The sequence below is a fragment of the Mobula hypostoma genome, chromosome 6, assembly GCF_963921235.1.
Source record: "Mobula hypostoma chromosome 6, sMobHyp1.1, whole genome shotgun sequence".
Taxonomy (NCBI): domain Eukaryota; kingdom Metazoa; phylum Chordata; class Chondrichthyes; order Myliobatiformes; family Myliobatidae; genus Mobula; species Mobula hypostoma.
In genome coordinates this window covers 146,592,220-146,714,115 of record NC_086102.1, presented here as the reverse complement: position 1 = coordinate 146,714,115, position 121,896 = coordinate 146,592,220, and the positions used below count along the sequence as shown (strand labels likewise).

General features: G+C 40.5%; 1 protein-coding gene across 1 annotated transcript; it reads right to left on the bottom strand.

Moving 5' to 3' along the window:
- Positions 1 to 592: 592 nt before the first annotated feature.
- Positions 593 to 117,059, bottom strand: LOC134348479 (protein boule-like). Its single transcript, XM_063051929.1, has 11 exons — positions 117,005 to 117,059; positions 109,729 to 109,881; positions 109,538 to 109,629; positions 100,044 to 100,098; positions 82,955 to 83,030; positions 82,037 to 82,164; positions 79,463 to 79,543; positions 41,334 to 41,381; positions 38,383 to 38,511; positions 22,559 to 22,657; positions 593 to 6,169 (listed from the first exon to the last, which is right to left on the bottom strand). Exons 1-11 carry the CDS (start codon positions 117,020 to 117,022, stop codon positions 6,011 to 6,013), a joined length of 1,038 nt encoding a protein of 345 aa, XP_062907999.1. The 5' UTR covers positions 117,023 to 117,059; the 3' UTR covers positions 593 to 6,010.
- Positions 117,060 to 121,896: the final 4,837 nt, after the last annotated feature.

Genomic DNA, 121,896 nt, shown 5'->3' with positions numbered 1-121,896 from the left:
TCCTGTGTCGCTGCAGATTCCCATGCTCTGTTCTCATTCAGCAGAACTCTTACTCCTGCAATACCTTCCTAATCACCAGAGTCTGATCCTGATGCCTCCTGTACTTATTAAACCTTCAACAATTTATATATTAATTTAGATCACTTCACCTTTGCCCAACATGGAGAATTTTTCAGTCTTTTAATTTTAATTTCCATCCTGATATGTTTTCATAATTTATTGCAAGCTATTCTTTGTAATTAATCAGCATATTTATCTAAATATAAATTCATTAAGTCATACAAACTATTAGAACTAAGGACAATTAATCTGTGGAACACTGCCACGGGCAGCTGTGGAGGCTGTCTTTATGTATATTTAAGGCAGAGGTTTATAGATTCTTGATTGGTCAGGACATGAAAGGATATGGGGAGAAGGCAGATGATTGGGGCCGAGAGGAAATTGGATCAGCCATGATGAAATGGAGGAGCAGATTTGATGGGCCAAATGGCCCAATTCTGCTCCTATATTTTATGGTCTTATTTGTTTATAGTTAAATACAGAAACACATAATCATAATAGTGAACTGTTTATTTACAACAGGGCTTACAAAACCAACACAAATTTAAGACATTGCAGTTTCTTTGAGTTGCTGGTCATGGCTGACTTATAAGCTTTAGATTTTGTTATATTTTAACAAATATTACTGGTCAAATATGGTACATTTTCCCTATTTTGATTGTTATTGCCTTGCTTTAATACTTAATACAAAGCTACATTTTGGATATACCTTGGTACCAAACCAAACTCAAATCTGCATCACATTAAAAAAAAACATTTGTTTGTCCTCATTCAGAATCTAGTTATCAAAAATATGGCTATGTTCGTAAATTAGACCATGCTTTTCTGCTTCACAAAAAATCAGACTACGTTGTTGCATGTATCTGACAAATAATTCACAAAAGTCATTGCATATAATTTCTTATTTTTATGAGTATAGTAAAAGTTGCACACAGCTCAATAACCATTTATGTATGTGATAACCATTTTCCTTGCTTGAAATTAAATATTACAACTAAAAACTGCATGTAAAATTTTGACAACTTATTTCTACAAAATCCATGTAAGATGCTTAGACAATGTAGTCGGCTAACAAACTGAGAAATGTTGGATGTGATGCACTGAACTGAGTTTAGTTTGTACACTATTAGTTACTTACAGTTGCAATATTTGTAGCAAATTATCATAAACAACAATGGCACATCTCCAGAAATTACACTGTTGTATTTTAATAATAACAGGAAAATCTTTTATTGTGTGTCTTATTACTTGCTAGTTTGATTGGACAAACTTTGATAATGGCATCTTGAGCAATAATGTACTACTAATAACTAATCAGCAGTAAATTTACTATACACTACCTGATAAAATGTGGTTACAAATTTCTTAATACAATCCTGTAACATCAAGTTGTTTCAGAGGGTGTGTTGGATATTACTGTAGAATTTAACTAATACCATTGCCTACTGGAAGTATGTTACTTTAAAACTTCACTAAAGATCAATTTTTTAAGATTAAGCCAACAACATTTGTAAATTTGCGCTTGTCATTTGAATCAGAACATTTGTAGAACTGCATATTACCATTCTATAGACTTTTCTAACATACTGGACCTAGTTAATCGAACAGTTAGCACCACATCAGAGACTTTTTATTATTGACAGATTTAGAACGGAGATAACAGAGGAAACTGGCTTAAAAACTAATGCATTTTAGTGTTAGGAGAAGATTACCCAAGGGACTATAATAGGGTTTGGGAGTAAAAAATCATTTATTTAGACAAACTTTCTCATTCTCAAAGTGTTTCACTGCTAGCTAATTACTTCTATAAGTAGTTACTGTTTGAGGTGCAAAGAACATTGTATTGATTGTTTTTCTTCTAGAAATTGGTTGTGGTCAAATAAAAAGCACAGCAGCTTGAGAACTTATGAGATCTTTACAATTTTAACCTGTAAAGTGCAACAAATCAAATTCAATGGAAAAGGAGCCTAACAAAGGTTAAACCTTTTAAAATATTATTCATTCAACTACAGCAGTTGCTAATTTCTTTTTGTTTGAACATTCTTTCAACTTAAACACCAAGTATTTTAAATGCTGATGTTTTAGTCTAGACTGAGTACAGGTAGTGAGGTTCTACAGACTGTACAAATATAAATGTAGGCTGTTCCATGCATGACATTTGATGTTCAGTGAACACCTGCTGATCTTGGATCACATGGCCTTTGTAAAAAAGACACATCGTGTAGCTTTGGGGTTAGAAAACAAAACGTACTTGCAGAATTACAGTGAAGCTGTTGAGTAACAAAGTAATATTTCAAGAACTCTGCAAAGCATAGATTATTGTAAGGATGACACCAAAACTTACTTTATTTGCTAATAAAAGGATATAGATCATAAATTATTTACAGCAAAGCATATCATGTAATAATTTCTCAAGATAGTGTTTTTGCAACAATATACACAGATGATATTCTGACTGCTGCCAGTATCAGACAACAGTGAAACACTGGTATCTTAACTGTAAATATAAATGCAATAAAAATTCAGCCCAGATTAACAAACAAGTAGAGACACAAAATGGATCTTTGTCAATTTAACTGGCTAGATGATCAATTTTCATGCTACTAACAGTGTAAAAATGAAATGTGTTCTGCTCTCAGACAACATCAGATTACTGCTGGAGCAACAGAGGTGAAAATTACCCCCAACAAAAAAATAACATCACAATCAAGATAGGAGTTATAAATAGGTTCAAATTAGCATTAAATTTAGCTAGATAAGTTCACTCCAACATTCCTCCTCCTATTAAATAATGTGTATGTTGCACTTTAGCAAGATTTCAATGCATGACTTTTTCATGAGGTAGCAAGGTCATTTGATTTGGCACATAAATTCTACCTGTACACTTGTGGGTCCTGAAGCACTACAACAAAGCAGTAATATCATTTATCACAAAATAAAAGTGAAGGAAAATAAACAATGTGGACAGTATAATGTACATGGTTAATTTGCAACAAATACATGAAAAAGATTGGTTATGATGTTACATTTCACAAAGCCAGTGATAGCAGTCAAAATAAATAGTTTTCCAACTTCTATGTTCAATGAAATGTTGGGAAATAAAGTAACTTTTAAAAGTCTGAAGAAATCCTGGTTTTGGCAAACTAATGGATAGAGTGTCTGAACTTGCATGCACTGATTCTTTTGTATAACAATATCCCTTACCAGGTTCTTGTTAAGAGGGAACATTTGATAGGCAGTGGACATCAGCTAATATTGTTAGCTAGTAAGTCTCAACAATTTACTAATAAAGTAACTATAGTTAAATTGGTTGATTTCTATACTGTAACTTGATTATTTTTACTATAATTATCTTTCATTTTTGTCAGATGTAATAACAAACCAATGTATTATTTTAATATTTTACTCATGGTAACACTGACATACAGAAAATAAATTTTAATGGATAAGAGATCACATACATACTAGCTCAAGTTCACAGAAGAATAAAGCTCCTATATTCTAAAAGCTTTTAGTATTGCCTCTGCCAGCCTAATTAACACTTCCAAATATGATAGAAGACAAATTTAGTTATTACGGATACTTGAAATAATTTAGCAGTGCTACTCAAAGAACACAACTCATTACAGTTCCTAAAGACTGTGGTTTTACAACTGAACCTAGATTAACATGGTCCTAATGAAAAATCAAGTGGTTGACCACAATAAAGGTGTTTTCTTAAGTTTCATTAAAAGATATTAAGTTTCACCATATTTATCTGATCCTGTAATATGCCTCTCTCATCTTGCTGAAATTTCATAGCATTTACATCGACAATTAAGACTGATATTAACTTTGTTAATGGATTTTAATTGACATTTTCAGTCAATCTTCACAACAGCAAAGATTATAAACTGCACCTTCTAGTTTGTAAGATATCACCTCATATTGTTGGATATTAATAGCAAAAGGAATCTATAAATATATTAAATAACGAACATTAAGCATATATCCAAGATATAGTAGTTCTATTTGGCATCTATTAGTTTTTAAATGCATTTTCCTTGAGCTACCAGATGACAGATGCATCTCTTATTCAAGCAATTGTTCTTCACATTTTTCAATGAAATTATTTGCAGAGGCAGTTTGAATATTAAAGAACAGATAAATGTGCCTATATGAAATCCAAGAATTTGTCAATGTGATATTAATTCCTTAATGGAAATTAATTATAGGAACCATGCATTGTCTTTTCACTACTCTTAAATCAGTAGCTGACTTCTATATCCCTGCAAAGATCACATGACAAACTGATTAAAATTCCTTGCAAGAGCTTGTTTTCAATATTGTTCTTCGTTGCTGCTTAGTAGCCAGTGGGCTGAAATGCACTAAAAAGGGCTCTCCAATTGATACAAGATGGACTCCAATGAATATAGCTTATTAGTGTGAACTGACATGCTAAAATTTGCGATCATACGTTTAGGGAGGTGGGTTGGGGGACAGCTTTAATCAAAAATATGTGCAAATTAAACAATCATTACAGGAATGTGATACATCTCAGATTTAGTGGGTTGTTATAACTGTTGTAAGATAACAATACAAAACCTAACTATTCAAAATCATGAATTTAACCTAAAAAATACCTAGTACGCCCAGGACATTGCCCTAAAGCAGCCCATAGCAAGTGTTTGTATCAATGAGAGGTCAGAGTGGGGATTGGTGGAAAGTTGAAAACTTCCAGTAACATCAGTTGTTTATTTATTCCTGTTCTAGTTTCCTTTCCAATGAATCTTTACCAGAAAAGAAATTTGGATGGTGTGTAAATCTGATGACCTACTCAACGCTGCCATATCCTTTCTTGCAGGAATAGTTATAAATCAACTCCATGGTCTCAGGGTATACTAATCATCACATTGAAAAGATCGGATACCACCAATTTTTAACAAAGTAAATGACAACAAATGAGCAAATCTGTAAAATTATTTTGAATAGAACATGCATCCAAAGATGCTACTGCTTATTCTGAAATATTAAGGCACTGAAATGTTACAATGCCAGTTGATTATTTAGGATGCACCAATTTGTCTTATATATAGAAACTCTAAGAATTACTTAACTATACTTAAGCTACAACAATCTAAGCTACAATAAACAGTAATATTTCAACATTATACTACATTATTTGGTTACCTATGTAAAAACTTGACATCTTGGGACATCTATCAAGGCAACACAACAAAAAAAATACTGTGTGCAAAAGTGGTCCAAAATTCAGGGCTTTTATTCAAGCCTTACACTATAAGTAACTCTTAAGTAACTGTAAGAAAGGGTAAAAAGAATCTAATCTAAAATAACATACTTTAATTTAAACTTTCACATAAATAATATAAACCAAATTACTATAAATAAAGGATACATAACACAAATGATGTTTTAAAAAAAGATTGATGTAAGTGGAAAAGACATAAAACAAAGGAGATAGTGTAAAAACATGTAAACGTTAAAATTCTTAAAAATTAGAGGTGCCTCATTCAAGCTTCAAAACTGTGGCTTATTTCCTTCTATTTATTAAATAAAATTCTCCTTTTCATCTCCTGCTGTTTCTCAAAATCCGCATAACCACTACTGTGCACCAAACAGCCACATATTATGCCTGGTCTGGATTATTTGCAACTTCTAAGAATTCACATTGTTGCCATGATTCTTAAAAATATACTGGTTACTTACACTGCAACATCTCTTCAGTTTGAAGTATAAAATGTAGACATACTTAGACATATTAACTGTGGCATGTTTGATAACATTAACTTTCTACTGATTTACAATATAGTGTATTTTAAACTTACACTATTTAACCATTTACATTTTTATATCTTTAAGAATCACTTCTTATCTGCACTTTTGAGAATTAAGACAATAATCTTGCCTTCTTTCATACATATGAATTTTAACAATAGCATTACAAATTCTTCTACTTCACAGATTCAGTTGATGAAGGTGGAGTAAGTATAGAATCTTCTGCTCTATATTCCTTCCTCATATGGTAATGAGGACTGCGTGTATAACGAGGTTTAATCCCAAGTGGTGGAGGTTGGGAAAAATTTCTTCTGACAGGATGCAACCGAGGTTCCTGGAAGAAAAATATTTTAAATATGATTCACGATCATGCTTATATCTTTGGTGACATTAATTTACATGGCACCAATGTTGATCTAAACAAACACCAAAATACAACTAAATGTTGTCAAAAACTGGACTCAGAAATTAGTGATTACTAAGACTATCAAAGATACCTTCAAATAATTTGAAAATTAGCTTTCCAAAATTCTGATATTTACTTCTAAAATCAAATCATTGCAAAATATAGAAATGGAATTCTGATAAAAGGTCAGTGATATAAAATATTGAAGGTTTCTATCTTATTAGATGCCTACTGATCTGAGTTGTTTCAGTTTTGAAGCCAAAACTGTAGATGCTGGAACAAAAAATACTAAACTGCTGGAGGAACTCAGCAGGGTAAGCAGCAATTGTGGAGGCAAAGGTATAGATGACCTTTTGGTTTATGGTCATGCTGAGTTTCTCCAAGGACTTCGTTTCATTTCAAATAGATAAACTTACTTCTGCAGGACTTGATAGCTTCGCCATTTTTCTCATCCTCTGTACATGCCTGCAAGTGCATCTGACAATCGAATCTGCTTTATCAATTGCATTTATCGACATTGGATTGGATGAGGTTGGCTTTGTCACATGTATATCAAAACACACCAAGAAATGCATTGCTTTGTATCAACAACCAACACAGTCTGAGATTTGCTGGAGGCAGACACAAGTGTCGCCACATTTCTGGCACCAACATACTATCGGCTCAGAAGCAGTGGTCAGCACAACAGTACCAGCAATCCAGGTTCAATTCCTACCACTGCCTGTAAGGAATTTGTATGTTCTCCCCATGATTACGTGGGTTTCTTCTGGGTGCTCCAGTTTCCTCCTACAGTCCAAAGGCATACAGGCTGGTAGGTTAATTGGTCATTGTGAATTGCCCCTGTGATTAGGCTAGGACTGGTCTGGTGCTGGATCTGTTGTTGTTCGTCATCTGTATCAACTATCTGGATGATAATGTGGTTAACTGGATCAGCAAATTTGTGGATGACACCAAGATTGGGGGTGCAGTGGACAGTGAGGAAGGCTATTAATGCTTGTGGAGGGATCTAGATCAGCTGGATAAATGGGTTGAAAAATGACAGATGGAACTTAATGCAGACAAGTGTGAGGTGTTACACTTCAGTAGGACACACCAGGATAGGTCTTACACAGTGAACAGCAGGGCACTAAGGTGTGTGGTAGAACAAAGGGATCTGGGAATACAGGTCCATAATTAGGTGAAAATGGTGTCACAGATAATAGGGTTGTTAAGAAAACTTACAGCACATTGGCCTTCATAAATCAAAAGTATTGAGTATAGGAGATGAGATGTTATGATGAAGTTGTTTTAAGACATAAATGGAGTATTGTGTGCAGTTTTGGTTGCCTACCTAAAGGAATGGTGTAAATAAGGTTGAAAGAGTACAGAGAAAATTTACAAGGATCTTGATGGGTCTGGAGGAGCTGAGTTAGAAGGAAAGACTTGAATAGGTTAGGATTTTATTCCTTGGAACATAGAAGATTGAGAGAATGATATGGAAGGATACAAAATCATGAGGGGCATGGATAGGGTAAATGTAAGTAAGCTTTTTCCACTGAGGTTGGGTGGAACTACAGCCAGAGGTCATGGGTTAAGGATGAAAGGTGAAAAGTTTAAAGGGAACATGAGGGGAAGTTCTTCACTCAAGATGATTGTGAGAGTGTGGAACAAGCTGTCAGCACAAGTGGTGTATGGAAACTCAATTTCAAAGTTTAAGCGAAGTTTGTGTAGGTACTTGGATAGTAGGTGTATGGAGGGCTATGGTCCTGGTACAGGCCAATGGAAATAGACAATTTAAATGGTTCAGCATGAACTAGATGAGACAAAAGACCTGTTTCGGTACTGTACGTCTCTATATCTCAATGCGTAAATTGGGGGATCGCTGGGTGGTGCAGCTCAAAGGATGGAAATGCCTATTCTGTGCTGTATCTCAATAAACAAACAAACCTGTACATGTTTAGATTGTGGGAGGAAACTGGAGCACCAAGAGGAAATCCACAATCACAGTGAGAACTTCCTTACAGACAGCAGTCGGGATTGAACCCCAATCTTATAGCTGGTGTTGGAAAAAGTATGTGAACCTTTGCTTTCATAACTGGCGTAACTCCCTTGTAAAGTGATAACTTCAACCAAACGTTTCTGGTAACTGTTGATCAGTCCTGCACATCGGCTAGGAGGAATTTTAGGCTATTCCTCCTTACAAAACTGCTTCAACTCTGGGAAGTTGGTGGCATCCTTGCTCAGGTCTGTCCACAACATTTCTACAGGATTAAGGCCAGGAATTCCAAAACATATATTTTCTTATTTTAAACCATTCTATTTTTGATTTACTCTTGTCTTTCGAATCATTGTCTTGTTTCATTATCAAACTTCTATTAAGTTTTGTTGATCCTTCAACGATTGCAAGCTGTCCAGGCCCTGAGGCAGCAAAGCAGCCCCAAAACATGATGCTTGCTCCTTTCACCATGCTTCACAGTTGGGATGAGGTTTTGGTGTCGGTATGCAGTGCCCTTTCCCCTCCAAACATAGCTATATAAATTTCTGCCAAAAAGCTCAATTTTGTCTCCCCTGTCTGCAGAACATTGTCCTAGAAGCACTGTAAAACATCCAGGTGGTGTTTTGCAAACTTGAGACATGCAATAAAGTTTTTTTGGAGAGCAGTGGTTTCCTCTGTGATGCCCTTTCCTGAACACCATTCTTGTTCAGTGTTTTTCTTATAGTGGACACATGAACAGAGACTTTAGCAAGTTCTAGGGATTTCTGCAGGTTTGTTACCCTCCTTCAGCAGTGCACATTGTGCTGCTGGTGTGATCTTTGCAGGATGCCCACTCCTAGAGAGAGTAGCAGCAATACTGAGTTTCCTCCATTTGTAGACATTTTCTCTTAGTGTTCATCAGTCCATAGTCAGGTCTTTAGAAATACTTTTGTAGCCCTTTTCTGCTTCATGCATCTCTACAATTCTTCTAAGGTCCCCTGAAAGTTGCTTTGATCTAGGCATGGTGTACATAAATGGATCTTGCTTGAGAAGAGCAGGCTTTGATTTTGTATGTCTATTTATAGGGCAGGGCTCCTCTACAATCTATACCTCCAACCTCTTCTCATTGATTGGAACACCTGACTCCAAATAGCTTTTGTAGAAGGCATTACCTCAGAGGTTCACATACTTTTTCCAACGAATACATGTAATATTGGATCATTTTTCTCAATAAATAAATGAACAAGTATAATGTTTTTTTGTGTTATTTATTTAATTGAGTTTTCTATTTAGTTTTAGAACTTGTGTGAATATCTGATCACATTTTAGGTCATATTTATACAGAAATAGAGAAAATTCTACAGGTTTTACGCATCACTGTGTGCTACCATGATGCCCTCATTTACATTGGAAATATATATCAGAATAACTTATTTTATGCATCCATTTAAAGAAGCATTGTTCCTTTCATAGTTGCCTCAGCTATGATTCCATGTTGCAGGGAAGAAGATCCCTGAAGTGGAAAAAAAGGATACTGCAACATGAAAATCATGTAACCGTCTTTGTCAACTGCTGCTGGAAGATCATCAGTTAAAGGAGCACTTAGGTTTTGCCTAAAATTTATTGGTCTTCCAACACAAGATACTGCCTACTAACACATTTCAAATTGCAAGGGTATGTGTGCTGGGATCGAGGGTGAGTGAGAGAGTGAAATAGATAGATAGATTGGGGGGGGGGGTTGATAGGGAGGAGGACCATAATCTAAGATCATGCTGCCACTGGTTACTGACGCCCATGTAACAGTCTCTCCAAAACTTCATGGGCCATGAAAACTAAAGAAGTTTCAAAATCCTGGGTGTCAACATCTATCCTTGACCCGCCATATTGGTATGTTTCAATAAGAGTTTGTGGAGTCATCACCAAAGACTCTAGCAAATTTCTACAGATAAACCATAGAGAGCTTCCTGTTTGCATCACCATCTAGTATGGAGGGCTCACTGCCCAGGGTAAAAAAGCTGCAAACCCCACCACCTGCATCATAAACACTAGCCTCTCCAGCACTGCAACAACTTTAAAAGGTGATGCCTCAAAAAGGGAGCATCCATCATTAAGAATCCCCATCACCCTGGCCATGTGATCTTCTTATTACTATCAAAGCCGAGCTACACACACTCGACATTTTAGGAACAACTTCTTCCCCTCTGCAACAAGATTTTCTGAATGAACAATGAACCAATCTATGAACACTACCTATTTTTATTCTTTTTGCACTACTTAATTAAAAAAAAAATTCTTATTGTAATTTATCGCTTATTTCATGTATTGCACTGTACTGCTATCACAAAACAAACTTCACATACGTCAGTGACATTAAACCCTGATAGTAACATCATCAAGTGGGGCAAAGCAGGATCATGCAATGCATAATTACCGTACCAACAATTATACCATTTTTTATCATGTATACTTTGTCAATGACAGCTTCTATTATTGACAATAATTACTTTCTAGCATCCATCCCACAAAGTACATCTTTCAGTATAATAGCAAACAAGTCATTCAATAATCATTTGCTTGTTGCATGATTCTATCTTTACAAAAACACAGAAGCCTGACAGGAATACTAACGATCCATGCAGTTTCACAGTATCAATTTACAACTCTATAGAAGGTACTGGTGAAGTGAGAGATGGACACTAGTAACTGAAGGCAGAATTCGTTTCTTATGAATATAGAGCATTACAGTACAGTATAGGCCCTTTAGACCACAATGTTGTGCCAACCCTTTAACCTACTCTACGATCAATCTAACCCTTTCCTCCTATATAACCCTCCACCTTTGTATCATCCATGTGCCTATCTAAGTTTCTTAAACGTCCCTAATGTATCTGCCTTTAGCATCATCCACCAGGCATTCCACACTGCATAAAAAAATAACTTAACTCTTGACATCCTCCTCCAATCACCTTAAAAATTGTGTCGATTGTATTAGCCTTTGCTGCCCTGGGAAAAAGTCTCTGGCTATTTACTTCTGTGTAGCTTGTCACCTTGTCATCTCTATCAAGTCACCAACATCCACCTTTGTCACAAAGAGAAAAGCTCTAGCTCACTCAACCTATCTTCATAAGGTATGCTCTCTAGTCCAGGTTACCTCCTGGAAATCTCCTCTGTATGCTCTCTACAGTTTCCACATCCTTCGTATAATGAGGCGACCGACCAGAACTAAACACAATGCTTTTCACTGACTACAGTTCTGCAATCAACACTATTATCTCCGTAAATCTGATCAATATGCTCCAAGACCTAGTCCTCGATATGTCCTTGTGCAGCTGGATCCTCGACTTCCTCATCTGTAAACCCCAATGATCTTGGATTGGTAACAACATCTCCTACACAATCTTCATCAGCACAGGTGCACCACAAGGCTGTGTGCCCAGTCCCCTGCTCTACTCGCTTTATACTTATTACTGTGCATCTAAGTACAGCTCCAATGACATATTCAACTCAATGTTAGCGAAACCAAAGAGCTGATTATTGACCACAGGAGGAAACTGGAGGTCTTGAGCCAGTTCTCATTGGGAGTTGGGAGGTGAAGAGGGTCAGAAACTTTAAATTCCTTGCCATTATCATTTCAGAAGATCTGTCCTGTGACCAGCATGCAAGTGCCATTACAAAGAAGGCGCAGCACCGCCTCTTCTTTCTTACAAGTTTGTACAGATTCGGCATGTATCCTGAATGGATGCATTATGGCCTGCTACGGAAATAGCAATGCGCATGAATGGAAAAGCCTACAAAGAGTAGTGGATACTACCCAGTCTATCACAGGAAAAGCCCTCCCCAACATTGAGCACATTTACATTGTCACAGGAAAGTAACAACCATAATCAAGGACCACTACCATTCAGGCCATGCTCTCTTCTTGCTGCTGCCATTAAGAAGGAGGTACAGGAGTCTTTGGTCCCACACCACCAGGTTTGCGAATATTTATGACCCTTCAACTATCAGATTCTTAACCAGCGTAGACAACTTCACTCACCTCAACACTGAACTGATTCCACAACCTATGGACTCATTTTCAAGGACTCTACAACTCATGTTCTCAATATATTTATTACTTATTTATTGTTATTATTAGTTTTTTTTGTATTTGCACAATTTGTCTCCTTTGTTTGTGAAGAGATTTTCATTGATTACATTGTTTCTTTGTATGTACTGTGAATGTCGGCAAGAAAATGAATCTCAGGATAACATACGGTGACATATTTGTTTGATATTAACTTTTCTTTGAACTTCAAACAACATTCAGAGTATGCTCTAACCAAAGCTTTATAGAGCTGCAACGTCACCTCTTGACTCTTGAACTCCACCCCCCTCCCCAACTAATGGAAGGCCAACACACCGCAGGCTTTTTTAATAAACCAATCAACTTGTGTGGCAACTTTGAGGGATTTATGCACACGGACCCCAAGATTCCCCCCGTTCCTCCACAATGCCAAGAATCCTACCATAAACCCTACATCCTGCCTTAAAGGCATTTCACATTTTTCTGGGTTGAACTCCATCTGCACTTCTTAGCCCAGTTCCACATTCTCCAAATCCTGTCAATGCCCCATTACAACCTACAACATCCCTCCACACTATCCACAACATCACCAACTTTCGTGCCATCTACAAATTTACTAACTCATCCTCCCATGTCTTCATCCATGCCATGTCGAAAAATCACAGACAGCAGGGGTCCATGGAACACCACTGGTTACTGACCTCCAGGCAGAATATTCTACATCTACTAACACCCTCTGCCTTCTGTGGGGAAGCCAATTCTGAATTCACACAGCCAAGTTTCCTTGGATCCCTTATCTCCTAACTTTCTGAATCAGCCTACCATGGGGAACCTTATCAAAGCCTTACTAAAATCCATATACATCATATCCACCCTCATCAATGTGCTTTGTCACATGCTCAAAGAATTTAATAAGGCTCTATCCAGACTCTGCTTCTCCAAATACAGAAGATAACGGTTAATTGGGCCTTCAGTTAATTGTGGCAGCCGTTGACTGGGAACAATTCTTAAAAAGAAAATAAAACTAATGAGAAAATAGCCAGGATTCCCTTTGTTTATTTGGGACACTATGCCGCTTAATTAGCACAAAAGACTGTTGCCTAACAATTTCTAACTAGTGTCAGTCATGCACAACTTGTGTGGCTGTTAAGACACATCAGGCCTTGTGGAGACGTGGAGGCAGATGCTGCTAAGACTCAGACAAAGAATCAAAAGTTCAAGCATGGCGTGACTGCTGTCCTGAGCTGCATATATTTCAATGCAATAAGTATTGTAGGAAAGGTGGATAATACTGATGAATATGAGGTAGCTGGTAATATGTAGTGAGGAGAGGCAGTTAATAGCAGGGGTCCCCAACCTTTTTCGCACTGTGGACCCGTTTAATAATGACAATATTCTTGCCGACCTGGGGGGGGGGGGGGTAGGGTTGCCAACGGACAAGAATAGTAGTCAAATATGTTGTCTTTACCCAGAGAAAGACTACAATGAACATGAAGCCTTGCGCGGGCACCAGTGCATGTGTGCCCTGCGCATGCGTGTACGTGCCGTTTTTTTTTCTGCAAATCGTTTTTGGCGATTCTGTTCGGGGCGGGGGTGGGGGTGTAATGCACTCAATTTCATTTCTACAAGGGTTTATCTAACGAATTTAATATTAAACACACAGCGCATATTTTCCTCGCATGAATATAGTGATAAGTCAACTATCAGGGAAGGACAGGGGAGCTTGAAGTAAGTGTTGAACGAACTTCCAGTAGAAGTGGCAGAAACAGGTTCGATATTATCATTTAAAGAAAAACTGGATAGGTATACGAAGAGGAAAGGAATGGAGGGTTATGGGCTGAGTGCAGGTCGGCATGACTAGGTGAGAGTAGCGTTCAGCACCGACTAGAAGGGCCGAGATGGCCTGCTTCCGTACTGTAATTGTAATATGGTTATACAAGTTGCTTATAAGTCAATAGCATCATAACATTTTAAGTAACATTTGGATATTAAACAAACAGCACATATTTCCCCTGTATGAACATATAAAATCATTGCAACACACCAATATCGCTAAATCAGTGGGAGCCCTGGGCTTGTTTTCCTGCAACACGGTCCTATCAAGGGGTGACGGAAGACAGCGATACTCGAAGGGGGTTCCTTATGTCCAGTTTGTTCCGCAATTTAGTTTTCGTTGCATTCATTGCAGAGATATGTTGGAAATTGAAGCAACGTTTTCAGTGCTTTCGTGGCTATCGCAAGATATTTAGCGTTGACTTTGATCCAGAATGCCGGCAGAGATGTTATGTCAAACATCCTTTTCAGCCTGCCGTCATTTGCAAGCTCCAGGAGTTGATCTCCTTCCCGCACTGACATGGATGACGCGCTGGTAATGACCTCGCATGCGTACTGGCTCAACAGGGTGTGACAGGGAATGAGGAAAGGTGCAGCTGACTCATATCCCCAAATCATATCCTTTCCCCGTGGCCCAGTAGCACAAGCTTTGCGGCCCGGTGGTTGGAGACCACTGGTTAATAGGGCAAAATTGCAGTCAACAGGCTGAGTTGCAATGTAAAGGACTAAATTGAAAAGGGTGAATACAGAACTGAAGGTGTTATATTTCAATGCATGCAGTATACAGAATAAAGTGGATGAACCTGTAGACGGTTACAGATTGGCACGTATGATGTTGTGGGCATCACTGAATCATGGCTGAAAGTTGATTATAGTTGGGAACTTAACATCCAAGGATACACACTGTAATGAAAGGACAGGCAGGTAGGCAGAGAGAATGGCATGGCTCTGCTGGTTAAAAAAAATGGTATCAAATCATTAGAAAGAGTAGGATCAGAAGGTGTTGAATCGATGTGGGTAGAGCTAAGGGACTGTAAGGGTAAAAAGACCCTGATGGGAGTTATATACAAACCCCCCAAAACAGTAGTAAGGAAGTGGTTTACAAGTTACAATGGGAGATAGAAAATGTATGCCAAAAGGGCATGGGGGATTTCAATATGCAGATAGATTGGGAACATCAGGTTGGTACTGAATTTAATAGATGAAATTTATAGAATGCCTACAAGATGGCTTTTTAGAACAGCTTGTGGTTGAACCCACTAAGGGATCAGCTATTCTGGATTGGGTGTTGTGCAAAGAACTGGAAATGATCAGAGAGCTTAAGGTAAAAGAACTCTCAAGGGCAAGTGATTATAATATAATTGAAGTTACCCTGCAATTTGAGGAGGAGAAGCGAAAGTTGGACCAGTTTTATAATGGAGTAAAGGGAATTACAGAGGCACAAGAGGGGCGCTGGCCAAAACTGATTGGAAAACAACACTGGCAGGAATGAAGGCAGAGCAACAATGCCTGGAATTTCTGGAAGCAATTCGGAAGATACAGGATACATACATCCCAAGGAAGAAGAAGTATTTTAAGGGCAAAATGACATAACCATGGCTAACAAGAGAAATGAAAACTAACATAAAAGTCAAAGAGAGGGTATATAATAGAACAAAAATTAGTGGGAAGTCAGAGGATTGGGAAGCTTCTAAAAACCAACAGAGGGCAACTACAGAAGTCATTAAGGAGCTAAAGATGGAATACAAAAGTAAGCTAGCCAATAATATTAAAGAGGATACCAAAAGTTTCTTCAGATACATAAAGTGTAAAGGAGAGGTGAGAGTGGATATTAGACCATTGGAAAACAATGCTGGAGAGGTAGTAATAAAAGACAACAAAATGGTACACAAACTGAATAAGTATTTTGCATCAGTCTTCACTATGGAGGACACTTAGCAGTATGGTGGAAGCTCAAAAGTTTAAGGGGCAGAGATGTGTGAAGTTACCATAACTAGAGAGGTTTTTGGGAAACTGAAAGATCTGCTGTAGATAGGTAAGTCACCTGGACCAGATGGTGTACATCCCAGGGTTCTGAAAGTGACGGCTGAAGAGACTGTGGAGGCATTAGTAATGACCTTTCAAGAATCACTACATTCTGGAAAAGTTCTGGTTGACTGGAAAACTACAAATATCACTCCAAGAAGGGAGCGAGGCAGAAGAAAGGAATTATAGGCCAGTTAGTCTCACTTCAGTGGTTGGGAAGATGCTGGAGTTGACTACTAAGGATGTGGTTTTGGAGTACTTGGAGGCACATGATAAAATAGCCTGTAGTCAGTATGGTCTTTTTCAAGGGAAAATCTTGCCTGACAATCTGTTGGAACTCTGAAGAAATAACAAGCAGCATAGACAAAGGAGAATTGGCCAATGTTGTGGACTTGGATTTTCAGAAGGCCTTTGACAAGGTGCCACACATGAGCCTGCTTAACAAGTTACAAACCCATGGTATTACAGGAAAGAATCTAGGATGAATAAAGCAGTGACTGGTTGATAGGAAGCAAAGAGTGGGAATAAAAGCAGCATTTTCTGGTTGGCTGCTGATGACTAGTGGTCTTCCACAGGGCTCAGAGCTGGGACTGTTTCTTTTTACGTTACACCTCACTGATTTGGATGATGGAATTGATAGGTTTGTTGCTAAGTTTGCAAACGATATGAAGACAGGTGGAGTGGCAGGTAGTTTTGAATAAGTAGAGAGGCTACAGAAGGACTTGGGCAGAGTAGGAGATTGGGAAAGCAGTGGCAGATGGAATACAGAGTCAGAAAGTGTATGGCCATACACTTTGGTAGGAGAAATGAACAGTTTGACTGTTTTCTAAATGGACAGAAAATTCAACAGTTGAGTCAGTGATGTGGTGTTAGCATTCATTTCAAGAGGATTAGAATATAAAAGCAGGGATGTAATGTTGAGGCTTTATAGAGCAGTGGGGAGGCCTCACTTGGAGTAATGTGAGAGTTTGGGTCCCTTATCTAAGAAGAGATTTGCTGCCATTGGAGCAGGTTCAAAGTAGGTTCAAAAAATGACTTTAGGATTGAAAGGCTTGTCATATGAAGAGCATTTGATGGGTCTGGACCTGTACTTATTGGAATTCACAAGAATGAGGGGTGACCTCAATAAAACCTATTGAGTGTTGAAAGGCCTCGATAGGGTGAATGTGGAAAGGATGTATCCTATGGTGGGAAGAGTCCAAGACCAGAGGACAGCCTCAGAACAGAGGGGAATTTCTTTCGCCAGAGAATGGTGTATCTGTGGAATTCATTGCCACAGGCAGCTGTGGAGGCCAAGTCTTTAGGTGTATATAAGGTAGAAGATAAGATTCTTGATTGGTCAGGGCATGAAGCAACATGGGGAGAAGGCAGGAGATTGGGGCTGAGAGGGAAAATGGATCACCCACGATGGGCCAAATGGCCTAATTCTTCAAACTATCCCATCTGGCACCAACAATCATTCCACAGTCCACGTCATTTAAATCACGTTGCCTCCTCATTCTGAAGTATGGTCTGAACAACAAGTGAACCTCTTGACTATGACTGCATGCATTTATGCACAAAATTGCTGCCACATTATTGGCTGATTAAATATTTGTATTAATGAGTAGGTGTACAGGTGTACCTAATAAAATAGCCATTGAGTGTATATTCACTTCTTTTTATTTATATTTGGAAAAACATCAATACTGTGGCATGCTTGGGACTGTGATGGTGTCAGTTTAGCAAATTTCTAGACTACTGAATGCTATGCTTTTTAATAATCCCAACACATTATTAATTAACCTTTTAGTATAACAGAGTTTCCAGTTAATGGGATAAGTTGTAAAATACCTTAGTGGAACTGGTGTCAATTGAAAGAATGTGGGAACTAGACCCCATGCAATCAGGTAGCATGCTGAGGGCCTCATAGAAGAGCAATGTAGGAACTGGCGCCGTGGGGAGTGGGAAGAGAGTGTGGCAAACAAGATTCCAAACCATCAAAATTTCTGAATGGTTGTTTAGCACTTTGTGTAGCTTTACTCTCTGGAGATTCCTCTGCTGTATACTTAAATAAGAAACTATCATATTCAAAAACACAGCTCCACACATGGACCTGCATTAATTTCATCTTGATAAAAGCAGTCATTTCTGCTTTCCTGCAACAGTACAGTTGCTGGTCTGTATGTGCAATATGTTAATGTGGGATGGAAATATGAATTTTGACACGCATTTCAGTTATTATTCTGTAGATGTCTCCTCATAAACATAATACAGTGACTTCATTTAGTTGAACACCAGATCAAATATATAAAAAGCAGCTTGAAAATTTGAAACTTGTATTTCAAAAAACAGTGGATCTGCCATCAACACAAATTCAGAAACCCCATAGTATTAAAAGGCTAATAAACATAAATCTCAACACAAAGAAAATTATTTAGATGTCACATTATGTAAAGATAATCTGAAAACATGTAAGATTCAGACACTATCTTCTCAGGCTCCAAGTACATCCAACAAGAGGTAGATGGTGATATTAGGAAATGTTCCAAGGGGCTTGACTCTCCTTGAGCATACTGAGAGCTGTATGTAAGTGCAGCAGACAATTAGGAAGGCAAATGGCACACTGACCTTTATTACTTGAGGCATTCAGTACAAGAGTAAAGGAATCTTACTGCAATTATATAGGGCCTTGGTGAGATCACACGAGTACTGTGTACAGTTTTGATCTAACTTTAAAAAACTTTGCTTTACAGAAAATATAACAGAAAAGACTGGTTCCTAGGATGGCAGACAGTCATATAGGAAAGGTTTTGGTTAGGCCTCCCTTTTCTACAGTTTAGAAGAATGAAAGGTATCTTACTGAAAGAAATCACCTGTGCACATTTCTAACCAGCTTATCTAACCCCTTTCATTCCTCCAGAGATCTATAGATGTACTCTTCAAGTTTTGTGTCTCCTAACACTTGTGCATTCTCTTGTGAGGATTATCTAAATACATTAGCCCACAATTCTATGGACTGTGCCATTTGTCACCATTCTAAATGCAATCTATAGATTTCTTACATACCATCAAAACGATTCTTTTTTAATGACTGTGAAAAGTATCAAGCTATGCCGATGAACAATGTCCTTTGTTTCACTTTTATCAATCACATTATTGCCCATCATGCATATCCCTGAGCATCTTATTGACTATCTTTTGCAAGTCATATATCTGTGTCAGCTTTATTCACTTGCTATACTACTATTAATTTATTCAAACTAAACAACAGGTCTGTGAAGTATTCCTAGTTGCTGGTGAATGCAGCAGGCCAGGCAGCATCTCTAGGAAGAGGTACAGTCGACGTTTCAGGCCGAGACCCTTCGTCAGGACTAACTGAGATCATTTTGCTGAACACCTACGCTCTGTCCGCCAGAGAAAGCAGGATATCCCAGTGGCCACACATTTCAATTCCACATCCCATTCCCATTCTGATATGTCTATCCACGGCCTTCTCTACTGCAAAGATGAAGCCACACTCAGGTTGGAGGAACACCACCTTATATTCCATCTGAGTAGCCTCCAACCTGATGGCATGAACATTGACTTCTCTAACTTCTGCTAATGCCCCACCTCCCCCTCGTACCCCATCCGTTATTTATTTATATACACACATTCTTTCTCTCTCTCCTTTTTCTTTCTCTGATTATACCCCTTTGCCCATCCTCTGGGTCCTCCCCCCCCTTTCCTTCTCCCTGGGCCTCCTGTCCCATGATCCTCTCATATCCCTTTTGCCAATCAACTGTCCAGCTCTTGGCTCCATCCCTCTCCTTCCTGTCTTCTCCTATCATTTTGGATCTCCCCCTCCCCCTCCCACTTTCAAATCTCTTACTTGCTCTTCCTTCAGTTAGTCCTAACGAAGGGTCTCGGCCCGAAACGTCAACTGTATCTCTTCCTAGAGATGCTGCCTGGCCTGCTGTGTTCACCAGCAACTTTGATGTGTGTTGCAAGTTTTTTTAGTTTGTTAAATATCAACATCCTTTGTACCAATTAGGACTAAAAGGCAACACTACTTTTAAAACCACTTATAAAACTCATTCAGAGCCTAGCCTGGCAGTGAAAATGAGCAGGATTAATCCTAGAGCCTCTAAAGCAATATTTATAGGTGCAGTAAACTTCAAGTTATTGATTCATAAGACCTAACACCACTCTGTGGAAAGGATTAGTCAGATAATTAAAGTATTGAATCTTTTTCTGCTACCCTCAGAAAGCTCTATCTGCTTATCATAGGTGTTATTATTGCATGTTTCATTTGGATGGAAGAACAGGACCAACAACAGCAGTCTCAACAACCAGCATGTACAGCAGCTGGGCCTAATAGAAGACAATGGGCGAGTGGGACTACTCAAATGGTGAGCTGGCCAAAAGTAATTTCCTTGGATCTATAATATCAGAGGGCTGTTTCTCTAAGTAGGCTGCTGCAGATTGCAGCTTCCCAAAACAAGACCTTCTGCACCAGAGGGACATGCTCTATTGGTGGTTGTAAAAGTCACCATAAATTCATTAGTTTGCTAACTTTTATAGTATCTAATCTCACTCTCCTCATTATTACTGAAATTAATTGCAAGAAAGTTTAAGAACCTTTAACAATGGTTAGCTTCCCTCGTGCCTGGGATGTTACTGACGGTACACATTGCTACTAGGACACCAGAAGATATGGCAGCAGCATCTGTGAATATGAAAGACCACTTACAGATGAATAATCACAGAAAATAGATTAATCAAGATTCCGTAAGGTACTTAAACGGTTACAGCAATGCTTTCCTTCTTTCAGCACTCAATCTCTTTGCAACTCTTTACCACGCTGCATAACAATTTGGAGTTTTCTACAATGTAATTTACAGATAGTTATTTTATACAATGACATTTTATTGTTTTACTTACAATCAAGGCAAGAGAGTTTGTAGGAAAAATAGACTTTTTTGCTTAAGCGGTCATTACAATGCTTGAATTTTTTTCATACCACTAATATTCACCTGGGAAATACTAACTTTTCATCAACAAAAAGAGTACAAAATTATCTGAAGTTTTTTCCTCTCTGAGAATTTTAATGTTCTAAAAATATACAGTGCATTACACATTGAGTCATATTTTAAGGCTACTGAAACCAATCACTGGGTGGAGGACATTGTGAGTGTGTCAGATCATTGAGATCAGACCCTCACTAATGCATCATTAAAGGCATATCCCTACCATTCAATGCACAGTTCAGGACAGGTCTGCTTTGTTACTTAAGATGCTGGCTAGTTGTATATTCAGGAAGCTATCTAACAAGAGGTATATTTTGGTGTCTGGGAGTTTGCATTCAGAAGCTTCTAAACCAATATTAAATAAACAAAGCAGTTCTGCTAATTAGGCTGTGCTAATATTGTAAATGTAAGTTTGCAAAAGTTATCTATCTTCAAAAACACAGGATTCTCAGAAGCTGGAAATCCAGAATAACATACACTAAATACTGGAAGAACTCAGCAAGTCAAGCAGTAGTAATGGACAGGAATAAACAGTCAACATTTTGGGATGAGACATATCATCAAGGCCCTTCAAAATGAAGGTCTCAGCGAAATGCTGACTGTTTATACATCTTCATAGATGCTGCCTGACCTGCTGAGTTCCTCCAGTACTTTATGTGTGTTACTCTGTCCAAATTAAAAAAACTGTAGTTAATTGTTTGTTGTTATTTTTGTGTTTAAGAAGTATAAAACAATGTGTCAAGAGACATTCTAGATTCTTACCAGACGATCTGCTGCATTGAATAAAGACATATATATCTCCCAGGTTACAGCTTCCACGTGGCTCAGTTTAGTCAGCCATTACATATTACAAATCTTTTGAACAATAATTAATTTATACTACTCTCCTATATATCCACATAACACATCAAATTTTTAAATTAAACCGAGCTACCCTTTTAATGGTTTGATAAAAGCGAAACTTACATACCCCAAAAAGGTAAAAAATACCCAATATCATTCTTTCATATAGCAAATTAAGTTTTTAAAAACTTTTCTTTTTGCATTTTTCGTATTTTTATTTTTCTCTTAATACTATTCTCCATTTATTTTACTTAGCTCTCCCACCCATTGCTTTCAATGTAAATTTAATAAAGGAGGCATACTATTCTCGATGTTAATTAAATCCCCAATTGCCCTGAAATAACTGCCTTGCAATTATAGCAAATCACAAATTTATACATGAAGCAGAGGATGATAAAAATATTATCTTAATACCACATGTTTTTGCCTCATTCTAGCAATATTTATACCACTTGCACATGGATGGAATCATTAATCTAGGATTGTTGTGTAGGAAGATAACACCAGAGGAAGCACACCCTAGTTTTACTATCTGATTACTTTCCTCCACATTGATCTGGGGTTGCTCAGGAGACATTAGAAATAGTTCAAAGTTAATGTTTTCCTACCTTCACCTGTTCCTGCTGTATGACAGGGGCTGCCACTGCCATGGGATTTTGGGTATAAACCTGGTGGTATGGTGTTTGAACACTGTGATCAGCATAGGGCTAAAGGCGAATAAAAAAAACCCAGTTACTAACTTAGAATCAATGACTTAAAAATACCATTTTACCAGTAACCTAATATGTAGTGAAGTTTGTATATTAAGTATCTACTTCACTTTGTAAATGAAGCTAAACTAAGGAAAAATTGCAAGTGTAATTATAAGCCCTATCATCTTACAAATAAAAGACGAAAGTATGAACAAAGCATCAAACAAGTTAGGAAAAATATAGTGAGCAGGAGTCAAGCAAGGAGGAATGAATTTATTTTGTGCTTTCAAGCAAGTATATTGCATGAATTATAAGTGTAACAGAAAGTACTACTGCCCTGAACAAGACTTGTCACTAGTCAATGATTATTTCTACAATTATCAGGCATTTGGAGCTCTTATGTTTTAGACCAGTGTTTCGTGAGAGATCGTGATTAAAAAAATAAAATGTTTTTTTGAACTTCGCACAGCGTGTGATGCTAACACTCGCAGTGGTGGGCAGTGACTGAGCTGCCCTGTGAGCAATCTCGTGAGAGGTCTCTCAGCCCACTATGGCAGTGCGCAATAGGACCATATTTATTTGGTTGAATTCATTCTCAGTTTCTGACACAAGATAGGGGAGGCTGTTGGTAATTGGTGAACTCGGTATTGCACGGAGGGGAGGTTGGTTAGCTGATGAGGAGCGTGAAGTGCATTTTTCAAGCATTGAATGTACTCGCCCAACTTGGGGCTGTTATGTCAGCCTCTCCCTCCCAAGAGTTACTTCCTCTAACTTCCCCATACATGCCACTGACTAGCTTACTGGAGCAAACAAACTCTACTGGTGTAGTAGAAAATTAGAGTGAAATTTTCATTTTAAAAACTGGAGTAGATGGAAGAGGAGGATTCTAGGCCTATGGACAATTCTGATAAGGCCATTTAGTCATAGTCATACTTTATTGATCCCAGGGGAATTTGGTTTTTTGTTACAGTTGCACCATAAATAATTAAATAGTAATAAAACCATAAATAATTAAATAGTGATATGTAAATTATGTCAGGAAATAAGTCCAGGACCAGCCTATTGGCTCAGGGTGTCTGACCCTCCAAGGGAGGAGTTGTAAAGTTTGATGGCCACAGGCAGGAATGACTTCCTATGATGCTCTGTGTTGCATCGCGGTGGAATGAGTCTCCAGCTGAATGTACTCCTGTGCCCAACCAGTACATTATGTAGTGGATGGGAGACATTGTCCCAGATGGCATGCAACTTGGACAGCATCCTCTTTTCAGACACCACCGTCAGAGAGTCCAGTTCCACCCCCACAACAGTTCACTGCACTACTCAACAACACGCAAAAAAATTCTGTCTTTACAATGAAAGCTTATCAATGGGTTTTAGATGGACTGGTGATCCAAGTTGGTAAGGTTTGTAAATGATTGTGAAATTCAAGAAAACTTTTTCTGTTGCAAAGAGCTGCCCGAAACAAGCAAAGGCCAAAATATATTTAATGTTTTGTCTTCATAGCTGGAAACAAAAGATCTGGCTTGGAAGAACTGTGTGGCATCTATACTGATGGTGCCCCATCAATGGTTGGCTCTACGAGAGGTTTTGTTTCTCTTGTTAGAAAAAAAGAAAATCCTGACTTTGTCATAATACACTACTTTCTTCACAGGGAGGTGCTCATGTGAAAAACTCTTGGAAATGAAATGAATAAAGTTCTGGATGATGCTATACAAATGGTTAACTTTATTCAACAGACCAGTTTACTCAAGAATGTTTAAAAAAAACTGTGAAAACCTGGACAAAGAGCACACCAATCTCCTGCTACATACAGAAATCTGGTGCCTCATCAGACGAAGTGTTCTCCAACAGTATGTTTAAGCTGAAAGGTGATTTGCAGGAGTACTTTCAAGAAAATAGGACGCCAGATTTTGCTGGGTGTTTTGATGATGAAGAATGGCTGCAAAAACTAGCCTACTTACCAGACATTTTTCATCATATAAACCATTTGAACAAGTCTCTGTAAGGCACTGGAGAAAATGTTTTGACTTCTAGTCACAAGTTTCTTGGATTTAAAAGGAAACTGAATATTTGGAAAAAATCACGTTACAAAAGGAAATCTTCAAATGTTTCTACTACTGCTTGGGCTTGAGATTGAGGAAGGATATCAGAAAGTCTCGAGTCTTATTGAAAATCAACTAGACAATAATTTTTGGATTATTCTATCTCCAAATTACTGATCACGCTAATGTATCGTAAGCTGTAGATTTAGTAATTTTTATGCAGGGGTTCCCTGAGACCTGCAAATTTCCAAGGGTTTCTCCAGGGCAAAAGGATTGAGAAAGGCTGTTGTAGACCACAAGATATAGCAGCAGAATTAGGCCATTTGGCCCTGTTAGAGTGAGTTTTTGGGTAGATGATTCATTTACACTTAAATGACTCTGGCCACCAGTCTTCTATTTGACAAAGTACTGTGGAGAGAGTTCACAACAATGCATTTCCTAAAAGCTGTGAATATCGGCATACAGGTGTCCCCCGCTTTTCCAACGTACGCTTTACGAAACCTCATTGTTACGAAAGACCTACATTAGTTACCTGTTTTCACTAACAGAAGGAGTTTTCACTGTTATGAAGAAAGCAGCGCATTGCAGCCAGCATTGCTTAAACACGTGCCTGAGCATCCGTTAGCAAGATGAGTTCTAAGGTATTGGAAAAGCCTAGAAGAGCTTACACTTAGCGTAAAACTAGACATATAAGCGTTTCGATCGTGGTGAACGAAGTAAGGACAAAGTGAGTTTGGCTTGTGGAAGGTGACGAAGATGATGTTGAAAAGGATTTGGCATCCCATGACCAAGAACTGATAGATGAAGAGCTGATGCAATTGGAAGAGGAAAGGACAACAATCGAAACCGAATGCAGTAGAAAGTGAAGTCGTCCAGGAACTGAATGTGAAGCAACTGCGTGAGATTTTCGCTGCAATGTTAAAGTACGACTTTAATTTTGAAAGGGTACGTCAGTTTAGGGCATATTTGCGGATGGTTTGAGTGCTTACAAAGAACTGTATGATCGAAAAATGCCAGAGGCTACAGTCAAGCAAATTGTCATTTTTCAAGCATTCCACATCAGCCACAGCAGACGATGAATCTTGACCTTTGACATCGAGGCAGGCAGACAAAGACGAAGATGACCTGCCTGCCTGATGGAAACAGACGATAATGAGATGACACCCCAGTGTACCATCACCCCAACCCCCAGGCCGCTGATACCGATTCGCGGGAATGCAGCAGTAGCCTGGAGGCACCCAGCACATCAAGAAAAAAAAGCCGAAATAAACAAGCTAATTAATTAGGTACCGCTCGGCATGTAAATGTTGGCCCAGATCAGAGGCGATTGCGTCGTCTCTGATCTGGGCTGACATTTACGTGCCGGGCAATACCTAATTAATTAGCTTGTTTATTTCGGCTTTTTTCTTAAAATTAAGGATGTGCTGGGTGCGTCCTGGCCACTGATGGGCCCCTGCATGCTTCGCAGATCAGTATCGGTTCACTGCCCGGAAAGTGGGGGCCACTGCACCACCCCAACCTCCGACAACTCAGCCTAACACACCATCATCAGTGTGCTCGGCGCTGTCTTCCTAATTCCGATAAGTGATACTACACTGTACATACATTATTTCTACTTTATATAGGCTGTGTATTTTTATGCATTATTTGGTATGATTTGGCAGCTTAAAGGTTACTGGAGTGTTTTTGCCGAGAGCGCTTGTGTGAGATTCTCACTATGGAGAACAGTTCAGGCAATGATTGTAGAGAAGTACTTCTACTTTATATAGGCTGTGTGTTTATATCATTCCTGCTTTTACTATATGTTACTGCTATTTTAGGTTTTATGTGTTATTTGGCATGATTTGGTAGGTTGTTTTTGGGTCTGCGAACGCTCACAAATATTTCCCATATAAATAAATGGTAATTGCTTCTTCGCTTTACGACATTCCAGTTTACGAACCGTTTCATAGGAACGCTCTACCTTCGGACGGCGGGGGAAACCTGTACTAGCCAGACGCTGTGGATGGAAGTGTGAAGTTTACAGGTAGTTTCAAAGACAGTATTAACTGTACTTTATAATATTAATTGTCCTCTATGTTAGCATGTAAAATACCAAATAAATGTATTGTGGATTTAACTTGCATTCCTAAAGGCTGTGGATACCAACCCAGACATGTTGGCATCGGAAGGAAAGGATGAAGTCAGAAGGTGTGATGTTTTGTATGTAGCTTTAAAAGGAAGCATTGTCTATGCCTTATCTATAACTTTTTCAGTAGCGATTGCCTTTGTGTTTATCATATAAATATCAAGCCCACATTGGGCTAGCAGACCTTTCTACCGAAAGCGTCTCCATCTGCTGTACCTTGTTGTGTCGAATAAAGAAGCTGCTTTGTATCTACCAGTGACTCTGTCGCTCCGGTGATTTCATCCACGCTACAACAGGCCCATCGAGTCTGCTCCGCTATTTCGTTATTTTGGATAGGTTGGGTGAGTGGGCAAATTCACGGCAGATGCAATTTAATGTGGATAAATGTGAAGTTATCCACTTTGGTGGCAAAAATGGGAAAACAGATTATTATCTGAATGGTGGCCGATTAGGAAAAGGGGAGGTGCAACGAGACATGGGTGTCATTATACACCAGTCATTGAAAGTGGGCATGCAGGTACAGCAGGCGGTGAAAAAGGCGAATGGTATGCTGGCATTTATAGCGAGAGGATTCAAGTACAGGAGCAGGGAGGTACTACTGCAGTTGTACAAGGCCTTGGTGAGACCACACCTGGAGTATTGTGTGCAGTTTTGGTCCCCTAATCTGAGGAAAGGCATCCTTGCCATAGAGGGAGTACAAAGAAGGTTCACCAGATTGATTCCTGGGATGGCAGGACTTTCATATGAAGAAAGACTGGATGAACTGGGCTTGTACTCGTTGGAATTTAGAAGGTTGAGGGGGGATCTGATTGAAATGTATAAAATCCTAAAGGGATTGGACAGGCTAGATGCAGGAAGATTGTTCCCGATGTTGGGCAAGTCCAGAACGAGGGATCACAGTTTGAGGATAGAGGGGAAGCCTTTTAGGACCGAGATTAGGAAAAACTTCTTCACACAGAGAGTGGTGAATCTGTGGAATTCTCAGCCACAGGAAACAGTTGAGGCCAGTTCATTGGCTATATTTAAGAGGGAGTTAGATATGGCCCTTGTGGCTACGGGGGTCAGGGGGTATGGAGGGAAGGCTGGGGCGGGGTTCTGAGTTGGATGATCAGCCGTGATCATAATAAATGGCGGTGCAGGCTCGAAGGGCCGAATGGCCTACTCCTGCACCTATTTTCTATGTTTCTACGAAAGTGCATGACCATACACTTCCTGTAACCATCATCCAAATTAGTAAAATATAATGTAAGAAGAATCGAGTCTCAACACTTACCCCTGTAGAACACCACTAGTCCCCAGCAGCCAACCAAAAAAAGGATCCTTTTACTCCTTCCGTTTGCCTCCTGCCAGTCAGCCACTGCTTTATCCATGCTAGAATCTTCTGCAAAATACCATGGGCTTATAGCTTGTTAAGCAGGCTTATGTGTGGCGCCTTGACAAAGGCCCTCTGAAAATCCAAGTACACATCATCAACTGATTCTGCTTTGTCTATCCTACTTGTTATTTCTTCAAAGAATTCTTCTTCTTCGGTTGTCCATCAAAATCCAATGATGACGTCCACTCCTTTAACGGTGAGATCTTTGATGACTATACAGTCCTATCCTGGACCGACAAGCTCTATTATAGTGGTGGCAACCACGGCTACATTTCTCCTGGCTCTCTTCTGCTGTCTTCTGGTTGTTCTTTCCATCTCCAGAATACAAACCCCGTCCCTACACAGCTGTCGCCAAGTGGCATGGTCAGCAGCAACATCCTCCAGGTCCCCGGGTCTAATCTCGTACTTCCTTAAAGCATTCTTCATCTGATCCTTTTAGCGCTTCTTCAGCCCTCCAGCTGAGTATTGACCATGATGTAGCTGGCCGTATGACACTCTGCGGGGTAGCCGACATGGGGGCATCCTTATCCTTATGGGAGCCCCAGCCACTGCAGCTGGCGCTGGGTGATCATGGCCTCAATCCTTCTGCAGTTGGTCTTCACAAGTATTTCAGTATGAGGCACCCGCTCACGCCAGGTAATGCCCAGGATGCGCTGGAGGCAGCTTATGTGGAAGCGCTCCAAAGACTTGATGTGACGGCTGTAGGTCACCCAAGCTTCACAGCTATAAAGGAGAGTGGTGACACAGACTGCTTGGTATACGGCAACCTTTGTGGAGGGACGAAGGCTCCTGTTCTGAAAGACTCTACGCTGCAGTCTCCCAAAGGCAGCTGATGCCTGTTTAATGTGGCTCTGGATGTCGTTGTCAATGCCGCTATCCTCAGAGAGAATGCTCCCCAGAAATTTGAAAGATGGCACTACTGTCAGCTTTTCATCACCAACAGTGAAGGCAGGTAGAGTGGGTGGGACACTGGTACTCCATTGGCAAACCACTTCTGTCTTGGTGGTATTGACAGTAGGCCCCATCCTGCTGTATGCTCTCACCGCCACAGCACGGACAGTTTGAAGATCCTCCGGAGTATGGGCCACAAGAGCACAGTCGTCTGCATACTGCAGCTCCAGAACCCGCTCTCTACAGTTACAAGAAGACTCATCAAGCAGAATTTTCCCTTGAAGAAACCATGCTGACTATGGTCTATTTTATAATGTGCCTTCAAGTACTCTGAAACCATATCCTTAACAATCTACTGCAACATCGTCCTGACCACTGAGTTCAGACTAAACTGCCTGTAATTCCCTTCTTCTTCTCTCCCTTCTTGAAGAGTGGAGTGCCATTTGCAATTTTTCCAGTTTTCCAGAACCATTCCAGAAACTGATTTTTGAAAGATTGTTAAGAGTGATCTTTGGGTTTAGGCCATTTACCTTTAGCAAATGGCTTTGGTTACCAGTGTTCCGTTCCTTGAAAATGTATTGTGCATTTAATTTGGAACAATATATTCCTAAAAGCTGTGAATCCCAGTCCACAGACACGACTGGCGTCTGTGGGATGGATGCGAATCAGAAGGTGTGAAGTTTGTATGTAGCTTCAAAAGAAAGCATTGTCTATACTTTGTAAATATAGAATTGTTTTTTGTTTTTAACAAATAAATGTTGAGCCCCACGTTGGAACAGCAGACCTTTCCACCAAAAGCAGCTCCATATGATAAGTCTGCTATACCTTGTTTTGTCGAATGAAGAAGCTACTTTGTATCTACCAGTAATTCTCTCCGGTGATTTCATTCACACATTTGGTGTCAGGAATGGGAGACCTTCATGACCTATCGTGGCCAGTGATCTTAGCAGTCTAAGTGAGTGAGTATTTTCTAAAATAGCACTCACATTTGGATCTGTTCGGGTTGGTGGTACATAGGAACACGAAGTATCACAAACGTGGAGAGATGAACTGGTATATATAAAAGTAGTGTGTGCACGTGCCATGTGTGTTTATGTAAGTGAGGAAACTTTGCATGTTAACTTGATGAGACGGAGCCACCAGTTGCAAAGGGTGGTTACCGATGGTTCGAGATGCCAGGTGGGGGCGTGTATACTCATTCGGGGAGCTGCATTTTAGTGTACATTTTGCAAGTGTGATGCAAAGGAATACAGCATGTATCATGAATTCAGGTGCTCAAAAGTGGCAGACTGCAGAGTAAATACTCTACAGTTTTAACTATGTGCTGCTTAACTGGTACCCGTCTTTTATATTTTGCGTAGTGTGGGCATTAGTGTGGATGTATTTCAGGGAGAGGTTTTACCCCATATATATCTGTCGGGATGGCACCTATTGAGATCAAGCAACGTCAGGTTGAGAACCCTGATGATTCAAGCCAGCCCTTGACAACGATTACAAACATTCATAAGCCCTTCACCCCCGGGGAGAAACAGAGCATTTTGTCAGAGATGCCCTCACTTAAAGTAGCATGTGAGAATTCAGAATTCTGGTGTAAGCTTGAGGAAATGGTTGAAATTCACCAGATGCACCCTAAAGATGTACACGTGTTGGTAAAAGCGAAGTGCCCAAGGAACATGTGGGACAGGATGGCCCAGGGCATGTGGGATGGTACCTGGGCAACTATCGGGAACACCAGGAATCAAGGAAGATATTGCTTTTTTAAAGGGAAAGTGAGGCTGCGAATGGGGGGAGGTGAGAGTAACTGGGGAATGATAACGGCAGTGATTCAAAAAAACAGATGAGACAGCCATGGATTATGAAGAACGTAAATATCGAGCGTATGAGGAGAATTCTGGGTTGGATAATCCAGGGAGAGGTGACCAAGTCTTCCTGAAAATGCTGAAGGAAGGCCTGAGCTCAGCCCACCAGGAAGTTTTAGATTTAAGCATAATGGTGGGGTCGACCTACTCTGCGACAGTTTTGTGGACGAGTGAGATAGACTGAAGGAAATGCAAGAATGTAAAGTGGCTACAGTGGGTGCAGCTGCTGTGATGTCCCACAGTTTGTTTTGTTTGCCAGTGACCAGGACACGAAGCAAGGAACTGCTGGAATAGACGTGGGAGGTAAAGGGGTTGAGATGCAACAGGTGTGGGCATTTGGGACATGGTTGGAGGCAGTGTCCAGAACAGAGGAAAGAAAAACAGGTGAACATCACAGCAGACACACAACCTCTCACCCATCGGTGCCCAGTCTGACCGTTGGTCAGATCAAAGATCTAGTAAGGACGGCTCCTAGGTCAGAAAAAAATGTGGCGGTAGGCCCCACTGCCAATTCTGGTGACCCATGGATGCCCACAACAGCAACGTTAGGGGGACAGCAATGCAATATGTTAGTGGACACAGGGGCATTGGTATCAGTAACAGACCTACCCTTGCCAACAACCGGACAGGCCATTTATATTAGGGGTGTAGAAGGGAACACAGTGAAAGCAGAAAGAAGCGAGTTGCAAATACTAGAAATCGGGGAAGTGCAGCTTCCAGTGCATTTCTGGGTACGTTCAAATATCGAGGGCACTATCCTTGGAATAGACATCCTAAGGGAAGCAGGAGCTGTTATAGATTCGAGAAAGGGAGAAATAACATGGACAAGTCAGGGGCCTCGTGCGCAAAAAGTTCCCGGTTGTGTTGGGCACGTGGCCAAGTGGTTAAGGTGTTCGTTCGTCTAGTCATCTGAAGGTCACTAGTTCGAGCCTCAGCTGTGGCAGTGTGTTTGTGTCCTTGAGCAAGGCACTTAATCACACATTGCTCTAGTCTGTGCGAGGAGTGGCGCCACACACAGACTTCCAATCTATGCCTTGTAAGGCATGAAAATACCTGACACAGACCTCTCATGGTCTGAGTTGATGTCGCCACCCCCCCCAACCCACGGGCGGTGAACACAATACAACCAACAGAATACACAACCTGGCTAGCATAGTCGCAGTTGCCTGGATCACCAGAGACTGGAACCAGGACGGTGTCTATGTGTTACTTTGTCAGCAGTTCCCAGCAGTGTGGGCTACACACAAGCAAGACTGTGGCCAATTAAAGATAAACCCAGTTAAAATAGGGGAGGGTCTGTATAAACCCCATAAGCAGTACCCTATAAAAACTGATGAACTGACAGCTGTCCAGGGTATAGTGAAGGAACAAAAATAGTAGGGGATAAGCAGAGAGACTGTGGCCACTACTAACTCGCCTATATGGCCAGTAAAGCCCAGTGGACCATATCCATTAACAACAGGCTATGCTGCCCTTAAGACCATGCCAAAATTGCATCCCATAGTGGCAGGCCCTGCAACAATCCTGAATGGCCTGTCTCCAGAACATAAAGTTTTTCCAGTCCCTCCGAGGGCAGACATTACTGCGAATAAGGCAGCAGAGGAACAAGAAGCAATTGAAATTGCTATTGCAAGTGCACAGGAAGAAACGACAGAAGCCAGTTTAGTAAAATTATATGAAGAGGAGAGGTGGCGGAGAAAGGGAGCAAAGGAGGGACCAGATGGGAGCTGGGTACATGGGGAGGTAAGAGTCACAGTGGCCTCACCATGTATTAGGCAGACATTACTGAAGTTATACCATGGGGTAATTACGCTTACAGGGATAGAATGACACAGTACGTGAAAGACCTTTGTAATCAACTTAAAAGTGTTGGAAGGACCGAGCGAAACAACAGTAGCACATCGCTGATCAAGAGGGAAGAGAGGTACCTTCCACAGTCTGGCGAAGTCAAGGTGAGGGTGCTGCCGGAAAGGCCAGGGCTTGCCCCATATGGATATGACCACAGATGGTACTCTTAACCAACAATGCTTGCGTGTGTGCAGACTCAGCAAGGCAGCCAGTGGAAACACTGGACTCAGGTTAACGCATACAACTCACGCTCTTGTTGCTCCCACAGACACAGCGGGGATCAAGTGTACCCAGTAACCATGTAATTACAGAGAACCTAAGAGAGAAACACCAGCCGGCCATGCCAGACCTGACCACAGCTGATGAAAACATACCCGAAGGAAACGCAAAGGCAGAAGACCCCGAGAGCATGACAGAAAACCGTGAACAGCATGCTAAAATGTGATGATGATGGTACTCTGTAATGAAGGTTGGTTGCTGAAGATAGATGATTAGTTTAATAGCATAGAATAGAAAAGATATTGGAAAATAGATGGAGAGGGATTTTTTAAAAAGTTAAAGCAGAGACAGCAAGTTCCACAACATCAATAGCATTTCAGACTGCACACAGCATCTGAAGGCAGTCACCTCCAGTCTCAATGAGGAACTCAGCCTTTGTAGCAGTAGGGCCAGTGATCGACTGGACAATTCGGAAGGGGGTGCCACCGGGGAGAGGTTCATGTAGATATTGACATAATGACCACCCTAAACCCTTCCTGTTCATCGATGAGAGGGCCTGTGGATGCTCCTGGGAAGAGAGTTTCAATGACCAGAGAATGAAGGGGTGAAGACAAGGAATGTGATTAAGCTGCAATCAGCCTGCAGGGAAAGAGCTGACAGGTACGAAAGAAGAGGCATTTCTAAAGACCTGTTCAAATTCCTGGAACAACCTCTCTACTTAACATTTGGTAGGTAGTGATTAGGGAATGCTAGGGTAGATATCGAGACACACAAAATTGTGTGTGTGGTGGGGGGCAGAATTTTGAGGCAGGGCATTTTTGCTGCCCTATTTGAGTAGATCCTCCTAGGTTGGCCTTTTCTGGTACAAATTTATTTTTGTCCAGAAGGGCCAAGAGGAGGGACTGTTAAGGTGATTTTTGGGTTTAGATCATTTACATTTAGCAAATGGCTTTGGCTACCAGTCTTATGTTTCTTGAAAATGTATTGTGGATTTATTTGGAACAATGCATTCCTAAAAGCTGTGAATCCCAGTCCACAGACGCTGCTGGCGTCTGTGGGATGGATGCGATCAGAAAGTGTGAAGTTTGTATTTAGCTTTAAAAGAAAGCATTGTCTATACTTTGTAAATATTGAATTGTCCTTTGTTTTTAGCAAATAAATATCGACCCCCACATTGGGCCAGCAGACCTTTCCACCAAAAATGTCTCTGTATGATGCCTGCTGTACCTTGTTTTGTTGAATAAAGAAGCTGCTTTGTATCTACCAGTAACTCTCTCTGGTGATTTCATTCACATAACAAGATCATTATTAATGCCTCCACAATCTCTCCAGCCACCTCTTTCAGAACTCTGGGGTGTACACCATCTGGTCCAGATGACTTATCTACCCTCAGACTTTTCAGTTTCCCAAGAACCTTTCTCCTTAATAATGGTAACTTCACACACTTCATGACCCCTGACATCTGGAACTTTCACCATACTGCTCATGCCTTCCATAGATACAAAATACTCGTCCAGTCCGTCCACCATCTCTTTGTCCCCCACTACTATCTCTCCAACAACGTTTTCCAGCAATCTGATACTCACTCTCGCCTCTGCTTTACATATCTGAAGAAACTTTTGGTATCCTCTTTAATATTATTGGTTAGCTTACTTTCATATTCCATTTTTACCTTCTTAATGACTATTGTTAGTTTCCCAATCCTCTAACTTCCCACTAATTTTTGTTCTATTATATGCCCTCTGGCTTTTATGTTGGCTTTGACTTCTTGTTAGCCGCAGTTGTGTCATTTTGCCTTTATAATACTTTGTCCTCTTTGAGACGTATATATCCCATACCTTTCAAATTGCTTCCAGAAATTCTAGCCATTGCCGCTCTGCCACCATCCCTAGCAATGTTCCAATCAATTCTGTCGAACTCCTCTCTCATTCCCATGTAATTACCTTTACTCCACCGTATTACTGATAAACTTGTTCTCAAATTCAAGGGTGAATTCGACCATTTTATGATCACATGCCCCTAAGGGTTCTTAAGCTCTCTAATTAATTCTGGATCATTGCACAACACCCAATCCAGAATAGCTGATCTCCTACTGGGCACAACCACGAGCTGCTCTAAAAAGCCATCTCATAGACATTCTAGAAATATCCTCTCTTGGAATCCAGCACCAACCTGATTTTCCCAATCTACTTGCATATTGTACATTGCCCCTTTGACATGCATTTTCTATTTCCCATTGTAATTTGTACACCATATCCTTGATACTGTTTTGGGGTCTGTAAACTCCCATCAGAATGTTTTTACTCTAGCAGTTCCTTAGCTCTATCCACAATGATTCAACACCTTCTGACACTATGTCACTTCTTTCAAATGATTTGATCTCTTTTTTAACCAATAGAGCAACGTCACTCCCTCTACTTACTTGCTTGTCCTTTTGATACAATGTGTATCCTTGGATATTAAGCTCACGGCTATAATTTTCTTTCAACCATGATTCAGTGATGCCTACATCATACATGCCAATCTACAACTGTGCTACATCTACCTTATTCAATAGCCTGCACTCATTCAAATATAACACCTTCAGTCCTGTATTCATTCTTTTTGATTTTGTCCACCTGTTATGTTGCAACTCATCCTGTTGACTGCAATTTTGCCCTACCATCAGCCCCTCCTTGCTAGGAGTTTCACTACACACTGCCTCTGTAAACCAACTACCTCATCTTCAGTACTATCACTTCAGTTCCCATCCCCGTGCCAAATTAGCTTAAACCACCTGAACTACCTGCCCACAAGGATATTGGATGCCCCCCCACCCCCCCTTTCGCATTTGAGTGTAACCCGTCCCTCTTGTACAGGTCATACCTTCCCCAGAGAACATCCCAATGATCAATAAATCAGAACCCCTGCCCCCCTGCACCAGTTCCTCAGCCGCAATTCACCTGCCAAATCATACTATTCTTACCTTACTGGCACAGGCAACAATCCAGATTACTACCCTGGAGGTCCTGTTTCTTAGCTTTCTAACTAACTCCCCAAAATCTCGCATCAGGAACCCACCTTGTCTACCTATGACATTGGTGTCAATATGTACCAAAACTTCTGGCTACTCACTCTCGCCCTTGAGAATGCTGTAGACACGATCTGAGACATCCCTGATTCTGACACAGGGAGGCAACATACCATCTGGCTGTCTCCATTGTGCTCACAGAACCTCGTCTCTGTTCCTCTGACTAAGGAATCTCATAATACTGCAGTCTTCTTCACTGCTCTGCTCTTCTGAGCCGTAACAGCAGACTCAGTGCCAGAGACTGTCACTGTGGCTCCCCCCAGCAGGTGGTCCCCCTCAAGAGTATCTGAAATTATATGCTTATTATTGAGGAGAACCGCCACTTGTGTACACTACACTAGCTGTGCAATGCCCCTCTTTCTCCTGAGTCACCCACTTACCTGCCTGTAGCTCCTGTCTATCACCTCCCCATTCTCCCATAAGAGTCAAACGTTGTCAGGCTGCAGTTTGGTGCACCTGGTGCAGATGTGTTTATCTGGGAGACTGGAGGTCTTTCAGACTTCCCACATCCTAGAGTACAAAGCACTGCCCTGGAGCCATTCTCACTAATCTACTGTGCCCTAACACATAAGGAATGAACAAACAAGGACAGAGAGAGTAACTTACAAGACAGTGTACCTCATCCAAGCCTGATCTCGCCTAATGAGCCAAAGCCACTCTGAACACTGATACCCAAACTGAATGGCCATTCTGCTTGTACTTGAATTATTCTTATTGGTCCTTTCTAATGAATCCCTCTTGCTGAACAGTTGCTCCCCAAATCAGAAAAGCTGTTGTGAAACTCTGCCTTCAAAATCTTAATCATCACCTTGATTAAAAAGCTCTTTTCATGCACCCCTGGTGTGGATTGTCCAACTCAGAGAAAACTGGCTCAAAGCTCAGCTTTTTAAATCTTGAATGTGGACCTGACTGAAAAGTAGCTCTTTTACGCACTGCTGCTTGCTGACTGATTGCTCCTCAAATCAGAAAAGCTGCCAGGAAACTCTGGCTTCAAAATCTCAGTCATTGCCCTGATTAAAAAGTAGCTCTTTTCACACACCCCTGGCATGGATTGTCCAACTCCTATCTTGTCGAACAGGCACCAGGAACAGTTCAGTGCATCTTAAAGTGAAGACAGAAAGTGTGAGAGAAAGCGAACAGAAAAGAAGATATCTTTAATGTTCCTCTCAATGGCCACGTCAGTTCCAAGTACATAACTCTGGATATTGCAACGTCTCCAGCTGTTGAAGTTAATTCACTAGTCACAAAGTTGCGAGGGTAAAGAAAACCTTGAATCACTTGACTGATGCAGGTCCTTAGCCATTACAAAAAGTGAAGTTTGACAGAGCAGGACTTTAGTCCAAGAACTGAAAGGAAGAGATCAGGGGTTAGAGTTTAATCTGGGGCCAGATTACTGAAACCAAGACAGATTAGTGATTGATAGGTGTAGTGTAAAATGAAGTGTGTTTCCCAAATCTTTACTTTTACTGATTTCTTTTCTGACCCACCATGCAGATGGCTTACAAGTAAGACACTTGCACAAAAAGAAACAGCTGTCACCAGTGGAAGATGATACTTTGCTTTTTGTTTCCTGGGCCATCTCCATGGATTGAAGAGATAAACCCTACAAATAAACTATGCTTCTGAACATTAGGATGGGAATGACTGCAAGTCAAGTTTGAAGTTGTGTTTCAGTTTATTGATACCAAAACCTTATGGTCATGCTATAATTATCCTGGATTACGTTAAGCATTTTCCCCACAAAACAGTACAGTGAAAAACTCTTGAGATTCAGTGGTGTGCTTGGGTAGAAGGGGTACTGTTAGCCCAAGGGTCTAAAAACTCAGTGAATGTTTAAAGTCAGGTATGGAGCTAAGAGCAACATGGAATGCTAGAAACGCTCTTCCAGTGTCATAATTCCACTACTACTACATTTTGATTTTCTAATGATATCAACACAGTTACACTCATTAGGAGAGCACCAATGAAACCAAGTGCAATGAATGCAATGTGAACAGTGATTGCAATGACGTGGGAACATTCTCCCCCATTTTTCTATTCTTGGGTACGACTGATTTTTACAAATTACAGCTTTTGATAAAGTCCTGCAATAAAAGATGAATATATGAGAAACCAATGTTAGTCATGAAAGAGAGACATCAGGAAGCAAACAAAGAGAATACACATTTAATTTACATTCGTAAGCAATACAAATGGAAAGACAGATAGCAACAGAAATAAAAAAAAAATCATTTTGTTCTAAATTTATTAACTGGCATGACAGAGAAATACATGTTTTCGATTTGCTTAACTAATTTAGCATTTTTACCTCTGGTATTGAGGCATCCATCACTGGAAGTGGAGGTGGAGCACATCCTCCATCCTGAGACATTTCCATTGGTTGATATATTACCTCGGATGGTTGTAAATATAACACTGAGGTAGTGGAAGCTGGTGACTAATGCAATACAAAAAAGCATTATAAATAGCACAGCGTTTGCCATAATTGCCATCAGATTTTCTCCAGATTAAAATACCAGTTCATTTGAATACATTTAGAAAACACTGATGTATATACAAGGCAATGTAGAAAAAAATATCCAGGTTCATCAGTAAACAAAACTCACCAACCCCTTGTGTCAATGTTTTAACAAAACTCAGTACATCTCCTTCCTGATGTTCCTGTATGATACCTAAATGACACATAGGCATTTCTGAACAGAAATTTAGGCCACTAATCTTGAGGGCCGTTTCACTTTCATTAGTCACTCAAGCCAAGAAAGTGAATGTCAATTCCTTTTCATCTCAAGTAACAAAAAAACTAGTCAATCTTTTTAATATTATTACAAAATGTAACAGACAAGCATGACTATGGGGAATCCTTTTTAGACAAGATTGAAATTAAAAATGCAGAGTTCCGGAGTGGTCTGCTTAATCACTTAATATTCCGACTGGTTGTATATTCAGGAAACCTTCGAAGAAAAAAAATGTTTTGGTGTCTGGGAACCCGCACTCCCAAGATTTTAAACCCATATTCTGCTTGCTGCCTCGCGATGTTTACTAGCTTTGCACTGAACTGAGGCTGTGGCCTGCTCCAGCTGCAGTGATGCCTGGCTTCGTATCTGTGGTCCTGTGACGTTTACTCAGCTCTGCAATGAACTGAGGCTGTGGCTTGCTCCAGCTGCAGTGATGCCTGGCTTTGTGTATTTCATAAAACTTCAGTTCTGAATGTTACTTGCTTACTTTTATTGTTTGTATTATTTTTTGACGGTCTTTTTTTTAATGTGTTCTTTTGGGGTTCCTTTGTTTTGTGGCTGCCTGTAAGGAGATGAATCTGAAGGTTGTATAATGAATACATACTTTGATAATAAATGCACTTTGAAAATTCAAAGCAGTTCTGCTGGTTGGATTACACTACTATTGTAATTGCAATTCTGCAAAGTTATCTGTCTATATTCAAAAATATCAGATTCTGTAGAAGCTGGAAATCCAGAATAGCTTAGACTAGTGATCACCAACCGGTTGATCGCGATCAACCGGTCGATCTTTGAGACTTTCCCAGTAGATCCCGAAAAGGAAAGAAAAATAAATATATAAATACTGCTGTAATGTGAGCATTATAAAAATAAGTAATACTAATTAGGATAATGGTAATATAGCAATACTCACACGACTGAAAGCTGTTTATAAAGAGAGATTGTGTCTGGGTTGTGGGGTTTTAGTTCTGTTCTATCTGCCCAGAGCACACGTGTGTATAGCTCCCCGCCATGCACCGTGGTAAAGACTGTAAGTAAAATCCCACTTACAACATGCTGGAGGAACTCAGAAGGTCGGGCAGCATCCGTGGAAACGATCAGTCAACGTTTCCGGCTGGAACAAAGGGTTCCGGCCCGAAACGTTGACTGATCATTTCCACGGATGCTGCCCGACCTGCTGAATTCCTCCAGCGTGTTGCGAGTGTTTCTTTGACCCCAGCATCTGCAGAGTATTTTGTGTAAGTAAAACCCCGCAACCTGGAAGCAACCTCTCTTTAGAAACAGCTTTGCATAGCTGGAGTATTGCTATATTACTATTATCCAAATTTGTATTAACTTATCTTTATAATGCTCACAACACTTCTCCCCCTTTAAATTCCAACATTCCCCAAATGTAAATAACTGGGAAACAAAAAAACAGTGGTGCCATTATCTTGCGTACCTCTGAAACTTATACTAGTGTCTCAGTAACAGCTTACCAATACAAAACACCTGAAAAATGTGGCAGATTCAACATTCAGTCTAACAAAGGAAACTGTCCATTCAAATATTCAGTCTGTCAGGAGGTTTGCGAGGGCGCTGTGCTGCAACAGATGAAAATTATGAAATCTAAGTACAGGAGCTGTCTTACTGACAGACACCTCACAGACTGTCTCAGACTGGCTGGTCTGTAGCTATGAGCCAAATTTCAGGGAACTAGCAGAAAGTATTCAGCCCCACTCATCACACTGAGTGCAACAGTCAATTTTTATTCATTTATTTTTCGTGTTGAAATAAAATTAAATAATGATACATAGAATTAAAGGTGTTGTAATGCGAACATTATAAAACTAAGTAATACTAATTAAGATAATGGTAATATAGCAATACTCTCACTACTGAAAGCCATTTGCAAAGAGAGGTTGTTTCCGGGTTGTGGGGTTTTACTTCCGGTCTTTTCTGCCCGGTGCGCATGCGTGTGACTAAACGATTTAGTAGGTCGATCTTGCCTTTCACTAAGGCCGAGGTAGGGGATCTTGGGCTTAAAAAGGTTGACCACTAGCATAGACTAAATACTAGAGGAACTCAACAGGTCATGCAGCATCTACGGAAAGGAATAAACAGTTGATATTTCAGGCTGAGACACTTCATTAAGACCCTAAAATGTCGACTTTATACTCATGTATTACCCCTTATTCAAAATATTGAAAATTGTGAAAGTTTTTCAAAAATATGATGGACTTCAATAAATTTTGCTAGTTATTTTTGACAAGATTCATTAACTTCAATAAAGAAGTTAAATTTCAGTTCTTAAAGCACAGCAAAAACTGCATTTTAAAGGAAAATACAGATGTTGGAAACAGTTAATATTTCAGCTCAATTAACTTTTGTCAGTTTCAGTTCTCTTTCTGGTTCTACAACAGCTGCCTGGCCAATGAAGAAGACTTATTACCAAGCAATTTACTAAACAGTAGAATATAATCAAAATTTCGAACATCACCATTAGTCGGTTAGCTATCAGTCAAAAAAACAGTATTTATTTTACCTGGGGTAATCCCCATTGCCATTGCCCTGTTAGACAATGAGCTGGTGCCTGCAAAACAAAACAGCAAATAATCAAATATTAGATCAACAATAATGCCCTGAAAAGTTTGATGCCTTTTGTTGATAACATCATGGGTTAACCAAATGCTGTTAATAAAAGCCATACATATAGACTTTCAGTGGGAAGATTCACCAGACATTTTTAGTTTTCCCCTGAATAAAATGACATTCTCTCATTGGGGGGGGGGGGGGGTGGGTGGAGATGGAAGAAGGTTTGCAAAATCTAACAACTACAACCATTTAATTAAACCGGTCAAATCCGTTGAGAGGATGCAGGCAGTGAGCGAATTATCCCTTTTGTGCTTCTTGATCTCGTCTCTTGAGATTCAGTGTCATGCAACACTGCCACTTTGATCTAGCCCATGCCTTCATTAACCAGGTCCAACACTCACCTTTATTGGATTTTACTCCTCCTTACATGTCATTGGGTTTGGAGGGGTGTGGCCAGGGTTAATGGGGCTCTGTGCCCCCTTGGACCTTAGGATTAGGTTTGAAGGTAGGGCTGGTGAATGTATATGTGGGGTTGGGAAAGATAAGGTTGTGGAGTTTTGTGTGGTGAGGATGTGGGGCTCTGGCAAATAGGGTAGTGTAGTGGCTGTGGGTTTGTGGGGGTGCGCCTCGGGTTATGATCTTTGCAACCAAATATTAAGCACTATTTCACTGAATGAATGGATATTTCAATGATTGGAGGTGGGAGACTGTGTACCACGTTACTGTGGAATGGATAGATGACCAACCGAAGAACTGGGTTTTTGCACTGTCTGCACAAAACCACAGAAATATTCCAAATATTGTCCAGAAATAACTGACAGAAGGTTGCGGGAATATATACAGTGCCTATAAAAAGTATTCACCCACTTGGAAGTTTTCATGTTTTATTATTTTACAACATTCAATCAATGGATTTAATTTGGCTTTTTTGAGACCATCAATAGAAAAAGACTCTGGTGTCAAAGTGAAAGCAGATCGCTACAAAGTGATCTAGATTAATTACAAATATTAAACACAGAATAATTGATTGCCTAAGTATTCATTCACCCCTTCAAGTCAGTATTTAGTAGATGCACCCTGGCAACAATTACAAACTTGAGTCTCTGTGGAGAGGTCTCTATCCGCTTTGTACATTTGGATATTATTATTTTTCCCTATTCTTCTTTACAAAACTGCTCAAGCTCTGTTAAATTGCATGGGGATTGTGAGTTAACAGCCCTTCTCAGGTCCATCCACAAATTCTCAATTGGATTGAGGTCTTGACTCTGACTTGGCTACTCCAGGACATTAACTTTGTTGTTCTTAAGTAATTTCTGTGAAGCAATGGTTTTATGCTTGTGGTCATTGCCATTCTGGAAAACAAATCTCCCAAATCATGGTTCTTTTGCAGACTGCATCAGGTTTTCCTCCAGGATTTCCCTGCATTCATTTAATCCTCTACATTTACAAGCCTTCCAGGGCCTGCTGCAGTGAAACATCCCCACAGCATGATACAGCCACCACCATAATTCACGGTAGGGATGGTGTGTTTTTGATGATATGCGGTGTTCGGGGGCCAATTGAGTGATCCAGTGCTCTGCTACCTCTGGGGCAGTTCAATGGGGTTTGGAGTGGAGTGTGGCCTGGAGATGGGACGCGAGCCCATGGTCGACCTCATTGCTTCTCGCTGGTTGGGGCATTGAGGGGGTGTTCATTGCTGTCTGCCATTTGACTGGTCTTTCTCTCCCTCTCGTTGGTTGTTGTCTTGGGGATGGTGGAGGAGGCATCTATGTTGCTGGGGTTGGTTGACAGGACTGTGGACTCATTTTGGGGGACTTCGATGCTCACGTTGCATGTGTTCCTGGATTCTGGTTTCTCTTTTATTTGCTGGTTTTGGGCAATTTGGTCAGGGCAACCAATGTGGACAGTGGCGCTTTGGCAAGGGGTGGCCCTGCGGCCTGCACTGGCTAGCAACTCGGTGCTAAACTGAACTGAAATGAATACTACTGGTTTTAGGTTTGACATTCTATGTGTTGTTTGTTTTTTGCTGTATGCGCATTTTGTTCTTCTTATCGCATGTTGGGTATTTGATGTTTTCTTGAACGGCTTCCATGGAGTTTGTTCTTGGCTGCCTGCAGGATGAATGAGTTGTATTCTGCATACATAATTTCTGTAATGGGTTTGTAAAAATGCTGATGACACAAAGGTTGGGGGTGTTGTGGATAGTGTGGAGGGCTCTCAGAGGTCACAGTAGGACGCAAAACTGGGCTGAGAAGTGGCAGATGGAGTTCAACCCAGTTAAGTGTGAGGTGGTTTATTTTGGTAGGTCAAATATGATGGCAGAATATACTACTAATGGTAAGATTCTTGGCAGTGTGGAGGATCAGAGGGATCTTGGGGTCAAGTCCAAAGAACACTCTAAGTTGCTGCGCAGGTTGACTCTGTGGTTAAGAAGGCATACGGTGCATCGGTCTCCATCAACCGTGGCATTGAGTTTAAGAGCCGAGGGGTAATGTTAGAGCTATATGGACCCTGGTCAGACCACACTTGGGAGTACTGAGCTCAGTTCTGGTTACCTCACTACAGGAAGGATGTGGAAACTATAGAAGGGGTTGTTACGTACTGTAATGTTTTAGGAATAAACCAGCAGCAAGAGATTCCACAGAGTCCGGTTTTAATGTTAAAACCACTATCTTTATTAGTATCTACTTATAATATCTTAACATAACCAAGATAAACAAATGTTAACAGTGTTATGTGTATATATGTGTGTAAAATAGCTCCCAAACTAAGTTAGGCTGCGAAAACAAAGCTGAGAGTCTTGAGATGGTAAAGTAGGAAAGTACAGTTCATCCGTGGAATGTATGATGTGAGAGAAATATTTGTAATCCAGGGCAAATGTAGAGAGAAGGAAATTACGTCAAATTCCACAGGTTCCACGATGGTAATTAATAAATATCAGTTGTCGAAGATCCTCGGTCGAGCCGTTCCAAATCTACATATGAATTACCACTGGAGTGATCTGTCACAGGGAAGTCATCTTCAAGGGGTTACCACATAACATACCCAGGCAAGGGTTAACTTCCCAGTGGTCCCACAGGACATTCCTTAATCCACTCCTATGGATTATACGAAGTGACACCCACAAATTCGACATCCACTGGATCGATAATCAACCCACCCTTGTGGGTATAGCAGAGTTCCAAATCCCTAGTTTCAACAAGCTGGAGCTGCTACCCTTTTCCAGGGTCGCTCCTCTCTCTCTTGACTGACTTCTCACTTCTGACCGTGACTGTCTGTGTCCTTGTTTTAAAGTTAAACAAGCTGCAAGTCAGTCAGTGAACAACATCATAGTCCCAACTTACTTAGGCACTCTTGGAGTATCAGTCCACAGTAAACGAAACCTGTGGGTTCGTAACACTTTCCCCCAACAAAAGAAAAATTTTGATCTGAAAGAGCAAAATTTTAACTGCAAACTACACAATGAGTAACAATACATGTATGATGATCATAAAACATATCGCAGAAGCATTTACAAATACTAGATTCTACTTCACTATTAAAAATACATTGCAAGCTTAACATCTGGAAAGACAATCAGCTAATACATTATCTTTGCCTTTAATGAGAGCTATCATAAGATCATATTCCTGACTCCAATTTAACAAACTTCTGTTTTTGTCCTTTATCTTACTCAAAAACACCAATGGATTACAATCTGTGTAAACCACAAGTGCTTTCTGAGCTGGGCAAATATAAACATCAAAATGCTGCAAAGCTAAAATAAGTGACAACAATTCTTTCTCTATGGTAGAATAATTTCTTTGATGCTCATTCAATTTCCTTGAAAAGTAAACTAGAGGATGTTCAACCTCATCACAATCATCCTTCTTTATTAACTCTGCTCTTGCAGCTTCATCACTGGCATCCACAGCTATAGAGAATGGCTTCGTAAACTCAAGTTGATGACATAAAATGGCTTTTAACTGATCAAATGCCTCCTGACAAGGTTCTGTCCAAACAAACTTCTCACCCCGTCAACAAAGTTCTTACAAAACTTACGATAATATCTAACCATTCCCAGAAACCTTCTAAGAGTCTTTTTACCAGTTGGAATGGGAACTTCAGAAATTGCCTGAACTTTTGCTTGAACAGGAGCTAACTCACCTTGACCTACCACATAACCAAAGATAGGTCACAGTGGCATGGCTAAATTCACTGTAAGGTTGGCCTTCGAAAGCCTTTCAAACAACTCTTCCACTGAAGAGATATGTGCTTCCCATGTGTCATTCCCTGTGACTAAATCATCAATATAAGCATCTGTATGTTTTAACTCTTGAATTACAGAATTAATCATTCTCTGAAATGTTCCTGGAGCATTTTTCATTCCAAACAGCAGAACATTGTATTCATACAACCCAGATGTCACAAACGCAGAAATTTCTCTACCTCTGTCAATTGGACACATCAATGCCCTTTTAACAGATCAATCTTCATAAGGAACTTAGCTTTTCCAACCTTATCTATGCAATCATCCACTCTAGAGATAGGATAAGCATCTGTTTTTGTTACTGCATTTACCTTCCTATAATCAGTGAAAAACCTAATACTACCATCAGGTTTAGACATTATAACACAAGGTGAACTCCAATTTGAAGTTGGAGTCCTAATAATACCATTTTCAGCATATATTTCAATGAAGATAAATCCAAGGAAGGCGACGGGCCCAGATGGTGTCCCAGGACGGGTTCTCCGGGCCTGTGCAAGCGAGCTAGCTGGAATGTTTGCTGACATCTTCAACTGCTCCTTGCTTCAGTCTAAGATCCCCTCGTGTTTTAAGAAGGCAACCATAATCCCAGTGCTGAAGAAGAGCAAGGTGGCATGCCTGAATGACTATCGACCTGTGGCTCTGACATCAATTGCTATGAAGTGCTTCGAGCAATTGGTTATGGCACACATCAACCACAACCAACCAGTCAAACTCCACGCTTTGCAATTCCTCTACCGGAGCAACAGGTCAACAGCAGATGCCATCTCTCTGGCCCTACATTCCTCCTTAGAACACCTGGAGAATAAAGATGCATATGTAAGGCTCCTTTTCATTGACTACAGCTCTGCCTTTAATACCATCATTCCAAATAATCTGATTCCTAAACTCCGGAACCCGGGCCTTAGCACTCAGATCTGCAGATGGATCTTCAACTTCCTCACAGACAGGACCCAAGCTGTAAAAATAGGGAACAAGCTCTCCTCTACAATCACTCTGAGCACTGGTGCTCCACAAGGCTGTGTACTCAGCCCCCTGCTGTACTCACTGTACACCCATGATTGTGTAAACAAGTTTCCATCAAACTCAATATATAAGTTTGCTGATGACACAACAATTGTCGACCGTATCTTGGGTAACAGTGAGTTTGAGTACAGAGAGGAAATTAAGAACCTGGTGGCATGGTGCGAAGACAATAACCTATCCCTCAACGTCAGCTAGATGAAGAAATTGGTTGTTGACTTCAGAAGGAGCAGCGGACCGCATGACCCCATTTACATCGGTGGTGTGCAAGTGGAACAAGTCAAAAGCTTTAAGTTCCTCGGGGTCAATATAATAAATGACCTGACTTGGTCCAACCAAACAGAGTCCACCGCCAAGAAGGCCCACCAGCCCCCTAGCTTCCTGAGAAAGCTAAAGAAATTTGGCCTGTCCCCTAAAACACTCACTTATTTTTATAGATGCACCATAGAAAGCATTCTTTTAGGGTGCATCACAACCTGGTATGGAAGTTGTCCTGTCCAAGACTAGAAGAAGCTGTAGAAGATCGTGAACACAGCCCAGTACATCACACAAACCAATCTTCCGTCCTTGGACTCACTTTACAACGCACGCTCTCGGAGTAGTACTGCCAGGATAATCAAGGACACGACTCACCTAGCCAACACACTTTTGGTCCCTCTTCCCTCCAGGAGAAGGCTCAGGAGCTTGAAGACTCGTATGGCCAGATTTGGGAATAGCTTCTTTCCAACTGTGATAAGACTGCTGCACGGATCCTGACCCGGATCTGGGCCGTACCCTCCAAATATCCGGACCTGCCTCTCGGGTTTTTTTTGCACTACCTTACTTTCTCTTTTCTATTTATGATTTATAATTTAGATTTTTAATATTTACCTTATATAATTTGTACTCCAGGGAGCGCGAAGCGCAGAATCAAATATCGCTGTGATGATTGTACGTTCTAGTATCAAATGCTTGGCGACAGTAAAGTATAAAGTATTTCTTGCTCAGCCAATTTACATTTTTCCACATTCATGTAATAGGGGTGTTGTTTAATTGGCTTGGCATTCTCCACATCTACATCATGTGATGTGAGTTTTTAAACTTCAAAATTAATTCTTTCATTTGTTGTCTTTGCTGTGGTTGTAAATGAGCCAACTTGTTATCAATGTTTTCTAAAATAGCCCAATTTGTTATTCTTACTGAGACAATGTTTGGTTTAAAATGAATCTCAGCAGAATCAACAATTCCCTTCCCAGGGTCTTCAGTCTCACCACGACTGTCAACAGCCACCACAGCTGCTGGATGTGTCTCACCAAAGGTCATTTTCTCATAAGGTTTTATCGTATTGATATGACAAAGCTGTGTTTTCTGTTTAAGATCAGGGGTTTTGATTATGAAATTCACATCACCAACCTGAGATTCAATCCCATAAGGACCTAAAAATCTCGCCTGAAGAGGGTTTGAACTTGTAGCAATATTAAATCCTTATCTCCCGGCTTAAAAATTCTCTTTCTCGCCTGTCAATCATACCAAACCTTCATTTCACTCTGGGCTGTTTTCAAGTTTTGTTTTGCTAATTCGCAAACTTTTTACAGCCTGTCCTTGAATGTCAGCATATAGTCTAACAAATTTATATCTAAGTCTTTATTAATCCACTGTTCCTTTAACAAGATCAAAGGTCCCCTCACTCTACGTATGGTGTATTGGCCATCATCAATCGTGGCATTGAATTTAGGAGCCAAGAGGTAATGTTGCAGCTATATAGGACCCTGGTCAGACCACACTTGGAGTACTGAGCTCAGTTCTGGTCACCTCACTGCAGGAAGGATGTGGAAGCCATAGAAGGGTGCAGAGGAGATTTACAAGGATGTTGCCTGGATCGGGGAGCATGCCTTATGAGAATAGCTTGACTGAACTTGGACTTTTCTCCTTAGAGCGGCAGAGGATGAGAGGTGATCTGATTGAGGTGTATAAGATGATGAGAGGCATTGATCGTGTGGATAGTCATAGGCTTTTCCCCCAGGGCTGAAATGGCTAACACGAGAGCACACAGTTTTAAGGTGCTTTGAAGTAGGCATAGCGGAGATGTCAGGAGTAAGCTGCCGCAACGGAGGTGGAGGCAGATACAATAGGGTCTTTTAAGAGACTCCTGGATAGGTACATGGAGCCCAGAAAAATACAGGGTCATGGATAACCCTAGGTAGTTTCTAAAGTAGGTACATTTTCTGCACAGCATTATGGGCTGAAGAGCCTGTATTGTGCTGTAGGTTTTCTATGTTTCTATAATTTGATAATAAATGTACTTTGAATCTTTTAGTAAGGTAGCAGCTGAGTCAATTGCTGCTACATACCCAGTCTCTGAAATGCTCCAATAGCAGAATATTTATCAAATTACTTCAGTGAATCTTCCAATGAATGGTAACCCACAAAGATGTTGATGATTGAGCCATTGAATGAAAAAGGCCTTGGACTATCCTGTTCAAGCTTGTCATTTATATCGAATCTTATTAGTCACTTACTAATCAAACTTGAACACTGATATCATCTTGCACATAAAGTTACCTGCTTTAACGAGGAGCTAAACTTGGAATGGAATATTAACAAAAATTTCTTCTTTGAAACTATAGGTCACTAACATTGCTGAAAGTGGTTTGGCCAAGAACACTTGTCTGAGGAATTCCTGCAGTATGTTCTGAGCTGGAACAATACTTCCATCAACAGACCAATCTTCCATTATCTGAGATAAAATATCATTGAGTCACCCTACCGGATAGATTCATAGCAGGCCAGGCAGCATCTCTAGGAAGAGGTACAGTCAATGTTTCAGGCTGAGACCCTTCCGTCAGGACTAACTGAAAGAAGAGCTAGTAAGAGATTTGAAAGTGGGAGGGGGAGGGGGAGATCCGAAATGACAGGAGAAGACAGGAGGGGGAGGGATGGAGCCAAGAGCTGGACAGCTGATTGGCAAAAGGGATAAGAGAGGATCATGGGACAGGAGGCCTAGGGAGAAAGAAAAGGGGGAGGGGGTAAGCCCAAAGGATGGGCAAGGGGTATAATGAGAGGGACAAAGGGAGAAAAAGGAGAGAGAGAAAAAGAATGTGTATATAAATAAATAAATACCGGATGGGGTACGAGGAGGAGGTGGGGCATTAGCGGAAGTTTGAGAAGTTGATGTTCATGCCATCAGGATGGAGGCTACTCAGATGGAATATATGGTGTTGTTCATCCAACCTGAATGTGGCTTCATCTTGACAGTAGAGGTGGCCATGGATAGACAGATTGTTACCATCCGCCCTACCTACACCTCTCATCATTTCAAATACAATGGATTCTGGTGAATTGGGCCAATTAGTTAATCAGTACAGCCACATATTTGGGACTATTCTTAAGAACCAAAAACTAACAAAGAAAATAGCTGAGATTCCTTTCATTCATTTGGGGCACTATGCCACTTAATAGGGACAGAAAACTGCTGCTGAACAGTTTACAACTAACGTCGTTGCATGCACTTGAATGGCCAATAAGATACTACACCATGCTTAGAGTGAACAGTTTTTTAAAAATAACATCAGCTGCATGCATTTGTGTTCGATAAGCAGTGATTTTTTTCACGAAGTTGGCGAGAAACAAGCAATAAGCCAATTCAAACTGCAGTTTCAAGCATTCAGGCTTGGAGATGCCAAAAACCATTGGGAGTCAAAATGAAACGATTTCATTTCAAAATGAAATGACCCTTCTATTAGATTTGAAAAAACTTGGAAGCCATTCATTCAGCATTTTCATTTGATGTAATTTGACTATTTCCAAACTTGTTTTATTTCTCTGTACTGTTGATTGAGAGGAATGGAGTCGTCGACACTAAGGTTTTCTTTTTTCCCATTTTCAAGTTGTTAGTATTGCCGAAGTCTTTTAGTTTAGTTGACTAATTCTGTTTAGTTTTTTTTTGGGATGGGATTTGTTTTTTTTTCTATTTTTTTTCATGACTTTTCTTCAGTTTTTTTTTGCTTTGTATTATTCATTGTTATTCTACACGATTGGGAGCTTCGTCAATTTATACTATATGGTTTTACAATTACTCATTTTAAGTGTAACAATGTATCTCCTACTTGTATTTTTGCTTTATGTTTTCATTTTATGAAATTAATAAAAAGATTGAAAAAGAGAGAAATGATTTCACTACTTCAAGTTAGAAACTACAGAGAACTTGAAGGTGTTAACAATCATCTTGAACGAATTGAATTGAATTGACTCTATTTCTTACTTCCTTCACATACCAGTAAAAATCTTTATGTTACGTCTCGGTCTAAATGTGGAATCATAGTAATTTATAATAAATAACAGTCAATCTAATATAGAGTACATTCAAATCAGTGTGAGCTCATCAGTCTGATCACTTGGTGGAAGAAGCTGTCTCCGAGCCTGTTGGTCCTGGCTTTTATGCTGCGATACTGTTTCATAGAACATAGAATAGTACAGCACAGTACAGGCCCTTCGGCCCACAATGTTGTGCCGACCCTCAAACCCTGCCTCCCATATAAGCCCCCACCTTAGATTCCTCCATATACCTGTCTAGTAGTCTCTTAAACTTCACTAGTGTAACTGCCTCCACCACTGACTCAGGCAGTGCATTCCACACACCAACCACTCTCTGAGTGAAAAACCTTCCTCTAATATCCCCCTTGAACTTCCCACCCCTTACCTTAAAGCCATGTCTTCTTGTATTGAGCAGTGGTGCCCTGGGGAAGAGGCGCTGGCTATCCACTCTATCTATTCCTCTTATTATCTCTTCACCTCTATCATGTCTCCTCTCATCCTCCTCCTCTCCAAAGAGTAAAGCCCTAGCTCCCTTAATGGTAGTAGCTGGAAAAGATTGTGGTTGGGACCACCTGGGTCCCCAATGATTCTATTTTACACACCTGTCCTTGTAAATGTCCTGAATCATGGGAGATTCACAACTCCAGATGCGCCAGGCTCTCCGCACCACTCTCAGCAGAGTCTTGCGATTAAGGGAGGTACAGTTCCCATACCAGGCAGTGATGCAGCCAGTCAGGATGCTCTCAATTGTGCCCCTATAGAAAGTTCTTAGGATTTGGGGACCCACACCAAATTTCTTCACCTGTCTGAGATGAAAGAGGTGCTGTTGTGCCCTTTTCACCGCAGAGCCCGTATGTACAGATATGTGTCTATGTGTTCAAAAAGTGTAATTTTCAAGACTTCTTCAAAACCTGATAGCAGCAATGTACTTTCCTTTAAGATCCAGGCTGCACTAGCAAATGCTTACAGTGAAAAGTAGTATTAGTGACAAGCGACTTAAAATGTACCTAGCATAAATTTAATGTGCTCTTCCTTGAACACCATACATATGTACATGAATCACAGACACAGGTTTTACTTTCCAAGTGCATTATACATAGGTACACAAATGGTTGCCTGGATTGTCCGGCTCATCATTCATAATTTATTTTACCAGCACGAATGGCTATATAATATTCAGGTGAATGAAACTGAACAGTTATATTGCATAGCAAAGGATGGAGACATTTGAAGTACGTGGACAGTATGTAACATGTGGGATTGCATGCTAGACATGCATTACAATCATCAGAGGTGGTACAGGAGCCTGAAGACACAGATTCAATGTTTTAGTAACGGCTACTTCCCCTCTGCCAATAGATTCCTGAACAGACAATGAACCAATGAACACTACCTATTTTGCTCTCCTTTTACACTTAGTTTTTTTAATGCACTATATTGTGATATCCCGCAAAATTTTGTTGCATGGCACTTAAAAGGTATTAAGTCACTACACATGGCAGACATGTAGGTGGAAACTATAGGAGAATGACAATCAATTCCCATCAATACTCAAATGCACATGCATGTCTTTATCTGCAAAATACATACCAGGAGTAAGTCTTAGTAAATGAGGTGGAAACCAAAAGGTTACCATTAGAGTTTCTACACAATAAGCAATGCTAACAGAGATACCACGATCTCCCAAGATATATCAACGTGGTTCATGCATCGCTTTCCAGAATGAGAAGCCTCACTAAAATATGTTAAGCATGTGGTTTCAGCCCTTTAAGTGAGGTATCACTTAACAGTAAATGTAATGTTTTAATGTAGCAAGTCACTTACAAATATTTGGAGCAGGGATTCATTCGTGTTATGATATTCAGTGCAGTAATACACGAAGGGATTTAACCCATTCTCCGGTGCCTCCCACTGTATTATGTTAAGGATTCTGCTATAGAGATCATATATTTTGCATTGAGAAAAATTGTTTAAGGCAAAATCCTTATGAACACATGAAGCCAATCAATGGCTGTTTGAAATCAGCAAAGGTAACAAATACTGGTGCCAACAGTTCCACTCTGAAACCACTGAAACCATTAGAATCTATGATATTGATTCTTTGAAAACAGTGTCCTTTTTCACACAAGTGGAGACAACAAATTGGGAGACGTGACAGACCTCTGTGTTGCTACTTGGAAAGATCACAAAATGAAATTGAGAAACAACATAAGGTTACCTACTCAGGGCAAATAATCTAGAAACCAGAATGCAGTCAAAGGTCAGTTTACAGAACAGTTCATTTCAGAAATGTAAAACCTGAGCATGCAAAAACACACCTAAGCAAAGGTCCATATAAAATGTGACGTCTCTAGATGATTGTCCAGATTATAGAGAAGTACAGCACAAAAACAGGCTCTTCAGCTCATCTAGTTCCATGCCAAAACAATTTAAATTGCTGTAACGCTCAGGGCTACCAGCTCATGTTGATCTTTGGGAAACCCCGTCCGCCCGCCAAACCCTGCCTCACGTTTGCGTAGTTGCTGTGTAATGCACCCTGGTACAAACTCCCATATCAAATATCAGACAGCACACAATGTATGATTTACAGTTTACATTTTATAGATCTTACTGGAACTATGTAATTAATAGAGATACAATATAAAAGTAAAAGGCGCCAAACTTATCACGAGTTCAACCACTTTGTGTACAACCGTTGGAGCTCAATTAACAGGGTCTTCTTTCCACTAGTCGATCTCCTCCGACCTCCTCAACCCGCCGCCTGGGACCACCCACGGTGGTCAACCAGAGCGCATCCAGCACATCCTTCCTCTTTGGATCTCTTCCCGAAAAGCCCTGCCAAACCACACGGTCCCCACCATATGAGACAGAATATTACCCACAAAAAGAATAACATGGACACTCATTGGTTCGTTTTCTCCCTTATCAATAATATAACCCAAACAAGCAGGGAAAGAGAGAACTCCTTACATTGCAGTTATTATTACAGAAAAGCCATTTTATAGAACATACAAAGAAGCCATTTTAAACACCTCATCAGCCAGTGTAACCAAAACCCTGTTACACTCTTCCCCCACCAAATAAAGTCATGTCCTCATGACATTAAAGGAGTTCACCAATCCTCCTTGCAAAGCACAAAATCCAACCCAGGTGCATAAAGTAGTGACATAACTTCCCTGTTCTCCCTGCACTACATAGGTCAACCTCTCCGGGGGGGGTTTCTACTTCTCTGAGACCTCCGTACATCCTCTGGCGACCCTTCCAACTCAGACACCACTGGAGACACCCCATGTCTACCTGTCGAACTCTCGCCTGCTTCCTCACTGGGACCCCTCGGCAACTCGGAGCCCTCTGTCTCGGGTTCTGGTTCCACCCTCTCCCCCACCCAAGGCTGGCTGTATCCCAAGCTGCCCCCCAACACTCTCCCGCCTCTCACCTAACTCTGTGGGGAATGGGTCAGGAGACTCTTCTTCCGGTACCAGGGATTTAACGAATGGAAGCAGGTACCACACATCCAAATCATCATCTTCCAATTCAGTATCCTTCTTCGGGGCCGGGCACGGTTCAGCCTTCCCCGAAGTGGATTCCCTGTCACCCTGTGGCTCCATAGAATCCTCGTACTAGGCACAGACTCCACATCAGGCGCTGCGTCCACCTGCACCTCTTGTCCCAGGGGCAACAGATGGTTGCGATGAAGAACCTCGACAAGCCCATTCGCGTCCTCTGGTCTCACCCCGTAAACAGGTAGGTTCGGCATCTAGCTCTCTACCACATAGGGGGTGGCCGCTCAGTGATCTGCCAACTTGTGCTTACCAGATAGTCCTAAATTCCGTATGATGACCTGGTCTCCTGGCATAAGTTGGGCGAACTTCACTTTCTGATCATACCTCCTCTTATTCCCTTGTTTCTGCTTGGTGGCCGCCGCCTCAGCCAACTCGTACGCCCTTTTCAACTCCCTCCTCATATCTGACACATACCTCAGATAGGGCTTCAAAGGTAATTCACCTGCTTCAGTCCCGAAACAAAGGTCAAGGGGCAACCTCGCTTCCTGCTTGAACATCAGATAATAGCATCATTGCGGGTACAATTGAAACAGTGAACCAAATGCCCGATGTGCTGACTCCACTTACTCTTCTGACAGATCTCCAGAGTCCCGAGCACGTCTAACAGGGTCTGGTTAAACCTCTCAGGCTGAGGATCACCCTGAGGGTGGTAGGGCATGGTCCTGGATTTCTCGACCCCAAGCATATCCAGTAATTCGTGGATAAGCCTGCTCTCGAAGTCCCTGATCACTATGTATCCGTTTAGGGAGGCCATAATGAACAATATAGCTCTTCCATAACACCTTCGCCACTGTAGTCGCTTTCTGATCCTTAGTGGGAAACACCTGAGCATAACTAGTGTAGTGATCCGTGATGACTAAGACACTTGCGGTGTTGCTGGTGTCCGGCTCAATAGACAGGAAATCCATACACACTAGGTCCATGGGTCCTGCACTCTGCAAGCGGGCAAAGGAGCCGCCTGCGCAGGCAGTGTCTTCCTCCAGATGCAGCGACTGCATGTCTTACAGTATTCTTCAACCTCCCCCCTCATCCGGGGCCAGTAAAACCGGTCCTTGAGTAATCCATAGTCTTTTCCACCCCCAAATGCCCAGAATAATCATGTAGTGACTTGAGCACAGTCTTCTGATACTTCTCAGGCAGGACCAACTGGCAACACCGGGGGCAATGTAACCTGGTATAAGATTTGGTTCTTCAGCTTCAACCCAGGCCACTCCTTCAATGGTAAGGGCAATGAGATGTGTTTCGTCTTCTCCGCCTGAGCCATATCCCCCTTTCTAGCCGCTTACCAGAAAGTGCCAATGCCCGGGTCATCTCACTTTCTTGGGGCTCAACTCCAGCAATTGCTTATTCTTCAGAGCAGTCAAATTACAGCAAACAGTGGGTAGCGCGTCATCATCAACCCCCAATTGATCCACAGCCCGATCCGGCTCCATCGGCCTTAGCGTCACTCGCAAATTGACACATGGCGTTCACTCCCGGGGCAGGGACGCACTCCCACTCCTCATCCGTGTCCGATCCCTCATGCGCCCGACGAGATAAAGGATCCGCATTGATGTTCCGGCTCCCTGGCCAGTACTTCAGGCTGAACTCATAGGCAGACAAGGCCGCCAACCACCGATGCCCTGTAGCGTCCAGTTTCGCTGAGGTCAGAATATAAGTGGGAGGATTGTTGTCCGTCCTCACCTCAAACTTGGCCCCGTATAGAGTCACTCAACTTGTCCACCATCACCCATTTCAGCACCAGAAACTCCAACTTGTGAGTGGAATAGTTTTTCTCAGAAGGTGACAAACTTCGGCTGACAAATGCGACCGGCCTCAATCCGTTGCCCTGTTCCTGCTATAGGACAGCCCCCAGCCCCTCTTGGCTGGCATCAGTGTGGAGCACATAAGGCTTCTGGGGGTCGGCAAAAGCCAACACCGGGGCCCGTGTCAGCGCCATTTTCAGCGACTGGAATGCCTCCTCGTATTGCCATCCCACCTCGGTCCAAAGGGCTCCAACGGGTTCAGATATCCTCCTGCCTCCTGCCCTTGGTCTCCCTTCCTTTCTTCCCCATGGGGGGATAGCCGCACAAAAGCTGGTTCAAGGGGTGACTCATTTTAGCGTATCCTTTCATGAATCGCCAATAATACCCACAGAACCCCAAAAACGAGCGCAAGGCGCTCACCTTCTGGGGTCTCGGCCAGGTGGTCACTGCGTCTATCTTAGCTGGATCAGTAGCCACTCCATCTCGTGAGTTTATGTGTCCGACATAGCCGACAGATGTCTTGCAGAACTGGCATTTGTCCAGGGAAAGTTTCAGCCCTTCCTCCTTCAGCCAGCTTAACACCTTCAGCAGCCACTCCTCATATTCTTTCGAAGTAGATCCAAACACGATCAAGTCATCCAGATACACCAACACCTCGAGCAAGTTCATATCCCCCACTGTTCTCTCCATGACCCTCTGGAAGGTGGCTAGGGCCCCCGATATGCCCTGGGGCATTCGTTCAAACTGAAAGAATCCCAGGGGACAGATGAAGGCCCTCTTCTCTTTATCAGCCCCACTCATCGGAATCTGCTAATACCCACTCCGCAAATCCAATACACTAAACCACTGGGCACCACTCAAACAGGCCAATGCATCTTCAACCCTCGGGACCGTATACTGGTCAGGGACAGTGCACTGGTTCAGGGTCCTGTAGTCCACGCACATGCGTACTTTCCCATTTTTCTTCCTAGCCACTACTATGGGGGAAGCATAGGGGCTCCAGGACTCTGCGACAATCTCCGCATCCTTCAACTAGCGCAAGTTCTGCCGCACATCTTCTATGTCAGCCGCCATGACCTTTCTCTAAATGGGGTGTCATTAGTCACCCCGATAGTGTGAAGCGTGCTCTTGGAACAACCCACATCAAACTTGCCCTGAGAAAAGGTGTCCCCTAGCTTCAACATCTTCTCCACCAGCCTTCCCTTACACTCCGGTGGCACAGGGGAATCCTCAAAATTAAAGGCCTCCTCGGTCAGCTGCCCCCTTTCCTCGAATAGTTTTCTTCCAGTGGGCCTCACAGGGGCGCTAGACATCACTGTCACTGGGAACAAGTGCGTGAGGGGCATCCCGCGCTTAAAGGTGATCTCCGTCTCCGTCATGTTCCTTACAATCACCCCCATCCAGTGTGCCTGTAAAACGAAGGGCCTCTGCAATTCAGGTCTCACCAGCACCCCAGCCGGGAACCAGGACTCCCCCTTCAAGGTCTTCTTGGGCATCTACTAACAGGGCCTCACCCGCCGGTACTCCGGGGAATCTGGGGGTCCCCAACACTAGTGCCACCTCTCCTGGCCATATCACTTCAGGCTTCACCTGAGTACACCACAGCGCCTTGTTTGAATTCAGGATCCAGCTCCCTGTGGCCACCTGCTTCCTCGAACGCCGCTCGAAACACTGGGTGTACCAAGAGGGTCTCCAGGAAGTTCTCCCCCGCCTTCTCCTTACAGGCTCCCAAGAGCTGTCGCACAAGAGAGGTGTTAATCCCCACTAGAAGGGCAGTGCCACCTGTTTCCACCAGATCCGGACAAACCAACACCAATGTCTCAAGACACTCCCACATCACCCTCTGAGAATTCCAATCTCACGGACAGGTACCCATCGTAATCACCATGACTTATACCCCAAATCACCAGGGTACTAAACAGGGTTACAGGCAAATGCCTTAGATATTTGTTGTAGAATGACTGGTACAATAAAATGACCTGCGACTCGGTGTCGAGGATGGCCCTTGCAAAGAATCCCTCTACCTGTAGGGACACACTGGAGCGGGGTCCCACTAATCCTTCCGGAATAAGGGCTTGGGCTTGCTGGGGTCCCATGGTAGATTTCGGGGAACGGGTTCCTTCAGAGACTCTAGTCCATTCCCTCACTGAGTCTCTCCTAAGTTTTCCAACATCTCTCCCTTCTTAGTCACCTGGGGGCTTGCCCTCCGCAGGGTATCTTGTCTTTCACAATCCCTCCGGAAGTGTCCCTCTTCCTCACAGCTGTAGCACACCTCCTGCCGCTCACACTCCCACTAGAAATGCCCCTCTTCTCCTGGGACAACCGCCACTCCCAGCCCTCTGAGCGGCCTGCCCCCTGAAGGGGGTGCTCTCCTTGTCAACCCACTCATGCGAGGGGGTCCATACCTACCTTGGGTTGCTCAGTTCTCAACCCTGGCACCACCTCCCGTAATGCTGAGGATCGTCCCCGGTAGCCAGAGTCCTCTCTCCGGCCCAACGCGCTCTCATCCTCCTGTACCTCTCTAATCAGCTGAACGAGCGATGGAAGAGGGGCCCCTTTTATAGGACTGCCAGACTCCAAGCAACCTTGACCTCCCCCCAGGGAACCCCTAGATATCTGATTCATCTTCAACTTCACCACCTCGTCCGCATTCACTACCCCTCGGCGCAGCAACCCATTAAGCATTATCTCCAGCCGAAAAATGTATTCTGAGAGCTTTTCCCCTCTTCCTTGCTGCATGTTTTGAAACTCCCCTAAGAGCTCCCAGGAACATCCCGTCAATCCAAACGCACACTCTAAAGCTTCCAGATACTCCGCCAGGGAAGCCGAGGGCTGTTCAGCTTTCAGTCCTCAGACGACACCAGCCGCCACTCCCTGCAAACTTTCCACCAATCGCTGTCTCTTTTCCTCATCCGAACCTGGGCACTCCCCAAACAACTGGGATGTGTTTTCAATCCATGTCTCATAATTGTCCTCCCCTTCCGGGGTGGGCGTGGCTCCTGAGAAAATTCTCAGCTTCGGGTGGGGCCCCTTGGCCCTTCTTGCCAGGGAGGTAATGGCAGCTGCCAACTCGGAGGTCTCACCTCTAGCTGGGGGATGGGGCCTGACCAATCCTCCCCACTCAGAACCCTCCTCCTTCATTACCCTGAGAACTCGTTCCCTCGCAAGTTCCTTCAACCCTCCACCAGTGGCTACTGGCACCTCCCCTGGTGCCTCATCAAACTCTTCCTCCGGTGTCCCCTCACATTCGTCCTCCGGGAGGGTGTAAAGGCCTCAGCCCCGCCTCAACAGGGACACTGACCATTGCTGGCAGTTCCAACATCATGACGTCAGCACTCGTACGAACCAACACCAAGCTGGATTCTACTACTTTACCGCACCTTCTAGTTATGAGTTCTACCTTGCCGATAGCTTTAATCAGACTTAACCCTCGCACTAGCAATTTCTTCCAAAGTGCAAAAATCCACCCCACTTAACACGCACGCATGATTAACTGGTACTTACTCGGACTCACACCAGCTTGCAATCTTATCCAGGTCCATCTCCACACTAACTTAACGTGGCATTTACACAGCCTCCACAGAATCCAAACCCAGACAATAGCCCCCACAAATGTAATGCTCAGGGCTATCGGCTTGTGTTGATCTAGGGGAAACCCCGTCCGCCCACCAAACCGTGTCTCATGTTTGCGTAGTTGCTGTGTAACGCACCCTGATACAAACTCCCATATCAAATATCAGACAGCACACAATATACGATTTACAGTTTACACTTCATAGATCTTACTGGAACTATGTAAACAATAGAGATACAATATAAAAGAAAAGTAAAAGGTGCCAAAATCAGAGTTCAACCACTTCGTGCACAACCATTGGAGCTCAATTAACGGGGTCTTCTTTCCACCAGTCGATCTCCTCTGACCTCCTCGACCCACTGCCTGGGACCACCCACGGTGGTCGACCAGAGCGCGTCTAGCACATCCTTCCCCACCAAACCACACGGTCCCCAGCCATTAGACAGAATATCACCCACAAAAAGAATAACATAGACACTCATTGGTTCGTTCTCTCTCTTATCAATAATATAACCCAAACAAGCAGGGAGAGAGAGAACTCCTTACATCACAGTTATTATTACAGAAAAGCCATTTTATAGAACATACAAAGAAGCCATTTTAGACACCTCATCAGTCAGTGTAACCAAGAGCCAGTTACACTGCCTACTTGCATTGACCTACACTGGGACCATAGACCTCTATACCCCTACTATCCATGCATCTATCCAAACTTCTTGTAAAACACTGAAATCAAGTTCACATGCACCATTTATGCTGGCAGCTTTTCTTGTCATGGGTTTCTAAGTGAAGAAGCTTCCCCTCATATTCCCCTTAAACTTCTCACCTTTCACCCTTAACTCATGACCTCTAGTTGTGCTATCTAACTTCAATGGAAAAAGCATGCTTGCATTTGTCCTATCTATATCCCTCATAATTTATACAACTCTTTCAAATCTCCTCTCAATCTTATACATTCTGAAGAACACAGTCCTAACCTATTCAACCTTTCCTTATAATTCAGGCTCTCTAGACCCAGCAAAATCCTTCTAAATTTCCTCTGTACTATATCATCTTTCCTGCAGGTAGGTGTGCAGTTTTAGTCACAATATTCCAAATTAGGCCTCACCAACATCTTATATAGCTTGAACATAACATCCCATCTCCTGTACTCAGTACTTTGATTAATGAAGGCCAATGTATCAAACACTTTCTTCACAACCCTATCTACCTGTGACATCACTTTCAACTAATTATGGACCTGTACTCCTAGATCCCTTTGTTCTAAAACTCTCATCAGTGCTCTACCATTCACTGTGTAAGACCTATCCTGGTTAGTTCTACTTAAGAGCAACACCTCACACTTGTCTGCATTAAATTCCATCTGCCACTTTTCAGCCCGTTTATCCAGCAGATGCAGATACGTCTGTAAGCCTTGACAGCCTTCCTCACTATCCACTACATCCTCAATCTTGGTGCCATCCGCAAATTTGCAGTTCCATTTAATCACATTACCATCCAGGTCATTGCTATAGATGACAAAGAACCCAGCACCGATCCCTGTGGCACACCACTAGTCACTGGCCTCCAGTCAGAGAGGCAACCATCTTCACCCACAAAGCCAATGTCTAATCCAATTTACTAACTCCTCTTGAATGCCAAGCGACTGAACCTTCTTGACTAGCCTTCCATGCGGTACCTTGTCAAATGCCTTACTGTAGTCCATGTAGACATCATTACCTTGCCTTCGTCCACTTTCCTGGTAACTTCCTCGAAAAACTCTATAGGATTGGTTAGACATGACCTACCATTCATGAAATCATATTGACTACCCTTAGAAAGTCATGTTTATCCAAATACCAACATATACATCCAGTCCCTTAGAATACCTTTCAATAACTTTCTCACAACTGATGTCAGACTCACCTGTCTCATTTCCTGGTTTATGTTTACAGCCTTTTTTAAACAGCAGAACAATGTTGGCTATCCTCCAATCTTCCTGTACTTCTCCTGTCTCTAATAATTATCTCTGCTAGGGCCCCAACAATTTCTGCACTTGCCTCCTGTAGGGTCCAAGGAAACACTCTGTCAGGCCCTGGGGGTTTATCCATGCTGATTTGCCTCAGCATACCAAACACCTCTTTCTCTGTAATCTGTACAGGGTCCACGAAGTTGATGCCACTTTGCCTCATTTCTGTAAGTTCTGCGTCCTTCTCCTGAGTAAATACGGATGCAAAGATTTAATTCCCTTTTATTTAATATCCTGTCTGCCCCCAGTATGTTTTGGCTCCACACTTTGATTACCATTCTGGTCTTTCAGAGGACCAATTTTATCCCTAGAAATATTTTTGCTCTTAACGTATATGTACAATCCCCTAGGATTCTCCTTCACCTTGTCTGCGACAGCAACTTCAAGATAGATAGACAGATATACTGTATTAATCCCGAGGAAAATTTGGTTTCATTACAGCCGCACCAACCAAGAACAGAGCGTAAGTATAGCAATACAAAAAACCCCAACAATCAAACAACAAAATGCAAACTATGCCAGATGGAAAATAAGTCCAGGACCAGTCTATTGGCTCAGGGTGTCTGACCCTCCACGGGAGGAGCTGCACGTTCGATGGCCACAGGCAGGACCGACCTCCCGTGCCGCCAAGTGTTGTATCACGGTGGAATGTGGCCGAAGTCCAACAGTAAAAAGTTCAATATCCAGTCTGCAAACACGTTCCTCGATCGTAACATACCCTGGATTGCACCATCCGTTGTTAGCCAGAACAGTAAGCACCGAACTCCTTTACGCTTACCACTCTCAGTGCACTTCCGGTCAGTCGGAACGGTATTACCCACCGAGCTCCTCTTCTCCAAAAGTCTCTGTTGTCTCCAACTGGTCCTCTTTCCTCGGTCTTTTAGCTTCCTGATTTAAGTGTTCTCTTACATTTTTTACGCTCAATAAGCACCAGTTGTTCCTGATTGCTTAAACCCACCATGCACCTTAAAAAAAAATCTTAACCAGCGTTTCAATATCTCTTAAAAGCCAAGGTTCCTACACTTGTTATCTTCACCTTTTATTCTGACAGGCACATACAAGCTTTGAACTCTCCAAATTTCACTTCTGAAGGCCTCCCACTCCACACTTGTCAGATAATTTCTGATACCATCAAAATTGGCCTTTCTCCAATTTAGAATCTCAGTTGGTGGACCAATCTTATCTTTTTGCATATTTACTTTGAAACTAATGGCACTGTGGTCACTGGATGCAAAGTGACCATAAACTTCTGTCACCAGCTGTCTCTCATTCCCCAACGGCAGATACGGTATTGCACACTCTTTCACTGAGACTTCTATGTGCGAGTGAAGAAAACTAGCCTGAATACATTTGACAAACTCTATCCCATCTAGCCCTAACAGCAGCGAGAGTCAAACTGTCCTGGGCCATCAGAGAGGTAAAGCGTGCACACGCCCAGTAAATCCACAGCCACTTCCAGGACAGCGGCAACATGCGGAAGGGCATTCAGGACATTACCAATTACAAGACACCACCATCTGCCTGTGCTGGTGATGCCTCCCTCCCAGATGCGTTGAAGAACTTCTACGCTCGTTTTGAGGCAGAAAATGACGTGGCGGCAAAGAAGACCACCCCTCCTCCAAATGACCAGGTGCTGTGTCTTACCGTGGCCGATGTGAGGTGTACCCTGTGCAGGGTCAACCCACAGTAGGCTGCTGGACCAGAAAATATTCCTGGCAGAGTGCTAGTGCATGTGCAGACCAGCTAGCAGAGATTCTCACTGACATCTTCAACATCTCCCTGAGCAGCACCGTCGTTCCTACATGCTTCAAGGCTGCCACCATCAATCGCCGTGCCGAAGAAGTCTTCAGTGTCCTGCCTCAACGACTACCGTCCCGTTGCATTCACATCCATCATCATGAAGTGTTTTGAGAGGCTCATCATGAGGCACATCAGGACTCTGTTGCCCCCCTCACTGGAGCCCTTGCAGTTCACGTACCGTCCTGACCGTTCAACTCTAACTCTCCACCTGGACAAAAAAGACACGTACGTTCCAATGCTGTTCACAGACTTCAGGTCAGCATTCAACACGATCATTCCTCAGAAACTAATTGGAAAGCTGATCCTACTGGGCCTGAACACCTCCCTCAGCAACTAGATCCTAAACTTCTTGACTGGGAGACATCAGTCTGTCCAGATTGGAAGCAGCATCTCCAACACCATCACACTGAGCACAGGGGTCCCCCAGGGCTGTGTGCTCAGTTCACTGCTGTTCACACTCTGCTGATCCACGTCTGTGCTGCAACACACAGCTCAAACCACATCATTAAGTTCGCCGATGACATGACCGTGGTGGGTCTCATCAGCAAGAATGATGAGTCAGCATACAGAGAGGAAGTGCAGCAGCTGAAGGACTGGTGCAGAGCCAACAACCTGTCTCTGAATGTCAACAAAAGAGATGGTTGTTGACTTCAGGAGGACACCGAGCCACCACTCTCTGCTGAACATCGACAACTCCTCTGTAGAGATCGTTAAGAGCACCAAATTTCTTGGTGTTCACCTGGTGGAGAATCTCACCTGGTCCCTCAACACCAGCTCCATAGCAAAGAAAGCCCAGTAGCCTCTCTACTTTCTGTGAAAGTTGAGAAAAGTCCATCTCCCCCATTCTCACTACATTCTACAGAGGTTGTATTGAGATCATCCTGAGCAGCTGCATCACTGCCTGGTTCGGAAATTGCACCATCTCGGATTGCAAGACCCTGCAGCAGATAGTGAGGTCAGCTCAAATGATCATCGGGGTCTCTCTTCCCGCCATTAGACATTTACACCACATGCTGCATCCGTAAAGCAAACAGCATTATGAAGGACCCCACGCACCCCTCATACAAACTCTAATCCCTCCTGCCATCTGGCAAAAGGCACAGAAGCATTCCGGCTCTTACAACTAGACTATGTAACAAGTTCTTTCCTCAAGCCATCAGACTCCTCAAGCCATCAGACTCCTCAATACCCAGAGCCTGGACTGGCACCAAACTACTGCCCTCTACTGTGCCTATTGTCTTGTTTATTAATTATTGTAATGCTTGCACTGTTTTGTGCACTTTATGCAGTCCTGGGTAGGTCTGTAGTCTAGTGTAATTGTGTTGTTTTACATAGTTCAGTGTAGTTTTTGTATTGTTTCAAGTAGCACCATGGTCCTGAAAAACGCCGTCTCGTTTTTACTGTGTACTGTACAGCAGTTATGGTCGAAATGATAATAAAAAGTAACTTGACTTGACTTTTACAGTATGTGGAATATTAAAAATCATCTTCTATAACAACCTAGGTTTCTTGCACTAGTCTGTGATATCATTACAAATTTGTTCCTCTAAATACTTAGGACTGTTGGGTGGTCTGTAATACAGTGGCATGCAAAAGTTTGGCTACCCCTGGTCAAAATTTCTGTTACTCTGAATAGCTAAGCGAGTAAAAGATGACCTGGTTTCCAAAAAGCATAAAGTTAAAGATGATACATTCCTTTAATATTTTAAGCAGGATTACTTCTTTATTTCCATCTTTTACTTTCAAAATAATAAAAAAAGGAAAAGGGCCTGAAGCAAAAGTTTGCGCACTCTGCATGGTTAGTACTTAGTAACACCCCCTTTGGCAAGTATCACAGCTTGTAAACGCTTTCTGTAGCCAGCTAAGAGTCTTTCAATTGTTTGGGGATTTTTGCCCATTCTTCCTTGCAAAAGACTTCTAGTTCTGTGAGATTCTTGGGCCGTTTTGCATGCACTGCGCTTTTGAGGTCTATCCACAGATTTTCAATGACGTTTAGGTCAGGAGACTGTGGGGGCCATGGCAAAATCTTCAGCTTGCGCCTCTTGAGGTAGTCCATTGTGGATTTTGAGGTGTGTTTAGGATTATTCTGTTGTAGAAGCCATCCTCTTTTCATCTTCAGCTTTTTTAGACGGTGTGATGTTTGCTTCCAGAATTTGCTGGTATTTAATTGAATTCATTCTTCTATCAGTGAAATGTTCCCCATGCCACTGGCTGCAACGCAAGCCTAAAGTGTGATCGATCCACCCCCGTGCTTAACAGTTGGAGAAGTGTTCTTTTCATGAAATTCTGTACCCTTTCTTCTCCAAACATACCTTTGCTCATTGCGGCCAACATGTTCTATTTTAACTTCATCAGTCCACAGGACTTGTTTTCAAAATGCATCAGGCTTGTTTAGATGTTCCTTTGCAAACTTCTGACACTGAATTTTGAGGTGAGGACGCAGGAAAGGTTTTCTTCTGATGACTCTTCCATGAAAGTCATATTTGTGCAGGTGTCGCTGCAAAGTAGAACAGTGCACCTTCCACTCCAGAGTCTGCTAAATCTTCCCAAAGGTCTTTTGTTGTCAAACGGGGGTTTTGATTTGCCTTTCTAGCAATCCTACGAGCAGTTCTCTCAGAAAGTTTTCTCGGTCTTTCAGACCTCAACCGTTCCTGTTAACTGCCATTTCTTAATTACATTACGAACTGAGGAAACGGCTACCTGAAAACGCTTTGCTATCTTCTTATAGCCTTCTCCTGCTTTGTAGGCATAATTTATTTTAATTTTCAGAGTGCTAGGCAGCTGCTTAGAGGAGCCCATGGCTGCTGATTGTTGAGACAAGGCTTGAGGAGTCAGTGTATTTATAAAGCTTTAAAATTTGCAACACCTGGCCTTTCCTAACGATTACCTGTGAACAAGCCATAGCCCTATCAAGATAATTAAAGGTCTGAGACCTTGGTAAAAGTTATTTGAGAGCTCAAATCTCTTGGGGTGCCCAAACTTTTGCATGGAGCTCCTTTCCTTTTTTTTCCACTCTAAAATTGTACAAAACAAAAAATAATGCACTAATCTTGCCTAAAATGTTGAAAAGAATGTTTGATCTTTAACTTTATGACCTTTGGAGATCAGTTTATTTTCTACTCACTTAACTATTCACGGTAACAGATATTTTGACCAGGGGTGCCCAAACTTTTGCATACCACCGTATAGCCTCATTAGCGTGGTCATATCTTTCTTATTTCTCAGTGCCCCCGCTAACACCTCAGGAGTCGAGTTCTCCAGTCTCTCCTGATAGGGCACCGTTCTGCCATTTTCCTTACCTAGCAATGTTACTCCTCCTCCTTTAATCCCTCCTGCTGTCACGACTAAAACAATGGAATCCCACAATATTGAGCTGCTAGTCCTGCAACCAAGTCTCACTTACATCACAATTCCAGATGTTGATCCATGCCCTGAACTCATCCACCTTTTCTACGATACTTAGTGCATTTAAATATATGCAGCTCATGATCACTAGTCACACCATGCTGAACCTTTTGATTCCTAACTTTGAGGTCTTAACTATATCTGTCCCCACAATCTCTCTACTAACTTATACTTCTGCCAAAGGGTCATCATCAGAAATGTCAACTATACTGTTTCCATAGATACTGCCTGGCCTGGCCTGTGGAGTTCCTCCAGCATCTGCAGATTCTCTCTTTGTTCTCCACTAACTGTTCTGGCACTCTGGTTCCATCCCTCTGCAATTCCAATTTAAATCTCACCATGCAGCATTAACAAATCTTCTTGCCAGGATATCAGTCTCCCTCCAGTTCAGGTGCAAACCGCCCATTTTGTCCAAGTCCCGCCTTCCCAGGAAGAAAGCCCAATGATCCAAAAATCTTATGCCCTCCCTCCTGCACCAACTCGCTAGCCATGTTTTAAGCTGTATAATCCTCCTAGTTCTGGCCTTACTATTGCATACCATGGGAAGCAATCGTGAGATCACAACGCTGGAGGTCCTGCCCTTTAACTTAACACTTAACTCCCCATGCAGAACCTCATAACTCCTCCTACCCACATCATTTTTACCTACATGGACCACAACCTCTGGTTGTTCACCTTCCCACTTAAGAATGCTGAGAACTTGATTGGAGATGTCCCAGACCCAGAATACAAAATATCATTTGGGAATCTCATTATTGCACATTGATCCTCCTGTCCCATCCCTTAATGAACCTAACACTCTAGTGCACCTCTTCTACCCCTTCTTCCCTTCTGAGTCAGAGGCAGACTCAGTGCCAGAGACCCAACTGCTATGGCTTTCCTGTCAGGTCATCCTACCCCCCCCCCCCACCTTCCCCAACAGTACCCAAAGTGATATACCTGTTGAAAGGGATGGCCACAGGGGTACTGTACACTGGCACCTTAACCTTTTCCCCTCCTGTCACCCAGTTTCCTGTGTCCTGCACCTTGCATCCTGTCACCCATTCAGCCACCCAAATGATCCGGAGTCGATTTAGTTCCAGCTCCATCTCTTTTACGCAGATTGTTATAAGCTGCAGGTGGCTGCACTTCTTACAGTTGTAGTCGTCCTAAATCCTGCAAAAGGGGCATTCAACTATCCTGCCTGGCATCTCTACTGTCCTAAATGAGCAGACGTGAAGAGGGAAGGAAAACAGAAAACTACCTTGAGCTTTTCTTTTTTGCCTTCTCTGAATGAAGCCTTGAAGAGCTAAAGCCTCACCACTCTAATTCTGTCCACTCTGACTATGGCCACTGTGCTTGCCCCTTCCTTTCTTTAATTTGCTCTTGCTAATCAATCCCAAATACCAATTCGTTGCTGGTCAGAGTTTCACGTAAACTGTCGTGATCCGCTGCTGCCTTTTTCTATTCGGTCAGTGGGCCTGAATGAAATCCCCTCCTCTCAAACTTCTGATATCAGGATTTGTCACTGGTCAGAGCTCCAAAGAGGTGTGCACTTTGCAGATGTGCATCATGAATCTCAACTTGCCCACCAATGAGTAGCTCAATTGTTAAATGCTGGACAAAAGCACTCTGCAAGTTGTAACACACTGGAGTTGGAAGGTATCTGAGCAGCCTGTAGTGAGTTCTAAACTCAGATCCACTTACAGCAGTGGTCAGCATCCCAGGCACTTTTATACAATGACCATAAGTTGTAGCTTTCTGCTCCAATTAATGTTGGTAATGGTTTAAAAAATATGCTATCATTTGGTGTGTGCATGACATCAAGAAATGACAGATGTGACAGAAGAAAACAAAGTAGTATCCAATCCACTTCTGTGTTACACATGATTTAAACCAGAAACGATCTTCAGTACAATCTTTTCTAGTTAAGTCAAAATTTAACTGCATTGTGCTCAAAAAATAGGTGCCGCATGATTTAATTTTCAGTCATTGTATTATTTAGTTGGACTGGTGTGCGCAGTTTTCCACTACCCTATCCAGGTCACTCAGACCTTGACAATACTGGTTGGGTTGAGTTGTTCTCTGACCTTGACAATTCATTTGCAAATGTTTTGTCACCATATAATGATGTGTCCTTGTATGATGATGAAACGTTTGCAAATGAATTGTGAAGATTGGAGAACAACTGAACCCAACCATCACATTTTCCAAAATATATCCTTTGGCAGCACTCTTCCTTCCTTATTCCAAAACTGCAACATTTATTCATGAAGCAGCAGCTGAACCTGAAATGTATGGTCAGGCCCTGTGGGCGGGCACACTAAGATCCAAGATTATTTTATGTAATTTCCAGTACACAAAGAACAAAATAATTGTAACTCCAGATCCAGTGCAGCACAACACAAAAAAAACATTAACAAAAAAACCCACAATACAAATATATACATTATATACTGTACACTGATTGTATGCCCACAAAATGATGCTAAGCACAGAACTGTCCATACACAAGGATCATGTCAGGAGATGATAAAGTAGTGATGATGGTAGGTATGTAGAGTTGGGTTAGTGGGTGGAGATGTTGATCAGCCATACTGCTTGGGGAAAGTTATGCTTTTGAGTCTGGTGGTCCAGGAGTGGATGCTACAAAACCTCTTCCCTGACAGGAGTGAAGAAACAGTCCATGAGCAGGGTGGGATCCTTCATGATGTTACTAGCCCCGTTCTGTATATATGCTCTAGATCAGGGGTCCCCAACCGTTTTTGAACCGTGGACAGGTCTAATATTGACAATATTCTTGAGGACCAGCCGACCCGGGGGAGCGGGGAGGGGTGGTGTTAAAGTAGGGTTAAACTCACCTCAACATGTCCCTTACAGTTAGGGTTGCCAACTTTCTCACTCCCAAATAAGGGACAAAAGCAGCAGTCAAATACAGGACATTTCTGTTTACCCCGAGAAAGACTACCATGACCATGAAGCCTTGCACGGGCACCTGTGTGCACATGCGTGTACGTGCCAATTTTTTTCCTACAAATCGGTTTTGGTTTAATCTTCCCGATTCTAAGTGAAACTACACTGTACCTACATTATATAGGCTGTGTATTTATCCTATCATTCCTGCTTTTACTATATGTTATAGTGTTATTTTAGGTTTTGTGTTATTTGGTATGATTTGGTAGATTATTTTTTGGGTCTGGGAACGCTCAAAAATTTTCCCCATATACATTAACAGTAATTACTTCTTCGCTTTACGCCATTTTCGCTCACGAACCGTTTCATAGGAATGCTCTATCTTAGTGGGGCAAATACGGGACAGTTGGCAACCCTATGTTTAAGTTCAACAGGGCATGACAGGGAACGAGGAAAGGTACAGCTGACTCATATCTTTTACGTTTCCTCCCGGCCCAGTAGCACATGCTTTGCAGTGGTTGGGGATCACTGTTTTTGCGGACCGGCCGACCTCGGGGGTGGGGGGGGGAGGTGAGTGGTGTTACTCACGACTGGAATATAGGTGATAAGTCACTTATAAGTGGCTAATACACTCAATTTCACTTCTAAAAGGCTTTATCTAATGAATTTAATATTAAACACACACTGTATATTTTCTTCGCATGAATATAGTGATGTCAATTATAAGTTGCAGAGATATGATGTTGGAAACGGAAACAAAGTTTTCAGTGCTTTCGTGGCTATCTCAGGATATTCAGCCTTGACTTCGATCCAGAATGTTGGCAGAGATGTTATGTCAAACATACATTTCAGCCCACTGTCATTTGCAAGCTTGAGGAGTTGATCTTCTTCCTGCGCTGACATGGATGATTCACTAGGGACATTCACAAACGGGTCATGGACCCATTCCTTTGCACGTCTTGGGTCATTTGTGGTTGGGAAGTAATGCTCCAATTCTGTCAACAGCGAAGATAGGTGATTGTGCACCAGCTGGGAGAAAGACGGTACAGCCTCAGTCTCTCCCAAAATCCCAGCTAATGTTGGGAACATGTCAAATATGCCCCTGTCCACTCGCTGTCCCCACAATTTCAGTTTGACTTTGAAAACAGAAACTTTTATCTGCCAACTTGAAGACAGTTGTCATTCTCCCCTGAAGTGACAAATTGAGTTCATTGTGCAGGTTGAAGATATCACACAGATAAGCAAGTTTTGCTATCCACCCCTCGTCACTGAAGTGTGCTGCCAGTGGTGACTTTTTCCCTGAAAGAAATCTTTGTAGCTGCTCTCTTAACTCAAAAACCCTGGCCAGAGCTCACCCCCTTGATAGCCACCTGACTTCAATGTGTAAGAGAAGGCGTTTGTGCTCTGCATCCATTTCCTCGCAAAGCTGCTCAGATGTGAGTTAAGGGCTTTTGCTTTGATGCGATTGATAACTTCAACAACGTTACTCAATACGCTGTTAAGATCAGGTGACATTTTTCAGCTAGCCAGCATTTTCCTGTGTATGGTACAGTGTGTAGACTGGCATTCAGGAGCAACCTCTTTGACTCGGGTAGTGAAACAAGACAGCCGTCCAGTCATAGCTGCAGCCCCGTCTGTGCATATTCCAATACAGAATGACCAGTCCAGTTTGCCTGACATGTAGTCATTCGAGGACTTGAACAGTTCTGCCCCAGTTGTGTTAGTTGGCAGCAGCAGTGCACACTACATATCCTCGTGCACATCGTCTTGAAATATATATCACACATAAACCACCAGCAATATTGCCTTGTTGTTGACATTGGTAGGCTCGTCGACCTGGATAGCATACCATGGTGACTCGTTAAGCTGTTACAACAGCTGTGCTTTGATGTCCTCCACTATGTCATCGATTCTTCTTGAAACTGTGGTAGCTGAAAGAGAAATCTGTGCTATCTTGTTAGCTGCAGCTTCTCCCAGCAGTTCACGGCACATGTCCTTGGCAGCAGGCAGAATCAATTCTTCACCAACAGTGAAAGGCTTCTTAGCCTTAGCAATACGGCTAGCCATTAAGTAAGACGCTCTCAGAGCAGCAGCATTTGTAGAGGTGGTGGCTCTCAGCACTTGCTTCTGTCCCGCTTACTCACGTTTTTACCGCTCAAAAAAACTCAATGGTTTTGTCTTTAAGTGCAGGGTGCTTGGACTCAAGGTGCCGAAGCAGTTTTGAGAGCTTCATTGCCTCGTTAGACAGCTTGTCTCCATTTATCACACACAGGGGGCTTGGAGCGTGCGAGTCACTAGTCGCAATAAAGCCAATATTTTATGTACGACTCGCATTTTCTGTTGAAGGAAACTTTTTTTTGCAGTTTCGGCCTCAGCTGTCTCTGCATTATCATAATCGTTAGGCCTTTTATGTCTCCTACCACCTCTTCCAAAGAAACTCTCAAGCGACGTTTGTTTTTTACTCAAGTAGTTGTAGGTTAATGATGACCTCGACCTCGCGTGCATTCAACAGTGGGTGTGACAGGGAATGAGGAAAGATGCAGCTGACTCATATTGTTTCCTCGCGGCCCGATGGTTGAGGACCACTGCTCTAGATGGCAGGAACGCTAGTCTGGTGTTGCATTGTGCAATTTGGACTACCCGTTGTAGAGTTGTCCTGTCTGCTGCAGTGCAGTTTTCATACTATGAAGTGATGTAGCAAGTTAACATGCTCTCTATTGTGCATCTGCGGAAGGATATGAGTATAAATGTGTACAGTTCAGCTCCCGTCAGCCTCCTCAGAGTAGAGCTGTTGATGAGCTTTCCTGAATATGTAGGATGTGTTCTGGCAGCATGAGTGTTTGTGAATTCCCAGTTGTTTGAAACTGTTCAGTTTCCACATGAAGATAATAACCATCTCCTTTGTCTTGCTGACATCAAGGAAGAGGTTATTTGCCTGGCACCAGGTATTTTGAGCTCTTCCACTTCTTCTCTGTAGGTAGTCCCATCATAGATCATGAACCTCAACAGTGACATGTCATTGGCAAACTTGACAATGTGATTACTTGCGTGTTTGGCTGTGTACTTGTGTGAGCAGAGTGTAATAAATGGGCTCAACACACAACCTTGGAGAGCATCCATGTGGAGAATGATGTGGCGGAAGGACCAATTATGCATTCTGACTAGGAAGAACAAGATGGTTAGGAAGTCCAACACCCAGTTGCACAGTGGTGTATTTAGACCAAGGAGTAGGAACTTGTTTGCCAAGAACTGTGGGACAATAGTGTTGAATGCCGAACTGAAATCCAGAAACAACATTCTGATACAAGTCTTCTTGTTTTCTAGGTGTGTTAGGGCCAGGTGCACGACAGATTTTATGTCATGTTATGTATAGCAGTTCTGTCGGTAGGATATTGGTGAGTGACCAGTGTGGCAGGAGTTTTTGATATGTGCTATTCAAAGCACTTCACAATGACTGGTGTCAATGCCAACCAACAGTAATAGTTTAGTTCTGAAATATATTCTTTGGTAGAGGGATGATGGTGAGTGATTTGAAGCATGTGGAGACAGCAGCCTGGATGAGAGAAGTGTTGAAGATACCTGTGAAGATGCCAGTGAGCTGGTGTGCACTTTGAGCATTTGGCCTGGGATGTTGTCTGGCCAGGCCACCTCAAAGGGAGGTGGGGGGGAAAGAGGGATTTAACCTCTGCAGGGTCCTTCTCACATCTGCTGCTGTTACAAATAGTAGCTGCTTACGTGGAAGTGAAAAGCTTTTGTAGCCAGTGTTATGTTACATGCTGCCTTGAAAGTGTGCATAAAAGTTGTTTATACAGCATCAGGGAGAGGTGTCACTGATACAGTCGAGGTTATTTTCCCTTGTGTAGTCAACAATGCATTGATGCCCAGCCAAATACGCCAAGGATCATTATTGGACAGGTGTTCCTGAATTGTTTGCGCATAGGCAGTCTTTGCTCTCTTGACACCTAAGATGTGATTGCTGCTGGCTCCTCTGAGAGCTGTTCAATTTCCAAACTTGGAGGCATCATCCTGGCCTTTTAGTAGGGAGCACACCTCTACGTTGAGCTAGGGCTTCTGACTGGGCCGTGCGAAGACCGTTCTTGAGGTACCAACTTTGTCTAGACACTTACAGATGTAGCCAGTGACAGATGAGGCATGTTCCTCAAGGCCTCTCTCTTCACCCTTTGTGGTGCCCTCATTGAAAATCTGCCAGTTAGTTCTGGAGCACAGAAGATTATATTATTAGGACATACAGTAATAGTACTCTTGAATGGTTTCTCCATTTTCAGCAGCAGTTGGTATGCTGGAATTAACATCGTGGTGACGTGATCAGAAAGCCCAAGATTAAGGCGTGGGATGACTTTGTAAGTACCATGTCTGTTTTTATAAGTGCCTGTAGCTGTTAGATCTTGCAATTAGATCAATAGCATATGGCGAAACTGACATAATGTAGTTTTATGTGGGAAAATCAGTTTGCAATGGTCTTGTGAAATATGATCACAATCTTGATAGGACTACACCCTATCCTCGTTATATGCGTCTTCAGACAGTGCGGGCTCACAGTTATGCGTTGAAACTATTTCTACCAACTTCTCCTTATATGCGTCCAAAACTCAGTTATGTGAGGCTGTTGGGATGAGAAGCACCGCTTTCCCGCCAATACAAGTCACGTGCACAGGCCTCACAGTCTCACTCCCGCCAGTCTCCCATTGGCTTTGGCAACGTGTAGATGCGCTCTTAAACTTTTGCTGTTATTACCTACGGTGCACTGATTTTGTGCTTGAAATATTTAACTATGCCTCCTAAGCGTCCGATGTCAAGTCCTGGGCCATCAGCCAAGTGGCAGAGAACCACTGTAACACTTGAAAAAAAGTTGGAAATTATAAACAGGGATGCTACTCTGGCCTGGGTGAGTCCACGATCAGAAACATAAAGAAAAATACTGAGAAAATAAGAAGTGCAGTGATTGGTTCATCACAAGTGTCTTCAAAGATTGTTACCAAAGTGCATAACCCGATTATGACAAAAATGTAGAAAATGTTGAGTTTATACATTGATCATGAAACAAAAAAAACACTCAGTTCCGATTATCTTCGTGTGAGAAGTTTTGGAAATTTATGGTTGCCTTTGTTCAGAGGCTAGTGAGGAAGTATCAAGTGATATTGTTAGCTTTAATGCAAGTAGAGGATGGTTTCCATTAAACACCTGTGCGTGGTGAGCAGGCTGGTGCTGACTATGAAGCTGCTGAATGCAACCCTTTGCAGTTGCAGGCTATGATAGCTGAGTTAGGCATCGCAACAAAGCAGGTGTTTAATGCAAACGAGACCGGGCTTTTTTGGAAGCGTATGCCAAAACGCACTTACGTAAGGATGAAAAGACTGCGTCAGGTTTCAAGACAGCAAAGGATAGGTTGACTCTGCTTATGTGTTGCAATGCCGATGGAGACTGTAAGATGAAACCTCTCTTAGTTTGCCATTCAGTAAACCCTCCGTGCTCTTGGGGCTTGAGTAAGAATATGCTTCCTGTCCACTGGGCCGCTAACAAGAAAGCATGGGTCACTGGTCAAATCTTTGAAGATTGGTTTGCTAATCATTTTGCTGTTGAGGCTGAACACTACTGTTGGGAACAGAATCTTGCCTTTAAAGTTCTTTTATTGCTTGACAATGCGCCAGCCCATCCTAAACATTTGGACAGCATTCATCCTAACATAACAGTGCTTTTCCTGCCACCTATCACAACATCGCTGATTCAACTGGCAGAATTTTTTAAGGCTGCGGAGCACTTGCCACAAATGGCGATGGACATGGACCGAAGTTTAGAATAAAGTCAGCATTTCAGTCATTTCCTGCAGTCAATCCTTCTTCCCTACAAGCAAATTTATGCTGAAAAACAAAATGCTGCCAAGCAAACAACCCTCACCACTTTCTTCAAACCGGTGTCATCTCCTGCTGCCGGCAGTTCTGAGACTTCTGAGAGTCTTCCTTCACCCCTTGCTGTCCTTGATGATCCTAACGACACACAACCATCCAGCTCATCCACGTAAAGCCCCTCGACACCACTGCACAACCACTCATCTCCCGGAGACAACACACCTGCCACTGTTGGTGAGTACTGTACACCCTAGTATGTTAACTTTCCATGACATATTACCTTAAATTGATGAAATATGAATGTTTCCTTGTGGTACTGCTTTTGTGTCGTATTGGCATGAAAATGTGAATAAATTACAGATAAAACGTATTTAGGAAGCCCTCCAGAACGCATCCCTATTTTCTCCATTTAAATAATTATTCACATTATGCGTTTTCCATACTATGCACCGACTGCGAGGAACGTATCCCCCGCATATAACGAGGATAGGGTGTACTTAAAAATGTGTTCAGGTGAAAGTCACTGTTCCATTGAAGAGTAGGAAAGAAACATGAATGCTCTATCTACACAGCTATTATGACCAGTATCAAACTGCTTGCTTTTCATCTGGCTTTCTGAAATGAGTGCAGGCAATTTCGAATTCATCTTGAACAGGAAGGTTTTATCAGTTTACAGGGACATGTGGCAGAATTCAGAAGACAAAAGACCACTCCTATTTTCATAGTGCAACAACATATCTTTAATATGCAAACAACAGGAATTCTGCAGATGCTGGAAATTCAAGCAACACACATCAAAGTTGCTGGTGAACGCAGCAGGCCAGGCAGCATCTGTAGGAAGAGGTGCAGTCGACGTTTCGGGCTGAGACCCTTCGTCAGGACTAAATGAAGGAAGAGCTTCCTTCAGTTAGTCCTGACGAAGGATCTCGGCCCGAAACGTCGACCGCACCTCTTCCTACAGATGCTGCCTGGCCTGCTGCATTCACCAGCAACTTTGATGTGTGTTTCTTTAATATGCATCTTGTTTAGACCCAAGGAGAAATTTAAGGGAAAGCTCTTAAGCTGATGTGGTAAATCACCAAAACTGTGTTCAGTTTGGGACTAATTTATGGACAATTTCACTTTCATGCTTGTTTCTAAAATTCTTAAATTTGAAATTTAACGTTGAACACATCTTTTTTTTTGCCTGCCTTCAATTATGACCTCAAAACTTGCACATTACCAATTTTACAGCTCAGGAATTAGATAGTTTATCCTTGTTTAAAAAAAAGCACTTCATTGGCATTCCAATCCTAAAGCATCATATCCAAATCAAAGGACGCTTATAAATTGTAAACAAAGCTACTTTGACTTCTCTGAGCATTCTAGGACAGACCTCAGTAGATGTGCTTATACAACTTTTCTTGTATTGTACTTCCTTATCTAAAAACATTCTTGCTATTTCTCCGGAAGGGTAAACCTGAGATCATAGAACGATCAACTCATTGGCAGCATTTTTTAAAGAAAGAATAAAATAGAAAACCATTATTCTGAACACAAAATAGATAAGGCACTGCTAACATAAATAGCTACTCTAAGGCTAGATTCAGATTATCCAACTGAGAAAAATAATAATACAGCATCTCCTAACTGGAGACTGTAAGCCAGAAATGCAAAGAATGTTACATTATCCAAACTATACATTTCTTTCTTGAAATTCAACATTATTTTCATCAACAGTTTTGGCTATTACTGGATACAATCTAAATAGTGTGGGATCTGTAAATTAAATTAGGAGTTTTGCCCTCTGACAATCTGGTTGTTGCCAAAACTGCTGAATAGTCTAAGACACATCTGCAGATATTGTTTAAATGCAGCCAAAGATAAAATTTTTATTCTGCATTGGAGAGAGAATATTCTGTACAACCTACTGGAAATACGTCAACATAAAATATTGCACAATTTCTTGAACACTCTTCATGCCACTTAACAACTTTGCTTCAATATGGAATTGCAAAATCTTCAATTTTGAAAATACAACAAATTTTGAAATTGCAAGGCTGGAAAACCTGCCAAATAAGCCTGCACCAAGTTAAGGGTACATTAAATATTAGCATGGTTCACAGCTCTAGTGACCTGGTTTTAACTTTGACTTCTGGTGCTATCTATATGGATGCATGGGTTTTCTTGAGGTCGTCAAACCAGACCCCAAGCACATGTTCAATTTTACTCTTAGTGAATAAAAATTAATACAGCAAATTACCCCAATTGTAGGCAATGGATAGTTGATGGACCTTCAAGAGAGAATAGGTTTCAGGGAGAATAATTGGATGAGATGAATAGCCTAATTCAATATCGTAAGAAAATATGTCAAATCTGGTATGGGTGCAATTCTCATTTACATGAATGGGAGAAATGCTGCTACAATTTATTTTAGTTTGAATTATGTAAGTTTTAACAGTTTTAAGGAATGTTTGTAAATATTCATAATAAAGCTCATTCTCTCCATTGAGATGAAATGCAGTTATTTGCCTTAATTATTGTGACAACATAGCACACACAAATGATCTCTATCCACCGAGCACTTACAAGATCCAATTACCTGAATGCTTCTAAGTCATATAGCATCCTGACTTAGAAAAATACATTGTTCGTCTTTCATTTTCATTGGGTCTATATCTTAAAATTCCTTACCCATCAGCTGGATTACATCTGTTCAAAATGTTGACAACAGGGATGAGCAACAAATGCAATCAATGGTGTTCATATTCAGAAAGGTGAATAAACCTAAAAGGGTGCTGTCATCTGCATATGGTCCTTTCAAATACCAGAGATAGGGATTGGAATGGTTTCTCCCAGTTGTTAAACACTGGTTTGTTGTATGAGTTAGTTATTAATTGAATTGCTGCAATCAAATTTGGCAGCACTGGCATCAAATCAGTGTTACACACTGTCAATATTATTGACATATATCCAACATGTGGAAGTGCTACCATTCCCAAAATAATGGATAGCACAAAATGCACTGATACTAGATAGAACACCAGGGGTCCTTAAACAACAGGTGTTACAGAAATGAAACACATAATCATAATATTTTAGGAGATTGTGATATGTATTGCTCTTAATCAATTAAAATGAGTGAAAAATCTGTGAACAGAAATTTGACATCATACCACTGCATTTGATAAATATTTCTTCCAAAGCTCCTAAAATAGCATAAATTTGTGAAATCTAATCTCAAAAAAAGTAAAAGTCAAAGTAAACTTATCAAAGTACATTTATGTCACTATATACTACCTTGAGATTCATTTTCTTGAAGGATTTACAATACAATAAAATTAATGAAAACTATACATAAACAAAAACTGACAAATCGACCAATGTGCAATACAAGGCAAATAGTGCAAATAAAAATAAGTAAATAAATAATACTGAGATAATGGGTTGTAGAGTCCTTGAAAGTGCACTTGTACATTGTGGAACCAGTTCAGAATTGAGGTGAGTGAAATTATCCATAATGGTTCAGAAGCCTGATTTTAAGGGTAACATTCCTGAACCTGGTGGTGTATGATCAAAGGCTCCCGTACCCCTTGTCCGATGGCAGTAGATCGTGTAAAACATTAAAACATTCATTTATTGCCTCACTATATAGATAATGTACCGTTTGTTAGAAATTCCTACCTGATAATGGTATGTTGGCTGTTGGTAAATTGGCTGAGCTTGATGAGTCACCATTACTGGTGAGCTAGAAATAGAGCGAGGCTGATGGAGTAGAACAGTAAGCAGTTTCATAAAAGATGACACAAACAACATTACACAATTGGAAGATTTCATATTATAAGAATCCCTCCAAAAGGTAGTTTCTCCTCCCCATATCAAAGCAAATTATAGAATTATGGAATATTATGGGATCGTAACAGATTATTTAACCAATTCAAATATATGTATTCATTCCCCAAATTTTACATAACATTTTTCTTTATGAAGTTCTTTCCAAAAATTCTCATCACCATGAACCTCCTCCCACTTTATTTCCCATTGGTCTAAGATTTCCATTTTGTATTTTTCAAGGTTTTCTCATTATTTATTACCAAATTATTGACATTAATATCGATCAAACATTGTATGATGCAAATTAACACCTCTGCCATTTCAGTCATCAGCAATATTACTATTATCTAATCCTACAGCCTTTCTGATTTATGTTTAATTACATTAATTCCTTGTTCTTTAGGAGTGACAGGATCTAAACAAACCATACAAGCAAACCCATCCCATATTGAGCTGACATTGCAGCTAAAAGGCATGTTTCCCTGGCTCTTTTGTTGCCTCCAAAACACACATGAAGAGGCACAATGGGCAGATACAAGTTTGTGTTTAACAAGAATATGGTGTAACTCATCCCTGCAGGTTTGTTCATGGGTCATCAAACAGTGTCATTATCAGGAGCTACAGAAAAATTGAAGCAGACCTCAAAGCAAAATTCATTTCGTCATTTTACTAACATTTGACATTAAGACTACTGCTTCAGCTTCTTTCCACAAATTCTTCAAAATAATGTATCTGAGTGTCCTCATTATCTGTTTGAGGAGATCTGACCCTATTCTATATTCAATATAGATTTCTACATCCATGTTTATAATGAAAACCATCTAAATTAATATCACTCTGCGCATTTGGACAATCTGACCTTTTAAGTGGCTTTTTTTTTCAGATAATGCTCAAACTAGTTTGAAAACCTGAAAAACATGACATTTTCATGCAGTAAAACAGCGTTTGTATGAGTTCTCAGTGAGTGATATTTCCATTGTCCATATAAAGCAAAACTCTGAAACCTGTGTGGTTGTATGTTACTTCAAGAATTCAAACAGGCATTTCCCACCACTGGTTATGCTTTATTGCTGATGCAATTTCAACATGAGACATGCATAAAGTCTTGCAGACAACTTGTTGGGAAGAAGTGTTGAGCTTTCCATGGGAATCAGTAAGTTTGTGGAAGATCTCAATTGGATACAATCTGTCTCCAAAGAGGAAGAGACCAAGAAAGGAGAGAAAATGTTGGGGGTGAACCAAGTGAATTTGAGGGCAGAAAGGAAGTCAATAACAAAGTTTATGAATTGATGAGCTTTGCATGGGTATAGGAAGTGCCCCAATGCAGTCATCAAAGTAGCAGAAAGGGGGTTGGAGAGCATTGCCAGGGTCACAGATTGTTCCAAATAGCCAGTGAAAAAGCAGGCACAACTGGGGCCCAGGCGAACCGCCAGAGCTACACTGGAGCAAGTGAGAAATCAGAAAGAGAAGTTGTTGAGGGCAAGTACCAGTTCTGCCAGATGGAGGAGGGTGGTAGTGGAGGGGACTGGATGAGCTTGTTATCCACAAAGAAACGAGAGCCCAGAGGCCTTCCTAAAGAGGGATATAAGTGTACAGGGACTGTACATTCATGTTGAAAATGAATCGGTTGGAGCCAGGGAACTGAAAGTTGTTGGAAGTGGCGTAGAGCATGTGAGCTACCATAGATGTAGGTGGAAAGGAATTCTATGGGGGGGGGGTATGTTCAACAAGATGGATTCAGATGTGAGAGCATGAGTTCAGCAGGGCAGAAGCAAGCAGAAACAATGGAGCTACCAGCAGCCTGGCTCATGAATCTTGTGCAAAAGGTAGAAACAGCTGGTATGGGGTTGGGGAAAAATAAGGTTGGAGGCTGTGGAGGGGAGACCTCTGCAGTGATGGGGTTGGTGATGGTGAGGGAGATGGTGGCCTGGTCATTCTTAATGGGGTCCTGCTTCAGGGGTAAGAAAAAGTGTCCAAGTGTACCTGCCTGACCACTGCAATGTAGAAGTCAGTCCGGCAGACTACAATGGCACTGCCCTTCAAATCACCCGGGTGTAAGCCTTCAGCTTCTGGTGACTTGTCTCCCTTTGGTCCCCAATACTTTGCACATTGATAGAACACAATGATTATTGTAAATATTATTTAGAACTAGCTCATCAGATATCTTTGGAATACTTATGGTACCCTCCACCACGAAGACTGGTGCAAAATACTGTTACAAACCTATCTGCCATTTTCCTGTTTCCTGTTACTGATTTCTTCGTCCTATCTACACCCTTTTTATGTATCTAACTGAAATCCTCCTGTTCGTTTTGACATTACTTGCTAGTTTTCTCTCCTAACTAATGTTCCCCTTCATTAATTTTTTCATTTCCTCTAATGCTGGTTCCTGGAAAATTAAAAAAAAAGTATGCATTTACTCACAGGCCAAGGCTGTGGAACAGAAGCAATTTCTGGACTGTGGAAATAAGCCACTCCATTGTGGTATGTATATGGGTATCCTGTTGAAGTGGTTAAGTACATTGTCCCAGCTGCTGGCATTAAGCTTGTTCCTACTCAACAGGCACAATGTGATTCAATTAAAAATACTGAGCACTTACTGAAAAAATGCGTAAAGGTTAATACATAATCTTCTACAGAAAATTTCATACCAGCTCATATACAAGCTGAAAGTTAACAAGCATTTACCTAAACTCTCAAAGTCATCCTCCTGAGACGATAGCAGTATCAATATAATTCAGCATCATGTGGGTAAAAGATTGTAAGGGAAATTATTTTGAGCACCCTAATACACTGATGTTATAGCATTAAAGACACTTAATGAGATTCATCTTACCCTGGCATGAAACTCATCACAAATACAATTTGACTAGAAAGAATAAAGCAACAATGTGCAAAGCAAAACTTTCAGAAATACAAAATATAAAGCATGAACAGAATCCCAACAGAAACTCTCAAAGCATTTGCTACTAAATTATGTAAAAAACAAGTAATTTACAAAATAAAAGGAATACACAAATTGAAATCACTTGTGATATTCTGCTATCAGACTTGGCAAAGCTGATTTAAAAAAATCCCAACTCACTATGAATCTCCCCAAATCATTAATAATTACGTATCTATTCAACCAGTGAATAGATTTACGGTCTCAACATGAAATTAAACTGTAAATAAAAATGGTTCACAATGAAGCTGTGGATTTTCATCCGAGGTAGTGCACTGTCCCCATAAGATTTATTAAAACTGCCTTGAATCTATTTGCTTTTACATCTTTTCATTAGTGCAGTCATTAAACAGTCCACTGTATTCTTCCCAGAATTATCAACTATATTAAATACATACGTGGTATCCCCACTTGCTGCTTTCTTATTGCAGGACCAATATTCAGTTTTTTATCCTTGTAATTCAACTTTTCTGCCTGAAAACATAAAGTTACAAAACTTATTATCAAATTAAAAAACAGAAGTCATATACAGAACTAAAAAGTATAATTTAATATGAATTTGGAAAGTAAAGGATTTTTTCACCCAGCTATAAATTTTCAGCATAACATATAAGATTAAGTGTATCCTTCAAAAATTTCTAACATATTATATTCAATCTAAATTGCACCAACATTACAATTGTAAGAATACTTAGGGGAAAACATTAAATTTGGAAAAAAAAATCTGAAGTGGTTGCAGCAATCAGATTTTAGCTTTAAATATTTCTTGAACCTTACAAAGGGTCTCTGTAAAACTGAAGACAAACAGGAACTCGCATAACATTAATTTATTTTCCATAGAGTTTGGGTTGAGATGATCATACCAAAATCCTTGGAAGGAGGATAGAGAAAACAGTACCCAGTGAGCTCAGATTGTTTGGGCTTCAGACAGAATAGTTAGAATCATAGGGTGTTACAGCATGGATACACACACTTTGGCCCAGTGAGTCCATCCCAACCCAGCTACTCTCAATTTCCTGCATTCGGCACTTATCCCTCATAAGTCCCACCCCTCTATGTACTATCAATCCAAGTGCTTCTTAAATTATACTACTGAACCTGCCTCAACCACTTCTTGCAGTTCATTCTATACACTTACCATCTTCATCTACCGTTTAATTACTTCAAAGTAACTCAAAAAAGTTCACCAAGCACGAATTCCCAGGCACAAAGTCATACTGACTTCTAATCAAATTCTTATCTATCCAATGTTGGTAGATCCTGTCCCTTAGAATTCCCTCCAGTAACTTCTGCACTATTGATGTCAGGCTGATTAGCCTGTCATTCCTGGCCTTGTTAGATATAAATATCGGAACATCATTTGATAACTTCATCAGTGTCTAAAGATAAAGCATACATCTCTGTAAGGGACTCTGCAATTTCTTCTCCACTTCTCTCCCCGCCCCCCCCCGGCAAATTTCGAGGATGCACTCAAAGTGCAGTAAGGCTGCAAATACTCCTTCCTGGTTATACAAATATCCTTCAAAGCATCTCCAATTGTTTCCCTTTTGAGCAATCCTCATTTCTCCCCCTCAATAAGCAAACGAGAAACATTCACTAAAAATCTCATCTTTCTTTTGCAGATCAAGACATAGGTGGCTCTGCTCATCCTGAAAGGGATATACTCTCACTCTAGTCACACTGCTAGATTCATCTCATACCCTCCGTACCCTCTTCTTTGTCTTCTTGATTTCCTTGACAGTATCAATCTATTTCTAGTCACTAAGTTCTAAGAATAATACATAAAACACTATTCAACCCCCTGCCAAGGTTGAATGTTTGATTTCAGTTGAAATTAAGCAATGTTGAGTACTTCCCTGAAATAAGCACAGTTGCAAACAGATTTCATTCACAAGTATAGTTTATTTGGGAAGGCATTAGAAATACCAACCTACAATGTTATCATTATTCTGAATTGTTTTTGAGTGCTGACAGGAAAAATCCCACTCTTAAATATACTCTAGTACTAATTGCAACTAGAATGTAACATAATCAAGAAGAATAATGCCTGATAAATTAAAAAATCCATCAGCCCAGTCTGTCATAAATGAGAAAATCTGCAAATGCTGGATATCCAAGCAGCGCGCACAATATGTTGGAGAAACTCAGTAGGCCAGGCACCATCTATGGAAAAGAGTAAACAGTCGATGCGGCAGGCTCAGGCCCTTCATCAGGACTGGAGAAAAAAAGATGAAGAGTCAGAGTCTCCTTTGATACCATACAGATCTTCCACATCACCAGTCTGAGTGGCATCCATATCAAAAACAGACAGTACTCTTCTAGCACTTAACTGCTTCTTTCAATAATGCCGAATAGAACTCTTCACGCCTTATTGTTTAACTCTATAACTCATATAGCTCAGGAAGTTTGGCAGTAAAGAAAATTTTATCAACCTGGTGCATTTAAAAAAAAGATCTATTCAGATCTCTTGTGGTTCATCTGATCTTCTGAATTTTACTGCATTATGATCCAATCTTTGACAGAGAACAAACTGATTCAAAAACCACCAAATATTCCAATTTAATTTTGCTCAGAAAAAGGACAGAGGAAGTATTGGAACCTCACTGTGCAATCAGATGCATCCACATTAGCAAGTAACAATACTGCCATGGGTAATTTAACAGTCTCTATTTGTATTCAAACTCAGAAAGGAAGTAGCATAAATTCCAGTGACAGAAAACACCATCATTTAAGTACTGAATTCTAATTACTTATGCACACATTCTCTTGAATTACTGGCAAAATTTTCATACACTGTCATCAAACACAATGTAAGTGAAGTGTGCTGTTTGGAATAATACCTACGGTATAAAGGGTAGAAAAAAATAAGAAAACAATTCACACCTAATTTTTTCCCTGTCGATTTATTAAATAGTAACCACGTTTAACTCTGTACATATATTTTCCTTCTGGCTGAACACTCGCTTGCAAATAAATGGGCATCGATAGCCAGGAATGGAATTAAGACTAGCACAAACAAATGGGTAATGCAGACACAACTGTACACTAATCCAGAGGTCTCTGTAAGATTGTTGTCACTGAACATCAATATTTTGTTGTTGCGTGAATGAAATCACTGGAGAGAAGAGTTACTGGTAGATACAAAGCAGCTTCTTTATTCGACAAAACAAGGTACAGCAGGCATCATATGGAGATGCTTTTGGTGGAACAGTCTGCTGTCCCAACATAGGGCTCGATATTTATTCGTTAAACACAAAGGACAATTCCATATTTACAAAGTAGCTTTCTTTTGAAGCTACATGCAAACTTCACACCTTCTGGTTCACATCTGTCCCACAGATGCCAGCATCGTCTGTGGACTGGGATTCACAGCTTTTAGGAAATGCATCGTTCCAAATTAAATCCAAGCCATTTGCTAAATGTAGATGACCTAAACCCAAAAATCACTCCAACATATTTAATATCTAGTTTTTCAAAATGTGACATAATTCACCGGTACAATGCTAGTCTTCTAAAATAATTATAATGCACCAAACCAGTAAGAAATTCAGTGAAACACTGTAGAACTTCATGACGTTTTAAGTCCTAAATAACGCAAAGTCGAGGAATGCTTACAATCCGAATCAGGTGTATTGTCACTGACAGAAATGGTGAAATTTGTTGTTTTGTGGCAGTGCAGTGCAGGCATAACAAATTACTATGTTACAATAAAAAATGTGCAAAATAGAAATAGTGAGATTGTGCTCATGTACTGTTCAAAAATTTGAAGGCAGAGGAGCTGAAGCTGTTCCTAAAACAGTGTAGGTCTTCAGGATCCTGTACCTCCTCCCTGATGGTAGTAATGAGAAGAGGACATATGCTAGATGATGAATTCTGCCTTTCGAAGATACCTTCAATATCAGGGAGGACTGTGCCCATGATAGAGCTGACTGAATTACAATCCTCAAACCCCTTACAATTCCCATACATTGGCATTTCCATACCAGGTGGTGATGCAACAAGTCAGAATGCTCTTCAATGTGTGAAAATCTGCAGGTGTCATTGGTGACATTCCAGATCTCCTCAAGCTCTTAATGAAGTAGAGCCACTGGTTTGCCTTTGTCATAATTGCTTCGATGTGTTGCGCCCAGGATAGATTGCGAGATATTGAATCCAGGATCTTGAAACTGCTCATCCTTCAGTACGCTGACCCCTCAATGAGGATAGGTGTGTTTTCTCCCAACTTCCTCTTCATGAAGCCTATGATCAATTCCTTGGTCTTTGTGACGTTGAGTGCAAAATTTTTGTGACACCACTCAACCGGCTGAACTATTTTTTTTCCTGTACACTCTTCATCGCCATTTGAGATCCGCCAACAGCAGTGCCTTTGGTAAATTTATAGAAGGTGTTTGGGCTGTGCTTAGCCACATAGTCATGAGTGTACACAGTAGCGCACTGGGCTAACAAGGACACAATTCGCCTACCACCACAACCCATCGGCAGACGACACAATAGCCTCTGCTCTACATACCGTCCTTACACATCTGGAGAAGAAGAATGTTTATATGAGAACGATGTTCTTGGACTACAATTCAGCATTCAACACCATAGTTCCATTCAGGCTCGACAAGAAGCTCAAGAGATCTTGGCCTTGACCCTGCCTTGTGCAGCTGAATCCTGGACTTTCTGTCAGATCGCCAGCAGGTGGTAAGAGTAGGCCCCCTCACCTCCACCCCTGACTCTCAATACAGGAGCACCTCAGGGCTGTGTACTAAATCCTCTTCTTTACTCCCTGTATACCCATGACTGTGTCACCACCCACAGCTCTAATCTGCTAATTAAATTTGCCGATGACACTATATTAACTGGCCTTCATCTCAAAGAATAACGAGGTAGCCTACAGGGAAGGAGTCATCTCTCTGACACAGTGGTGTCAAGAAAACCACCTCTCCCTCAATGTCGCAAAAACAAAGGAGCTGGTTGTGGATTACAGGAGGAATGGAGAGGGCCTAACCCCCCATTGACATCAATGGATCTGGGGTTAAGAGGGTAAACAGCTTTGAGTTCCTTGGCATCCACATCACAAGGACTTCACATAGTCCGTACACAACAGCTGTGTGGTGAAAAAGGCTCAACAGAGCCTCTTTCACCTCAGACGGTTCAGGAAGTTTGGTATGGGCCCCCAAATCCTAAGAAGTTTCTACAGGGGCACAATTAAGAGCATCCTGACTGGCTGCATCACTGCCTGGTATGGGAACTCTACCTCCCTTAATCGCAGGGCTCTGCAGAGTGGTGCGGACAGCCCAGCACATCTGGAGTTGTGAACTTCCCATGATTCAGGACATTTACAAAGAGAGGTGTGAAACAAGGGCCTGAAGGATCATTGGGGACACGAGTCACCCCAACCACAATCTATTCCAGCTGCTACCATCCCAGAAATGCTACTGCAGCATAAAAGCCAGGACCAACAGGCTCCAGGAAAGCTTCTTCCACTAGGCCATCAGACTGATTACCTCATGCTGATTTGAGCGAATTCTATGTTACATGATTGTTCTATTTATTATAAATTACTATGATTACACATTGCACATTTAGACAGAGACATAACATAAAGATTTTAACTCCCCATGTATGTGAAGGATGTAAGAAATAAAGTCAGAGGACTGCCTGTCTGCAAATGGAGTAGCAGTATTTTTGTGCTGCTCTTAGTTTTCTTTCTCTCCCCCTAGTTTAATCTTTGAATTTGAAATTTTTACTTGCTGATTCTTGAGGGGGAACAATATGTCTATGCCTACCAGAAATGGGAAGAATTTACCTGAACCTAGTGATAAAGGTAATGGGAAACGAAAGGTGCAAAAGGAAAGACCTGATGAAATGCCATCGTGGGGTGAAGATATCCTTCGGACACTGAATTCAATTAAGGATCAGAATGGATCAATTAAAGACCAACTGGAAAAGAATAGTAATGAAATGAAGTCATTTCTGGGAAAACTTAAAAAAACCTGGAAACTCAAGTTATTACACATGAAGAGGAATTGAAGATAACCAAGTAAAAGTTGTCTGAGGCTACAACTCCTTTGGAAAGATATCAAAATAAGATTATAGACCTGGAAACTAGGTCTTGACGAAAGAATATACGAATTGTTGGGCTGCAAGGAGGAGCTGAAGATGGAGATTTAACTGCTTACTTCAGTAAGCTTTTTCACATTTCCACATTTCCTACCATTCTATCAAAGCCGCCTGCTACAGAAAGGGCACACAGGGTGTTTATCTCAAAATTGAAGGATTCTAGTAAACCAAGATCTTGTTCTGGTTTGCTTTCATCACTTTAAAATTAAAGATCAAATAATGCGACCGGCAAGAAAACAGAGTTTTTTTAATGGAATCTGAGCTCCGCTTTTACGAAGATTATCCAAGAGAGATAATGGAACAAAGATCAAAATTTGCCCTGGTAATGAAACAAGCATATGATAAAAAACTTTTTCCCTCTTTGAAGTATCCGACAAGAATTAAAAATTTTTCCTGCTAATACTCCTCCTCTTCCTTTGTTTGATCCAAAAGCTGCACTGGACTTTGTTCAGGCCATACCCGCCGCTGTTACTGACGCTGCAGCTGAATGAACTATCTGAAAGGCTGTTTGGCTATCTGTATATTATTCGCATTTTGGAAAGAAGATTTATGAAGGTCAGTTGTATATTTCATTGAGACACTAATTAAAGAAGACAAGAAGAGCTGTTCATTACTGCACACTGTTGGTTTTCCTTTGGAAAGACTTACGGCTCAAGTATGTCTGTCTAAATGATCATCTGAACATTCGACTGAGAGAAGAACGGGATTTGTTCCTTTAATTTAACACTTAGTTTGTTTCTTTTTTAAATCAGCTAATTGGTAGTTTTTTCCTACTAATAGGGCTTTTTATATATCTTTTCCTGTTTTATTATAACATTTTATAATTGAATTTAAAGCTTTTTTAGGGAATTAATATTAAACTCAAAGATGGCACTGGTTTTTCTCTCTAAGAGACAACATTGTTTTGGTTCTTTATTGTTTATTAGTCCATGGAATGTAAATTTTTTTTGCTGAGACTTCATTGTTTTTTTACAAGGTCACTCTACTTTTTTACTAACTGGGGGAGGGAAAGAAAACACAGACAGAGCAGTCAGTAGCTTTGAACTCTATTGTAGATCGCTGCCTTTTTCGGGCTTCCAGTGTGGGTGGGTGGGTTTAGAGTTATGAGTTTTTTCCCATTGGGTGATTCCGGAGCATGCCTGTTTTTTATGTGGTTGTATTCTTCATCACTGCCATTTTTGATCATCCCGTATTGGTATGTGCTCTGTGCATGTATAAAGTAGAATAAAATTATAGTATGGTATTTAAACAGATTAATATAATAAGTTAGAATGTACATGGTTGGAATCATCCTATTAAACGAAAAAAGACTTAAAATTATTAACCGATTCCAATCTGATATAATTTTTGCTCTAAAGACACATATCAGGGCAGGAGATCAAAATAGATTTTTTGGATGGTGGAATGGTTTGCAATTCCACTCTACTTCTCAGAGTAAAACAAAAGGCACCGTGTCTATTGTCATTAAACCTAATATATTAATATATTTATTCCAGAGGATATTGAATCAGATTCTAATGGTAGATTTTTAATTGTTAAAGGAACAATCTATAACAGAAAAGTTGCTTTGGTTAATTTGTATGGTCCTAAGTTAGATGATCCTTTTTTTAAAAAGGTATTTGCTTTACTGCCTGATTTAAATGAATATATGCTGATAATGGGCAGGGATTTTAACTGCTGCTTAAATTGTACGATTGATAAGAGCTCAACCAATCAGCGACTTCCAAATCGATCCACGGCATTTATTAATTCCTTTTTGATTGATTTTGGGTTGATTGATTTGTGGAGGTATCTCCATAACGATAATAGAGAATATTCTTTCTTTTCACTTGTTTATAAAAAATATTCGAGGATCCATTATAAGCGATCCCCGCTTCTTGTCCAGTGTTAAAACTTGCAAATATGATGCTATTGCTATACCTGATCATGCGCCTCTGAGTTTCTCTTTTGAGTTTGATGATGTCATTCTTGTCTGCCCACCTTGGCGCATGTCTCAGACATTATTGCAAAACCCTAACTTGTCAGTTTCATTGAAACACAGATATAGGGGCTATGTCTAAATTAGTTATATTGGGATACATTTAAAGCATTTTTACATGGTCAGATTATTTCTTATTCAGCTAAACTTAAAAAAACTAAAGCAGAATTAGATAGAATTTCAAAACAAATTAAAGATTTAGATAATATCTATGCAATTTCCCCCAATACTGATTTATTTAAACAAAGGGTGGCACTTCAATCATAATATAACCTGTTATTAACTCATCCCATTGAAGGATATTTGCTTAAGTTAAAGAGCCAATTTTATATGTTTGGAGATAAAAATAATAAACTGCTCGCATCTCAATTAAAAATGGCTGCAGCCAAAAGGCAAATCATGAAAATTCCTAGGGAAGATGGTACCTTAGCTCAGGAATATGAAGAAATTACTAAGATTTTTCAAGATTTTTATGCTGAATTTTATATATCTCAATGTCCGTTACGATCGTCTGAAATGAATACTTTTTTACTAAAGATTGTTTTTCCTAACATCTCAGCTGAGGATCAAAAAACTCTTGATTCTCAAATCACTGAAGCCGAAATTCATAAAGCCATTTTTTCAATGCAATCTGGTTAAGTCCCTGGGACTTGATGGCTATCCTGTAGAATTTTATAAAAAATTTGGGAAGTTGCTTTCTCTGTACATGTAGGAAATGTTGGATTCTTTTGTGAAAGGTGATTTACCCTCTACTTTTTACAAGGCTTCTATTTCTTTAATTCTTAAAAAAGATAAAGATCCCACTCACTGTGCTTCATATAGAGCTATTTCATTACTGAATGTCGACGCCAAGATTCTGTCAAAGATAATGGCCAATAGGTTGGAAAATATTTTGGGTAAAATTATTTTTAAAGATCAAACAGGCTTTGTAAAGGAACGCTATTCTTTTTCAAATGTTCGGAGACTATTTAACATTATATATTCGTCCTCTTTTAAAACTCCACAATGTGGTGTATCTTTGGATGCTGAAAAAGCGTTCGATCGAGTTAAATGGAAATATTTATTCAATGTTTTAGAGAATTTTAGCTTTGGTGCTAATTTTAATAATTGGATTAAAATGATATATAAAGCCCCTATTGCTACTGTTGTCACTAACGATTGTAGGTCTCCTTTTTTTCAGCTTTCACCGGGGACAAGGCAAGGCTGTTCATTAAGTCCCCTGTTGTTTAATTTAATATTAGAACCCCTTGCTATTGCTCTTCGTGAGGCTAAAAATATCCATGGGATTTTTGTGAATGAGACCATGCATAAGATCTCTCTTTACGCTGATTTATTGGTTTATATATCTAACCCTGACGAATCTATTCCTACCTTGCTAAAATTATTTAATGAATTTGGAGGTTTTACAGGATATAAAATAAATTTTAGTAAAAGTGAATTGTTTCCTTTAAATGATTCTGTCTCTATATAATACTCCTTCCTTTTAAAGTCACAGACTCTTTTAGATATTTAGGTATTATAATTACTAAAAAAAATAAGAATCTTTATAAAGCCAATTTTGTTCCTTTAGTAGTATGAAGTATTTATTTAGTAGATGGAGTCCACTTACATTTTCGCTTGTTGGTCGTATTCATATAGTTAAAATGATGATTTTAACAAATTTTTTTTATATTTATTTCAGAATATTCCTGCTTTTTTGACTAGGAAGTTTTTTGATCGGATTGATTCTATTATTTTATCTTTTATTTGGAATAATAAAAGACCAAGAATTAGTAAATGTCACTTACAAAAATTGAAAAAGGATGGAGGTCTTGCTTTGCCTAATCTAAGAATGTATTATTGGGCTGTTAGTGTGCAATACATGTCCTTTTGGTTATACTGGGTTGATAAGAGTGATCGGCCGATTTGGGTAGACCTGGAACTGGAAGTTGTAAAACAGTTTTATTTAACCTCGTTATTGGGAGCTGCGCAATTACTTGAAGTTGTTAATTTAAACCTACATCCTGTGACTAAGTGTTCTTCACAAATTTGGCTCCAGTTCCACAATTTTTTTAATCTTAAAAAATTTAAACTTTGTAGTTTATCAAAATTACTTTTTTAAGCCTTCTTTGAGTGATCCAACTTTTTTTTACTTTGGAAAAATAAAGGTATTAATACTTTTTTGGATTTATTTAAAGAAGATAAATTAATGTCTTTTGAACAATTAATTGATAAATATTCTCTTTCATACTCTCACTTGCTGCAATACCTTCAAGTTAGACATTTTTTACAAAAATATTTAAGTAATTTTCCTTACATATTGGAGACTGACCTGTTAAGATACTATTATGAGTATGAATCCTTTGATCAAGGGTTCTATTGGAAGAACTTATAATTTATTATTACAATGGGATAAGCATCCTTTATCTAAGATTAAACAGGATTGGGAAAAGGAACTTAATTTGACTTATGATGGAGGATTGGATGCGGATTTTGAAGTTGGTTAACTCCTTCAATTTGTGCTAGCCATTCATTGATTCAATTTAAAATTGTACATCGTTATCACTTGATGAAGGAGAGACTTTCTAAAATCTTTTCTAATGTTGATAGTCATTGTGATAGATGTAAAACTGAGATAGCTACACTGACACATATATTTTGGTCTTGTTCTATATTGGAACAGTTCTGGAAGTTGGTTTTTTTCAACAATTTCTAAAGCACTTAAAATTAATCTACAACCTAATAAATTAACTGTGCTTTTTAGAATAATTCCTCAAAATATTCATGGTATTTGTGTCTGACGAACATGTTATTGCATTGATAGCTAGGAGGGCCATTTTGTTGAAGTGGAAGGATACCTCAGCTCTCACTTTGTCACAATGGTTCTCTCAAGTGATGCTATGTCTTAGTTTGAAGAAAATTAGAAGTCGAACCTTTATTTGATTTTGAGAAAAGATGGGGCTCATTTGCTTGTTATTATCATTTGAGCTAATTGATATAATTTTTCCATGATCCAATTGTAAATTTTTTAGTATATTTTCTTTTCTTGCTGGCAGTTTGATGTTTATTTTTAGAAGCTTTTTGTATGACGCATGACTCCGGGGTTGTACACCTAATGGGTTCTTTTTTCTCTCACTTTTCTGCTTAGTAGGTTTTTTTTGTTATCACGAATTTTTTTTCCAATCTTTAAGATAATGACTTTTTTGAGACATTGCGTTGTTACTTCAATGTACTTGTTATTTTTTCTGTATAACAATAAAAGGATTTGAAAAGAAAGAAATAAAGTCAATTCAATTCATCCTTAATGTGCACCTTTGTTGATTGTCAGCAAGGAGATGTTATTACCAATATGTACTGACTGTGGTTTGCTGACAAGGAAGTCAAGAATCCAGTTGTGAAGAGTTGTATAGGCACAAGTTTTGAAGCTCGTTGATTCGTACTGAGAAGATAATGGTGTTTAACACGTTTTAATAGCAGCCTGACGCAAATATTTGCTATAAGCTATTTGGTCTACAGATTCTACAGAATTAAAACAAATTAGAAGTAAACCCACCTACTGAAATCTGGATTGAGTTGCTAGAAAATATTCCCTACCGCAATTTTCTGTCAACAATATACATTTGCACATATGTTAATAAAGGAAAGTTGATTTTTCTTTGTGTACATCCATCTATCCATTACACACAAATTCTACAAAAGCAAATTTTATTTTGTATTTCAAATGAAGTGTATATTGCAAGGGCAAGTTTCTGTCACTTTAACAGCTGTTAATTAGAGGTTACCTGTATCTGGAACATTGGAGCATCTTTGAAAGCATAAAAGGCTTTCTTCCCGATTTTTTTCTGCTTCGAAGTTTTTTTTGGTGAATTAGAATTGTACAAGTGACCTCAGCAGTCACTTGAATAGAATGAGAAAAAATGACTCCATGGCATATGATTAAATATTGGTACCAGTACTTTCTATTTTTCCATTACCTACCATTAACACAATGATGCCAAATTTGTTATAAAATCTTTTAAGTATCACTTCAAAGAGCAAACATCACATTCAGAATGCAAATTATCTAATTTCCTTAATAAAATCCATATTTAATACAATGCCATAGTTTCATTAATTCATTATGTTCCCTTTCATGGATAACAAAACTACTCACAACTCAAAACTTCAGGTTTCAATGTCAACTTTTCAATTTCAACATCCTCGAAGAATATTCTGCCATGAAACAAATTACTTTGTCGGGTAATGTAACTGGGAGAAATGTACATAATTCACAATCACCGACATAAGAGTTAGGGTTTCACTTTAAGAAGCTGGTCTGTCGTGATGATGCAAGAATTTTTAGTATGCTTTTGTTTAAATTTAGGTTTTGGAGTTCAATAAAATGTGTTGCAGCTTTCATTAAACAAAAAACATCACTTTGTGATAAGAGTATAGGGATAGGTAAATATGGGTATAGACTAAGAACAATGATCAATTACCTTATGTTACTGTCACTGGGCAAGTCAGAAAAAACCCTACCCAGCAACAGGTGACATACTAGACATTGTTCTCTGAAAATGCTAGATAAAGTTTCAAATAAGAAATTATCAGGTCATACCAAAGCATTTTGAAGGATGATTGAAGGGAAATCTCAAGGTATAACTAAATATGGGAAGGATAGCATAGGGGACAGAACGTTCAAGAGAAAGGGGAAGGTGTCAATATAAGGAACTGATGTTGTATCCAGGATAGCTTTGGCAGAAAATAATTATAACTAACCAATGACGATTTTACATCTAATAGTATATTAGCATATGATCGAAACTATTAACATGTGATCGAAACTATTCTAAAACTGTCTTCACTCGCGTAATTGTTAGATTTCCTGCGTATATGATGATCAATGTTATAAATTGTGAAGAACTGTGATTCAGGGGAGGGGTAGTGTCCGGACTGGCTCTTTAGATCAGTCTGTAACTTCCCAAATAGCATGCTATGAATAAAGAGTATAAAGTTTAAGAAAATATTGCTTGTTTTATTGTGTTTGTTGTACCTGTGTTCTTTCATCGTGTCGATCCGCCTTGACATTTGTTTTATTTGCAAAAACTTACAATGGTGTTCCCGATGCTCTAGAACGATTCCAGAGTTATCGAGCGTGTCGGCCAATGCAGTCGCTTTGAAACTGCCAGAGTTTTGGGAGAAAAAAGCCGTTGTTTGGTTTGTACTAGCCAAGGCCCAACTCACTCTGCAAGAAATCTCCACCAACGACACCTAATTCTACCACGCGGTAGAGTCACTCAGCAGTTACCCGGCTGTGAGAGCTGAGTCTCCTTGAACACCCGCCTGAAAATGATAAATTTTGGTACAAATGCTAGGAAGTGCCAACCACCTCACAGCTTCCACAGTACCAGTGCGTTGGGACATCAGAGGTTTGAACACCGTGGGTTCCAACTGCCAGGGTTGTCCATTGTTCATTAAGGACACCCTTTCAGGGTGACACGGTGTTCAAGGAGGTGTGCCGTCAGCATTACATATCAATGAAAAGGCAAAGAGTGACAAAATTTTGCCAGAGATCACCAATGACAGCAAGATCCAGGCTTAGGGGACATGATGGATGACACTCTGTTTCATTGTCTTGGCTAAAGTGCCTAGACCTCTGCTTGGTGCTGATTTCCTATGTGCCCAAGGACTGTCCATCAATCTTAAGAACTGCTGTCTTGTGGACATCAAGGACTATGAATCGGTCAAGTGCATTCACACTGCATGTGAGTTTACTTAACTGCTAGGCAAATTCCCAAACCTCACCAAGGCCACTTTCTCCATGACAGTCACAAAACATGGGGTTGAGCACCACGTTCTCACAACTAGCCTGCCAGTCCAAGCCTGCGCACATGGACTGGACCCAGAAAAGCTGGCAACGAGGAAGACTGATCTTGCCAACATGTAAAGATTCGGCACTGTATGCCTGTTAAATAGCACCTGGGCTTCACTCCTTCATATGGTCCCAGAGTCTGATGGTGGTTGCTGTCCATGTGGTGATTACTGACACCTTAACGAGACCACCCTTGACTATTACCCAGTTCCACACATTCAAGACTTTTTGGCATGTTTATCTGGAAAGTTAAAAGTTTTCCCAAAGTAAATCTAGTTAGGGGCTACCATCAGATGCCTGTGTGTTTGGGGGACATGATAACCCTGGCTGGCATTTTTGAGTTTTTGTACAGTTTGGACTGAAAAAAATTCAGTGCAGAATTTTCAACGGCTGATGGATGCTATATTAAAAGACTTGAGATTACTGTTTACCTGGATGACATACTCATCGCCAGTGTGCCAAAATTCGAATACGTATCTCATCCCCACACACTTTGAATGCTTAAGCCAACACGGGTTGATTATTAACCCTACGAAATGTCAGACTGGGTTATCAACTTTCATTGACTTTCTAAGCCATCGCATCTCTGCATAAGGTGTGAACCCCTTCAATCAAAGATAGCTGCTGCTACGGATTTCTCACTACCCACACTACTAAACAAGTACAGGAGTTCTTAGGTATGGTGTATTTCTATCACAGCTTCATTCCACAAGCTGCTGAACTTGTGCTTTCCCTGTATTGCACGCTTAAAGGCAATAGCCCTAATCAAGTGCTTACTGGACAGCAGACGTGACCAGAGAATATGACAATACCACATGAACTCTATCTAACACGACCCTACTGGCACTCCTGCTCCCCAACCATTACTACTGACACCATAAATATTGCTATGGGTGCTGTGTACCAAAAGCTGTTCAGAGGCATGTGGCAGCTGCTCGCCTTTTGCATTGGCAGCTCCACCCCCTCCCCCAAAAGGAAGTACAGCACGTTTGACCATGCGCTTCTCTAACTCTTATCTGGTTGTCCATCATTTTTGTTTTCTTCTAGAGAGTCGCCATTTCACAGCACTTGTTGACTACAAACCCCTCATGCACGTGATGGCCAAAATGTCAGATGCGGTCTGCACGGCAGCAAAGCCATCAGGTCTACCTATCCCAGTTCACAACAGATATACAACACATCAAGGGGTAAAATAATGCCATGGTTGATTGCCTCTCATGGCCAGCTGTTGAGACTGTACACATAGGGGATGACTAAAGGCTGATTTATACTTGTGCGTACCAGCTTACGCCGTAGCCTACGCAAATGGGCTACGCTGTTGTGAGCATTTATACTTGTGTGTTGGTGTCTCTCTCCTGTGGAATGTCTCAACTGGTTGCCCTCATTTCATCATGCCCGCAAACTGGAGATGGACAGTTTTCGACTCCATACATGGCCTCGGCATCCAGGCCGGAAGGCCTCACAGAAACTGGTTGCACTAATGTTTGTTTGGTACTGCCTCAGAAAGGACATACATGATTGGAATGCAGTTTGTGTAGTGCCAATGGGGGAAAAACTTTCAAAAATTATCTGTCATGTTCAGAAGCCAGTGGCACCTTTTGAGGTCCCTGAGAGACAGTTTGACCATGTTAATGTGGACGTTCATGGTCCTCCCCCACCCCCAGTTTCACACACTTTCTTACAATGGTGGATTGGATCACCAGCTGTCTGGAGGTCATCCCTCTAGCGTTGATGACGGCTACAGATATGGCTTGGGTGTTCACCAGCTTCTGAGTCAGTTTGGCATCCCATCTGATATTTCCTCTGACTGTGGTCCCTAATTCACTTCAAACCTCTGGGTTGCAATGGTCTATGCAAGTGGTTTCACCGCTTCTTAAATGCTGCTCTGACCAATGAGTGTTGGCATGATTGTCTCCTATGGGTCCTGCTGGGGCTGAGTTGGTTGGTACATGGTCAGCTGTTACAAGTGCCAGGTGATTTCTTTCCTGATGCCATGATGCCTGGTTGGCCTCTCCACAGCATTCCAGCCTTCTCAGAAAAATTCAGTTTCTTTTCACCTATTCCTACCTCCCATCATGGCGTACAGCACTCTTGGGTTCCTGATGACCTACATTCTGCCTTGTTTGTTTTTGTCCACCATAATGCACACCAACATCCCCTTAGGCCCCCTATGATGGCCCATTCCACATCTTGGAATGGTGAAAAAAGACATCATAGATAAGAGGGGTAAACCTGCATATTTTAGAAGATCTCCTTAAACTAGCCCACCAAGATTTGGTGTATTCCGCTGCCATGCCCCTGGCATCACAACATGATCATGACCGTTTCAATGCACCTCTAGTTGAGCCAGAGGCACTTGTGGTTCCTCCACCCATGGAACACAGGACCTGAGCTGGGTGGCTCATTCAAGCTCCACAGGCTGTGTAGGGTAACAATTGCGAAAATGTACATAATTCACAACCACCGACACTGAGTTAGGAATTAGCTTTAAGGGGCTGGTCTGATGTGATGATGTTGTTACGTAAGAATTTAATGAAAATAAATGAATATACGCAGAGGCTACCTTATTAGGTACACCTGCTCACAATTGGCAAAATCTAATCAGCCAATCATGTGGCAGAAACTCAAAGCATAAAAGCATTAAGACATGGTCAAGGGTTCAGATGGTGTTCTGACCAAACATCAGAATGGGGAAGAAATGTGATCCAAGTGATTTTGACTGTGGAATGATTGTTGGGCCAGCTAGGGTGGTTTGAGTAGTATAAAAATTGCTGATCTGCTGGGAATTTTCATGTGCAACAGTCTCTAGTTTCGAGGTTGGTGCGAAAAACATAAAAACATCCAGTGAGTGGCAGTACTGTGGGAAAAAACACCTTGTTAATGAGAGAGGTCAGAGAAGACTGGCTGGTCTGGTCCTAAATGATAGGAAGGTGATAGTAATTCCAATAACCATGCATTACAAAAGTGGGGCACAGGGTAGGCCACAGCACCAGAAGGTCATAAAGATACACTTAGTGGCCACTTTATTAATTATAGGAAGTACCTAATAAAGTGGCAACTGAGCATATTTAAGCATATTATAACAATCAGAGCGATCATCAAATCATGATTGCCTGCAATGACTATCCAATAATTTGACAATTTAATTTTAGAGATACTTGAATATCCTAAGTACTACAGGGAATATTTTAAGAAAATATTATTCTGTAAAAAGCAATGGTAATTTATAATGCAATCTTTCCTATGACATTCTTAGGTGATATAAGAAAGTTATTGATTCAAGTGGCCAATAAATATCCTGGTGTTATTTTGGTCTTTTCTTATTTTGAAGATCTAAAAGTGCAACTTGATTAAACAAGAAAAAAATGGATTGACAATGCTTAAGTATTATATACTCTATGATACCGAAAAACCAAGTATTTTCTTCATCAGTTTAATACACACTTTAATATTTTCCTACAAGAAATATATTCCAAACTCTCTCTTCTTAGGTCAATTTTTAGTTTGGAACATGAACAGATGGAAAACAACTAAAGCAAAATTACATGAAGTTAAAATTATTGGCTCTTACCTCTTGTAAAATTTTTTGAGCATCCTCTTGGGTTTCAAAGGTAATAAACCCATATCTGAAGGAAAGTATAGGCTATACATTAATTTAGATGCATGTGACAGATTCAAGGAACAAAAGTAGAAACAATTATTCACTAGTTTCTGAAAACTTAAGACATTTCACTTTTTAAAATTTGATCTGATATAGTTCTAAGTCGATCATGATCGATTTCAAAAATAAATTGTAGGTATAAAAGATAGATGGCTTCAGCAGAAAAACTTTAAAAAAGTGTATTAAGCATAAAAGGCGATAAAATGCTGTTAATGTTCTTAGACCAGATCTAAGATTTTATCCCACACATTATTTCTTAAAGTGTAAGTACACCTTCATCTTCATTTGTTATGCAATTTCAACATCTTAGAGTAATATTCTGCCATTAAAGAAAGGGAATCACATATTTAAGCATATTTGAACAACAATCATCACACTGGACATGAAATCTTCTGATTGTACTTATACAACACTCTCACTTTAAGTCATACCTAAAGTTTTGGCCAAGATGGCTCAGGTTAAAGTATCATGTGGAATGAAATGTGTATAAATACCAATATGTATTTGCATGTAAACAGCATTGTAAGAAATGGTGTGAAGTGTTTAAAGTACAGTGTAGTGATTATGGCGAGAGAGGGGGGTGGGGTGGGCTATCTAGAATAAACTTTTAAGATGGCATGCAGTTTTTGTTTTAACAGCCCTACAGTACTTTCCAAAAGGGAGTTGTTGGAAAAACAGTTTACAGGGTGGCTAGTATCCACAATGATGGTAGACTGGTGCCACGGATATTTTCTGCTGACCTCACTGTTTCTTAAAAGTTTCCACTATTGTGAGAGGATGCTGCAACAAACCAGACACTAATGGGTGATATGGAGGATGCTCTCTATAATTGCTCCAGTACGTTCTGAGGAAGATAGAATTTTACTAAATTCTGCAAGAAGCACATCCTCTGCCAAGCCTTTTTTGTTAGTTCAGGAGATAGGGTTACCCTACATGAGGTCCTGTGAAATAATGTTGCCCGGGAACCTGAATACCGAAAGTGCTAACTTTAGAGTTGTTGATAATGAGCGGGTGGAGAAGAGGCATATTTATCCTGAAGTCAATATGTATCTCCACTGTTTTGAGAGCATTCAGCTCCAAGTTGTTGTGACTGTGCCAGACTCTAGCTTGATTACTTCCTGGTGAATTGTTACCACTGGTAATTAGTCCAATGACTGCAACATTTTAACCCAATAGACCAGAAATCGAAGAATCCACAATTTATTTATAAAAAAAATATACTTTGGTAATTAGCCACTCCATTTAACGCCTCTGTCCTTATTAACCTCCTCAAAACCAACAGAACCTTGCTGAACCCTGCAAGATGACTGATCTTCAAATTGGAAGAAATAATTCTGCAATTTGCTGGAGTAAATTATTTTACAATTTTATAAATATTCTGGTAATCTCTTGGTGTGAGCTCCTGTAGGGCAAAGTCACAACTTCATTGTTAAGCAAATTACAAATTTTCACATGAATAAAGTTGTTTTTATTTCGGTATTTTTTTCCTCCACACACAAAACATATTTCAAGGTATTAACTATAATAAAAACATTTCCTAGGTTTCATACTATAAATAGGTGTATAATATTTGCTGCTTATTGCTTTGCATTGTCTCTCTGTGAAGATCATACTCATTTTACTTTTTGAAGGACAAAACAATGATTCAGTGAGCCTATCGAAGGCAATTGAAGTGCATTTTGACAGCTTCCCTGTTGGGAGTTAGTACATTCAGATTTGTCTCCTTTTTGATTATAATCACTATCATGACATGGAGCTTTCTGTCATGTCCATCTGTTCCCAGATGAGAAAGGCAAGGCTGTGAATGTGTTTCCGAAATTCCTCACTACAAAGTTTTACTGTGCTGTGCAGACATGGTTCTACAGTTGGCAGATCTTTTCAACCTCATAATGTACATCTGGGTCAGCAGGAAGACTGCACTGGATCCTTGTCATGGGCAGAGTGAGTTTTCTGCGGATCTTGATCTCAAATGTTCACCTGTTCGGACGGACAGAAGCAATGCTGATGCATTGATGAAATTTATCATTACCTTCATCCAGAAGTGGTTCTGAGATTTTGCCTTATATTTCAAGCAGTTTGATTTTGCAAATTACTATGGTACTTTTACACCTCTGTATTACCACGTATTTTCTATTTAACTAAATAATTGGAAGAAAAATGCTTGCTATTAGCATCTGGTAGTAGGTTATACATCGATGTCTATAGCACATTTTCAATTTGTTGAAGCTGGAATGCAGCTTTACATGTTCATTTGACATAATAGATCTCTTGTAGTGATCCATTACTTGTGTGGTTCTTTTAAGGTACTACCATATTCCAGTTTATATTTGCAAGCATGACTCATAGTCCAAAAATGATTTCAGAATAAAAAAAATTGCTGCAGTAAATAAACAAAAATAGAATAAATATTCATATTTACCAATGCAAGCCATCAATATATTGCAGGTTTTGACAGGCTTATTTAATAACTCAATACCAATGTACCACATGGGAACAAAATTATGCAAACCAGCGAAGTCCAAGTTATAATCCATGCTCCCATTGTTATCTACTACTCTTACCCATGTGCAAGATTCTGGAAAGCAACAGATTCAGATGTATTAATTAACTCTATATGTTCAAAAAGCTACTAACATCCATTGTCAAGACTACCATGAAAAACTGACGACTTAGGGATGGCACTGGAGAACAGTCAGCTTTCACAGAACTATTCCCACCCTTCATACCTTCAATTTAGAACCAAAAGGACCACACGACCCAATTTACATCGGTGGTGCGCAAGTGGAACAGGTCAAAACCTTTAAGTTCCTCGGGGTCAATATCAGAAATGACCTGACTTGGTCCAAAGCAGAGTTCACTGCCAAGAGACCCTGAGACCCTTCATCAGGAGTAATCTTTCCTTTTTGCCCAGTCCACTGTGAAGTTATCAGGTACTAGAATAATCAGAATTCCAAATCCTTTGCCTCTGCTTTAAGCCCATGAACATTGTTACACAGATTTTTGAGAAGTAAAAACCTTTTCACTACACTTGATTAATATTTCTTGTCCTACAGGAGACTATTAATCCAAATCTTTTAAGTTTTACACAGCATTAACCTTCACTTTTTCTTTCAGTTGAGTTCCTACCCCCCAAAAATCATTACTACACTCACATAGCATGCATTAAACCAATTAACTTCTTGTTTTTTTCCAACTGTAAAAGCCAATAAAAACCTTGTTAATTCTCAAATCAGTTTTTACAGATTAAAAATGTTTACCCCACTATGAATGTTGTTCTGAAGTGCTCTGATGGAAAAAAATCATGATCTGAGATATTAAATGTCAACCAAAATGCTATCTTCTCACGTCAATACCTATAATTTCTCATGATACAAATCCAAAAGTATTGTTTTGACAAATGCCCTCGAACTATCTTGAAAAAATTCCAATTAGTTCACAAAAATATTCTTGTCTAGTCACACGAGATAAATCAATTTTCCGTATTCCTGTTACATCACCATTAGATGGCTGCATTTGCAGTGTTCAAAACCAATGAACTCCAACTTTACTTTTTAAATAAGACAATAGCTTCTCAAAACATGCTAGATCCAAATCTGCTACATGGTTGTGTAGTTTGCAGAAACTGTTCTAGATTAATTCTTAGTGCAGTCTGAATTACATCCTTTTGTTATTAAGTTATTTAAATTGTCTGAAGAGCAACACATTTGCCACCTTCCCAGCAGGAAAACTGAATCTTAAAATTTCATATTTCTAAATAATAAAATGATTCTTCTCCAAGTGGCCCTATTATTCTCAACTTTATATACCAAGGTAAAAAAATTAGCATGGTTATGATTTGCACTGGTTGAGTTGGTATGGGCATGATGGGCTGTACCAGCAAAGGTACACCACAAGTGTGTGTGCATAGAGTGCTTTGCTTATATTCAATGTGAAACCAAGATCTTGAATCTGAAAAATGCAAATTACAAAAACAGGGAATACAAGTTGATTATGACAAACCAGGAAACTAAAGAAAAAGGCATGATGGCAAAATAGCAATTGCTGTTCTTTAAAAACATTGACAGCAGATGTTGATGCAGCCAAAGATACTGATAATATTAGATCCGAGTTGAGTAAGAGGAATAATGCATGGCTCAATAAATCAACTCAACCTGTAAGCATTCATTTTAGACCATAAAATGTTAAGTGCAGGATGAGGCCATTTGGCCCATTGAATCTACTCTACCATTTGATCATGGCTGATTTATTTTCCCTCTCAATCCCATTCTCTTGCCATCTACCTATAACCTTTGACACCCTTACTAATTAAAATTCTAGCAACCTTTGCTTTAAATACACCCAATAATTTGGCCTTCACAGCCATTTGTGGCAATGAATTCCACAGATTCACAACCTCCTGACTAAAGAAATTCCTCATAACTGTTCAAAAGGGATGCCCTTGTATTGAGAAAGTGCCCTCTGGCCCTAGATTCCCGTATTTTCGGAAACATCCTTTCCACGCCCACTCTACGTAGGCCTTTCCATCATTTCACTTATCCTCCCAAAACCAAGTTTGTTCTACTCAAAATCTTTCCACACCTTTGCCACAAGATTTTACCATTCACCTCCATGTTAGGAATAATTTAGTGTGACCGATAAACCTATTAGTCTAAAAATTTTGGATGTAGGAAGAAACAAGAGCACCTTGAGGAAACCCACAGAAAGAACACTGAACCTCCACAGATGGTATCAGAGGTCAATATCGAATCTAGGTTGCTGAAGCTGCAAAGCAGCAGCTCTACTATCTGTACTACTGAGCCAGATTTTGGCTCAATGTTGTCTACAAGAGCAATAAACTGAATTATTAGGCCTAGTACTGAAACACCAATGCACAGGAACAAAAACACTACGGAAAGCGGTGGATACAGCCAAGTACATCACTGATAAAGCTCTCCCCACCGTAAGAGTACATACACATAGAGTACTACCACGAGAAAGCAGCATTCAAAGACCACCACCATCCAGGCCACGATCAGAAGCCTTGGGTCCCACACCATCAGGTTCAGCAACACACACACATATATATATATATATATATATATATATATATATATATATATATCCCTACAACCATCAGGCTCAAAAATCAATGTGCATACGCTCTGTTCTGTACTGATCTCTACTCTGAACAGATTCTATGATCTACAGACTCACTTTCAAGGACTCGTTACAACTCATGATCTCAGTTTTTTTACAAATTATTTGCAATTTATCCTCTTTGGCACATTAGTTATCAGTCTTTGTTTATGCATAGATTTCATAGAGCTATTGTATGTCTTTTTGCCTATACACACTTGTAAGAAAATTAATTATCAAAACAGTAAATGGAAACATATGTCCTGGGTATAACTCTAAACTGCAACCAGTGATGAGGCTCTGATTGGGGACTTTCAAAGCTTTGGGGAAAGTGGAGTTACCCCTTATTCATTGCTCTCAGGGCCACCCTGACCTGAAACGGCAGCACCTGCAAGGGTTCCTGCTCAGGATATGAGCGAAGGCCAATGGCAGATCCAGCAGGTTCAGTAACGGAACTAATGATGGAGAAGGCAGATGAGCTAGGACCTCAAATGTCAACGGCTACAGTACAGGCGGATGAACATTTGGGAAGAGAAATGGCAATTTCTTTAGTTCGTCCAATGGTAGGCAATAGCAAACCACCGTTGCTAGATACTAGGCTTCCTAGAATCTATTTGCTAAGAAAACCATGGTCAAACTCACAAAATGTATCACACAACAACAGCGTCAAGGGGATCTTCAAGACAATTCTGAAGATGCTTCGCTCAGTAGGGTTGATTCTGGTCAGCAGGGGATCCCCAACCGTCATCAAGCTACTGCTCATAAAATTCAAGTAACACAAAAGAAAATTATTGCCACTTGGAATGTAGGAACCCTATATCAAGCAGGAAGATTGAACAATGTTATAAATGAAAAGGAAAGACTAAAGATTAACATGATGGGAATTAGCCAGTTTGTTGAACAGTGCTGGGATATGTCAGAATAAAAATAAACCACTAATTTATTCTTGTAGAACATCCCATACTAAAGAAGTAGGAATTCTTATGGATGAAAACATGCCAAAAAGTGTTTTAGGACATTGGACAGTATCAGAAAGAGTGCTCCTTGTTAGATTCAGAGGACAACCATTTGATTTAGCAATTATGCAGGTGGAACAAATGAGGATATAGATAAATTCTATGAAGAGCTTGAACAAGCAAAGAATGGATGCAAATCTCAAGATATTGTTATTGTCATGGGAGACTTAACTGCTAAAGTAGGACAAGGTGCTGATGGAAATACCATAGGAAAATTTGGACTAGGGGAAAGAAATGGAAGAGGTGAGAAATGGGTAGAATGGTGCAAGATGAATCATCACGTCATTATGAATACCTACTTTAAAAACCATCCAAGATGCTTGTGAACCTGGAAAAGTCCAGGTGATAACACTAGAAATCAAATTGACTTTATTACTATAAACCTAAGATTTAGAAACTCAGTGACTCAATACAAAACATATCCAGGTGCAGACTGTAATAGTGACCATAATCCAGCAGTATGTCACATAAAAGTAAAACTTAAAAAACTAAAGCAGCAAAAACCTGAACAATCCCTTGACTACTTGCAATTAATTAAAGAAAAGTTAAGGCAAAAATTTACAATTGAAGTAAGGAATAGATTTCAAAGTCTAGAAATACAATCTGCTGAAGATGATAGCAATCATGTAGAAATGAAATTTAACTCTCTAAAGGATGCCTTGGTAGAATCAGCAAAGTCAGTGATTCCTAAAAAAGAAAAAAAACAAAGAATAAATGGATGACAGATGAAATCAAAAATCTAATGGAAGAAAGGAGACAGAAGAAAGCGAATCCTATAGAATATAAGTCCTTAGATAAAAAAGTTAAAAGCTTATGTCAAAAAGCCAAAGAAGAATGGTTGAACCAAGAATGTGAGCAAATAGAAAGAATCCCTATTACTGATTCAAAAAGGTTACATCAACAAATCAAGAATATCACTGGTAAAAAGCTTCTCTGTTCTTCAGGTGGATGTTTGAAAGCAAAGAACGATACCATTATCATGGAAAAAGATGAGATTATGAACAGATGGACTGAATATATTCAGGAATTGTTTGAAGACAATCAAGACGAAAAACCAGAAATTAAGAAAAACGTTGAAGGTCCAAGTATTTTAAAATCTGAAGTTCGTAATGCAATAAATAAGATGAAGAAAGGAAAGGCAGCAGGTCCTGATGAATTAGTAATCGAACAAATTATCACCCTTGAAGATTATGGAATTGAAAAACTTACTGATTTAATCAATGACATTTATGAGACTGAAATAATACAAGAGATGAAAAAAAAATCAGTAAATAATCACTCTTCCCAAGAAACCTGGAGCAACAGAATGTGAATTACATAGGACCATAAGTTTAATTGAGTCATATCACCAAAATACTTCTAAGAATTTTGATGACAAGAGCTAAAAGATATAAGCTGAAATAGGTAAAGAACAATGTGGTTTTGTGAAAGACAAAAGGTACAAGAAACACAATATTTATGTTAAGGATACTATTAGAATGAGCTATTCAAGTGTAAAAAGATTTGTTTGTTTTATCAACCACACAAAAGCATTTGATAAAGTGAAGGACAGTAAGTTACTTGAAATACTACAGAAAACTCTAGATCTAGATTTGAAAGACCTCCGCCTAATCAGAAATCTGTACTGGGAACAAACTGCCGCTGTATGAATAGATGGAGAAGTGAGTCAGTTTACAAAAATCAAGAGAGGCGTTAGACAAGGGTGTTTTCTCCCCTGATTTAATGTGTACAGTGAACAATATTACAAAAAATAAAAGACATCTTGGTTGGCAGTGAAAACATCAATAATCTCAGATATACACGACACTGTTAATTGCAAGTATGGAGGAAGAACTACAAACTTAATTGATATAGTTGTTGAAGAAAGTGCAAAAATGGGTCTATCAATTGCAAAAAGACAATGTATGGTGATATCCAAAAAGGAGAATCCTATCTGCAGGCTGAGAATAAACGGGGAAGACATAAAACAAGTACAGAACTTTTGCTACTTAGGAAGCTGGGTGACATCAGATGGCAGGTGCGACATGGACATCAAAAGAGGAATAGGGATGGCAAAAGACATCTTTATGAGACTGAAGAGTATACTGACCAATACTAAACTAGGCATGACAACCCGCCTCAGAGTACTGAAATGTTACGTTTATCCAGTTATGTTATATGGCTCAGAATGTTGGACAATATCCAGTAACATGAGGAAATGAATTGAAGCAGCAGAGATGTGGTTTTTGAGGAGGATGCAAAGAATATCATGGATGAAATGAATATCTAATGAGGATGTCATGAACACAGCAAACAGAAAAAGAGAAATAATATATGAGATCATGAAAAGGCAACGTAACTTCATTGGACATGTGACTAGGAGAGAGGAGTTAGAATGCATGGTAATTATGGGAAAGATTGAAGGGAAGAAAGCAAGAGGAAGAAGACAAAGACAAATGATGATGGAGACAGCAGCCAGAGAACTGGAAATGAATACCAATGAATTGATCCACTTGACCCGGAACAAGAGTGTGGGGGCCATAGCAGTCAAAGCTCAAGCTGGGCACGGCACCTGATGATGATGATATGGAAACATATGTACTTTGATAATTTTACTTTGCACTTGATAGTTCTGAAACTAGAAATATTTTAAACTTACTTATCCTGTGAAAAGTTCAGTAATTTTGAACAGCCCCAATAAAATTCCTTTAACTTGTCTTCTTGTAAATTTTTATAAAATTATGTACTCTTTCAGCATCCCAAAGTGAATATGAATATATTTTAACTTTTAAATTCCTTCAGGACTACGACTAACCTTTATGCAATAGTGAACAAGAATGTGGTTTCAGTATTTTTTACTGGTACATAAAACAACAGGAACTGCTTGCAATCTACGCAGATGCAACTGAAGATCACTGAAGTTTGATCAGCTAAACTCTTACACAACCTTTTTAAGCCAGAGCACGGTTCAAAGTTTATTTAATAAATAGATTCTAATCTGGCTCAATATTTTAAGTAGAGAACTTTAATATTCTAGTTAAAATATTATTTATGCATCCAATATAATCAGAAATGTTAACACCTAATTGGGATATTCAGTCTGTAAAGTTCCCATCAATAGTACACATACCTAAAAAATCATGTTAGGATTGTTGAGAAACCATAACCAAAAACTTTTGTCATACCTATTTCTGACATTCTCTGACTACAAAATCGCAATTCCCCATCTACCATTATCCCTTATACCAGTTTGAAGTGAATAAAAGTCTCTTCCAAACTGTTATACTTACTTACCCTTTAGAAACTCCTGCTCTGTCATTTACTATTTTGACTTCTTTAACAGTTCCATACTGAGCGAAAAACTTCTTTAGATCATTTTCATTTGTCTGAAAAAAAACATGGTTGCATGGAACAAATGGTCTTGAATCCAACATCTCTTACTTGGTGAAAACAAACGAAGGCAACTAAGAGTACAAGATACTAACTTTAAAATCAATTCCTCCTACAAAGATCCGATTGGGAATGACTGTTCCAAATCTTGGAGCACTAGTTGGATTGTTACTGTTCAATGGTACTGGAGAAACTGGGTTGGGAGATGGAGATGCAGAATCCATTTGTGGCAGATTAATATTTTGCTGCTGTAAAAGAGAAATTAGTTTAAAAAATCCACTCACAATTATTAAGTGTGTTCTAAGGAAATCAATTCTCAAAAACAGTCTTGCAAATATTAGTCATAAAACTCCCCTTCACCCAATTTAGAAGTGGACTGGAAGAAAATAAAACCCAATTTTCAAATCCTAATTAACAATACTAATAAAATGCTTTGTCTATCATAATACAAAAAATTATGGAATTCCAGGGATCGGCCATCACTACCCTGGGTAGCACAGTAGAATAGCAGTTGCTGTCAGAATTGTGGCAACACTTCCAGGCTGCCCCCAGCACATCTTTAGACTGTGTTGGTTGTCGACACAAATGACACATTTCAATGTATGTCTTGATGTACAGGTAATAAATAAAGCTAATCTTTGTCTTTATTTTCAATCTTATGTTAAAAATAAAATTCCTACTTCTTAGATTTTATGGTCAATTGCTTTTAATGGTGGGTACTATACACCATTGTCAGCTACTCTGACAATTTCTAAATTCAGTATTTTCATTATCTGGTTTATACAAATACATGTTGTGGTTGATAAAATAAAAACAGAATATAAATAGTCTGTGGTCATTTTGTCTCCATGTGAATGCCCACAAGAATGAATCTCTAGTATTTGAAGCCATACGCATGTTGATAATAAATTTACTTGGAACTTTTCTAGATAATGGAAAGTGTTTGTAAAATATGTTCAGAAAAGCTTCCTTAATCAGTACAAGTCCCAACAAGAAAGGAACCTTGATTTGAGATATTCTGAGGCCCTGGTTAAAAAAAAAAGGTGCACAGTAGGTATAAGAAGGTTGAAACAAATGAGGTACTTGGTAAGTACGAGAAATGCAAGAGAACACTCAAGGAGGAAATCAGGAGGGCTAAAAGACACGAGTTTGCTCTAGCAGATAATGTGATGGAGACTCTCAAGGGCTATACAGATATATTAAGAGCAAAAGGATAGCAAGGGATAAAAACAAAAATTGGTCCTCCAGAAGGTCAAAATGGCAATCTGTGTTGAGCTGAAAGATATGAGGGAGATTTTCAATGGATTTTTTTGCACCTGTATTTACTTGGGATTCGGATATAGAGGCTTGCTGTCTTGAGGCAAAGCCTCACAAGGTGTTCCCTTCGACCTGTGGGTTGCTAGTGCAGGAAGTGCAGGGGACCTAGCAAATATATTTAAAACATCCTTAGCCACAGGTGAGGTGCTGCAGGATTGGAACATAGCTAATACTGTGTTGTTTAAGAAGAGTTCTTAAAATAAGCTAGGAAATTATTGGCTAGTGAGCCTGACATCAGTAGTGAGTAAGTTATCAGAAGATATTCTAAGGTACAAGATATATGAGTGTTTGGATAGACTGATTAGAGTCAACATGACTTTGTGTGGTAGTTCATGCCTAACCTATCTTATAGTTTTACAAGGAATTTAATAGGAAAGTTGATGAAGGCAAGGCAGTGGATGTTGTCTACATGGACTTTAGCACGGCCTTCGACAAGGTCCCGGTTGATCAAGGTTCAGTTACGTGGCATTCAAAATAAGGTAGTAAATTAGATTAGACATTGGCTTTGCAGAAGCAGCCAGAGGGGTTGAAGATGGTTGTTTGTGATTTGTACTGTGCCACAAAAATCCACAATTCCTTGAAAGTGGCTTCACAGGTAGATAAGGTTGCAAGTAAAGCTTTTGGCACATTTGCTGAGACTTGAGGACCTGAGTTATAGGGAAAGATTGAACAGGTTAGGACTTTGCTCCCCAAGACATAGAAGATTGTGGGAAGATTCGATAGAGGTATAGAGTAAATGCAAAAAACTTTTTCCACTGAGGTTGGGTGAGACTACAACTAGAGGTCATGGATTATGGGTGAAAGGTCAAATGTTTACTGGCAAAATGAGATGCTAGTGCAAGAGGTGTATGCAGGGTCAATTTCAACATTTAAGACACATGGATGAGAGGAATATGGAGAGCTATATGGTCCAGGAGCAGGTTGATGGGACTAGGCAGATTAATGGTTTGGCACATACGAGATTGGCTGAATGGCCTCATTCTGTGCGGTATTGTTCTATGACTGACTTTGAATTGATGTTTTGCTAGAGCACACAAGGCATCATTAAGGTTTTATCCTATCCAACTCATCTCATAGTCCATTTAAATTTCTCCCTTCCTCTGGCTATTCACAGTAGATAACTGGAAAACAGGGAGGTCACAAAGCCCAATGCATAGAGAAAGTTCACCTAACAGATAAATTCTTAACTGATATAGCAAAAAAAAACTTACAACTGTGTTTTGTATGGATATAACCAGTCATTGTTTTGGGAAGCTAAAACAGTATCTTGCAAAACTTATGCAGGTACATATATTTTTAACATTGTTTTTCTTAAATATGTCAGTATTAATGAATTTCATGAATAAAACGATGGCAATAGGACTGACTGAATTAAAGATAGGTTCTTTTGCAATTCTTTAAATTTGCTAGTTACTCACATCAGATCTAGTCCAGTTTAACTCACCTGTTGGGTTTGCAGATTCAGAAAACATGAAGCAATCTGATAATTTTATGAACACCATCAGAAAATTTTTTGTTAATAATTCACTGGCTACAAAACTTGGGAAGGATATTCTGGTGGAATATACACCAAGACCATAAAGGTACAATTTAGAATTAAGAAGGGGATATGATAGCACCCCCACAAAATTATCAGGAATTACTGAACCACATGTCAGGAAATCACAAATAGGTCTAAGGATAGCAAGGTGGTGATAGGCAAGTGATTTTAACCCCTCTAATGCTAACTGGGACTGCTTTGGTGCTAAGGGATTAGATGGGGTAGAGTTTAAACTATTATGCCTGGGGCAGATAAGAGATTACACTTGGTCATTTCTCAGGAAGAGGCTGGAAAAGTGGCTTACGTGACAGTGGGGAGCACTTTGGGAACAGTAACCACAATTCCATTAGTTTCAAGGATACAAGAAAGATAAAATTAATCCTCAAGCAAAAGCCATTAAACTGGGGAAGGTTAATTTGCAGTTACAGGGGCAGCTGGTATGTGGGGAGGATTTTAAAAAGTCAGATATATTAGTTCAATACCAGGATGCTCAATACAGAGTGAAGGGCAATGCTAGCAAGATTAGGCAACCTTGGTTGATTAAAAGTATTGTGGTTTCAGAGGAAAGTAGTGGTCGGTCATGCATTGGCAACTGGGATAAAGTGAATCTCATGAGGAATAAGGAATGCAGGACTATACATATTTAGAAAATCAGGAGTGCAAAAAAAGGGCAATGAGATATCCCTGGAATATACAGTGCCTATAGAAAGTATTCACCCCACCCCCTTGTAAGTTTTCACGTTTTATTGTTTTACAACATTCAATCACAGTGGATTTAATTTGGCTTTTTTGACACTAATCAACAGAAAGACTATTTTGTGTCAAAGTGAAAACAGATCTCTACAAAGTGAACTAAATTAATTAAATATAAAACACAAAATAATTGATTGTGTAAGTATTCACCCCCTTCAAGTCAGTATTTAGTAGATGCACCTTTGGCAGCAATTACAGCTTGACTGTGTGGATAGGTCTTTTATCAGCTTTGTATATCTGGACACATTTCCCCCCATTCTTCTTTACAAAACTATTAAGCTCTGTCAGACTGCACGGGGATTGTGAGTGAACAGCCCTTTTCAAGTCCAACCACAAATCCTCTGTTGGATTGAGGTCTGGACTCTGACTTTGCCACTGCAGGACATCAACTTTGTTGCTTTTAAGCCACTCCTGTGTAGCTTTGGCTTTATGCTTGGGGCCATTGTCTTGCTGGAAAACAAATCTCCCAAGTCGCAGTTCTCTTGCAGACTGCATCAGGTTTTCCTCCAGAATTTCCCTGCATTTTGCTGCATTCATTTTATCCTCTACCTTCACAAGCTTTCCCCACAGAATGTTACAGTCATTGCCATGCTTCAGGGTAGGGATGGTGTTTTTTTTTTGATGATGTGTGGTGTTTGATTTATGCCAAACAGTGTTAGTCTGATGGCCAAGCAGCTCAATTTGGGTTTCATCAGACCACAGAAATGCTTCCTGCTGACTTCAAAATCTTCCACATGCTTCCTGGCAAATTCTAGCAGAGATTTCATGTGAGTTTCTCCCCCGCCCCCCCAAATAGTGGCTTTCTCTTTGCCACTCTGACATAAAGCTGTGACTGGCGAAGCACCCAGACAACAGTTGTTATATGCAGTCTCTCCCATCTCAGCTTGTAATTCCTCCTGAGTCATCACAGGTCTCTTGATAGCCTCCTCACTACTCCCCTTGCATGATCACAGAATTTTTGAGGATGGCCTGCTCTAGGCAGATTTACAGTTGTGCCACATATTTTCTTGATGTTCGACTTAACTATACGCCAAGGGATAGTGACTTGGAAATTTCCTTTTATCTATCTCCTGACTTATGCTTTTCAATAATCTTTTTGCAGAGTTGCACGGTGTTCTTTTGTCTTCATGCTGAAGGCTTTGTCGGGACACAGACTCAACAGCAATTTGAACTTCCAGATTCAAGTGTATTTTTACTACAATCTATAGAAACACCTTAACTGTACACAGGTCTCCAAGAACAGACTTCCATTCAACTAATTATGTGACTTCTAAAACTAATTGGTTTTACTAATGATGATTTGGTGTGTCATTTTAAAGGGGGTGAATACTTATGCAATCTGTAATTAATTTAGATCACTTAGTAGAGACCTGCTTTCACTAACACAAAAGTCTTTTTGTTGATCAGTGTCAAAACAGCCAAATTAAATCACTGTGACTCAATGTTAGAAAACAGTAACACATAAAAACTTGGTTGGGGGGGGGGAGGAGGAGAAATACTTTTGTATAGGCAGTGCATAGTAAAATACAACCCTAATTAAAAGATTCTACAATTTTATTAAGAGCTAAAGAGTAACTGGGGAAAGGTAAGGTCTACTTTAAGAGTTACAGGAAATGGCCTGTCTTAAATGAGTACCTCATGTCTGTATTTGCTGTGGAGAAGCACGTGGAAGTTAGGGAATTCACAGGCAAGAGAACAGTGATGTCTGAAACATATCAATATTGTTATGAAAGAGGTATTGGCAGTCTTGAAGCACATAAATATGCATTAAATCCCTGGGACCAACCAAGTGTATCTCAAGATGTAGTGTGAGGCAAGCACATTAGTTAGATCTTGGCAATACTATCCAATCCCCCCAAGAAGTTTTAGATTCATGATATAATTATTCAAAAAAAATGATAATAGATGTGTTCAGTCATGTTATATAAAGTACTTGCTTTTCCACACGTATTGGGTTATGTTTTATTCACTCTGAATAAACCAAAATCCATAACCCTTGTATAATTCTAGGTTTTTGAGAAAACATTATCTAACTAGAGAAAGTTATATTATCACTCCAACTAGATGATGGCTACATATATATACTACAAATAAAGCATGCATAAAGTATGTCATCTTGGAATTGGAGAAGCTGTAACTCACTCATTCAATAATTGAGTATTGTTCAAAGATAAATATGTATTTTCACTTCAGCTCTTTCGAACAAAGGAATAAAATCTCTGCCATGAAAAGACCGTGCCTTGATTCATTCGACAATTTTCAATCGTTGGTTTACAATATCATTACTTACCATACCCTTCACCTGCCTAGAGATGAGCCTCTGCAGCACCCTGCTAAACCTCTCACCTGCTACACTCTCAAGAACCATGTATAATTCATTTATAAAGCTTCAAGGAAATCCATCATTTCCTGTTGCATAGCAAGCTTAAAACGCTTTTCGGTAAAAGTACGATATTTAGCAGTTGAGGGGCGAACTTGGTGTAATATTTGTAATACATGCCGGGCGGGATTGTGAGTGAACGGCACTCAAACAGCAACGTTGCTGGAAGCCCCGACGAAGCGCGAAAACCGTTACTTCACCCACGCGGCTCCTCGCTCTAATAGCAATAAACTCGACGACCGAGGCCCCACCGCTGTGTAAAAATCATTTCATTCTTAAAGATAATTTTTAAAAACACGCATCCCCACGCCCCAAAAGCACATCTAGTTTTTAATCCCACAATTTCATTCCATTTTACAATTAGCAGCAGAGCACCCTATCTTTTGAACTATCCCGTCGCCATTTAAAACCAAAACCCGCACCTATTCGACGTTTTTTTTTTAATTTTCAGAACAATTATTTTGTTCGAGATATATTTTTTTCTCTCTCTCTTCTCCCAGTGTGCAGCCGCGCCCTGGGACCGTCAGGCGAGTCGCCGCCAGCGCTGGGTGGCTGGGTAAACCGGCGAGAACTGGAACCAGCGCGCCCGCGCAACGGCTTTAGGCGGGAAACTGCTTGAGGACGACGCTCGCAGCCACCCCACCCCCCTCCCCGAAGCCCAAAAACACCCCGCAAATACCCACAAACACGGACCTCCCCGGGAAACGGCCACCTCAGGCAAGTTTAGTTCGCCCGTTAAAATTCACACCCCCTCTGTATATTTTTCGCCAGTGAAGTGATCAAATAAAACCGGAGCATTGGTTGCACTCCCATAGTCAATGAGGGCAATGTCGTTTATTATGGGGGAAAAAAATCACTAACACAGGAGTTGAATTTAACACCCATGTCCCTCGAATTATTTCTTCATTCAAATCCTCCCGAGTCAAGAGTTTCGGAGAGTGTTAACTCTGACTGAAATTTACCTGAACGTGAATTGCCCGATTCCGTTTATGGGGTTAAAAAGTTCGATAATATTGAAAACTGGAATCCCACAGCTTCTCCTGTGCATACAGAAAAATAAAAACCACAGTATGCTGAAGGTCTCAGTCGCCTCATTCACACTGGCGTCGAGCTAGACTCGTGGCGTGGCTATCCATGCCGCGCCAGGCACGCCTCGCCAGCTTCTCCGAGCCCGCGAGGCCAACAACAGGTCGTTCCCTTCGCCCTGATTTATAAATAGTTTACACATGAGAGCCGAGGGCGCTGCGGCCGACGTGCTAGTTATATAGTGTGGAAAGCCAAACCTGATCCCCGTAATCGCTCACCGAGTGCGTGGACAACAAACTCAAGCCTGCCCTCAAACACCCTCTTCTCTTCCCTTCCCCACGCAGCCACCACTCACCACTCCTTCGCTATCCATCTGCTCAGGCAGGTCAGCTTCAGTTATTTAAGGTTTTGGTGGGGTGGTACCTATTTTATTCAAAGGCAAAGAAAAAAAAGCAGCCTGTTGGTTGCGTACTTGGGTTTGTGGGCAATTGGCAGCACCTTAAATTATCGGGTTGTACCACGTCAAGCCGGAGATCAGGGGCGGCTGAAACCGGCTCCACCTCACGAGACCAATCAAATCCCTTTTAAATTCTTGACAGCATCAAGTGCCAGCGGTTGCCCCCACTCCTCCCACCGTTTGCAACTTGGAAACTTTGCATTCAGTTTGGATTTTCTTTCTCTTATCAGAAACTATTTCTGCGTTCTGCATTTTTCTTTTCAGTTAGTTTTCCTCAAGGCACCGTGTGACTGTTGCTGTTGTCAATCATCTTGCAGTTAGTTCACTGTCAGGGTGAATTACGAGGCCGGCCGTGAATTCTATATGCGGCTCTCGTGTTAGGTTAGAGATTTGTCTGGGCAATTGTGTTGAGGAAAGAAAGCAAGCAACTCCTCAGAAGATAATTGTCGCAGTTTGCTTCGAGGTCTTGTTAGCGCAGGGTGTGCAGTTCTCCCCTACTATAGGATGCCTGCCATTGAACTTTTGCTCTCATATCGTAGGGCTCTGAGTTCCCAAGCCCAGCATTCCTCTTTAAGTATCAGTTGTCGCACAACCCTTCAGTAGGAAATTGAAACGACTTCTTACTTAGATGTATCAAACTGTTTGAATACAAACACCTCCCAATACAGCTTCTTTTCTGTACAACATGCATATTAACTGCACATGGACCACATAATCAAATTATTCGGTTTTTAGGATCAGGATCACTTTTATTATCACCGGCATATGTCGTGAAACACAAAATGCAACTTTTAACTGATCTGGTGGACCAGTACAAAGATAATCCTATGCTTTATAATCTTAATTCATTGGAAACAAAAAAAAAATCAGGTGAAGATGGAGATGCAAAATTTTCCTTAATTGTTATTTGCTGCTTGTTGGCTCCAAAATTAACATACTGGGATGCTGTAGGAAAAAAGTGAGGATGGGACATAGCATTCCAATGTTATCAAATGTGCAATTACCAGAATTATGCCAACATTTTTTTCTGATTTTATCCATTTAGAGCACAGCTGCAATAATGCTCAAGAAGCAATAAAATCAGATGTCTGATTGACTTCTTTCATTTGGCATTTGGAAATAGGCATTTTGGCCCACCAAGTCCACACTAACCATTAAACTATCCATTCCACTATTCCAACCTTCGTCCCACCTTTATATTCCCTCTATTCCCAATAAATTAATCTCCCCAACCCCGATTTTACCACTTACCTACACTTTAGGAGCAATGTACAATGGCCAGTCTGCATGCCAAACAAAGTGTCTTCGGGATGCAAGAAGAAACTGGAACAGGAGGAAACCCATATGCTTGCAGAGAGCATGTACAAAGTCCATACAGACAGCACCAAAAATCAGGATTGAACAGGGTAACTGAAAATACGCTGCAGCAGCTTTAATAGCTATGCCACTATCTATCACATCCATGCAGTTTCTTACAGACAAGTAATGACACATATCATAACTAAGTTCAGTCCCAAACTCTTCACACATTGATGACTGTTTTGTGTTTCCATTGCTTCAGAATTCCAGCCCTTTGCTTTTAACAATAAATATATTGGATGCATAAATTCCTTTTAATGAAATACTTAAAGAAATATACTTTTATATAATCAATATATTAGATTGATCTGGGAAAGGAAATGTGCTACGGTCAAAATCAGCATATAGTACCTGACAATGAAATGTTCTGCTCATTGCAAGCAAATTTTGTATGTTTTAACATGCAGAACAGATTTGACCTGATTTCCATTTGAATTGCACTACCAGAAAGTACAGGATCTAGGAAATGATGGGAACAGACAACTGGAAATCCTTCACATTTGACAACTGTGTTGACAGGCTGGGCTACTAACATGGAAAGACAATGTGGTTTTTCCTCTTCCTACAACCTGCAAAATTGTGGTGCACTGATGTTTTCTGTATGGAAAACTTATAGGAAAAGTCAATGTTTTTCACCTTTAGTTGTCAATGATATTGGGTACTTCTGGACATGCTTTCAGACACAGGCTTGTAGTTCCCATTTAAAATATTTTTTTCCTTATTAGGTTTAGGGTGTAAGTCAATGTTTTTGCTGCATGGTTATCTTCCCTCCAAATTATTTTAACCCTGTTGAAGTTTGGATATGTTTTTAAGGAATTATTTCCCCACGGTAATGCTTATCTTAATAGGTCAATGTTACTTATTTTATATTTTGAACTACAGCATGCTATGCAATAGAATATCATATCTACATGGTGAACCATAGATTTTGGTCAACCAAAATGGTAAATGTTACCCAACATTAGGTTTTGTGTAGATAGGGTGCTTAATTCTAATGCATAATTAATAAAATTTAAAATTGTGGGCCACCATAGACTAGAGACAAGTTGGATCCAAGTGTTTTGCATAGGTAATTAGAATCCCCTTTTACTGCTGATTAAGTGTGAAGGGAAATTTCATCCATGAGTTGGATGTAATTAAATTATAAATTCTTCCAAGTTTATGATTATATATTGCATGAAAAATTTCCACCTTCATTACAACAGATAATGTATATTTGCTGCACTGCTGTATAACTTAACTATTTTGTCATTTTAGTAGTAGCTATTTCTAATAGAAAAATTTCAGATCATCCTGCACATAAACTGATTCTACATTGTGACTGGTGCAGAGGGTGTTGGAAAATCCAGAAATCAATTGAACCCGAGGGGAAATAAAAAGAGAGATGAATTTGCATCTGAAGGCAGAATATGACGACAGAAGCGGTAAAATGATATGGAGAATCCAGGCGCCAAGTTTCTTAAAAGTCACGGCATGATCCTATCGTTATAAATGAGGAAAAGACGACAAAAGTTCCCTGGTACTTAGGAAATCAGTTTAGAAAATAATCTGCCTGCACACTGGAGGGAAGTTGCTCATGTGATTAATGGATGCTATTATTTTGTACATGACAGTTCATTGGCAGAAACATTTTAATTATCTCACTAATTGAGGCAAGGCAGGCTAAAACCCATGTAAATGGCGAACTAGTTCTGCCTGCGACATCTATTGTAATCTATTATGTACGGACCTTAAAACCACAATCTTCTGACTCCATTGAAAGAGTGCCGTTTGATGCTGGATATTAGAAAGTAGATGATAAGAGCACAAGACATAGGAGCAGGATTAGGCCATTCAGCCATCAGGTCTGGTTCGCCAGTTCATTGCTCAACTCCATACACGTGTCTTCTCGCCATATCCTTCAATGCCTTAACCGATCAGGAAACAATCAACTTCCACCTTAAGTATACCCACGGACTTGGCCTCCACTGCAGTATGTGGCAGAGCATTCCACAGATTCACTACTGTCTGACTAAAAAATTCCTCCTTACCTCTGTTCTAAAAGGTCACCCCTCAATTTTGAAGCTGTGCCCTCTAGATCTGGATATCCCCACCATAGGAAACATCCACTCCACTCTATCTAGTCCTTTCAACTTTCAGTAAATTTCAATGAGATCCCCGCACACTTTTCCAAAATCCAGTAGGTACAAGTCCAAAGCTGCCAAATGCTCCACATATTTTAACCTCTTCATTCCCTGAATCATCCTTGTGAACCTCCTCTGAACTTTCTCCAATGACAACACATCCTTTCTAAGATATGGGGTCCAAAACTGTTGACAATACTCCACTTGTAGCCTGACCAGTGTCTTACAAAGGCTCAGCATTATCTCCTTGCTTTTATATTCTATTCTCCTTGAACTAAATGCCAGCATTGTATTAGATTTTTTTTTAAACTACAGATTCAACTTATAAATTAACTTTCAGGGAGTCTTGCATGAGCACCTAAGTCCCTCTGCATCTTTGATGTTTGAACCTTCTTCCCATTTAGATAATAGTCCGTACTATTGTTCCTTTTACCGAAATGCATCATCATATACTGTATTTCCCAACACTGTATTCCATCTGCCACTTTTTTTGTCCATTCTTCCAAATTGTCTAAGTCCTGCTCCAATTGCATTGCTTCCTCAGCACTACATACCCCTCCATCGTCTTTGTATCATCCACAAACTGTGCCACAAGGCCATCAATGCCATTATCCAAATCAGAATCAGGTTTATTATCACCAACGTGTTGTGAAATTTGTTAACTTAGCAGCAGCAGTACAATGCAATACATAATATAGCAAAACAATAATAAATAAATAGTAAATCAATTACCATATATGTATATTGAATAGATTAAAAATCGTGCAGAAACAGGAATAATATATATTAAAAAGGTGAAGTAGTGTTCACGGGTTCAACGTCCATTTAGGAATCGGATGGCAGAGGGGAAGAAGCTGTTTCTGAATCACTGAGTGTGCGCCTTCAGGCTTCTATACCTCCTACCAGATGGTAACAGTGAGAAAAGGGCAGGCCTTGGGTGCTGAGGGCCCTTAATAATGGACACTGCCTTTCTGAGTCACCGCTCATTGACAAACAATGTGGAAAGTAGCAGTCCCAATACTGACCCCAAAGGAACACCACTAGTCACTGGCAGCCCACCAGAAAACGACCTTTTATTCCCACTTGCTGCCTCCTGCCTGTCAGCTATTCCTCTATCCATGCCAGTATCTTTATGGTAACCTCACGTTTTCTTGCATTTAGCTCATTGATTTTGCTAGGACTTAAATTTCCAATAAGAGTACTCCTACTCTTCGGTCTGAACTTCTACCAAAGAGTTTCAGTGATCCTGGAAAATGCAGAAATAATTTCTGTAGGTGACATGCTAGAGCTAAGACTGAGAGTAATTCC

Excerpts from the sequence above, each read along its gene's own strand:
- LOC134348479 (XM_063051929.1), bottom strand. Across the intron at positions 41,382-79,462 it reads AGCCAACATACCATTATCAG|GCACCAGCTCATTGTCTAAC; the intron begins GTAGGAATTTCT and ends TTTGTTTTGCAG. Across the intron at positions 6,170-22,558 it reads TACAGCAGGAACAGGTGAAG|GAACCTCGGTTGCATCCTGT; the intron begins GTAGGAAAACAT and ends TTTTTCTTCCAG.